At 50.1% G+C, this 140,291-nt stretch overlaps 4 protein-coding genes and 2 long non-coding RNA genes across 14 annotated transcripts in view; 1 reads left to right on the top strand and 5 right to left on the bottom strand.

Annotated features, from left to right (window-relative positions):
- LOC139076720 (uncharacterized) overlaps window positions 1-7,433 on the bottom strand; it is a 30,611-nt gene extending 23,178 nt beyond the window's left edge. For 2 of the 6 annotated variants that reach the window (XM_070580901.1, XM_070580902.1), the window contains exons 1-6: window positions 6,268-7,428; window positions 5,774-5,935; window positions 4,336-4,462; window positions 3,782-3,993; window positions 2,805-2,967; window positions 2,494-2,576 (exon numbers count right to left, since the gene is read on the bottom strand). In XM_070580901.1, coding sequence (XP_070437002.1) covers window positions 2,494-2,576; window positions 2,805-2,967; window positions 3,782-3,993; window positions 4,336-4,462; window positions 5,774-5,935; window positions 6,268-6,292 — 772 coding nt within the window. In that variant the 5' untranslated portion in view covers window positions 6,293-7,428. The other 4 variants (XM_070580903.1, XM_070580904.1, XM_070580899.1 and 1 more) reach the window with 3 other exon arrangements.
- Window positions 7,351-40,479, bottom strand: LOC139076719 (platelet endothelial aggregation receptor 1-like). The gene is made up of 14 exons (XM_070580897.1): window positions 40,317-40,479; window positions 39,468-39,632; window positions 38,871-39,022; window positions 38,385-38,553; window positions 36,578-36,686; window positions 34,898-35,034; window positions 34,345-34,467; window positions 34,064-34,234; window positions 33,729-33,953; window positions 33,396-33,522; window positions 32,354-32,553; window positions 31,522-31,734; window positions 11,087-11,232; window positions 7,351-7,486 (listed from the first exon to the last, which is right to left on the bottom strand). The coding sequence occupies exons 2-14, from the start codon at window positions 39,490-39,492 to the stop codon at window positions 7,445-7,447; spliced, it is 1,839 nt and encodes a 612-aa protein (XP_070436998.1). The 5' UTR covers window positions 39,493-39,632; window positions 40,317-40,479; the 3' UTR covers window positions 7,351-7,444.
- Window positions 40,480-42,638: 2,159 nt separating this feature from the next.
- Window positions 42,639-45,521, bottom strand: LOC139076721 (uncharacterized). The gene is made up of 3 exons (XR_011528611.1): window positions 44,658-45,521; window positions 43,947-44,050; window positions 42,639-42,844 (listed from the first exon to the last, which is right to left on the bottom strand). It is a non-coding gene; the product is annotated as an uncharacterized lncRNA (long non-coding RNA).
- A 5,124-nt stretch (window positions 45,522-50,645) lies between these two features.
- LOC103544614 (platelet endothelial aggregation receptor 1-like) lies at window positions 50,646-62,021 on the bottom strand. 2 transcript variants are annotated; one of them, XM_070580905.1, is made up of 13 exons: window positions 60,984-62,021; window positions 59,474-59,677; window positions 58,702-58,851; window positions 58,336-58,515; window positions 57,572-57,688; window positions 56,901-57,050; window positions 56,511-56,663; window positions 55,957-56,061; window positions 55,155-55,296; window positions 53,949-54,167; window positions 52,470-52,576; window positions 51,178-51,331; window positions 50,646-50,970 (listed from the first exon to the last, which is right to left on the bottom strand). In XM_070580905.1, the coding sequence occupies exons 1-10, from the start codon at window positions 61,120-61,122 to the stop codon at window positions 54,152-54,154; spliced, it is 1,356 nt and encodes a 451-aa protein (XP_070437006.1). In that variant the 5' UTR covers window positions 61,123-62,021; the 3' UTR covers window positions 50,646-50,970; window positions 51,178-51,331; window positions 52,470-52,576; window positions 53,949-54,151. The 2 variants fall into 2 exon arrangements, with proteins under 2 accessions (XP_070437006.1, XP_070437007.1); XM_070580906.1 differs by lacking the exons at window positions 55,957-56,061; window positions 56,511-56,663; window positions 56,901-57,050; ... (3 more) ...; window positions 59,474-59,677; window positions 60,984-62,021 and adding an exon at window positions 54,469-54,683 and having other exon boundaries at window positions 50,646-51,331; window positions 55,155-55,650.
- A 3,125-nt stretch (window positions 62,022-65,146) lies between these two features.
- On the bottom strand, window positions 65,147-84,795 carry LOC103541906 (prespore protein Dp87-like). The gene is made up of 9 exons (XM_070580908.1): window positions 84,723-84,795; window positions 79,061-79,178; window positions 78,081-78,171; window positions 77,176-77,284; window positions 70,032-70,224; window positions 69,488-69,624; window positions 68,421-68,562; window positions 67,151-67,274; window positions 65,147-66,794 (listed from the first exon to the last, which is right to left on the bottom strand). Exons 2-9 carry the CDS (start codon window positions 79,174-79,176, stop codon window positions 66,468-66,470), a joined length of 1,239 nt encoding a protein of 412 aa, XP_070437009.1. The 5' UTR covers window positions 79,177-79,178; window positions 84,723-84,795; the 3' UTR covers window positions 65,147-66,467.
- A 1,610-nt stretch (window positions 84,796-86,405) lies between these two features.
- On the top strand, window positions 86,406-116,690 carry LOC139076718 (uncharacterized). Of its 3 annotated transcripts, none has more exons than XR_011528609.1 (11): window positions 86,406-86,581; window positions 86,992-87,102; window positions 88,520-88,704; window positions 90,510-90,614; window positions 97,360-97,647; window positions 97,763-98,003; window positions 101,470-101,633; window positions 101,715-101,794; window positions 104,392-104,444; window positions 105,204-105,369; window positions 106,153-106,232. It is a non-coding gene; the product is annotated as an uncharacterized lncRNA (long non-coding RNA). The 3 variants fall into 3 exon arrangements; XR_011528608.1 differs by lacking the exon at window positions 106,153-106,232 and adding an exon at window positions 105,960-106,086 and having other exon boundaries at window positions 105,204-105,292; XR_011528610.1 differs by lacking the exons at window positions 90,510-90,614; window positions 101,715-101,794; window positions 105,204-105,369; window positions 106,153-106,232 and adding exons at window positions 112,875-112,992; window positions 113,961-116,690 and having other exon boundaries at window positions 101,470-101,511.
- Window positions 116,691-140,291: the final 23,601 nt, after the last annotated feature.

The following is a 140,291-nucleotide window of genomic DNA, read 5'->3' as shown; positions in this document are numbered from 1 at the left end:
GTCAGTTTTGACGGGAGCATGGGGAGGAGAGAGGACCTCAGGGGCAGCAGAGAGCCCCTTCTGTGGTGTGGGTGTGACTGACAAGGACCTGCAGCCTGTCTGTCTGGGCCTGGCGTCACCCCAGAGCTCTGCTGAGGGTGGATCTCCCTGTCCTGGACGACCTGCCAACCACCCGGGGAGCTGTTTGCTGGGTCCTCCAGGCTGTGTCTGACTGCGTGACCTCCACCCCTTCCGTCCACCTGAACTCATCTCACTGTCCCCACATTCCCACAACTGTCCTGTGCTCCCCTGTCTCGTCCCAGCTGGCCCCCTGCTCTGTGGACTCTTCTCCAGCCGGGCTGAAGAGCTTCTCCTCGGAGTCCCACAGTGCCCTGTGCACGCTCCGCAGACGGCAGATGCTCACCACGTGCTTCTCTGGCTAAGGGGCCTCCTCTGGCCTTCAGGCTGCGGCGTGTGACCCAGGCCACCTCCAGGAGAGCGAATCAGGGCCCCTCCATGGAGGCCGCTGCCTGCTCAAGTCTCTGGGCCCGAGTGGGCTTCTCTCTCATCCCCAGGAACGTCCCTCCGCGAAGAGCCTTAACTCTTTGACCTCCTTCTCCCTCAAACGCCCTCTGCTCTGCTACAAGGACATGTCTGGGGGACGGAGGCCCCTGTGCAGCTGCCTCTCCCCTGTGGAGTGTGGAGCTGGGTCTTGAAGGCAGAAGAAGAAACGTGGGGTGAGGCCCCATGCTGGCCTGGGGCTCGGCTGGGTGGCACCTGCAGGAACGTGGATGTGAAGCTGAGTGAGCGTCCGCTGCCAGTCCCTAGGCCGCCCTGTCCCAGGCCTGGGGGTGCATGTGGGGAGAAGGGGAAGTCCCATCCATGCCGGCGATGCGACGGGGCCGCTCTCACTCTGAGAGCAACACCCGCCCGGCCTGGATGGAGCCTGCTTTCCATCCTCCCTCTCTGTGGCCAGCTTAGGACCTGTCCCCTGAGCTACCAGCTGGTCAGGTGGGAAGAGGGTGGGAGTGCAGATCTTCAGAAGACAGGACTGGGTCCTCCCACTCCATCGAGATGCCCCTCTCCATCTGCCCTGTCATACGCCCCACAGCAAAGGGGCACTTCACCCTCCCCTCAGGGACCAGTCCTCCGACCAAAGGAACCCTGTCCTGGCACCCCAGGTCAGACCCGCTGGGCCCCCTCCTCCCATGGGAGCTCTCAGCAGTGAGCCGCGGCCCTGTGCTGGGCCTGAATAGAGGCTGCATTTAACGGTTACAGTGCCAGGGGCAGTCTCTGGCTCTAGCAGCCCTCACTATGTCCACACTGTCCACACTCAGCACAGCCCACCCTGTAGATCACCCACGAGGGCGCCATGGGGTGAGAGGGGCTGACTTGTCCTGGCTTGTTAGTTCTTGGTGTCGGCCCTGTCCAGAACAGTCGCCAGCAGAGGGATGACCAGCCTCTAAGCCCCATGCAAAGGCATAGTCAGGACAGCACAGAGCCAGCCCAGCCCTGGACAGTGTGTATGTGTTCTGGCACGATTGTGCATGCTTCTGTGCATGTGTATGATGTATGTGCACGTGTGGGCGTGTATATGCATGTGTGTGGCATGTGCATGTGTGTGCATGTGTGTGTGTAAGGGGGTGTGTGCTATGGGGAGGCCTGTGTTCAGGTTCACACAGCTAGCAAGACTCCAGTACTGGTCTGATCCCATGATCATGCTTGTAACCACTCATTTCTCTGCGCCCCCTCCCTGGCCCTTGCACGTTCAGCCCACTTCCTGTGGTCCCTGCAACTCTGCAGTTAAGAACCAGTGGAGTTGACCTTCAAGCTGTGTGAACCCAGGTCAGTGAGGACTTAGGGCCTCTGTCCTATCGTCTGATGCTGTCCCAAGCAGGTGAAGGGCCCACTTCCGTGGAGCCTCCCTCCATGCCCCTCTGCACGTACTCCCTGCTCACAGTCGGGGCTGGGGGCCGGGGCCACAGGGGGAGGGTTGGGTCCCCGAGGTCCTCCTGAGCACCAAGGCAACACCCAGTTCTCCAGGTGTGAAGAGGAACTGACAGGCATGGGTGAGTGATTGTGTAAAGGGAGCCTGGAGAACGGTCCTCGCTTCTGCCCCTGCGGTGAGCTAGGGCAAGGTAGCCACCAGCTGGAGAATTGCCCTGGGGCCCCAGGAACTCCTGACCAGCACAGGGAGGACCAGAGAGCTCTCGCCTCAAACCCAGTGGCACCCTCTCTCCAGCGCTTGCCACCTGGGGACCTTGGGCAAGTCACTCACGTCTCCCTGAGCCTCATTCTCTCTGTCTATAACATGGGGACAGGACAACACCTGAAAACACTCACTTCTAGGCTCTGTCGTGAGGATCAAAGGACAGCATGAAGTGTCCTGCAAACTGTCAGTGCTGCACAAACATGAGATGCTCCCCAGAGTGTGTGGCTGGGGTGCAGGGGGTGTGGAGGGCAGGCTGAGTGGGGACGGGGAGAGGGACGACTCACTGCACGCCGGCGTGGTACCTGTGTCCCGGGGAACGGCTCTCTGCCTGCAGCTGGCTCCTTCCCCAGAGCCCTGAGGACCGAGGTCTTCACGGACGGTAAGGCTGGAAGGAAGCCCCAGCCTCAGCGCACAGACACACACGGCTGGCGCAGGGCTCTCTTGGACCCGGGGAGCCGGTGACAAACGCCACAGGCCAGCTCAGGAGGGCATTCCTTCCTGAGTCCACAGGGCAGTGCTAGGCTCAGGCGTGTAGGCAGGGCCAGAGTGGGCAGTGGCCGTCCCTAGGCTGGGGCAGGGCTGGGAAATGTGTGAGGAGCAGAAAGGGACTCACCTGTCCCGGAGACGCACGCAGTCAGCAGGCACGTGAGGCTCCCTGAGGCCCCTCTCCCGGAGTCTCCAAGCTCTGACGGGGCAGGTCTGGGCCAGTGGGGGGCTCAGCACAAGGCCCAGGCCTGTCAGCAGCGCAGTTGCCAAGCCAACAGCCAGCAGCACCCCTGAAAGTTGCGGGGAGAGCGGAAGGGCCACATGATGACCACTCAGAACCTCCCCAGGCTGCTCGGGCCCGCCCCCCCCCCCCCCGCCCAGAGCAGCATTTCGCATTTGCCCCTTGGCCCTGGTCTCTCGGTCTTGCTGCCTTCAGGCTTTAACTCCTCATAGCTCCCTGTAGATCAACCTCATTCCTGCCTCTGGGGCTTTGTGATGTCAGGTGTCCTCCTGGGAATGCTCCTCTCCCCACACCCCACCATGTAAGACCCCTCCCAGGACATTGCTGCTGGCCTTCCTGGCACGTCCCAGCACTGCCCTGTGCTTCGTGTGGCTTGCTGGCTGCCCTGTGCCCAGGTGGCTTAGGACCTGGCCCCTGCAGGGCAGTGTTCTCTGTCCCACCTGGGTGGGGGCCATGAATGCCCCATGCTCTGGGCTCAGCTGGAGAGCTCAGTGCAGACTGCTGACTCATGAAGACAAGAAGGAAACAAGATGAGAAAACCCAGAGAGGAGGTTAGAGGAGGCACCCCTGCGATCCTGGTACTCTACGGTGCGACTCACTCACCGCTGTGGGGACTCACTCCCCAGGGAAGCTCCCAGGACTGAGGTGGAGGGGAAGGGAGGGTGAGAAAGGAGACCCTAGTGGAGGAAATTCAGTTTTCTTTGTCTGGCGAATGAAGCCCCAGTTCAAGGGCAAGCTTGTCCTTGTGCACACCTGAAGTCTTTGGGGCTGTACCCAGAGTCACAGATGGGGCTGGGGGTTCTGCTGTGCCACACTCCTGGCACCAACCCCAGGTCCTGGCTACTCTGGTCTGGGGTCAGTACCTGTGATCACTGCCCAGTCTGGGCCCAGAGTTGGCAGCCTGTGCCTGACGATGCCATGCCTGGAGAGCTGGTACGGGGAGCAGGGCTGCACAGAGGACAGGCCAGGGCCACAGGCTATCCCCTTCTCTTTCACCGACACCACCACAATGCTCTCGGGAAGTGCATTGTCTCGAAACACGTATGTGCCCGGATCTAAGAACTGGTGGACAAACCTGGGGGTGAAGGGCCAGAATACAGAGAGTCAGCCTCGGTGGGCTGCTCTCAGCAGGCTGAGTCTGGGTGACGTTGAGCCGTGGCAGGGCCTCCCCCACAACACACATGAATAATGTGGTCCAGGGAAGCTCCCTGTGACCCCGCCCCCCCCCCCCCCCCCCACCCCAACGTGTGCCCTCAGGAGGCCTCGCCTGCCTGTGGTCTCTTCTGGCCTCATCTCCCACATGGTCAGCAGCCTCCCCTCCTCTCCTGAGTCTTCCTATTGGCCATGGAGGAGGAGGCTGTGACCAAGTGCGTGGCCCCATGGCCCCTCGAGTCCCCCAGCAGCCCAGCTGCATTACCTGGAGAAGTTGACCTGAGTCTCTCGCACTAGGTGGCCGAGCCTCCTGAAGGCCCCGAAGTCCCAGTGGGGGTTGCTGTTGAACCGGTGCTGCTTCTGGTACACGCGGTAGTGACTGGCTGGGCGATCTGGGGAGCGAGCCGGGGCTGGGCTGGGTCCCAGAGGCCTCCCCAGCCCCAGCCTGGGGCAGCCCACATCCGGAGAGCTCAGCATCCTGTGCTCACAAGAGTGAGTGCTGAGACACAGTTCCCCTCTCATGTACGTAACGTGCCCTTAGTAATCATGCTGCCAGGCAACACTCTTCTTCCCTCTGCCCACAGAGAGGGCACACTCTGAGCAGGGGGCACCAGGCCTGACGCCCCTCTGTGGGTGAGGCCAGCCTGATGCCCTGGGACTCTCAGAGCAGGGACGTGTTCAACTGTGTACCCCTGGAAGGCAGCACAGTATGGGCATGCAGCAGGTACTCAATACATGCTATGGGATGGCTGAGAGAATGAGCAGCTAAGGAGGTGGATGGGGCTGCCATACAGGCAGGCGCCACCTGGTTGTTCCTGCTGCACAAGGAGGCCTTACCTGTGTGCAGGTGTCAGTTCTTCTTCCTGAGCCCCCCAGCCCCGCATGATGGGGCTCTGATCTTACCTCCCTCACAGGGGGGAGAAGGGGGAACGCAACTGTGTTCACTGGCAGAGGTAAATATCAAGGTGAAGAGAGGGTGGAGGTTGCCCCAGTTCCCAGCGGTTTGTGGAAGAGCTGGGCCTAGAAACCAGGGCACACATGTCCAGTGTGGAGCTCGCTTTCCAGGGTGTGTTCCCCTCTTTGATACTCATTGCCTTGGCACGCGTCTCGGGGAGGTACATCAGTGGTTACGTGACACGTGGAACGAAACACTTCATTGACTTCTACCTGGGCCAAGTGGCCATTCTGTGTAAATCTGAAAAGCACGGACTGTGCCACACACCCAGCGATCTGGCCAAAAGCAAGGATGCTGCCTACATTCCAAATGCCAGAGACTGAAGCCTCATCCTCCCCAAAGGGAGGACCTCGATCTGGAGCCTTCAGTGTGTTGTTCCGTACAGGGCATTCTCTGTACTAATCTGTCATGGTTATAAGACAGCCACACAGGTTACATTTATATTTATTTTCTATTCCATACCTCTCTGCCCCATGTTTTTTCTCCTCAAAATCCATTCCCCCCAAGGCACAGAAGTCTGACACCTCCACGGGCTGCAGGAGTCTCAGAATGCTGGAGCTGAAACATCTGCTCAAGATATGGAATGAAGGCCCCCAGGGAAGTGACCGAACAGGCTGAGAGCAGGGGACAGCACCGGCCTGTGCCCCGCTACTTTGAAGGCACGGTATGTACGTGATGTCACCGGGCAGACGGACAGGGAGGGATGAGGGAGCCAGAGCGGGAGGGCGGGGCCGAGGGGCAGACTCACTGTCAGGGTGAATCTGAAGCTGGAAAAGAATCACGTCCTCTTCTATCAAGCAGATCACTGGGTTTGGAATGTGGGGAGGGATGCTGGGGGCCTGGGGAACAGGGTATGCCGGGCCTGCAGTCCAGCGACGCCTTTGCAGCCGGGAGCTGGACACAGGTGGTCCTGGAAGAGTTTGCAGGGGGAAAGCTGAAGGACCTAGCCTGTCTGGGGAGGCACACACACCGCCTGTTGGTCCCACCCTGTCTCGATTCCCTTTTAAGAGCAGTTCCAGCCCTTCCGGGGCCCTTGCCTCCCCAAAGACTGTCTTCCTACCTGGCCTTCTGTGTCCCTGCCAGACCCTGGCCTCCTGAACCCTGGGACAGAGCTGAGAGATTTCTAGGGGCTGCAGTTGCGCCTCGCAGTGCGGCCGCCTTCCCCTTCCAGGAGGAAAGCAGCCACGCCCTCACTCCACCCACTTTCTCTGGGAGAGCCTGGGCTTGGTACCCCGTGCTTACCAAGGAGGGAGCCAGGCATGGCCATGCTGGAGATGACAAGGGCGAAGATGCCGTGGGGGCCACACTGGACCAGATGGACCCTGGCGCTCCCTTGGAAGGATGGGTCTGGGCCCAGAGCGCTGGCTACTTCCTGAGAACACGCATCACAGCATCATACGCCCGGGGAGAGGAGGAGGGGCAACGAGGCTCCCAGAGGTGGGGGCGCAGAGACCAGACTGAGCCTTTGGGCACAGCCCCTGGTGAGGGGGCTCAGCGATGTCCACTGTCAGCCTCCGTCCTCACTGAAACTTGCCCGGGTGGCCACCTGTGCCTGGGTCCCTCCCCATCTTCAGAAAACACCCCTGACTTAACTCAGTCCCTGTACTGAGCCACTGTTTGCCCCTTGTTTCTATCTGCCTGCAAATGTCCTACTTATGGAACAACTTAGAAACATGTCCCTATCACCCCAAATCTGCTGTCCATTCCCATGCCAGATGATCCTCCCTACCTTTCAGTGACAAGCAGACAGAGCCACCCAGAACCTTCTGGCAGACAAATATCCAGGGCTGGCCCTACTTGTGTCCAGGCTCTGGTCCTCTGCCCCTCCCACCTCGATGAAGCATCGGGGACCTGAAGACAGCCACGGCCAACAGTATGGTGGGCAAGAGACGGACCTGCCCTGTGGCCAGAGGTCCAGGCTGGGACCAGAGGCGCAGGCTTGGCTCTGGCAGGGTTTACACCAATTCTCTGACCATGGTGAGTGGTTTCACATCGCTGGGCCTCACTTCACACTTCTGTAAAGTGAAGCTGATGTTTTCTCAGATCCCTCTGGCATTCAGACTGAATGGTTGACATTGACCTAAGAAATATCTCCTTCTGCCCTTCCCTCCAGCTTGCAGAATGGAAATTCACGTGGATAGCAACAGATGAGGCAGGGAAGACTGGTTATCAGATGGACTTTCTCTTCCACCACCTGGTGTCTTTAGACTTGGTGCCTGGTTTTTCTGCAGTCACAGGTGCCCAGGTGGCTCTCTCTCTTGTCCCCATTGGGCAGAGGCTGCCCTTCTATCCCAGCCCTTCCCTAGCTGGGCTCACCCTCTGGATGCTGTCTCCGGCCTCGCCCTTCACACTCAGGATCAGCTCTCTGTTGGAGCCCCAGGCCAGGGAGAGCTGGGGGGCCCTGGCCAGACACCGGGCATCACAGAGCTCTTCTGCTGAGACGTACTGCCAACACCGGCAGCTGTGGAGAGGAGAGGGTGAGAGGCCTGCCCGGTGGGTGTGGAGCAGCTGTCTGCTCCCTGATGCCCCTCAGCCCTGCAGGCCCGTCCAGAAGGACACGAGCCGTCTATGCTTCCTAAGCAGTGACTGCACTTTTAATGGAGGTCCACGAAGGACTTGTGACACTGTGCTCTCGCCCTGCCTCTGCACGAGCTGGGCGTCTCCCAGAATGCGAGCAGTGCCTGGACAGAGGCACCGCTGAGGCAAGAGTGAGGCGAGAGAGCTCCTCAGCCTGGAGGACTCCTATTTATTCAGCAGACCTCCCGGCACAGTGCTCCCCTGCCCCGTGCCTCCCCTGCCTGGGGGCAACTCCGTCCAGTCCACAGGTCAGCTGGAGGACTAGAACTCAGGAGAAAACCAGGGTCCCCCTTGGCTTGACGTCTAGTCAGGGTCAGCTCCCGGCAGCTGGCTGAGGAGCCCGGGGTGCAGACCTCGCTCTTCCTTGCTGCCAGCACCTCTCCAGCCCTGTGCTGCTTGCCCCGGCTGGTGTTGCCTGGCCCCTCACCCCCCTGCCCCTGTCGGGGAGTGCTGACATGGGAGCTTCTGGAAGGAGCTTGCACTCAGCTCAATGTCCCATCAGGGCTGAGTCCTGCCAACACCCTTCTGGACTGGCCCTCTGGGGACGGTCAGGACCTGTCTGGAGGTGGTAGATTCATTCTGTTCTCTGTGGCTTTTTGTCACTCACATGCCCAGTTCATCGCTGAGCTCCCCACCCAAGGGGTGACAGGAGGAGGAGCAGTTGTGCTGCTGAGGGGACACACACTGGCGGGTGGCAGCCAGGCGAACGTCTCCAGGCGATCAGCGCTCTGCCACCTGTGGGAGGAGAGTCCCGGCTCTGGCACCCTGTAGGCCTGGGTGGGGGCGCCCTCCGCGTCAGAGACCATTCCAGAGACGGGAGCAGGGCTGTGAGGAACCAGGCTCCGCTGAGAGGTCATTAGTAAACACGCTAAGACTAGGGCTAGCTGGAGGGTAGAGGGGAACCACGAAGTGATAGAAGATAAGTTTGCTGCCTTGGGGGGATTCGGGAGGTCTGGCTGGGGAGGCTGGACAGCTAAGATTACATCCTAAGAAGTGAGGATCAGCAGTGACGGTGGTGGCTGGTCAGGGAAGGCTTCCTGGAAGAGGTGAGGGTGAGCCTAGGTCTGAAGCGGGATTGTTAGAGCAGGACACTACAGGGGGGGATGGCCAGAGTGTGTCAGGGAACAGGCCCGGTGACTGGCTGGGCTGGTACGGAGGGCCTGCCGGAGGAAGCAGCTTTGGGTGAGGCTGGAGAGGTGGCTGGGTGTTGGTTCCCATGTTACCCTGGGCCCACATTATCTGCCTGCCTCCTGAAAGTGTGGAACCGTGGGAGGAAGACAGGGCAGCCACAGCCCCTTCGCTGGGGGTCACGTCAGGAAAGACAGAGGCCCACCTGGACAACCCAATTATTTATGCCAGTGGTAGCTAGACTTTCAACCATGCCCCCAAGAATAAAAAATTATTGTAAAATATATTACTATAATATATACTGTACTGTATATAAAATATATATTAAAATACTTGTGAAAAACTGAAGAGAAGGAAGATCACTGTGAACAGTTTTGATGTCTCCTTCTTGAGCACACCCATTTTGGGATGGACTTGGTGAGGCCAGAGCCTTCCCTGTTCTCTGACCAGGTAGTAGGGGCGACAGGTGAGGGAGTTTGCCTGTTAAAATCAGAGATGAGTCCTGGATGATAGCCATGAAAGAAGCCATTCCTCTGGTTGAGGATCTGATCTATACGACCCAGGCCGCGTGTCAGAGTCGTACCCCACCTCTAACTGGCTGTGTTACGCCTCTCTGTGTTTCACCCTCTTCATGTGGAAAGGAGGCAGAGGTGGGCATTCAGGGGCCAGAGGTGGGCCAGGTAGTAGCCTCAGGCTCGATGCAGGCAAGGCCATTCCAAGGCTGTGGGCTAGGAGGCAGCTCTGAGCGGGGTGGAGCCAGTCAGTTGTCCCGGCTGCTCAGTCCTGAGGCAAGGGGTCCTGTGCCCGAGGGAAGGTAGAGAGATGCAGAGGGTGGGGAGGATTTGGCGTTCTTGTCTGCGAAGGAGGGAGGGAGGGAGCCCATCTCCTTTTGTTCTTGTAGGGGCCCTGGCCTTGCCCTGAGTAAGGATGCGGGGAGCCAGCACTAGCTGGTGATGTGAAGGACAGGTGCCCAGACTGCTCTAGGGAGCCAGCTCCTTGTCCAAGCTGAGTATCCTCGGCTGAGCTCAGACTTGAGCAAGGCTTGAGAGCCAGGTTGACTAGAGGTTTTCAAACTTTAGTGAACATCAGAATCATTTGGAGGGTTTGTGAAAATCCAGATTGCTGGGTCCCACCCCTAGAATTTCTGAATTCAGTGGGTGTGGGGTAGGGCTCGAGGATTTGTGTTTCTTAACAAATTTCCAGGTGATGCTGACATTGCTGGTGCAAAGACCACACTCTGAGAACCACTAGGCTAGAAGTAGGCAGGATGCAGAGCCATTTGTGCAACGGGAGAAGGGCATGCACAGGGAGGGAGTGCTGGAAAGGTAGGGCCAGATGACGGGAAGCCAGCAGCGCTGGGGCCACAGCCAGGGGCTGGTAACTATCTCTATCCGGTGGAGAGCAAGTGCGTGACTCAACCTGTTGACTGTTCTCCTGTCAAGGGGCAGGGTCTTCGAAGGGCAAGGCAGAGCTGCCTGACGAGGGATACAGATGGCAGAGGAGAAAGGTGGTGGGAGAGCACCTCGTTCCTCCTCAGGGTTTTGGAGGAGCTCCTACTGGCCCTGGGTGGCATAGGCCAGCCTTGGGGTCCTGACTGTCATCTTGTTCTCTGTGGCTCAAATGTGGGATTGGGAGTGACTGATAATGGGAGATCTGGATTCAAAGGGGAAATGCCTGAACGGGCCAGAGCTGTCTGAGATGGAGCCTGGGGGAGGGGCTGTGTGTCAGGGGGCAGCACAGGGGGCTCTCTGTGCCACAGGGCTGGTTGGGTGGAGAGCCCTCCCGAGATGCTGCTGACTTTTAAAAAGAAATCAGATCCAGAGCTTCCAGAGCTGGCCATGAAGGGAGGGCCTCCAAATCTTGCTGCCACCAAGGCTGCACGCCTGGTCAGGGGCCGCTGTGGTCGTCAGCTAGCCTGCCACCCATGCGGGGTGTGGCCCTTCCTGATGCCTGCAGTGCCTTGTTTCGCCGTGTTCCAGGGACGGACACGGGAATGCTCACACTGTGCAGGGGCGACTGTGCAGGGTGCTCACCCTACAACCCACAGAGCGGCCCTGTCAGCTCCCACAGAAGGCTCCTCAGTCCAGCATAGAGGGGGTGGAACGACTGAGTTACTCTCCTCAGACCCTTTATAATGCTGAGGTGCTGAGGCTCCATGATAAGCAGAAACACGGGTCTTATCATGACGTGAGCTCTCTGAGGTCTTCTCATTTGTGCAGGAGGCAATCCACCCGGACAAAGGACTGAACTCCAAGCAGACAGCCAGTGAAGGTGCCCGGCTTGCAGGGCAGCACCTGGACGCTCCCTCCTGTCACTCCCCTCAAGTCTTCCTCTCCTTGATGCTGCAGGGCATTACCTGGGGCTGGCAGTCCTCAGCACCATCACTCTCGTCGCTCTGCAGGCCCCTCTCGTCGGAGGACTCATGTCGTGCCTGGCAGATGCAGGAGCCGTCTGACTTCTGGAAGACCCTGTTCAGGCCCCGACATGTGCAGTGGGAGGCACCTGGGGACAGAGAAGCCCTGTCGTCTGTCACAGGCACCTGGCAGTGAGCCAGAACCTGAGTGAACCCTCCGTCCCTGTCCACAGGGCGCCTGTGGTCCAGGGGGCAAGCAGACACCCACTGTCCCCAAAGTTGGGGCTGAGACGGTCTTTGTGGGGACTGGGTGGGATCTTCTAAATCAGTCATTCTCAATCCTGACTTGCACTGCATTCATCTGAGAAGCTTTTAAAAAACATTGCTGTTCAGATGCCCTTCAGGCCAATTAAGCAAAGATCTCTGAGGTGAGGCCAGGGCATCTCCTTTCTGACAGTCCCTTGAGCACTGCAATGTGCGGCTGGGGCTGAGCACTGCTGACGCCGTGGAAAGCACTTGACGTCCTGTGGAAGGCGTTGTTCCTTCCACGATCACGCAAAGCCACGTGGGGTCGGTCCCGAAGGACTGGCACAGGCCTCTGTCTCTGGACAAGAGGAGAGATCCGCAGAGCCTGAAGGCCGCTCAAGAGGCCTGAAGGATGGATGGGATTAGAAGGGCAGAGCTGGGAGCACAGGAATTCTCAGCAGGGAAGGTGACAGGTGAGGAGGTTCGGGGTTTATTCAGGAGGCAAAAGCAGTCCAGGCGAATTTGTGATTCAGGAGGGGCAGTGGGAGGAAGGGTAGAGAGTAGGCCGTGTAGTGGCCTGGGGTTCCCTGTGATTCTGGGCCTCGCCAGGGCCAACCGGCCTGTGTGCCTCTGTGGAGACTGGCATCTGCTCAGGAATGAAAACACTCATTTCAGGTTCAGCCCTTGCCAGATTGCTGAGGATGACCACTCACACACAGGACACAGCAGCCCACAGACCCTCGGCAGAACTTGTTGAGTAAATGGATTGAAAGTTGACATTTTTTTGCTAACATGGTTGCATTCTTCCCCAGAAGAATTTAGGGACCGTTACCAAGAGAGAATTATTTCTACTGTAGAGAAGGAAGGGAGTTACTCAGTACTGAAGTGACACAGGGAGTATTCTCCCACCAGACAGGCTCTACACGGTTAAGCCCTCTCTACTGTCCTGAACTCTGGAATGTTCTTTGGCCCGTCTGGACCAGGTCCTTGCTGAGACTCTGTGCCCCCGGAGTCTTCCGCGTCTTCTCACGGTCCAGAGCGCTGGGCTTCAAACCTCGCTTCGTGCAGCCCGGTGCTTCAACAGAGGCGCCTGAGGGACCTTCTTAGGGGAGGAGTGACCTCACGGCAGCAGTTACGAGACCTCACCCTCAGTTCACTCGGAGCCACTCTACTCTGACATGTTTCATATTAATTCCCTAAATAAGAATTCTTTTGAAAGAGTGTTTTCTTGCTAAAGAATACTTTGAACAGAAGTCTGAACTCTTGGTCTGGCAATCATGACTACAGAACTGACCACAGATCTATATTAAAAGTACCATTTTTAAAATATCTTTTCCCCATTGTCTTAGCCCAACAAGATTTTACTTACCCTCAAGTTCCTGTTTAAATACAACCTTTTCCATAAAGTTTACCTGAGCCTGCCATGCAGAAGCAATTTCTTCCTATTTTGAACCGTCCGGACTTTTTTCACTTCTTTTCTTGTGGCATTTGACACGTCTGCCAATTTGTTATATATTTTTTTCTTTCCTCCTATCTTAGTATCTTCCACAGTGTTTTTGTGTCACTTACAACAATAATTTGAAGTTAGTGTTTGTGAGATAACCTTCAAGATAAATTAACTAGAAAAAACCTCTCCACCTATCACAAAAGGGAAAGAGGCAGTTTACAAAAGTGCATATGCTTACAGACTCGAGCAGCGGCAGAATAGCTCACAGTGGCCCCCCCTTATCCACAGTTTTGTTTTCTGTGGTTTCAGCTACCCGCGGTGAACCATGGTCCGGAAGCAGACGATCCTCCTCCTGACGTATTGTCAGAAGGCCAGTAGCAGCCTAACTACATCACAATGCCTGTGTCCTTCGCCTCTCTTCACCTCCTCACGCAGGCACTGGATCATCTCACATCATCGCAAGAGGAAGAAGGGTGAGCGTGCACAACAAGACATTTGGAAAGAGAGAGACCAGATTCACAGAACTTTTATTACACTTTATTGTTATAATTGTTCTTATTTTATTATTACTTATTGTTGTGAATCTCTTCCTATGCCTAATTTATAAATTAAACTTTATCATAGGTATGTATGTATAGGAAAAACATAATATATATAGGGTTTGGTACTATCCATGGTTTCAGGCATCCACTGGGGGTCTTGAAATGTGTCCCCCATGCATAAGGGAGGACCACTGTATTTCAGGCCAATATTCCTATGAGGCACAATTAGAAAAGCCAGAAAAAATATAGAAAATATCTGACTGAAGGAATGAAAAACTTAATTGAGGATTTAAGGAAAAAAAATTCTGGAGAGAAAGGAAATCTAGAGGGATTAGCCCCACATTTGGCCCCACATTTCCCCTAAAGGCATTTGCCACTTCAGTTGAGAGGCTGAGAAGATGAGCGCAGCCTCAGGATGTCTCATCAGGCTAAGGGGACAAAAGTTGGGCCCACCAAGAATGGCAGTCTCAAGTAAATGTCTCAGCTTTCAGTTGGGACCACTGAAGGGCTACACCCGAATAAGCATTGACTGCAAGAACACCAACTCTCTGGAACCTGGAGCCAAGCACTAACTTTCTAAATCCCTGATGAATTGAGGTGATCTGTTCCTACTGTAACTGCCTTCCAGAATGAAAGTAATCCCTCTCGGGGGAAAGATAATAGCATCCAGAATTTCAATTTTCATTGATAATGTTTATCATTCAATAAAAAATAACCAGGCATGCAAAATAACAAGAATTGTTAAGAAATTAAGAGAAAAACTCCCAGATGATAGATACAGGGTCTCAAAGATCCAATTATTGGAGTTATCAGATGTGACCTGTACTTTAAACTGTGATTAGTATGGTTGATAAATCAAATGACAAGACGGAGAATTTCAACAGAGAATAGCGAACTATAAAAGAATATGTAGAAATTCTAGAACTGAAAAGTTCAGTGGAAAAAAAATAAAATATCAAGAGATACATTTAATAGGAAATTATATGGAGCCATAGAGAAAATTAACAAAATGAAATATAGGTCTGAAAAACCTATCCAGATTGAATCTCAGAAAGAGAAAATAAAAGATAAAAAATGCAGAAAACAGTGCAAGAGACACGTGCATGTTAAAAAGAGATAACATACGTGTAGTAGGAGATCCAAAAGGAAAGAGAAAGAGAATAGGGCAGAATATTTTAAAATATAATGGCTGAGAATTTCACAAAATTTATGAAAGACATCAAACCACAGATTCAAGAAGTGCTAAAGAACCACAAATAGGATAAATACAAATAAAAAACTACAGGAAGAAAACCTTAGTGATATTACTAAAACCCAAAGACAAAGAGAAAAATGTTAAAAGCACCAGAGAAAAAGGACATTTACCTCCAAAAAGCAAATATAAGACTTTTATATATAAGACTTCTCAACAGAAATAATGGAAGGCAGAGGCAATGACAGCCTATCTTTGAAATGCTGAAAGAAAATAACTGTCAAGCTAGAATTCTCTACCTAGCTAAAATTATCTTCAAGAATAAAGCTGGAAAAAGACATTTTTAGACAAAACATTAGAAGATGAAATTTTAAAGACCTAATAGCATTGGCAATAACATCAAAATATATCGAATATCTAGTAATAAATCTAATGAGATATATGCAAGGGGTCTACTCAGGGAATAAAACAAAAATCATTATTTAGAAAAATTAAAGAGGACATAAATAAAAGGAAAGTTAAGCCACATTTACAGATTAGAAGACTCCATGCAATAAAGCTGATTAGGATGGGGCAATGCTTTTAGAAGGATAGGATGAAAGACAGTAGAACAGAATAGAGATCCCCAAACAGATCCACATGTAGATGGGATGTTTAATTAATGACAAACATGAGTGATCTTTCAACAAAGGTGCCATGCCAATTGGACATCTATTTGAGAAAAATGAATCTTGACCCTTATCTCATACCCCACACAATAAATCAACAAAAACTTTAGGCAATAAAAAGTGAGAATATATTAACCGGAGTGGGAATTTTTCTTGTAGATGGTAAGAAGCCTAATCAGAACACAAGCCTGAAGAGGATGTTGGCTTATTTCAGCATTCGACCCACAGGTGATCAAGGGGCTGAACTGTGTTATGGACTGAATTGTGTTACCCCCCAAAAGTTTGTGTTGAAGTCCTAACCCCCAGTATCTTAGAATGTGACTGTATTTGGAGATAGGTCCTTTAAAGAGGTGATTAACTTAAAATGAGGCCTTTAGGGTGGGCCCTAACTCAATCTGACTGGTGTACCTATAAGAAGAGAAAATTTGGACACACGAAGAGACCCCAGCGATGCTTGCACACAGTGGAAAGACCACGTAAGGACACAGCAAGAGGACAGCCATCTGTAAGCTAGGAGAGAGGTCTCAAAAGAAACCAAACCTGCTGACACCTTTATCTTGGACTTCTAGCCTCCAGAACTGTGAGAAAATAAATCTCTATTGGTTAAGGCACCTAGACTGTGGTATTCTGTTATGGCAGCCCAAGGGTTCTATGTCACAGAGAATGGCTGCAACAATTTTATCCTGAAAACATTAAGCTAGTTAAAAATATACTTCTCAACCACTAAAGCAATTGGCCGTACTAGGTTGTTATGTACAAGTCAGTGACATGTAATTTAGATGACACAACGATTGGGACCCACTTCACCCAGGCTCTGATCTCCAGGTAATGGGGGTCACAGGATTCAGGGGGTTGCTCACCTAAGAGATAGAATGCCTTATCCAGAAGACAAGAAAGGATGGCAGGATCTCTGACAACCTCCAATCACACCATTTGAAGGTGGTATGGCACGGTGATCAAGAGCAGGAATTTGGGAGTCAGCTAGACTGGCTTCAAATCCTGGTTTTGCCACTAAATGTTGGAATGTGGGCCAGTTATTGAAACTCTCTGTGGCTCAGTTTAGTATTTGTAAACCAGGAATGATAGTGATTGTGCCGTTTCATGGAATTAATACAAGAACGCCATGAGTTGATGCTTGGACAGCACTTAGAGCAGTGCCTGCCTGTGGTAAGTGCTCTTATTATAACCATGGGCCCTTGAGAACCAGTCCAACTGACCCCGTCTTATCAACAGAGTAATTAAGAGTTATCTTTCAGGAACTGAGACTCCTCGTCCAGTTCAGGCCAGTTGAGACCACCAATCCATCAACTGGACCTGCACAAATGCTTGATAAGTGACCTTTTTGACGTCAAGGAGCTAAAAACTCCACCCTCAGATCATGGTAATGCCGCCATTTTGTGAACATGTGTCCTGGGAAGAGCCATGAAGCTTGACTACACTTGTGCAGATCATCAATGACCTCACCTCCAATCATCAATCTCCACACTTCAGACCACCCTGCCCTTCATCCCATAAATTGTGCCCCAAGCCCTGGATCAGGGAGACAGATCTGAGAGCATGCCCCTGCCCCCTTGCAGATTGGTCTAGCAATAAAGTTGTTTTCTTTTCCCAAAAGCTGATGCTGTATTAATTGGCTTTTTAAATGTGCATTGGGTAACAGTTTTGGTGACCATGAAGAGACAAGGTCCTGTGAGTGCCTGCCTGAAGCTCTGGAACCCCAAGTGGGCTGCGGGGTCTTTTCATCGACCCTAAGTGGCTGCCTGGAAAATTGTGTCTAGTGGCTTGGGTGATCAGATTACCTTTTCCCACTGTGGCGCTCCAGGCCACAAGGCATTTTTTTTTTTTTTATTTTGGGAGAAGAAATAGCTTCTGGATCAAGATGTCTCTGGGCTCTGGGTGAGTAACTTTAAGAAAGTGATTGTCCTTTACCTGTCTCTCTGGTTTGAGTCCCTAATTCTGGGGAATCCTGGTGGGCTGAGTCCTGAACGCTGGGCCTAAACCACCCAAGGTAATTAGTGGCAGGATAAGAGGTTCAGCTATGAAGTTGCTTCTGGTTCTGAGTAGCTCCTGGAAATCCAGTTCTGAATAGCTCCTGGAAATCTGGTCCTGAGTAGCTCCTGGAAATCCGGTCCTGAGTAGCTCCCGGCAATCCGGTTCTGAGTGGCTCCTGGCAATTCGGTTCTGAGTGGCTCCTGGCAATCCGGTTCTGAGTAGCTCCTGGAAATCCGGTTTTGAGTAACTCCTGGAAATCCGGTTCTGAGTAGCTCCTGGCAAACTAGTATTCTGGTCTCTGTTATATGTAGAACTGTATTGTGTGTTAATGTTTGTCTAAATTGACTTGGCTGTTTTGGGGACTGAGTTTCTCAGTGGCTTTAACAAACTCTCTTTAGAAATTACCTTCTTGGTTGTGGCCACCTTGCAAAGAGCCCCCTAAAGTAGAAATAACTGTAAACAGCTGGTAAAATAATCTGGGATCATTTGAAATTTCAGTGGACACTTTGGGCTCCTTTTGAGCTTTCAAACCAAGAAATGAAGAAATCTTTAATCTTTAAAGAGTCCAGTGTTCCATCTTCTGGCATATTTGCTTAAAACCTAGAGGTTCCAGAAGCTGCAAATATTTACAAAAACTGCCAAATCTTACTAAGCTCGTTTAGTGTCTTGAGGGCTTGGCTTAATAATTGTCAGATTGGAGGTCCCCAAAATGTGATTGGACAAAAACGCAGTTTCACCCCATTTTGTGGTCAGAGATGGTTGGACACAAATGTGGGTTGCATTCCCTTCTGTAGCTGAGGGTCCTACCAAACTGCCACCAGCCTCAGGGGAACTCCATTGGCCAGTAGAAGGAACATTCCAACTAGATGAGGTCATTTAAAAGTGCACTTAAAAGCAAAGACTTCAAAATTCCAAAGTAACCTTATTGAAAGTTTTGTTCCAAAAAGGAAGAATAAGCTATATAACTTACCTAAAAGAAAAGCATATTAGGTCATGGCTTTACAGACACCATGTAACCAGAGTTAATGAGACTCTGAGAGATTTTCTGGGAATGTGCTGTTCAATACTTCCAAGTAATTACTCCTTGTCCAAGCTGAAATCTGACAAGATATTTGAAAGGATTTAGCAACTTACAACCAGAAATTCAGCCAAACTGGGAGGTGATATTCAGAGCCTGACAAGAATTTCTTTTTGGCCTTCTTCCCTAAGTTAAAATAAAACTAAGCACCCAGGGAGAAAGAAGCAAATTAGGGATGATGTACTAGTGTAGGTAGATCAACCTATAATTTTATTTCAGTTACAATCCAATTTCTGAGAAATTAAGAGCAACTTTCCTGGTCCAGTCTGGTGCTTCAGTAGTTAAGTTTGCACACTCTGCTTTGGTGGCCTGGAGTTTACAGTTTCAGATCCTGGGCACGAACCTACACTACTCATCAAGCCACGCTGTGGCGGCATCCAAAATCAAATATAAGAAGATTGGCAACAGATGTTAGCTGAGGGCCAATCTTCCTCACCAAAAAAAAAAAAAAAAAAATGAACTGTCCTTAAAAAAAAAATCCTTGCAAAACTTGAAATGCAGCTCTGGAGGCAGTTCAGCTTCCACCCATTTCCTTTATCTAAAAAGGCTTATAGCCTCTCTGGGAACTGTTATCTAGTCCATCATCAATTCATAAGACTGAAGAAAAAAAAAGAAAAAAGGAAAGAAGAACTACCTATAGAGCACCCTTGCTCAACATCTAGCATCTGGGGTGTCTTCTCTACAAATGTTAGTAGAAAAAGCTTAAAACAAAATTTGGATTCCATTATTCCTTCATAACTACATGATTCATGACAGTAATTAGGCTTATTTGCTATGTGCCTGATTTGTAGCAGTAATTTTAAAAACAATATCTATGGAGTCTCTGTGTATGTGCGTGTCTATATATCTCACATGTGTGTGATATCTTACATCTGGATGGTATAATTTCCAAAAAGCTCAATTCAGTTGGCTTAATGTAAGCGCTTCCATAAATTATTTCTATATGTAATAGAAACTAACTCAAATGTCTTTCAAGTTCACATGATATAAGTTAATCTTTGGTAAATGAAAGTGTATTTAAGTTTGCTGGTTTGATTGAAGTAAGCACGTCCTCAGAGTCATCAACATTGGACATGATATAGACATGCAACCTTCATTAGTTAAATAGGCTCAAGTCATCACTGACAAAATTTGTCATAAAAAAATAATAACTTAGAATGATAGCTGATTTCATTGAATGTCTCATGAAATTTTTGTAGGGAGTCTAAATAATTACTGGGAACAAGTAAACTAAACAGATATAAGCAAAAGTTTTTAGGTGAACTTTTTAACAATAATTATGTGTTATGGCATGTATTTAAAATAACTTCCAAAATCTCTTTAGGAACTTGAAACTTTGAAGTTTTGTTAGGTGAAATTAACTGATAAAAAATGCATTGAATATCTAGGTCATTTTCAAATAAGGTAAAATACTGAAACATTATTGCTAAATATATCTAGGTTTATCTACTTTTGGCTTCTTATTACAGAGAAACTAAAAGATGTTTGGACCTATTAGTAACCATGTCTTGTAATTTATTAAAAGATTGCCCTATGAAGTAGCATGTTTCTAGAAATTATAAAAAATATTTATAAATTTGCCAAGCCACAGAATGCACAGAATGTAAGAGACAGTTTATAATTGCTTACTTCTTAGCTTTCACTAAAAATTAAGGTACATAAGGATTAAGAATTTTAATTAATATATGTGATTAAAACTACTAAAAATTAATAAGGAAAATATCTTTGTATTCAAGGAAAGTAAGATGTATGTTTTTAGTAAAGAAGGTATAAAGAATGGAAATATATTTTATTTCTTATTTTAAGAAACATAAATTTGTCCTCAAGTACTAGGAGGGAAGAAAGGAGGAATGGGACAAATTCTGAATGTAAAAAGATAATTATAGAAAGTTTGTAGAAGAGGAACCCTGAGGAAAGAGTTTTGTACATGGTCAAATTGGCTAAGATTAAAGTGAATTAAATTAAGTAAATAAGTTTTAATATCACAAGTAAGCTGGTGCAAAATTAGAATTCAGTTTTCTCTCTCTTAAAAGCATAATTTTCTTGAACTTTTGGTCTGCTCTTTTTTTTTCCCTAAAGATTGGCACCTGAGCTAACAAGTGTTGCCAATCTTTTCTTTTCCTGCTTAATCTCCCCAAATCCCCCTGGTACACAGTTGTATATCTTAGTTGCATGTCCTTCTAGTTGTGTCATGTGGGATGCTGCCTCAATGTGCCACGTCTGCATGCCCAGGATCTGAACTGGCAAAATCCTGGGCCTCTGCAGTGGAATGTGTGGACTTAACTGCTCAGCCACAGGGTCGGCCCCTAGTCTGCTCTTGAAAAAGAGATTATAAAAGGTTTTTCTTTATTTCTGAGTAAATAGAAATTCTATGCTTTGTCAAAATAATTTCTTATGTTCCAAAAGGCTGAAATCTCTCTATTAAGACAACTTATAGTTTTTTTTTTTAAAAAAAAGCTAGTTAACTCTATGTTTGCCTTTAACATCTTCTGTGTCACTTTGGTTAAATGGATGGCTAAGCATTGTGTCACAGTGAGTGTTGTTGCCTATTTGACCAAGTATTTTAAAACCTTTTGATATTTTTGACTTCCCTCAAATTCAAATTTTGAGAATTTCCAGTGGGCCCCCAGGACTTCTCAAAGAATTCTTTTTCTCTTTATAGAGAGGGAGATATTAAACTAATTAAGCTTATTTGATATGTTAAATTACATGGGAAGCATTGTTAAATAAGTGATGATAAGCCTTCTTAGGTTATATTTTGTGGGTGAATGTTTTTAATATAAATGTTTTTTAAAAATTATACAACATTCCTAAAATTCTAATCTGTCCTGGTTGTCAGCCATAATTCTAGTTATTATCTTAAAGTGTCATATGTCACAGAAATAATCAAGTTTCTTTGTCAATTGCCCTTTTTGAGTCTTTCATCATTTGCAGACAGTTGTTTTATTCTGATATTTTTACAGATGTATTTCATATTCAGAGAGATTCATGGAAAGGACTCTGACATTTGCTCTAGAGTGCAGGTTTCTGATAAACTTTCAGATTATAAAACTGAGCTGGGTAAGAAACTACAGAACTATAATGAGGAAATTGATGGCCTCATAAAACTACTAACAGAAGATCAACATCAAGAATTGATTACATGCAGCTAAATGAACCAATAAGGAGGATTATAATTTTTATGACTTTTTGTTTGATATTGCTGATTTTTAATGTTTTGTTTTTCCATATTTAGGAAATCTTTTTCTTGTTTCTCTTAAGTCAGCTATGACTTATAGCAATGTGGTAAAATTACACCTTTGTAAGCAAAATTGAAACATCTACTTTTTCTCCCTGCCTAATCTCTCTAGAATTTGGAAACTCTTGATGAGTGAGTATTCTTATTTTCATGGCAATATAGTTATTTGCATAAATTCAATAAGAATCTGTTCTCCTTAAAGCAGGACACAATTGGAAACATTGGTTATAGTACTAAGGCTTTGACTGGGATGTCATATTTGAGAGAAACATTCATAGACTCAGATATGACCAGACAGCTTTGAGGAAGAAAGATTGACTTTATGGACTAAAGCTGCTTGGAAATGTTGACCTGGTACCTCGCTTATGGGACTCCCAGTCACCTTACCAGGTGAGTAAATATGGTCACTTTCCTGGCACGTGCAAGGAACTTCAGGATATTTTGGGGAACCTCAGGAGAAGAGAGGAATTCACCCACATCTAAAGGTATTGCAGGCGGAGTCTGAAGACAAGTCCTTGGGTAGGTTTTCCTGGCTTCAAGGACCTTTAAAGTTCAGTCTGAGATTCCTTATGAAAAGTTCCAGCAAAGCAGATTTAAAAGCTATAGTAACCAAAACAGCATGGTACTGGCAACAGACACACAGATCAATGGAGCAGAATCAAGAGCCCAGAAATAAACCCACACCTATATGGAGAGCTAATATTCAACAAGGGAGCCAAGAGCATATGATGGAGAAAGGAAAGTCTCTTCAACAAATGGTGTTGGGAAAACTGGACAGCCATATGCAAACGAATGAAAGTAGACTGTTATCTTACACCATACACAAAAATCATCTCAAAATGGATTAAAGACTTGAATGTAAGACCTGAAACTATTAAACTTCTAGAAGAAAACATAGGTAGTACACAATTTGACATCGGTCTTAGTAGCATATTTTCAAGTACCATGTCTGACCGGGCAAGGGAAACAATAGAAAAAACAAACTGGACTACATCAAACTAAAAAGCTTCTGCACAGCAAAGGAAACCATCAACAAAATGAAAAGACAACCTAACAATCAGGAGAAGATATTTGCAAGCCATATATCTTATAAGGGGTTAATATCCAGAATATACAAAGAACTCATACATCTCAACAACAAAAAAACCAGCAGCCCAATTTAAAAAACGGGCAAAAGATCTGAACAGACATTTCTCCAAAGAAGATATACAGATGGCCAACAGGCAGATGAAAATATGTTCAACATCATTAACTATCAGGGAAATGCAAATCAAAACTACAATGAGATATCACCTCACTCCCGTCAGAATGGCTATAATTAACAAGACAGGAAACAATCAGTGTTGGAGAGGATGTGGAGAGAAGGGAACCCTCGTGCACTGCTGATTGGAGTGCAAACTGGTGCAACTACTGTAGAAAACAGTATGGAGATTCCTCAAAAAATTAAGAATAGATCTACCATATGATCCAGCTACTCCACTGCTGGGTGTTTTTCCAAAGAACATGAAAACACAAAGATACACACACCCCTATGTTCATCGTAGCATTATTCACAACAGCCAAGACTTGGAAGCAACCTAGATGCCCATCAAGGTTCAAATGGATAAAGAAGATGTGGTATATATACACAATGGAATACTATTCAGCCATAAGAAATGATGAAATCCTGCCATTTCTGACAACATGGATGATCTTTGAGGGTATTATGTTAAGTGAAATAAGTCAGAGGGAAAAAAGTCAAATACTGTATGATCTCATTCATAAGTGGAAGATAAAAACAACAAGAAACAAACATGTAGAGATAGAGATTGGATTTTTGGTTACCAGAGGGGAAGGGGGGAGGGAGGAGGGTGAAAAGGGTGATTAGGTACATGGTCATGGTGATGGACGGCAATTAGTCTTTGGGTGGTGAACATGTTCTAATCTACACAGAAATTAAAACATATAATGATGTACATCTGACATTTATATAATGTTATAAACCAATGTTACCACAATAAAAATAAATACATAAAACAGTCCATATGATCAATTGCTATCTTGCTGTACTTATGTAAATAATTGGGCCAAGTTCATTGAAGCTAGCTTATTTTGCAAACCAATTAGTCTGAATTTGGCTATCTTTGGTAAACATGAGGATGGTTTTAGAGAGAAAAATTGTATTTCAATAGGAACTACAGTACATATTTGTGGATATTAGATTCTAGTTCTGTTAATTGTCTTTGAGGTGTTTTTTCTATACATTTGACTGGATCCTGAATTCGTCTAGACTGCTGAAATATCTGGCTACAAATCTCCAAACTAACGTTTTCAATTTTTTCTATCATTTTCAATTGGAATCACTGAAACTGAAACCATCTTTTTCCTGTAGCCCTGCAAACTGAAGCTGGACAACTTGATATAAACTTAAGAGGGGCAGAGTTGACGTTAGTATTGTGGTGGAGTGAGCTTTCCCAGTAATCTCACTCCTCCAACATACAATGAAAAAGACATTCATACTCCAACAGAGGACATCCAAACGCAACACAAAAAAATGTCTGAGAGACCCACACAGCCATACGATGGAGGGCGGAGAGACTGGAGCCCACTTCAGAGGAGGATGGAATGGGGTAGGAGAAAACTTCAGTCCCTCCCCTAAAGACTGCAATTTGGGACCATGGGAGGCCTCCGAGAGGGAAGGAATGGGGGAGGGGATGTAAGTTCATGGGAACATCAAAGATGTTCGAGGGCCCTCACAGCCTAAGGGAAAGCCCCTACCAAGGTGAAAGCAAATGCAGAGAGCGACCTCATCAAGCCAACACCCCAGGAGAGCAGAGAGTGAGGGCAGAGCAACAAACATAGAAAGCACGCAGGAGAAAGTGCCCCTCCTCCCACCCGACCAGAGCCAGCTCCAGTGCCTGGGATGTTGGTGGATTGTAGAGGGTTCAGAATACATGGCTCTTGCCCCCCACCAAGTGGTGATAGGTGGTAACTGCAACCAAATAATACCAGGATGCCAAAAAGTGGAGCCACCCCTCCTAACAATATCAAACACTATATTAGACCTCCAGACAAGGGAGAAAATGACAAGTACCAAGAAATCTGTCCTGAGGACGTAGAAATATGTAATCTAAACAACAAAGAATTCAAAATAGATATAATCAAAACACTCAATGAGTTAAAAGAGAATGTAGAGAAACAAGTCAACGAGTTCAGCAGCGACTTCACAAAAGAGATTGAAACTATAAAGAAGAATCAATCAGAAATATTAGGGATGAAAGACACAATAGAAGAAATAAAACAAAATATGGATTCCCTGAACACTCAAGCAGACACCATAGAGTAGTATATCAGCATAATCGAAGATAGACATGTTGAAATGCTCCAGATAGAGGAGGAGAGAGAAGTAAGCCTGAAAAGAAACGAAGAAAGTCTCCGAGAAATATCTGACTCAAGAAATGCAACATAAGAATTATAGGTATTCCAGAAGGAGAAGAGAAGGAGAATGGAACAGAAAGCTTGTTCAAAGAAATAATAGCAGAGAACTTCCCAAACCTAGGGAAAGAGACGTAAATTCATTTGGAAGAAGCTATCTGATATCCCAAATATGTCAACATCAAAAGACCTATGGCAAGGCATACAGTAGAGAAACTGGCAAAAGTGAATGACAAAGAAAGAATATTAAGGGCAGCAAGGCAGAAGAAAATAACTTACAAAGGAACCCCTATCAGGTTTTCAGCAGATTTCTCTGCAGAAATATTACAGGCTAGGAGAGATTGGAATGACATATTCAGATCTTTGAAGGACAAAAACTTTCAGCCAAGAATACTCTATCCAGCAAAAATATCCTTCAGATACGATGGAGAAATAAAAACTTTCCCAGACAAACATAAGCTAAGGGAGTTCATAGCCATAAGATCCCCCCTACAAGAAATCCTCAAGAAGACCCTCATACCTGAAAAAAGAAAGGGAGAAAGGGGTTAGAAATCATGGTGTAAGGAGATAAACAGATAGACAGAATCAGAAAAAGTTAGCAAATACTCCAGTATAGCATTAAAGACAAAGGGAAGGAAAACACAAGAAACAAAGATAATCTTGTTGTTTTAACCACAAAGTCATAACACAAGATGGAATAAGATGTGAGAAAAACAACTCAGGAGGGGAAGAGGAAAGAGATTGAATCGGTTTTGTTTAAGGAAATAAGAGGCCCTCAGAAAAGGGACTATCTTATCCATGAGATTTTGCATACAAACCTCATGGTAACCACTAAACAAAAAAGCAGAACAGACACACAAATAATAAATAAGGAGAAAACAAAGAGAAACAAATCATAAAAAAGTACATAATTCAACTGGTAGACCAAAATACACAGGATGAGAAACAAAGGAAATGCAGGAGAACCAGAAAACAAATGGTAACATGGCAGCATTAAGCCCTCATGTATCGATAGTCACCCTAAATGCAGAAGGATTGAATTCTCCAATAAAAAGACACAGAATGGTGAGATGGATTAAAGAACAAGACCCAACAATATGCTGCCTCCAAGAAACACATCTCAACTCTGATGACAAACACAGGCTCAGAGTGAAGGGATGGAATAGGATACTCCAAGCTAATGGCAAACAAAAGAAAGCAGGTGTTGCCATCCTTATATCAGAAAAAGTAGACCTCAAGATGAGACAGGTAAAGAGAGACAAAGAGGGGCAGTATATAATTATTGATGTGACACTCCATCAAGAAGAAATAACATGTAAATATCTATGTACCCAACACAGGCGCACCAAAATACACAAAGCAACTATTAACAGACCTAAAAGAAGATATTAATAACAACACAATACTAGTAGGGGACCTCAGCACTACACTGACATCAATGGATAGATCATCTAGATAGAAAATCAACAAGGAAACATTGGAATTAAATGAAAAGCTGGACCAGGTGGACTTAGACATATATAGAACATTCCACCCAAAAACAGCATAATACACATTCTTCTCAAGTGCACACAGAACATTCTCAAGGATAGACTATATGTTGGGAAACAAGGCAAGCCTCAGTAAATTTAAGAAGATTGAAATAATAACAAGCATCTTTTCTAATCACACTGCTATGAAGCTAGAAATGATTTACAAGAAAAAAGCTGAGAAAGGGACAAAGATGTGGAGACTAAACAACATGCTATTGAATAAGCAATGGACCATTGAAGAAACTAAAGGAGAAAACAAAAAATATCTGGAGACAAATGAAAATGAAATCCTACCATACCAACTCATATGAGATGCAGCAAAAGCCGTATTAAGAGGGAAATTGATAGCAATACAGGCTCACCTTAACAAACAAGAAAAATCCCAAATAAGCAACCTCAAATTACACCTAAGTGAATTAGAAAAAGAAAAATCAACAAAGTCCAAAGTCAGCAGAAGGAGAGAAATAACAAAAATCAGAGCAGAAATAAATGCTATTGAAACAAAAAAGAGCAGTAAAAAGGATCAGTGAAACAAAGAGCTGTTTCTTTGGGAAGATAAATAAAATTGACATACTCCTAGCCGGACTTACAAAGAAAAAAAGAGAGAAAGCTCAGATAAATAAAATTAGAAATGAAAAGGAGAAATAACAACAGATACCACAGAAATACAACAGATTATAAGAAAATACTATGAAAAACTATATGTGAACAAAATGGAGAATCTAGAGGAAATGGATAAATTTTTAGACTTGTACAACCTCACAAAGCTGAAACAAGAAGAAAAAGACAATCTGAATAGACCAACCAATCACAAGTAAAGAGATTGAGACAGTAATCAAAAGCATCCCAAAGAATTAAAGTCCATGACCAGATGGCTTCTCTGGGGAATTCTACCAAACTTTCAGAGAGGATTTAATACCTATCATTCTCAAGCTATTCCAAAAAATTAAGGAAGATGGAATGCTTCCTAACACATTCTACAAGACCAACATTACTCTGAAATCAAAGCCTGACAAGGACAAGAAAAAAGGAAAATTACAGGCCAATATCACTGATGAATGTAGATGCAAAAATCCTCAACAAAATATTGGCAACCAGAATACAGCAATACATCAAAAAGATCATACATCATGATCAAGTGGGAATTATTCCAGGGACACAAGGATGGTTCAACATCTGCAAATCGATCAATGTGATACACCACATTAACAAAATGATGATTAAAAACCACATGATCATCTCAATAAATGCAGAGAAAGCATTTGACAAGATCCAACAGCCATTTGTGATAAAAAAAAACTCTTAACAAAATGGGGATATAAGGAAATTACCTCAACATAATAAAGGCCATATAGGACAAACCCACAGCCAACATCATGCTCAATGGGGAAAAACTGAATGTCATCCCTCGAGAGCAGGAACGAGACAAGGATGCCCTCTATCACCACTCTTATTTAACATAGTTCTGGAGGTCCTGGCCAGAGCAATCAGGCAAGAAAAAGGAATAAAAGGAATCCAAACAGGGAGTGAAGAAATGAAATTCTCGCTGTTTGCAGATGACATGATCTTATATATAGAAAACCCTAAGGAATCCATCAGAAACTATTAGAAATAGTTAACAACTACAGTAAATTTGTCGGGGTACAAAATCAGCTTACAAAAATCAGTTGCATTTCTACTCTCTAATAACGAACTTACTGGAAAGAGAACTCAAGAATACAACTCCATTTACAATTGCAACAAAAAGAATAAAGTACCAGGAATAAATTTAACTAAAGAGGTGAAGGACTTATACAATGAAAGGTATAAGACATTATTGAAAGAAATAGATAATGACAAAGAGATGGAAAGAGATTCCATGCACATGGATTGGAAGAATAAACATAGTTAAAATGTCCATCCTACCCAAAGTAACCTACAGATTCAATGCAATCTCAGTCAGAATCCCAATGACATTCTCCACGGAAATAGAACAAAGAATCCTAAAATTCATATGGGGCAACCAAAGATCCCAAACTGCTAAGAGAAAAAAGAATGAAGTTGGAGGCATCACAATCCCTGACTTCAAAATGTACTACAAAGCCGTTGTAAACAAAACAGCATGGTACTGCTACAACAACAGGCACACAGATCAATGGAAGAGAATTGAAAGTGCAGAAATAAAACTGCACATTTGCAGACAGTTAATCTTTGACAAAGATGCCAAGAACATACAATGGAGAAAAGACAGTCTCTTCAATAAATGGTGTCGGGAAAACTGGAGAGCCACATGCAAAAGAATGAAAGTAGACCATTATCTCATGCAATACACAAAAACAAACTCAAAATGGATCAAAGAGTTGAAGATAAGTCCTGAAACTATAAAACTCCTGGAAGATAATATAGGTAGTACACTCTTTGACATCGAACTCAACAGCATCTTTTTGAATACCATGTGTTCTCAGACAAGGAAAACAAAAGAAAAAATAAACAAGTGAGAGTTCATCAGACTAAAGAGCTTCTGCAAGGCAAAAGAAACTAGGATCAAAACAAAGAGACAACCCACCAATTGGGAGAAAATATTTGGAAATCATGTATCTGATAAGAGGTTAATCTCCATAATATATAGGGAACTCACACAACTGAACAACAAAAAATGAAACAGTCCAATAAAAAAAAATGGGCAGAGGAGATGAATAGACATTTTTCCAAAGAAGATATGCAGATGGCCAATAAACACATGAAAAGATGTTCAACATCACTAATCATCAGGGAAATGCAAATCAAAACTACACTAAGACACCACCTTACACCTGTTAAAATGGCTATAATCACTAAGACTAAAAATAACCAATGTTGGAGAGGCTGTAGAGAGAAGGTAACCCTCATCCACTGCTGATGGGAATACAAACTGGTGCAGCCACCAGGGAAAACAGTATGGAGATTCCTCAAAAAACTAAAAATAGAAATACCATTCGACCCAGTTATCCCACAACTGGGTATCTACCCAAACAACTTAAAATCAATAATCCAAAGTAACATATGCACCCCTATGTTCATTGCAGCACTATTCACAAGAGCAGAGACATGGAAGCTATCCAAGTGCCCATTGACTGATGATTGGATACAGAAGATGTGGTATATATACACAATGGAATACTACTCAGCCATCAAAAGGACAAAATCATCCCATTTGCAACAACATGGATGGTCCTGGAGGGATTTATGCTAAGCGAAAGAAGCCAGTCAGAGAAAGACGAACACCAGATGATTTCACTCATATGTGGAATATAAACAAATACATCAACAAAGAAAAGAGTTCAGTGGTTACCAGGGGATAGGGGGTGGGGAGTGGGCACAGGGGGTGAAGGGGACCACTTATGTGGTGACAGACAAGAAATAATGTACAACTGAAATCTCACATTGATGTAAACTATTATGAATTCAATTAAAATAAAATAAAAATTAAAAAAAAAACTTAGGAGAGATTCATGTCTTGTGCTATGTAAGCCACTCAGAAAGACACCTGAACACATGATGGCATCATCAGAGGCATTTCAAGCTGCAAAAGATGCTTCAACTTTGACATCTAGAAATCTTTTTTACTGGTTTCCCCTGGGCTCAGACACTGTTTATAATTTGCTCCAACCATTAAGCTTATTTTTCTTTTTGTTTCTCTAGGAATGCTTCTTATTAAATACCTGGTTGTTTGCTTACACAATATAGGCCCAACCTTGGGATCCCATGTGCATCACCGCCTTACTAAGAGACTGGTTCAATGAGATGGAACAACCTATGCCCCTTATCAGCAGGAAGAAGCTAGAGCAGTTGTCACCCTATATCCCTCAAGATTGAGGAATGAACAACAAAAAGCTGGAGATTTATAACTACCGGCCCTTTAGGACCAGTTCAACCGACCTTGTCTTATCAGCAGAGTAATTAAGAGTTGTCTTTCAGGAACTGAGAGTCCTCCCTTGTCCAGTTCAGGCCAGTTGAGACCACCAATCCATCAACTGGGCCTGCATGAATGCTTGATAAGTGACCTTTTTGACGTCAAGGAGCTAAAAACTTTACCCTCAGATCATGGTAATGCTGCCATTTTCTGAACACGTGTCCTATGAAGAGCCAGATCATCAATTACCTCACTTCTCCTCACCTCCAATCATCTATTCCCACTTCAGATCACCCTGCTCTTCATCCCATAAATTGTGTCCCAAGCCCTAGATCGAAGAGACAGAGCTAGGGTATATGCCCCTGTCTCCTTGTAGATTGATCTAGCAATAAAACTGTTTTCTTTTCCCAAAAGCTGATGCTGTAATAATTGGGTTTTTAAAGTGCATCAACAAGAGAAACCCAGTTTTGTGTGGTAACATCATTACTGTTCCAGATAAAGTCTGCCAGCACCGTCTGTGGAGATCAGGGGTCAGCCCTCAGTAGGGGGCAGGATCGGAGGGAGTCCCCAGTGAGGTTAAATGTGATATGGTTGACTTTTAAATTTCCCACTGTGGGATTATCTGGTTACTTCTCCTGCTTGCACAGTGGACCATGTGCAAATGGTTCACACAGCAAAAACCATGTGAAGACCACTTGTTGAAATGAGAGGAGGGGAAGGGGATCAGCAAGAAGCCATTGGCCTAAGCTGAAAGCTGTGCTTACAGCTCCACACCTGATCCTGCCTTTCCAAGACAGACACGGGCTTGGGGAAACCGGGCCAGGCTGATGCTGCCATTAAGAGCCTTCAGCAGCCTCGGAACCATGCAGAGTCTCAGAACAGAGCCCCAGATCCCCGACTAGCCAGGTCATCTAGAGCAAGCTGCTCAACCTCTCTAAGCTGGTTTCCTCACACTCACTCACTTGCTTGTTGAAGTCATTGCACAGACATTTCATCCCCACACACAGCACACACTGGAGCCATGGAGTCACAGGATGTCCATTCTCTCACCTATTGCAGCTTTAGGAAAACAGCTATGCTCAAAGATAAGATGGCTTTCTGAAACCTGGCACTGTTGACCCTCAAAGCTGCAGTGATAGGAGAATTGGTGTGTTTAGAGCCAGTGTCTGCCGACAAGGGCAATTAGCCAGTGGGGTGGTGGGTGTCAGTGAGACTCACCGGGTGGGGAGAAAGCAGAGCTCCCGCAGGGGAGGCAGCCAGTCTGACCAGGCCTGGCGCTGAAGGTGCCTGCGGGGCATGGCAGGCACTCTCCCGCTGCCCCCTCCTGGCTGCTGTTTCTAAAGGTTCCTGATGGGCAGGGCCTGGGGTTGTGGGTCCCAGCAGGACAGTAGTGCCCCACGGGGCAGGGCTGGCTGTGGTAACTCTCTGTCCCTGGAGGGAAATGGAGGGGAAATTCTGCGTCATGAACTCTGGCTGAGGTGGGGGTGGATGAGAAACAGCAGAGTCCAGGGGAAGAACAAGTTGCTGGAGGGTGTGAGGGTTCGGGGAGACAGCAAAGCCAACACAGGGAGACTCTAGGATGGGGAGGATAGTGGAGGCTCTGTACCCTATGGTGTCCACCCCCCCAACAGTCCCCTTGGGCTCCCGGCTGCCTCGGAACATGTTTCTGTCTCTCTCGGCAGACGCGAGGGCATAGCGGGCAGTGCTGACACACTGGGCAGTGGGGTCCTATTTTGGGGAGCACCTGGGCTGCCGGCTCCACCATGCTAATCTGCACAGAGCTGTGCACCCTCTGTAATTCAGAGGCTGTTTAAACCGAACATCACACAGACCATGGCACCTGCTGCTCTGAATCCTCCTTCGCATGTGTTCTCCTCACTTCTTGGGTCTTTACCAGCTGAGAAACACTACAGGCCCCTTCCCCTGCACACTCCCAGGGCCCATGGGGTACCCCCTGTCTGCCACCTCCATCCTCCTCACTGGGGTATGCTCACTTCTGACTTGAGGCCTGGGCCCCCCTGTCTTGCTGTTACCCGGTTTCCGAACTCACCCTGGTGGCAGCTGAATCGGGCTGGGCAGGGCTGGCAGGGCAGGGCGTCCACGGCCCGGTTGCGGTAGGTGCCAGCTTCACAGAGGCGGCAGCAAGACTCCTTGGAGATCCTGAGACCGCTCCCATTCAGGGCCTCGGAGCCCCCAGGGCATGCAAGTGGATGGGTGCTGCCCGGTGGGCAGTAATAGGGAAACTCGCAACTGCACAGAGACATGGACCCCCAGACCTCAGCTTCATGCTGATGGGGTCTGTGTGTGCTATTGTTCTCATCTCACTAGCAGGGCCAACATTCTCCAATCTGGGTCTTAAGCTGGCAGGGGAAAGGGATACCCTGATATTAGCCCAGACAGGGGGCCCTGGGGTGGCCTTGCATCTGATGGAGCCTAAGCAGGTCAAGCTGCCTTCTCAGAGGAGGCTGAGCCACGCCCAGGCGGCCAGGCCATTGGGCAGTGTCCAGGCCTGTGCTCCCTGCCTACTTCACCCTGGAGAAATCCCTGTGTGTGTGGAAGGGACCTGACTGGCTTGGGATCACAGTCAGGAGTGCTGGGAGAGTCAGTCCTGGACAGAGGATTGGGGTTGCCAGACGACGTGTGTGATGCCCAGTCATATTTGAATTTCAGATCAACAATGAGTAATGAACAATGGGTAAACAATGAGCATAAATACATCCCAGATATTGCATAAGTCATACTCATACTGCACACTGATTTGTTGTTTACCTGAAATTTCAATGTAACTGGGTTTCCTGTGTTTCTATTTGCCAGATCTGGCCACCTCACACAGGACGGCCCTGGAAACTTATGAAGGGCATCTCAGCGCAATCCACTTCCTCACCCTCCCTTGCCCGGGGCAGAGGCAGGGGCTGCGGCATGGGAAAGTCCCACTGGGAAGCGCCTGCAAAGGGTTATCAGTACTTGTCTCTGGGCCCTGCTGTTTGGCCTGCGTCCTGTGGAGGCTGAGGGAGTTGACTGCTATCTGGAGAGCCCAGAGGCTGAGACATGGAGGGAGCCTCAGACTCACACAGACAGGGGAGGGTACTCACAGCTGCCCGGGGCCAGAGTAGGTGGAGGAGCCGGCAGGGCAGGCATAGCCCCCAGGGCAGAGAGGGGGGACTCCAGTCTGGGGCCCACAGTAGGAGCCAGCCCTGCATGAGACCTCAGCCACAGCACCTTAGGGAGACAGGAACAGACCAAGACACCCTGGTCTTGGGGAGATCTAGGTGGCACAGACCCAACCAAGCAAGCAGCAAGCAGAGACTTGCTAAGGCAAGCAGGTGATGTGCTCTGCTTGATAAGGGCCTCCTATGTGAGACCTGGCTTAAGCTTCAGGGGTGTGGGCGGGGGCTGGGAAGTGAGGGGAGGGCCAGCAGTCTTACCTGCAGGACATTCAGATCCAGCTCTGCAGGCGATTGGAAACACAGTTGCCTGGCCCCTCAGCTGAGCCTCGGGGCAGTAGTAGCCAGGGGGACAGAGCTCACAGTCTTCCCATAAGGATGCCCCTGGCTCTGTCCGAAAGGTTCCAGGTGGGCAGAGAAAGGCACCCTGATCACCTGGACACCAGTGGCCTGGAGGACAGGGATGGCCTTCGAAGGAAGAGAGACCTGGGGGCAAAAGCAGCAGGCAAAGAAGGGATGCCCCACAGCGCCTCCCAGTGACCTCCCATCTCTCCTTCCTAGAGGGCTCTGCATCTGGCCTGGAGAGAGCCTCTCACCTGGGGATGAGCAGTGGTACCCGGCAGGGCAGGGGAGGCATTCTGCCTGACTCTGGCCTCCTTCTGCTGCCAGGTATGTGTGCTCAGGGCAGGCCTGGGGGGTTCCTGGGTGGGTCTCACTCCCTCCAGGGCAGTAGTGGCCTGCAGGGCAGGGGTGGGTGGCCGGGTCCCCTGGAGAGCAAGGGCTGTGCTCACTTTCCATCCTCCCCTTCCTGCCCAAAGGGCCTCCCCGTGCCCTTGGCAGGACCAGCGCACTCCAGGCTGTGGCACAGGTGCCTCACCGGCTTTGCACCAGCGCCCCGGGGGGCAAGGCCTACAGTCCTCTTGCTGCTTGGCTCCGGGGGCAGCTGCCACGGTAAGTGGGCACAAGGTGGGTCCTCCACTGCCCTCTGGGCAGTAAAAACCTGAAGCACATGGGGTTGAGTTGGGTCCTGTGGAAAGCAGGGAGGCTGCTCCACCATGGCAGGTGGGGGACTGCACCAGGACTGTGGGGAGCACGTGTCCAGGGGTGGCCTGGGGGATTCTACGGGCCCAGGAGTTGAGAGGCCTGGAGGCCAGTCCTGACTCCACTTGCTGTTGCATTGGTCAAATCAGTAACCATCTGAACTGCATCAGGTGCATATTCATACTGCATTTTACATACATATGACGTATGTAATTACACACATGTGTGTACGCACATACATATTAGACGCACAATACTGAGGGTCAACTATTTTTAGAGTCTGCTTTTGACCAAAAAACTTCCTTTGCCAGGGTAGGTCCTGTGGTGACAGCTGGGCAGCCTTGGCCTCCGCCTCTTTTACACCCCAAGGATGAGGAACGGGCTGTTACCTGGTGGGCACTGCTGGGCACACAGCTGTCCCTGGAGACAAAGTGTCTGGGACTCCTTGGGACCTGGTGTCATCAGTTCAGAGGTCCCAGGTGGGCAGAAATAACCAGCAGGACATTTTCCCCACACCTGTCCACCTCTAGCAGCCAGAGAGAGGGGAGAAGAGTGAGAAGACCGGATGGACGGCTCCTCTGAGCCCAGGGCCCCAGCACCAGAGGGGCACCAGGCCCTGTGTTCAGAGTCTCCTTGTGACCCACAGTGTGACCTCTGCCCCGGGGGAGCACATAAATATATCCACGTACACGATCGAAGCAGGATGTTACACTTCACCCAGCAATAAAGCAGACGGGTGTGAGGCTCAGCCCCAGGGGTCCTGGGGCCAGTGCAGCGCCGAAGCCCCGGCCTGCATTCTCCAGGAAGAGCTGGGTTCCTGGGAGTCTTTCCTCCGCTGAGTTTGTGGAGCTCAGTGGATAAAGAGTAGGACTCAGGGCTGCCAACAGCAGGACAAGCCCCTCCTGGAGAAGGCGGGGGGGGGGGTGGTGCGGGGGGCCCAGGCCACCCTGCTGCTCTCACTGTGGGAATGGGGAAGGAGGGGCTGGCAGGTCTTCCACCAGCTTCCTGCACGGCCTCCAGTGGATGCCTGCGCTTGCTGGGCCTGCCAGGTCCCTGGGCCTGGGCTCCGACAGCCCAGTCTGATCTCCATCTCCGCAGCAGGAGGAAGTAGGCTAGACCTAAGGATGGACTTCCTGAGCACAGGGAGACCAACCTCCAGAGGGAGCATCTGAGGAACCTCTGCTGTCACTTTTCGGGTAGAAAAGGATCTGCTCTGAAGCAGTTTTACCTCTGTGTGAAATGCAGAGCGACCCTTCTTTGACCCCCATTCCCCGTCTCAGGAAATTGTAGCTGTGCACCTTCAGCAAATCCTGGGAGCTGTCCCTGGACCACAGACCGCAGCGTGCTTTCATTTGGTCTGGCTACTCTGGGGCAGTCGGGCCCAGGGCCTGCCCCTAAGTTCTCAGAGGAGGCTCTGAGTCTCTGAATCCCAAATACAACATTCTTCCGGTGACTTCTGTTGCTCCAGTGAGCATGTCCCAATAGCACAGAAGCGGAAGCGGGGCACAAAGCACGTGTCTCATACACCCGAGTGGAATCTGGGCGCTCCGAGACCTGTTCTCTGATCATTCTGTTTATAGGTACCATTTATTGTCTTTGCAGCCCAATCGTTTACCAAGGCTATTCATACTGTGGAAAGTTCAGGAAGACAGGGAGAAGGGAGGGTTGTCCATCTCCCCCAAGTGTGTATGGACCTTGGGGATTGCCCAGAGGCACAGAGGATCTTGCGTCTAAGGAACTTCCCTGCATTTTTAGGTGGGGACTGAGCAGAGTTTTTGTCACCTCAAACTGATGCTCTCTCTGTTTGAATGTATCTTGTTTATTTATTTTTAGATCTAAGTCTGTGCTGACTGTCCTGGCTCTCTTCACCTAATTGTCAGGCTTTTCCCTCCCTCTTCAGGCCTGTGCTGCTGGGTGGGGCTGTGGTCTGACAGGCGGCCCCTCACACCTTCGCTCCCCCAACATGGTGCGGGGCCTTGGGACAGGCCAGGGGGTCCGTGGGGCCTCATCACCCGCAGGGTGCACTTTGATGGCAGCGGCAGGAGGTGAATGACTGGGCTGTTACTAACCTGCAGTAGTGACCGGGGGGACAGACGGAGCAGTCACCCTCTTCCTGGAGGCCTGATGCATCCTGGGGAGTGAAGGTTCCTGGGGGACACAGACGAGGGGACCACGTTCCTGGAGGATGGGAGCAGTTAGTGAAGATGAGTGACTGACCAGTGCCTGTGGACCCGCCTCCGCTATACCTGGACTGATGCAGAACGGGTTTCTGTGCTGGGCTCCCCACCCATCAGCATCCTGCTACCCCCGAAGGTGCAGAGTTTTGTGATGCTTTCTCAGAGCCGAAGTAGTGATGAAATGGTAGTGGCTTCAGTCTCTCTCCCTAGGATTACTGTCCCTTTACAGCAGAGTAGCTCCCTCCTGGAGGATTTCCAGATAGCAGGGAAGCTACATGGGGCAAAGGCCATTCATCTGGCCAGTGAGGTGCCTATTGGGTGCCAGACACTGTGGGCTCTCTGGCACTAAGTTGGAACCATGTTGATCCACACCAAGCACGTCTCACGTGGGAGCCCCCTGGCCCCCTGCGCTGGCTGCCCTGCCTGGGTGTGCCTGTGTGGTCCCGTTGTCCTCCACCCAACCCCATCCTCTGGCTTTGGGGACCTCAGCACTTCCTTGAGCTCATGGGCTGTGCTGCTAGGTGCCAGGGGCACACAGTGCACACACCTTGAATGGGAAATAGGAGAAGAAATCCTCCAACAGGGGAAAAGGTTTAAAGGGAGCAGCTGGATCTACTGAAAAAAAATTCTGACCAGGAATGGGAGTAGGAAGCTGAAAGATGGGAGTTTAGTCAGAGGAGGCAGAGAGTAAGAGAGTCAGCCCCTCAGCAAGGGTGGGCTGAGGGTCTGGGCGGTGGGCTGGGAGTGCAGGAGCACGGCGCTTCCCCGCAGAGGTGCCGTCCTCCTGTGTGTGTGCGACTAGTACAAGACGTAACCATGGGGACAACAGGCCAGGCTCTTTGCACTTGGAATGTTGTAAATGTTCTGGGTAAGAGGTCACTCATTTAAGGGGCACATAAACCTTTCACACCATAGTCACGGTAAAGACAAATGTATGGTCACATGTGGATCAAACACTTGCAAAGCTAATGTACTCAGAACTCCTGAAATTGACCAGATTTCCCCTAAGATTTACCTAAGATGTGACAAAGATCATGAACTTCTGTGGACACCTATTTGTTTGCTGGGCTACCTGGGGACAGCATATGTGTGTGTGCATGTGAGTCTGTGCGTGCGCTGAGGGAGTGTGCCTGTGTGTATGTATCTGCATATGCCCATGTGGGTTTGTGTGTGTGTGAGTGTGGGCTCATGCACAGTGTGTTCAGGGGGTCTGGACTCAGCTCGAGGCCGAGACGTGCGGTGGCTGCGGCACCACTGTTGGCCTGCGGGGCTCCGTTTCCGCAGCACCAGCCTCAAGACATAGCCTTCTCCCTGCTGTGCTCAGGAGGCACTCCCCGATCATGACCCAAACTGTTGGCACAGGCGATGACTCCTGTTTGCTGTCCTCTCTGGTCCAGGTACTCGCCCTGGGCCCCCAGGTGGAGTGGAGGGGAGAGGCAGGGCATGGAGCACGGGCCAGTCAACAGACAAAGAGAAGAGAAGCAGCAGGGGTCGGGGTGGTAGAGGCGAGTGGAGGATGAAGGCTGTGAGTGTGCTCTTCGCCATTGGTGATCCTCATGCCAGCATAGCGCCCGGCACACAGTAGGCACTCCGTGGATTTTGAATGAAGGAATGAAGGAATGAATGAGAGGGAGATGGGGGTGTTGGGGAGAAAGCAGAGGGCCCGGGAGGCATGGGGGATTGAGGATCCTGGGCATACCGGCTGGGCAGTAGGCATGTGCTGGGCAAAGCCTGGGCACTCCGGTGCCGGCGTGCGGGCAGTAAAAACCAGGTGGACACAGGAGGCAGGTGTCTGAGCCCAGGGAGGGCTGGTACTCCCCTCGGTGGCATGGGGCAGGCCGAGCAGCCCCTGGTTGGCAAAAGTGACCCTGGGCATTGGACACAAAGTGACATCTCTGAGAACCAGGCTGGGTGTGATTGGGGAGCTCAGGGCTTAGGATGGTCCGTGTGTGGTCCTGCCTTCTGGCTTGTTCAGGCCGTGGTGACTGGAGTGCAGGAGGCCAGGAGGCTGGGTGGGGCAGCTGGGGAAAGAAGGAGCCTGGGAGATGGGAGTATTGAGGGCCCTCCTGTGAGGCACTGAGAGCTGGCCTGAGGCCCACAGTTGGAGGGCTCCAGACTGAGCTCTGGGCGGGGGTCCCTGGCTTCTTGGGGACTGAGGTCCCTCCCACAGCTCCCAGGGACGTACCTGAGGACAAGGGAGAGCTGTGGGGCTGGAGGCCCTGGGGTCTGAGGGGCATTTGGAGAGGGTCACACAGGAACCGGTAAGAGAGCTGAGACCCAGGCTGGGGCAGAAGAAGCCAGCTGGGCAGGGCCTGCAGCTCCCCTCAGAGATGCCACCTGGATAGGGGGGATCAAAGTGCATGGGCTCTGTGTCCCCATATTGGAATATCAACCTCTGAGGACAGGGGCCTTTCACTGCTTGTCTCGCTGCTGTACCTCGGTGCTAGTGTGCAGCCCGGCAGAATGTGTGTTGAATGAAGCAGCCGCTGGCCACGGCCTCCTGCAGGGCCCGTCTGCCATGCGTTGGCCAAGGGCACAGCCTGTGTTTTGCGGGCAGAGCCCAGCCTATGGGGTGGAGGAGTGGGCCCTGTTCTGCGTGTGGGAAGCCCTCACATCCACACCATGGCACAAGCCTATCGCCCGGCTTCCTGTCCACCCCAGTGGGAGCACCAGAGACCCTGACCACCCCTGCTCCTATTGTGCTGTTTGTATCCACTCCACAGGGGAAGGAGGAGGGGCCCACAGCCGTGAGGGGCGGGGGAGACACAGGGCAGGTGCTCACCTGGGGTGCTCCTCGTTGTCCCCATGGGGCAGGGCACGGGGTGGAGAGTCCCCTGTGGGCAGTAGTGGCTGTGGGGGCAGGGTCCGTTGAGGGGGAAGGCAGAGTCTCTCCAGGGAGTGGGGCTGGCCGCGCCCCCCTCACAGTAGTAACCAGCCGAGCAGGGGCCTTGGATACAGGAAGACACGGCCCTTTAGGCAGCAACAGAAATGCGCCAGCTCGTGCTCAAACCCTGCGTGCACTAGAGTAGGCCCAGACTGTGCCCTCCCCGGGGCCCTGCTTGCCATCCCTAACCTGGGGGAATCATGGAAATTCAAGTAGGATGAAGGAAAAAGTCAGGGAAACAAGGAATTACTGAGCAGCCGTGGGGTCCTTGCCTTGAGCTGGGGCTTCCACATAGAATCTAGGGTGAGGGTGACAACAGGAGGTCACAGCTGTGGGCACTTACTGTGCACCAGGTGCTGTTCTGAACTCCTGATCTGTAAGGACTGCACTCCCCAGAGCAGCTGTGGGGGTGTGTGTATGTGTCGGGGGGTACTGTTATAGTTCCCATTGTACAGGGGAGGAGACTGAGGCCAGAGAGGTTAAGTGACTTGTCCAGGGTCATACCTGCATCAAGTGCAGAGTGGGGATGAGAATCCCGGTGGTGGCGACTGAGGCTGCTGTTGGCCCGAGCCTGGGGCCTCTTAGTGGAGGGAGGGAGGGAGGAGCAGGGCTCAAGGGAGGAGGTGGCAGGAGGCCACACTGAGGCGGGCAGCCAGACCCAGACCTATGCTGTGGCCCTGTGGAGGAGAGCCCTAGGGGAGCCGTGCAGGGGGCCAGGACCCAGCTGTGCTGGGTGCTCGTACCTACCCTCAGGCTTCCCGTTGCCCTCCCCAGGGCAATACCTCCCTGCAAGGCAGGGCTGGCAGGCCCTGGGGGAGACAGCGCCTTCTCGCGGGTTCAGGGTTCCCTCTGGGCAGGGAAGAGCGGAGGGCGTCCCCGCCGGGCAGTAGTAACCTGTGGGGAAGGCCCGAGTGAGTGAGCACTGAGTGTCCGGGCCCCACAGCTGTTCCCTATGCCCCACAACCTCCCATCATTTATGGCAGAGAAGTGAGGGCAGCCCCAAGGGGTGCAGAGAGCATACCAGGGGGCGTGGGAGGGGACGCTGGGCCAGGTGTTGGGAAGAGGGTGTAGAATTCAGGCCAGTGGGGTGGGGGCTCTGATGGAGGTCTGTCCGTGCAGCTAAGGTGTGCCTGTGTGTGCACATGTGCGAGTGTGTGTGCATGGATGTGTGTGTACCTGTGCGCGCATGCACCAGGGACCTCAGCACTGAGGTCTCCGGGGTCGTTATTCAGGGATCGGTAAGTGAGAGGTGTGTGTGGCTCTGTAGTGCTGAGGGAAAGGGCATTGCTTGTCCTGGAGACAGTGAGGTCACGTGCTCCCCTGTAACCTCCAGGGTTTCTTCTGGAGAAGTGGCCACCCCAGGAGCACCTGACAGGCAGCCTGGCCACCAGGTGCTGACAGTCTCATACCAGACACGCTGCAGTGTCTGGGGTGTTTCCTGAGAGGGAGTCAGCCCCCGGGGGGTTCTCGCAGGCCCTCTGTCCTCGCTGTGTAGACAGGTGGTGGCTGCCCAAGGGCAGCAGCATCTTAGGATCAGGGCAGGACTGACCAAAGGTCCTGCCTCCCGGGCCTGTGCTCTTCCCTCCACAATTCGTGTCTGCTCACCTCCTGGGCACCCACCGCGAACCTGCGGTGAGCAGGAAGGTGTGGACGTGCAAGGCTGCTCAGCCATCATCTGGCATCCCCTTCCTTCACCCACTGGACAGCCGCAGGCTGAGGACCAGCCAGGTGCTGCCCAGTCACAGGCCGTGTGAAGGAGAGTGCTGGCAGGTGCTGGCACCTGGGGAGTGTGGGTCCCTGACAACCTTCACCTCGTGTCCTCCCCATGCAGCATGATCAGCCCCCTTTATAGGCAGCTGCTGGCTGCCAGAGAGGGCCAAGATCTCACCATCAAGCATGGAGTTCTGAGACAGAGCCAAGGAGCTGGGAGTGGTCCCATTTACATTGACCCCTGAGTTGCACTGTCCACTGTGGTCATGCCCAATGTCTCTCTGCCCCAGAGAGCCAGGGCAGAAGCCAGTCTGAGGGCATTCATTACCTTTGGGGCAGGTGGTGGGTTCTACGGTGGCAGCCTTTTGGCAGTAGGTGCCCCCTGGGCAGGGCAGGCAGGTGTCAGCCCCAGGCAAGGGGCTGAAGGTGCCAGGCTCACAGGGCAGCTCGCTGTGGGCCCCTGGGGGACAGCGGAAGCCAGGGGGACATCTGTATCCATGGGTTCCATCGGAGGGTGAGGGGACAGCACTGCCTGTCAGGCAGATGTACCTGAGGAAATGGAGAACTGTGGCTGAACCTCCTCTAGCACGACCATGGGGTCCTGGCCAGGGAGAAGAAGGCAAGAGAAAGGGTAGCCTTTGGGACCGTGGTCGTCAGAGTTGTGCTGAGGGTAAGGCCAGTGTGGCCACAGCCACGGACGATCCCTGGGGGAAAAGTAGTCCTCTGGTCCTCCGGGCTAACACATGCTCTGTCCCCTTGATAGGAAACTAAGTAGTAGGGGCTCAGGGAATCAGTTGTGGGAAGGGCCTGACATTTCCCAGAACAGGAACGGGCCCCTCTCCAAACTTTCTCTGTCTTCAGGGCCCCTGAGCGCATGGGGCAAGTCTTCCTTCGCACAGGACCTGGCCAAACTTCCTGGTGGCCATGGCCAGTCGTCCCTAGTCCTTTTGACCATGAGAGGAAAATGCACCTGTCAGGAATCTCAGACACCTGTTGGCAGAGGATATTGGCCAATGGGATAAAGGCCAAGGCCTGGTCGGGGCCACAGAGGGTGTGGAGGCTGCCCAGGGGCCAAGTGGGACACCCAGAGCTCCTTGGACCTCAGAAGGCCAGTGCTGAGAGGGCTCGGGAGGATGTGTTTGGTTAGGCTCTGCATCTAAGGGATGGCTCATCGGAGGCCCACCTGCCTGGGGGAGAGAGTCACCCTGGGCTGGGCTCCTCGGAGGGGCTAGGGAGAGCCTATGGGGATTTAGGATTAGTTTGCTACTTGTGGGGCCTGGCAGGCCTGAGCTAGGGACCGTCCTCCCTTCTCAGGCCACTGCTCCCCAGGAGTGCCGGGCCAGGGCCCCTCACCCTGCATGGCAGGGCTGTGCCTCCAGGAAGTGGGACGGCCCAGGACGGCTGCAGTAGTGCCCCCGGGGGCACGGCTGGCACTGGTCCTCGCTGGCCAGGCCAGGGGCAGAGGAGTAAAACCCAGGCAGGCATGGCATTGGGGAGCCTGTTCCCCTGGGGCAGAAGAAGCCAGGGGGACAGATGTCATTTCCAGAAAGTCCTGGGACCTCCACCTGTGTAGCCAGAAAGAAGGAAAAAAGGACTTCAAATCAGAGCTGTGGTCCCAGGCTACCAACGCCGCTGCTGGGGAGAAGCTAGGGACCAGGACTGTCCTGAATGAGGCTGCACTGCACACAAGGACGTCCCATGCAGAACCACCCCATTCACATGTGCTTTTAGCTGTGCCAGCTGAGACCTGAGGAGGATGAGCTAGGAGAAGGCTTGGCAGGGGTTCCTACTTTCTAAATCAGAGCGCTGACTCATGGCCTCCCGCCCCTCCCTTCCTCGTCTCCAGGCCTAGTCTCTTCTCTGTGGCATTGATGTAGAACCGGTGACTTCCAGAAGAAGGGGCAGTGTCTGTTCTAAAAGGGAAGCCAGGGCCCAGAGCGGGCAAGGGGCATGTATGTTCAAGTTCGCACGGCAACTCAGTAACAATGAGAATCAGAGCCAGTCAATTAACACACCAGTGCCCATCTGTCGATCTGTCTGTCCAGCACTGGTCCGTGTGTCTATCCACCCAGCCGACTCTCCCTTGCACTGCTCTAGGGTATAATCACCCAATGTGCTGACAGGTCGCTTTCTCGCTGTGTGGCCTTGAGAAAGTCCGTCACCACACGTGCTCCTCAGTTTCTTCACGTCTAAAACGGGGTGGCACCGGGGCCTCCCACAGGGCTGTGTGGGGACTGCTGAATCAATGTGTATGCAGCACAGAATGCTGCCCAGCAGTAGTCAAGGCTCTGTATGTGTTTTCTGCTATTATTGCCACATGCATGTCATCTAAGCCAAGATGTCATCTGCTGGAAGCTGAATGATTTAAAAGAAAAAAATCACTGCCATTGATTGCCAGATGCCATGGATTATAAGATGCTGCTGACTTTAGTGATGTTAAATGTGAAAAAGATGCACATCTCAGAATCATTGAAATAAGATATCACCAGGCCCTGTGCCAGGCCTTGGGAACACGAAGGTGAGGAGACCCCTGCCCTCAGGGAGCTTCACCCCCAGCGGGAGCACAGCAGGAACCCCTGGGCAGCTTTGTCCTGAGCCAGTACACACATGGGTGCTGCAGGGCAGACTCAGACGCCTGTCTAGGGTGCCCGGCCCAGTGATCTGTACCTTGTGTTTGATGGGGGTGGGAGACACTGCTCCCCCTGTGCAGTAGTGGGCAGAGTGGCAGAGCCCTGATGGCTGGGACAGCCCTTCTGATGAGCAGAACATCCCTAGAAGAAGCAGACCCAAGTGTCAGCAGAGCCACCCCTCCCACTTCCCTCCTGCTCTGGCACCAGCCCTGCCTCTCTTGGGCTACGCCCCACCTTCACCTCCCTCCCTGCCCTCCCCCACTTCTCCTCCCTTCCCTCCCTCCCCGGGCTCTCAGACTAGCACAACGTGCTGGTGTGACAGCCAGATGCCTGGGGGAATGAGGGGAGGAATGGGCTAGAGAGACATAGAGCTGCCTTGACCAGGCCAGTCCTTTCTCTCCAGCAACACCTGGTCTCTGAGGACAGTGTGAGATGGTCTTGTCCTGAGCCCTAGAGGTGCATGGGGGGTGAGCTGAGCAACAGGGCATGAGGAGGCCCTAAAATCCAGACAGTAGGGGCTATGGGCCTGCTAGGAGGTTGATGGGACCCTGGTCCATGTCTGGACCTGACTTTGCTTTCCTTGTCCCATTTGCTGGACATGAGGTGCTGCCCTGACAATGTGGGTCCAGGGCCCAGGGCACATGCTCCCTCATGACTTGTTTCCTTGCCCTCCTTCTGCTTTTCCTCGTTCTCTCCCCAGCCTTTCAGCCTAGGCTCCCTGAGGGCCCAGGGTCCAGAGTCCACAAACCTGCTGGGCACAGCTCACAGTCCCTCTCTGCAGTGGCCCCTTGCCTGGGCCCGAATGTCCCCCAAGGGCATGGGTGGGCAGTGGCTGAGTGGGAGCCGGGGGGACAGAAGTAGCCCCGGAGGCACAGGCTCGGGTCCTAGGGGGCAATGGCAGGGTCAGCTCTAGCTTGTGGTGGGAGCCCCACTGTCGGAGACTCAGGACACCCCGGGCTCTGAACCTGCCCTAGCCCAACCCCACAGTCAAGGTGCGTTATTCTTCCCTCAAAGGCTGACGATCTGCCATTGCCTCGGAAGGTGCATTGCCCAGGAGACCTCTGTGGGCCCCCGAGACCTCCAGCCTCAGGGCCCGGCTGCTGAGCATAAGCCTCCCTCCCTGCAGGATACTTCGCTCGCCCACACTGGTCACATGGGGGCCACACCCCTCAGTCCGCTTAGGGGCCTGCAGACCCCACTGCCAAGCCAGCAGCCACTGTGTTTAGAGATGGCCAAGGCTATCTGCAAGCTTACGTGTGCAGCGTGTACCTTGGGGAAACTGAGTCAGGCCACAGCCAACTAGATTCTAGGGTCCTAGATCTCAGACTGTCCTGTCCTGCACCTTGTGCCTACTGTGCCCAGAACCAGGCTGGACACAGGGCGTCCTGATGGGTCATCATGCAATGCCCTGTCCTGGTTTAAGTCCCTGACATGCCCTTCCCTCAAACCTGGCCTATTTCAGGGCCCACCTCCCTCTGCTCTGCTGTTAGTCACAAGGGCTACCTGTGGTTCATAGCGCTGACCTGTTTGACTATGACAACCAAGCTTCTGGCAGAAGAATTCCGGAGATACATTCTAAAGCCAAAACTAAAGGGAAGGACCCCAGGGGTCTCGTGTGGCCCTGAGCTGACGCACTGTGCCACCTCAGGTTTGTCCCTCCCTCTCTCTAACAAGGCAGGGGACCTCCCGGTCGGCGAGGAGGCGTCACTTCTGCAGGGGCTCATGGAGAGCTAGTGCTCCCACTTCTGGCACCTTGCCAGGCACCCAGCACCCTGTGGGGGCCTTCAGTTCAGCCCCAGTGAGCCCACCTTTGCCAGAGGCGTCACAGTAGAATCCTGCGGGGCAGGGCTCACAGGAGCCCTTTGCTTCCTGGGGCTGAAATGTTCCGTTCTCACAGGCCCTTGGCTGGGGAGATCCCTCGGAACAGTAGAAGCCACGGGGGCACCGGAAAGATATAGGGGTGGCTGAGGTCTGGCCAGGGGTGACAGTAATAACCTGCTGAGCATGGCCCGTCCGGGAAGCGTTTCCCAGCCCCTGTGGAGATGGGATGGAGACAGGCTTAGTTCACCACAGCGGGCCTGGTTTCAGATTAGAAGGAAAAGGAGAAAAGGGACCTGGAAGAGTGTCTTGAGCTGCTCCTGAGCTTGGATCTGCAGTGTGCCAAGGAGCTCAAGTCTTTGGAGCCAAATTGTGTGTCCTCTCCTGGCTCTGCTGCTCACTACCTATGCAGCTGTGCAGAGGACCTCTCTGAACTCAGGCTTTTCATCTGTAAAATAGTAGCCTGGTTGCGAGGATAAATGAGTTAAAAGGCTTGTTTGGTCACATCCAATGGGGTCAAGCAGAGCCAGGGTGCAAGAGTGCTGACTTAGGATCCTAGAAATACAGGCCCAGCTGTGGTACTGAGGGTGTGCAGGGCTCTGCCGCCCTGGCTGCAGGTGATGGGCCGACGCCTCACATCCCCAGCCTTACTCTGGGGAGACACACTTGGGACCCCTGGGGGCCTGAGGACCATGTGAGGGAGCTCACATCTCCCTTCCTCTGCTTCCCAGCATCTGGCAGTGGTCTGCTTACTGCCCAGCTGTGTCTTGTTCTAGGTGACTTACGTATAAATGGAGTAGACAACTAAAATGGACAAATGCACACCACACTCTCACCACTGCGGTTACTGCTACGTCCACTCACTCAGCCTTGGGCTCAGTCATGGTGGGATCTCCCTGAGGTCCTGCCCCAGCTGCTCTGGGCGGAGGCCTGCTTCCTGAACAAGGCTGCACCCGCCTGCTCTCAGCCCACTGCCAAAGTCCAGCATCACCTTCAAAGCCTGGTGCTGTGTTCCACACACCCTCTGCCCGGGGGTCAACATGCCCTCCCCAGGACACCCAGAGCACCTGTCTGAGGAGACCAGTGTGTGCCTGGGTGGGGGCATTCATGCTCTCATCTGTCCCTATCCTTCCCTTCCCCACTGTGACCTCTCGGGGATCAGAGCAGGTCACCTTTGCCTCCTCCTCCCATCCCCAGGCCCAGGCTCAAGTAGTGCTCCCTATGTGGGGCTGTAGGTCTTACGGGATGCAAGGGAACCCAGGGTGTCCACCTGCAGGCAGGCTAAGTATCTCTGGGACAAGGGGTTCAATCAGGGACCCTGCAAAGTCCCAGAGAGATGGCTCTTGTCACCTGAATCTGAGCAGAATTGCCCTGCGGGACAGGGCCTACAATCCTTGGTGCTGCGTGCCCCGGGCCTCTCTCGGAAGGTGCCCCTGGGGCACGGGTGCTGGGTGGGTGTCTGGGTACCCAGAGGACAGTAGTAGCCAGCAGGACAGTCCACTGGCCAAACAGTCCTGGCTCCTGGTCCCTGGATCCCGAAGGGACAGAACCTGTGGACACAACCAGTCGGTGGTCAGGAGTGAAGGAGTCGACGCCTCCCATATCCTCAGACTTTCTAAGAAGTGAGGCTTCTCCAGAGGAAGGAAGCTCTGGGGACCTGGAGGATTTGGGCAGAAGCAAAACCCCACAGGGCCATCTGAGGTCAGAGGAAGTGAACGTTAAGGTGGACAATGGCCTCCTGTCTCATTGACACTTTTGCACAAAGGCTACAGCCCCCTAAGGCCCCTGTATGGACAGTGGGGTGCTTATTACAAGGGGCTCTCTCGGGTGACGGGGCCGTGGTCGCTGGTCCCTGCAGCATATCTGAGCCCCGGCTGCAGGGAGAGCAGGAAAGGCCAGTGTCACGCCGAGAGAAGAGGAGGCCCCGGCCAGCGACAGGTCCTCACTTTCCAGCGGGGCACGTCTTGCAGACACTCTGTCCAGGTTCATCCTGATACTGCCCTGGGGGGCAGAGCTGGGGCTCCGGGCTGCCTGGGGGACAGGAGTGCCCAACAGGGCAGAGCGTGCCTAGAAAAGCCGAGGGAGACAGGTATTTCCTCTTGGAAGATTCCCCATGTCCTTCCAGCCAGAGCCCAGAACAACCACTTCTTACTCCCTCCACGTAGGCACTGAGCGGGTGGGTGTGTGATTTGTGGTGCCCATGACGCATGACACTCCCAGGCCTGGTTCCTGACACCTTGGTCCTGCGGGCACCGGGAGGGGAGACAGCTCCAGCTGACAACCGGCCCTGTGTAGGAGGGTGGCATGGGAACCTCACGGCCTGGATGGGAAGGGGCCAGGTCCGTAGTGACTGGGCCGAGCGGGTGTTGGGGCGGTGTGCTCCACAGGCTGGGGTCGGAGCTGGGAGCCTCACCGCGTACACGAGGCAGCCCTGGGCTTCCAGGCCAGAACATCTGTCACCAAAGGTGTTCCCAGGGGTCCTCATCCTACGAGATGTTCCTCAAACCACAGCTTCTTTGGGCAGGTAAGTTTGGGAAATGCTGTGTGCGCTAGCCCGGGGGCCCCCTGTGCTCTTCATCACATGGAGCACTGGACTGGCCAGCGGGAGGGAGCCTGTCTCGGCTCACGGACCCGGCTTCCCAGGGCCGGCGGCTGACGAAGCCACAAGAAGCTGGGTGGCAGTGGAGCGTATTTAGGAGGTGGACCCTGGGAAGGGACGGGGCAGCGTCAGAAACCTGTACTTTGTGTCCATATTCTGGGGAATGGAACAGTTTCTACGCTTTTATATACCAACTTTATTTCCTGAAATACTTCTAATGAATTTTTTTGGAGTTGCTGTCCTAGATCAACTGTGTTCTAAGGTTGGGGCTGTTCCACGCTGAGACCAGAGCTTCCAGGCAGGGAGGTAGGGGGACCCTCTCGAGAGCCTCAGTATCAGAGGGAGAGTCCCCTCAGGGCAGCCTTTCCCCAGTGCCCAGTGGTCCCTGACACTTTATTATAATTACTTATAGAATCTCAAAACTGATTACAACCAACCTGTTGAGGACTGAGGCCACAGAAGATGGAATTGTGCCGGCTCTGCTAGGACCTTGTCCTTGGGTCTGACCTCTCACTTTTCTGCCAGGCCCAGGGTCTCGCATGAGGGGTGAAGACCCTTCCTGCTCCTTCACAAGAGGGTCCTGGCCCTTGGGAACCTGTATTCCTTCCCCCAGAGCACAGGATTCACCATCTTTGATGATTGCTTTTGTTTCAATGCTTCTCGTTTCTTCCCTTCCTCTCATCCTGAGCCTCTCTCCTCTCCCTGTCTGAGCTTTGGGTGCACGGGGAGCCTTGCTAACGCACAGGCTTGCGGCCCCTCCTCAGCAGGCCCCAGGTCACGAGGCTCGTCTCACTGCTGTTAGGCACGGGAGCCTGAGGGCAGAGGGAGAGCCCACGGCCTGGGTTTCCCTTCCAGGCTGGTCCCCTGCAGGTCCCACAGCACCCACCCCTCCCACAAGGTGAGGAGGGTCTGCCCTCACCTGGACCGTGCCTGGAGACAGAAGCCCTGGGGCAGAACCAGCCTTCTTCACACGGGGCCTCCGGGGAGCTCAGGCCAGCCTGGGAGCAGAACCAGCCAGCCGGGCATGGCTGGCCGTCCTCCAGCGATGTGGCCCCGGGGACGGGCAGGAGAGACCCTGTATGTCCACACATTGTGGCCACCGCCAGGAGGCCTCCCAGCTGAAGCCCCGCAGTGGCCCGTCTCAGAGGGCAGAGCCATGATCCTGCTCTGCCTGCTCAGGCTCAGGGCCCAGCGACTGCAAGGCCCCCTGTCTCCCGAGCCCACCTTCTACCTGGGGAGCCAGAGCCGGGCTCAGCTGACACAGGTGAGGGGCATCCCATGCCCCATTTCCACTGCCAGGCATCACTCCCTTCCCACTGTGCCTCTTCCCTCCACCCCTCCCTGGTCAAGCTTCCCCCGGGGGCCTGGTCATAGCTCTAAACGCCCTCAGCCCTCCACCCACGCCCCTTGCTGCATCGGGGCAGGACGGATGTCACTCTCTAAGTCCACTGCAGGGGTTTCCTCTGGGTCCTTCTCCAGGCTGGACCTCCACTCCTTTTCCTCCTCAAGGGTGCAGAGCAGACCCCTGCATTGCTGGGGCTCACGAATCGGTGACTCACCTGGGGGGCAGGGAGTGGGCCTGGGGCTACCCTGGGGACAGAAGTGGCCCAGAGGACAGAGGTCTCCTGTGATCCCGTCAGTGGGATTTGGGACAGATGCTCCCTGAGTGCAGTGGAACCCGGCATGGCAGGGCCCAGACACGGCCACCAGCCCAGGCAAGAGACAGTGGGAGCCTGTATGGGGGAGGGGAAGACAGGATCCCTGGGGCTGGGGGCAGAGGGATTGAGGCTCACCCCTCCCTCTGGCCTGGCACCCCAGCCAGTAAACGCGGGCTGATCTAATGTGCGCTGTGGGCTGAGGAAAAGTGTTCCCCTCTGAGCCAGGCCTGAGTCTTGCCCTCGCTGGCCAGGGAGGATGTGGCCTAATGTGTCTGGGGTGGGGGTGTCCCTGCCCCCTTACCTGGCTCGCAGACGATGCAGTCTGACTGCTGGACACCGCCTCCCTGTGGCTTGTAGGTGCCCCTGGGGCACGGGAACTGAGAAGCAGAGGAGGTGGAGGCAGGGCAGTAATGGCCGGCTGGACACTCGTTCCCCACCACAGAGGAGGTATTTGCCGGGCAGAAGAAACTACAGACAGGACGAGGAGGGGGGAGCTCAGAGGGCTGTGTGACCCAATGGCCTGGGGTGTGTGGAGATGGCTTCCTGGGCTGGCCTCCCCACAGACCGCAGGAACAATCGCTTGGCTGGGCACAGCTCTGCTCCAGCTCAAGGCATTCAAGGGGAGGCTGACTGGCTTAAACTGAAGCAAAAGAGACCCAGGTCTGAAATTAGGAATGACTCAGTGATGCACAACGAAGAGATCAAGAGACGTAAAGCAAACTAGCTAGAAGAAGTCATGGAAGTTCTTCTGTGTCTTCTTGAAGTCACAGAATACTCAGGCAGAAAGGAATCTTAGCGAGATCTGCTCCAGCCACCTCCTGTGCAGGAATGCAAACCGTGTGCCCAGCTGGACACGTGGGGCCGTGGAAGGGCTCTCTGCACTCACCCCTCTGGACAAGGCTCACAGTGGCCTCGGGCAGCTAGGCCATTGTGGGTGCCTGCCGGGCAGGGCCTGGGGACAGCAGTGCCTGGGGGGCAGAAGTGTCCTGAAAGGAAAGCAGGGCCACAGGTCAGGGCCACAAGAAGTCCTACTCTTTGGTGCTCAGAGCGGCCCCATCCTAAACTCAGTTCCTGGAGGGCCCAGGGGACTGCTGGCAGCCTCCTGATGGCCCTCGGCCCCTGTCTGGGTGGCAGCCTTGGAGTCTGCTCGTTCCCCACCTCCCCAGCTCCTCGCAGGCCAGCCACCAGGGTACCTGTGGGGCAGGGGCCACCGGCCTGGTCTCCCAGGGAGCCGTTGGGGACGAGCGCCCCACTGAGGCAGAAGAAACCTGTGCTGCAGAGTCCAGAAGGGCTGGCAAGGCCAGCAGAGCTGCAGTAGTGGCCCGGCGGGCATGGGGAGCAGGAATCCTGTGGGACAGGGAAGGTGGGGCCACACCAGGAGGACTGAAAGGGGCCTCAGATCAGAGCTTCTTGTCCTAGCCCACCTCCCTCCACCTACAAGGCCCCTGACAGGCATCCAGCTGCTCTGCTGGCGTTCTCCAGCCGGCGTGCCCTCCAGGATCTGTCCCTCCAGACTGCTCCAGCAGCGTGTCATTCTGCTGGCTTTGTCTTCTGCTTGTTACTTCCATGCTCTTTTGTGGTTTGACTAGTAACACCAGGGGAATCTCTTCTCCTGCTTCACTTCCAGGGAAACACTTTCTGCCGATTCGGGCAAGGAGGACTGCATGCTCCAGAGAACTGGGATTCCTGGGGCCTTTGACAAGCCAGGAGTTCCGGGGAACATCCTTCTAACAGCAGGAGGCCCTCTGATAAGGGTAGTACAAACCATAATTTGGAGGAGTTCATGAATTGAACTAGACATTAAATTTGTTTTTGGAACCTGGCAATTTAAACAGAATTTTGTGCATCCTATAGCGGCTGTTTATAAATTATTTATTAACGTATATTGAAAGTAATGTCCCATGTCATTCCTCAGCTCAAACCATCCTTTGGCTTCCATCTCACTCAGGCAGCAGCTCATGCCTCATGGTGGGCACAGGTGCTGCAGAGCTGGCCCTCTGCTCCCTCCCAGCCTCCTCTGGCCCACCCTCACCCAGCTCCCTCGCTGCACTCCCTGCAGTCCCCACGGGGGGCTTGCTGTTCCCTCCGAGTTTCCAAAATTAGCTTGTCCTAGTTATGCTTGCATCCAGCAGACACGTGCTAGGAGGCTGCCACGTGCCAGGCAGGACTCTGACTGCAGAGCAGTGAGCCTGCAGATAGCTCCCCAGCTTTGAGGGCCTCTGTTTCCGTGGAGAATACAGAAAATCAGTAAGGGCAGCAAGTAAACGGGATACAAGACTGTGATACGTGCTAAGGAGGGCCAGGGAAAGCCCTCCTTGGAAAGTGACTTTTGAGTAAGCACCTGGAGGAAGGGAGGCAGCTGGCCAGGTGGCCGTGTTCTCCAATCTCCATGACAACCTTTGACCTCAGGGGCAGTGCTGTTTGGCTAGATTCAAACATGGCCCTCCCCACACCCAGCCTCCTCCCCATGCTGGGGTCCCCTTACCTCTGAACTGAGCTTGGCGCATGAGCCGAAGGTGCCAGGTGGGCAAGGCTGGGGCACAGCTGAGCCCCTGGGGCAGTAGTGTCCTTGAGGACATGGGCCAGCCCCCTCTGGAACAGAGAGACAAGTCAGCCTGGCCCGCGGGAAGTGCAGGGTGAGCAGTGGATGCCTGGACAGCTCCCCCTGCATTGCTGGCACAGGCTGTGGGCCCTGGAATAATGGGGCTGCTGATTCTCAAGGCCCACCTGGGAGGGGTCCCTCCTGTAGGCCACACCCTCTGCACCTGCCCTCCCCCACAGCCCATGTGGCTGTTACCATTGGCAAGAGGTCAGGCGACGCTCTTCTTGACATAGGGCAGTGGGGTCGGGAAGGGACGCCTGAGGGAGGCAGGGCCTTCTTAGAAGGCTCAAGCCCTGGGGTCTAGGGATGGACAGTGTCTGAGACCGAGTCAGGGGCTCGGCTGGACGACTATCCGTTTTGGCTCCTGCTGCAGAGGGCTTTGCAGACCTGCCTGCTCTGGCTTGTGTTTTCACATTGTTCTGGTTTCTGGAGCCACCCAGCTGTGTCTTCGTTCCTTCTCTCCCTCACGCTGCATGGGCCCTGCTCCAAGAGGCCTGCCACCAGGGCCGCTTGGTGACCGAGCATGGGAATCAGGGGTTCTGGGCTGTGGCTGAGCAGACCAGGCCATTGGTGGGTCAGAAGCTAGGGGATGAGCTGTACATCGGTGTCCTCACCAGTGCTCAGGCCTCCCTGAGGCTGGTGGCACCCTTAGGGCCCAAGGGCAGCTGCAGAGTGGCAGGAAGCTGGACCAGGGTCAGTGGGCTGGGCGTCCAACTTGGCTACTGACTGTGTGCCCTTAGGTAAAGCAGACCCTCTTACTGAGCCTCAGTTTTCCCTTCTGCCAAAGACAGGGGTTGGACTGGACCATGGAATTTCGTCCTTCAGTCTCCGGATTTCAAAGGGGACTTGACCCCAGAAGATTAAAACCACCAGAATGATCCCTCAACTACACATGCACTTGGGAAAATTAGCAAATTGACCGTATCTTGCTGGTCCCCACGCCACATACTCTGATTTGATGGCCTATCCCTCGCCTCACCCCAGAATGAGTATGTACTAGGCCCCTGATCACTTCACCACGACCCCTAAGGCGAGCTTCCTCAGGCTGCCTGGTGTTGCCCTCAGCCTGGCCCACGTGGGATATAGGGATCCTTTGGGTGTCCCGCCCGGGGGTGGACAGTGGGTGGAGGAGACAAATGCCAGAGCACTGTCACTTGCTGGGCCACGGTGTTCTGCCCACCATGAAGGAACATGGGTGGCCCAGGAGAGTTACTCCAGGCTTCTCAGAGAGAACAGACTCATTAGTCTCTGTGGGTTGACCAGTGAGTGGGTGGAGAGCCCCTGAATCTGGCCTCTGCTTCCCAGTTTGGGGGCTCAGGAAATGGGGTAGGGGCTCAGGGTTCAGTGGGGAGGGTCCAGTACCTTCAGTGCCAGCCTCCGGGTTGGGCCGGGTGGACCCTCTGGAGCAGAAGAAGCCCTCCCAGCACTGTCCGCCCGCCTCCGTGGCACTGGCCCTGGGGCAGAACCTGCCTCCGTCACAGACTCGACATCCCGGCAGGCTGCCCAGTCCGGGCACTGGGCTGTAGGTGCCCGGGGGGCAGGGCTGCCAGTTGAGCCCTGTCCCTTCAGGGCAGTAGAAACCTGTGAAGGGAGCAAGGCTGAGACTAGGGCCTGAGGAGGAAGCTGGAAGGAGGCTGGAGAAGGGAAGACTCTGAGCTCTGGGGGCCCGGCATGGAGGCCTGGCTTCTGCGCAGTGAGGGCTTCTGCCCAGGAAAGGTAAAGCTCCTTAAATGGAGGGGTTGCCACCTTGTTATCAAAATATACAGCCAGGGCCTTTAAGGGAAGCGGGGGAGATAACTGCTTTGCAGGTGACTGCCCCCACTTCCCCCTTTTTGCTTTGGCTCCTTTGCTCAGTGAGCCAGGCTGCTGGCAGGACACTAACCTCTTGGACACAGCTGTGGCCTCAGCCCTGGAACACAGTAGCGGCTACTGGGACAGATGTGACATTTCGTTGTGCGGGTACTGGAGGTGTAGGAGCCAGGAGGACATGGAGTGGGCTCAGCCATGCCCAGAGGGCTGAAGGGCCCTGGGGGGCAGGATCTCCCAGAGACCCCTTCCATGGTGGTGGCAGAGACAGTTCCCTCAGTGCAGGAAATGCTGGAAAAATGTGGGCCAAGCAAAAGGGCCTCAGCTGAGGAGAGTCACTGAGGAACACGCAGCCAAGTGCAGTGGACGGGCTTCAAGCATGGGCCTGAGACCCTTCCTAGCCTGCTCACTCCTGACTCCTCCCGCTTCGTGGCCTCCCACCCTCCAAGCTGGACCCCAGGATCGTCAGCTTGGCCCTGCTCAGGGTGGGATGGGAGGTGGCAGAGATGAGAAGTACTGCCACAAGTCTGGACACTGATGTCCTTCCAGACCTTATCTGCAAAGCAGCCAGGTTCCAGCATGCTGCACCCAGTGTGGCCTGACTTTGCATGTCTGCAAGTGGCCTATAGGCCTTGCAGGCCAATAGGAATGGCTCCTCCTTCCCTGTGCTCTCTGCCCAGGTCCAGACCCTGGGGTAGAGCCAACTCCTTACTCTGTGGACACTGTTCCCTGTCTCTTAGAGGAGACAAACTGTTTGCTCACCCTGGGTGGCCGGGTGCTGGCCAGATTGATGGGTGGCTGCCAGAGCAGAGTCGTCCTCCATAGCAATCTTGACATCCTTCTGGGGTTTGGTTCCCTTCCTCAGACCAGGTACCAGGTGGGCATCGGGCTGGGACTGAAGCTCCTGCAGAAGTCAGAGGAATGGAGGGAAAGAGGCCAGGCAGTCTTGTTGGCTCCCAGTGGTCCGGGGGAGACCCTGCACTGTGCTGGGCTCCCATCCCCTGGATCTCTCCCTCCCAGCAGACCAGGGTGGAAATGCTTTCCCCTCTTGGCTTCCAGAGGGCAGGGAGCGGGTCAGCTTTGGAGTCCTTGGGTCAACTTCACCGAATCAATGAAAGACGCTTGCAATCCTGCAAGGGAGGCCCAAGGTGGGGGAGGAGTGAGCAGGCCTGAAAAGCATCCTTAGTGTGGAGGGACCAAGGCCTGAGGGGCAAGGGAGGAAGGCCAGTTGCTCAGGTGAGGTCCCCGAAGTCCAGGCTGGGGGAGGGAAGGGTGAGGACTGCTGAGCAGTGCGGGGAGGGCGTCCCAGGAGGAGGGGGTGCTGGGGGAGGGAAGGGTGAGGCCTGCTGAGCAGTGCGGGGAGGGCGTCCCAGGAGGAGGGGTGCTGGGGGAAGGAAGGGTCCTGCAGGGCTCAGCACTGCCTGTCACTTTGGGCCACTGTGGTCTGTGCTGGGAGAAAGGCTCAAAGCCCTGGAGACCTGTCTTCAACCAGCAGAGGGCTGGAAGGAAGTCGACCCTATTCTACCCTGCCATGACTGGAGGGGCCCCAGAGGTGATGAGGTACCCTCGAGGCAGTAGTGCCCAGCAGGGCAGAGGAGGCCTCGTGCCCCATCAGCGGGGTCCTTGCTGGTGGCTCCTCCCTTGCACCAGTGCCCTGCAGCACAGTCTCCTAGGAGAGAGGACATCTTGTCAGCCACCCCGCCGTGTCCCTCACCGGAGAGTACAGCACGAGGCACCAGGTGCTCACGCTTCCCTGCACCCCTGTCCCTCACGACAGACTGCACGGGTCCTGGCCCGAAGCCAGCTCGAGCAGCCCCGGGCCATGGGATGCCCTCCTCCAGGTTCAGTCAGTACCAAGCTCCAGGGTCAGAGCGGGTGTGGGGTCTGGGCCAGTTTGGGGTTTGTCCTCCTCTAAGACTGTCAACTGCCAAGCCTGGATTTTCCTTACAGATCAAACCATTTCCAGCCATTTCATACCAGAGCCGCCCAAACACCCCAAGAAAGTAACATCCTCCTTCTTTCCCCCACCCAAACCAGTTAATGGGGGTGCAGAGACGCTAAAGACCCTCCAGAGGAGCCCCCACCCACCGCCTAAGGCCTTTTCTGCCCCAGACACACCTGTGGGCGCTGCGAGCCCTGCCAGCGCACAGAACTTCCCAGCGGGGCACAGCAGGCACTCAGTGATGCTCCTCAGCCCCTTCCGAGGGCCGTAAGTGCCCACTGGGCAGCTGTGGTGTGTGGCCACGGCTGTGCCCAGGGGGCAGTAATAGCCTTGAGGACAAGGGTACAGGCTGAAGTCCTGGACGGGCCCAGCACTGGAGTCGCAGTAATAACCTGGCCAGAAGTGAGGCACGCTCAGGGGGGTGCTCGCCTCCCCAAGACGGTTAGTCCTGCTGGGGCCTCTGCCATGAGGGCCTTCTGAGGCCATGCTATAGAGCCCAGGACCTCCAGCACTGCCCCTGGCCTTGTCCCGTTTGTCCGCACCCCCAGGTCTTTGCTGCCTCTCACCTGCTGGGCACTGCCCACAGGGGGCCTGGAGACCAGGCTCCTTGCAGTAGAAGCCGCGCGGGCAGGCCTGGCACGCAGAGGGCACTGTCTGCTCTGGGAGGCTGGAGAAGCTACCAGCAGGACACTGCACAGGCCTGGGTGATGCTGCAGCTGCAGGCACAGGGAGGCAGCGTGGCCTGGCTGAGAGGAGGCCTCAGGGATGGGGAGTGGCTCCTCGCAGCAGCAGGCGGGGACTCAGTCTCAGAGAGGGGGCGGGCCCAGTGTGGCGTCACCTGTAAGACCCACCTCTGCCCGGCCTCTCTGAGGCCTGGCTCTCTGGTCCCTCTGCAACATATGGAGAGACCCCAGACCCTCCACCTGTAGCTGGAGGAGCATCATTAGGGTTCAGACCACTGGGAGCTAAGGAGGCTCCCCATATGACAAGGCCACTGCCATTGGCTCTCAGCTGTCCACACCATACAACCCAAACCACAGGAAGCATCCTGAGTGTGTTTTAACCGCGCCTCTGCCACCCTTCTCAGCCTCTGGCTGGACCACCTCGGGCAACTCTTTTCTCTCTGGCTTCCTTCCAACAGCCCCAGGGTCCAGACACACACTGAGGAAAAGGGTGTCAGCAGCCCCAGGACGGGACAGTGAGTGGGGCTGAGAGTGGGGCCCAAGGAGACACTCACGACAGAAGGTTCCTGGGGGGCAGGGGGCCCCTGTCAGCCCGTCCCGTGGAGCTGGGGACACTGCTCCTTCTGCACAGAAGTAGCCAGCCTGGCAGGGCCCACTGGGTGTGGAGAGGCCTAAGGGTGAGAGGGGAGCCAGGCTGGGGGTGAGTGGACTCATTATGAGAAGAGGGTGGTCCTGGTGGGCAGGCTGGTCCTTGCACTGCGTCAGGCACCGTGGTCTCCTCCACCCAGCCGTGGGATGTCGGCACTGCTGTCATCTCACGGAGGGCCTGAGGGCTTCGTCAGAGTGGCAGAGCTCAGCTCAGAGCACGGTCAGCTGGCTTGGGCTGGGGTCTCGACCTTACTGCGTGCCACAGTCAGAAGGAGCCTAAGCATCTCAGGGGCGGGGAGAGCCTGGGTCATGTCTGGGTACCTGGTGACCACCAGCGTCTGTCCACGATAGGTGCTTGGGAAGGGTGGTCACTTAGACGTGGGAGTGGTGAGAGGGGATGGGTAAGAGGCTGCTGAGCGCCCCCCAGAGAGACCTGCTGTTCTGTGGTGACCCACCTGTGCTTACTCCACCGCGATGGCCACAGGGCCTATTTGCATAGCACAGCCCGGCCAGGGAGCATGCTGACGCCAGTCCTCATGGTACAGGGAACACGGGGGTCGCACGCCCACAGCCATGCAGCAGGTGAGAGCGGGTCAGGGTTCACCCGGCTCTCACCACTGCTGGGCCTGGGTCTCAGCGTCACGGCCAGAGAGGGCTCTCAAGTCCTTACCGGAGGTGGCGCAGAAAGAGCCCGGCAGGCAGGGTCTGGGCTCCGGGCTGCCCTCGGGGCAGAAGGAGCCTGCCGGGCACTTCCCCGCTGTGGCCGCGGCCGGGCACAGGCAATTGGTGCTGGTGTAGTTGTCCAGGTCGAAGGGACGAGCGGTCCATGCTGTTGACACGCAGAACCAGCCTGGGGTGGGAATGAGCAGGGCGGGGTAGGCGGTGGGGCAGGAGTGCTGGGAGTGATCCCGGGGGTTCAGAGGCTGGACTCACCCTGGCTGCTGGCCCACCCCTTCCGGTAGCTGCTCCAGGAGATAGTCTGCGTCACCCCAGGTCTGGGGATATAAGTGGGAAGCGCAAGAATAGGGACACGCACCTGCATCACAGGGCCCGGAGGCCTGGGTCAGGTTCTCCTGGCCGCAGTAGTGGCCTGGCGGGCAGGGCAGACAGCTGTCCAGGCTCTGCGTCAGTGGGTCTGGATTGTAGTAGCCCCGAGGGCAGGGGAACTGGGTGGCGTACTTGGTGCCTGAGAAGCAAAGTTCAGAGGAGGGAGCCCAGCCTGCTGGAGTCCAGCTGGGCCCGGAGTTGAGGCTGGAGGCCGTGCAGCTCGCTGCTCCCATACCCTCTTGCAGGACCTGTCCTGGCAAACTCCTGACCTCAGCCTCTGGAGTGACACCTCACCAATTGCTTTCACCGGATTTCCCGGCCTGTTTGGCTCTGGGCCTGGGTCCACAAAGCCACAGAATATGCAGGACTCATCTTCCTGGTGGTCAACTTTACCAAAAGTCATGGGCCCAAAATTTGTAATGTAGTGGTCAAGCAATTTTAACTCTTTAATTTTTAGCCAGCGTGGATGTGGTATGGAGTAGAAAGTAAAACTCTCAGGAATTTTAAAGATAAAAGCCAAGGACTTGGATGAACTTCACTGCTCAAAGCCAGCTGCTTTGGGCTCTGCCCCTGTGAGGGCTGGTCCTCCCCTGGGCCTGTGGGACGGGGCTGGGAAAGCCTCGGCAGCAGAGGATGTACGTGTGCTCCTCGGTTGGCACAGTTGGCAGAGTGGCGAGTACATAGCCCCCGGCCGAGCCTAGGGCACCTGTATCAGCCCCACTGTCCAGCCTGGCCCCTGGGAGCTGAATGCAGGCACTCACCTCTGGGGCAAAAGAAGCCGGCAGGGCAGGGGTGCTCGTGGTAGGTGCTGACACTCTCAGGGCAGTAGTAGCCGGCGGGGCAGGGGAAGCAGGAGGCTTGGCCAGTCAGGTTGCTGTAGGAGCCAGCAGGGCAAGGCTGGGAGAGGCTGGTCCCCCTGGGGCAGAAGTGGCCTCGGGGACAGGGGCCCCCCTTCTCTGAGTGGCCTGAGGAGAGGAAGGAAGCTGAGTGAGGGGTTCAGGCCCCATCACAGGGGAGTGTGAGCAGCCTGGGCCGACTGGTGTGGCACTACTGGGACCAAATGCGGGCTTGGGTCTGGGTCAGAGGTTCAAGTGTTTTAGAAAGAATTCTGGTAACTAATGGTTGTATAGCACCTTCCAGATCAAAACCACGTTGTATTGTCTGAGCCTCCCAGAAGCCCTCTTTGGCAGCTGGGCAGGAATAAGCACCCACATTTACTTTACTGGGGTGACGTTATGCCCAGTGACTCTCTGTGCCCAGACTCAGCTGGTGTCTGACAGTCCCCTGGCGCTCTCTCAAGGGCACGCTCTGTGATCATTTATTTTTTTAATAAAACATGTTCAGAGAGCGCTGCTTTCACATGTGGTTGTAGTAAGCCAGGATAGTCGGTTCTGTTTTTGGTGGATGGCCCTGGCTGAGCAGCCCCCTCTGCCCCCTGCATACACCCAGTCCCTCGCTGGGGACGTGACTCCTGCTCCCTTGCTTCCCTCCTGACTCCCCAGAACTTAACCTGCAGTGCTGGAGCTAGACTTTTGCCTGATGTTTGCTGGACAAATGAAAGTGCTCAAGAAGAGGGATTTTAAGGGCCCTGGCCCAGGTTCAACGCCCTCACCAGAGCTCAGCACTGTGTGCCCCTCATCAGATGTTCCCCAGGAAATGCGAGCACCCTCTGGGGAAAGGTCAGCAGCCACTAGAGGGAGCCAGACATCCTGGACGGCCCTCTCGCCCCACCTGTGCCTTGCTGGGCGCACAGAGGCTCTGCCCTGTGAGCCTCTTCTTGCACCCCGCCTCCCCACAAGCTGTTGTCCCTGCCCCCAAGGGAGACGAGGTTCACACTCAGCTCACTTCTGGCCGGCCCACTGGGCACCATTCTGGTACCTGCTGACTGGTCTCTGGAAGACCCCCGGGCCTCCCTGCCCACCTCCCTGGCAGTCTGTGATGTCCCATCTTGAAGCCAGTGCAGCTCTGATTCAGGATGGACGGGGTGGGAGCTGCTGGTGTGACAAGAGCCCGATAACTGCAGGGCAGGAGGGCAGGGGGTCACGCTGTGAGCAGCCATGTGGAGGCCCGAGGATGGGGGCCAATGGGTCCAGGAATAGCGGTCAGACCACTAAACACTCTGGCTAAGGGTCACCTCTAGGCCCCCTTGCCCACGTGCTTCCCCTCTGTCCTGAGACCACCCCATACTCAGTCACTTCCCATCATCCAAGTGCCCGTCTACCTCCGGCCTCTGGCCAATGCAGGGCCCACTCCTGTCCTGAGAGGCCTTACCTGTTGGGGTTGGGGAAGAGACTGCCACCAGACAGAAGTAGCCAGGGGAGCAGGGTGCAGAGGGGGCAGCAAGGCCAGACACACCACAGAAATGGCCAGAGGGGCAGGGCAGGCACTCTGAGGCCGTGGAGAGAAGCATCCTGGGACACAGAGAGCGAGTGCGGGTCAGTGGGAAAGGAGGCCCTTAGGGTAGAGAGGCTATGTCCCCGTGAGAGACCCGCCCTTCTGGGGCTGCCTTCTCATTTCTCCTCGTTGAGGCTCCCTGGGCTTCCTCCCGCTCCCATGCGAGGTCCAAGGTGGCGTCTGGGTGTGCTGGGTCTCTCTCTCCTAAGATAGGCTCCTGGTTAGTTTCCTTGTCATCTTAATCCCCAGTTCAGAGTCAGGCTGTCCAGGCCCGCAGACCCCTGGTCTGGCAGCTGCAGTCAGAATGTCCAGCAGCCTTTCAGCCACGGGTTCCTCAGCTGCCTCATTCTGCGGTGCCCTTGCTTGGGGGTTGGACAGTTCCTAAAGGTGGGAGATGGGGCTCTACTCTCAAATGAGGTGCAGGCAGACACACAGGATTCTTCCTGGTTTGCTCCTCAGGCCTGACACGTTCTCAAGCGACCAGCAGCCAGCACTGTCTGCCCTGATTCTGACCATCGTGCTCCCCTCTCCCTCCGCTGCTGCTCAGGGGGTTCCTGCCCTTGGAGGCCAGGCAGAAGTCCTGCTCTCTGAGGTCCATGTTCCTCCATGGCGGAGGGACATCATTGGTGAGACAGATAGATGGTCACTGTGGGAAGGAAGACCAGGAAGACTGCCCCTTGGGCCTGGGGCAGTGGCACTCACCGATCTGAGAAGGTGCCCACAGGGCAGGGCAGGGGCACCCCTGTGCCCTCTGGACAGAAGTGGCCTGGAGGGCAGGGCCCCCCTGCTGTGCCACAAAAGGCTCCATGGGAGTGGGTGACATCAGCTCCTGCCCAAAGTCAGGAGGGGGTGAGGTCACAGAGCAACTCCTCCTCAGCCCAAAGCCCCCACCTCGACCCGCCTCAACCACAGGACGTTTCCTGGAGATTGAAAACTGGAGTGACAGCACCCTCCACTGCCAGGGTGGCGCTCAAGTCCAGGGTGCCACCCAATCCTCACCTCCAAGGGACTTTGGGTGGGGCTCCAGGTGCAGGGTGGACCCTGAGATGGGTCCCCGTCTGAATTAATTAGAGGTTATCTGAGTGGGCCTGCTTAGGACCCCAAAGGTGGGGAGAAAGTACAGGGGTGCCAGCATTTGGCCTATCTGGGTGCAGGGCAGAACAGGAGAGTCTGGGGGTCAAATGCAGGCCCCCACAATGTTTGTTTTGGAAACCTGTTCCTATTTTGGCCAAGTCTGTCATTTTTATTTCTGCTGTCAGGTCCCCTTACAGTTTGCTGAAACCCTTTTGGGATGAGATGGGGCACATAATGATACTGATAATAAGCTCTAAGGACAAGTGCTTGTGTCTGGGAAGAGAAAAGAGAGAGGAGTGTGTGATCCCATTTTTGTGACTGCCCCCAAACGGGCTGACTCGTCTGTGGAAGCACGTGCGCACACACGTACGCAGGTGCGAGCCTAGGACATGTGTGGTGCCCCGCGCAAATGCATGTTGCCCCTCCAAAGCAGACTACGGAGACGGGAAGACGAGGGCAGAGAGACGCATCTTTAAACGTCTGTGATCTTGCAGTTTGCGTGAAAGTCATCTCCACAGCCCTAAGGACACTGATGTGACAAGGGAGGGGTGAGAGTTCACCTCACTTTACGGGCCCTCTTGGGACATGGGAGGGCTGGGAGGGGGCCAGGCCCAACAACCTCATCCCTGGTGTGTCCTGAACCTGTCAGAGGAGCAGATGTGCCGCCCGGCAGCGGCTTTGGGCTGGCGTTCGCCCCACGGGGCAGTCCCGGAGCTCCGCACGTGAGCTGCGTCCCCGCCCCAGCCACAGAGACCCTGCACGGAGTGGCCCTGAGGTCACACACGCAGGGCCTCAGGAGACATGGGACCTCGGCAGGCCTGGGTGGGGTAGCTCCACCAGCCATGCCCAGTCTGATCATTGGAAGAAGGACATGGTGGGAAGTCCTGTTCCCTGAGGCTCCTCCAGCCCGGAAGTTCTGTGACGCCTGCTCACAGGAGCCCCCTTGTTCAGCTGCGCACCGCACAGCTCACCCCCAGAAGGTCTGCTCCTGCCGACCAGGGGAGACAGCGTGGCTGCGGAGGCCCACGGTGCCCCGACTCTCCGAGGACGGATGGGGACAGGGCTGCTGAGGGACCCCTGCTCAGCCCTCCCTGCAGGAGGCCGGTCCCACCCTCCCGCTTCTGGGCCAGCGGCGCTGAGCCCCTTGTCTCCTGGCGGAACCTGCTGTGCCGTGTTAGGGCCCCTCCCAGCCCCCGTCAGGGCGGTGTTTATCCCCTGGCCTTTCCCTCAGCACCATGCGTTCCTGGACTCTTAGTATTCCTGTCAGGCACAGGGGAATCTGAGTTGGCAATTCCACCCGGGAAGGAGTGGTGCCCCTGGGCTTCTGCCCAGTCCAAAAGCCCTGTCCTTAGCCACCATCCACAGGGCCTCCCAGGCGCTGGGCCGGCAGGCGGAGGAGGTCACTAGGGCAGCTGTTGCCCCTCAGGCCCCAAGACATGGCCTTGACCTGTCTCCCCAGGAGAGCCACCATGTGCCCGCTGTCTCCTCACCTGCAGGAGATAGAGGCTTGGCCCGGAAAGCACAGTGGCTTTCTGGGGGTGGCCCTGCTCACCCCATCTGTAGATGGTTTCCACAGCAACTCTGCTCTGCTCTTGGAGCCAGCCCAAGTACCTGAGCCATTGCCGTGCTGCCCGGCCGGTCGCGGCACAGCCACCAGTGAACCTTGAGTGCAGGCATGGCCCTCAGGGCCAAGGTCTCCCCAGGGCCCACTGACGGGTCTTGGGGTCCGGGCTCCTCCTGGGCAATAGAATCCTGGAAGCAGAGAAAGACTCAGACTGGTCTGCTTTTTGGGGCTGGAGCCCAGCTGCTTGCCTCCCTTGTCCCTGAGGGTCCTGCCACACCAATAACAGCTTTGATGGAACAGACTCTGTGGGCGTCCCCAATGAGCTGATAATTTAGGCCCCTTTAAGGCCACGTCTTCAAACATGTGTGTGCCACCAGCATCCTGGAGGCCCTTGGGTGTGGTCACAGTATTGTCCCAGTCACCTTTGAAGCAGTGCTCTCTCTTGAGGAGAAGGGCCCCTCTCTTCAGGGGCTGGGATAATCCAAATGGCTTGTGCACCCCCCCATTTAGGAGCCTGAGCCAGGAGCCTCCGGCCTGCCTCCCTCCTATCCAGCCCAGACTAGCCTCACAGCCCTGGCACAATTCCCCTGGGCTCTCTGACTCAGGGGCTGATGCTCAGGGGCTGAGGGTCCCGGGCCCATGCCGGCGTGGCAGGCCTGGCTGTGCTGTGCTTGGTGGTCTCCTGTCAGGCCATCGCGGGAGCCACAGGTGCCCTTACCTGGTGCACATGGGCCCCCAGGGGCAGCCTGGCCCACTGCAGCACAGAAGAGCCCAGGTGGGCAGGGCAGGCACCAGCTCACGTCTGGTGCCCCTCTCTCTACGTTCCACGTGCCAACAGGGCAGGGCCACTGCCTGGGGTCCTGGGTGCCAGCGGGGCAAAAATGACCGAGAGGGCAGAGGTCACCAAAGGGGAGTCCCTCCTGGAGGAAGAGGGGCCTGTTGACGCTTAAATGTCAAGAGCGAGGGAGTTCTCTTGACCGGGTTCCTCCCCGAAGCCCCTGTGCGGAGGCCGCCTGGCTCAGCCCGGCCTCTCCTGTTCGCTTACATGCACTGATCTGCACTGACACCTCCCTCTGGGGACCACTCTGGGAGTTTAACGTTTCAGAAAAATGAAACAAATTTTAATGTTAAATACCCTAAACAGTCCCGACTCTCTGCCTATCTGCTAACAGCTCTGGTACGCAGCTTCAGCTGCGGCGAAGTCCATCTGTCTATCATCCACCCAGCCATCTACCTACCTACCCATCCAGCTTCTCTTTCTCACTACTGGCCACCCCTTCAGTCCTCTGTGTCAGGACAGTAGACCCACTTACGATAATAGATACCTGGTGTCCCACTGGGTTGATATGCCATATCTCTGCCTAGATATTTTCCTATTACGGGGCCTCTGTGGTGTTTGGTGTTTTTGTTTTGTTTTTGTGTTAAAAATCTGTGGTGTTTTGAACATCTTTACGTAAATGACTTTCTTTCCCCCCTCAGGTTCTCTCCAGGAATCATTGGATCACAGGGTGGGAACTGCCTGGCAGCTCCTGCTGCATCTGCCGACTGAGTCCAGCAGCCCTGGGCAGGGTAGTGGGGGAGAGGCCCTGTCCACGGCGGTGCCTTGCCAGGGCTTCCGCAGTTGCGTTTACTTTCAGTAATGAGTAGGTGCACGTCACACAAAAGTGGCTTCGCTTCACATGTCCTTCCTTGCCAGCCCGGCTGTGCCTTTTCCTAGTGATAGCAGATTTGTGTTTGGTCCTTTTTCAGGTGGGAGCCGGAAGCTGACATTAGAACTTTGGCGCTTTCCTTACTGTCTCGTGTTTTCATGGCCCTGTTTGATGGCTGAGGTTCCTCCAGCTCTGCCCCTGCAGTAGTGTCATCCTATCTTCAGTGGGAGCTCCCTGTCACCCTTGGGCAGTGAGCCCCAGAGGGCAGGAGCTGGGCCTTCACCTTCTGGTATGTTCCCCTGACCCCAGCCCAGGCCTCTGTGCCGAGGCCAGCCTTGCCTCTAGGAGGCCCAGTGGGGCCTGAACTCCCCGGGGTGGAGGTGTTAGAACCAGGCCCACAGTGATGGCCAGGAAGGCACAGCCCCTGGGGCTTGGCCAGGCCGGCTCTGCCACAGAAAGCCCCAGGGTGGCACGGCTGGCAGTCTTCCACGCGGGCGGCCCCAGGGGCCTCTCTGAAAGTGCCCTGGGCAGAGAAAAGGACACCGCCAAGGTCAGGGTCCTGGAGGCCAGAATGAGGGCTCCGGGCCTGGACAGACAGGCTGCTCTGCCAGGAAAGGAGCAGGCAGGCCCTCCTGCTGTGCCCCGGACAGACAGGGCTGCAGGGAGGGGACAGCCTGCGCAAGGACTGAGCCCCCACGACACTTGCAAGAATGGCGGTGTTTACTTTTCGAGAGACCAAAAGTGTTTGGCAGCAAAACACCCACCCAGAAGGGAATGTTGTAACCAGAACTCACAGCAGATTTTGATAGCAGGCCGGAAGAGAGAGTAGAGGACACCAGGTCATCTGAAGAGGGGTGTGTATCTCTGGGAGAGGAGGCCCTCCCTGGCTTGTGGGGGAGTGGAGAGAGAGGGGCTCCTGGAGGCTGCAGATCCAAGGCTGCTGCGCCCCTGCTGGGAGCCCCTCCTGAGCCTCCTCTCCAGCTCCCCAGCCCCTCCCTCCTCCTCCTGGCTTCCCTCCCACCTCTACACCCCGGGTCACTTTGCACCTTGTGGCATTCTGCTCTAGCACCACTCTCAGAAAGCAGCTGCGGGAAAGTGAGTGGTTGGGCCGTCCTCTGAATGGGGACCAGAGGCAGAGGGCTGGCATGTAGTCATGTCACAGTGAAGAGATGTCACCCATCCCAACCACCAGTACAGGGCTGGTGGCTCCAGAGCCTTCCCATGCAGAAGTGAACAGATGCCAGAAGGCTGAGGGGAGCGTCTCACCACCGGGCAGGGGATGGACAGCAGGCCCCGGGCTGGGCAGTAGTGCCCGGGTGGACACGCCGTGGGGCCAGCCAGCTTCGTCTGGTTGCAAAGTGTTCCTCCTGGGCACTGCTGGCACCAGAGATGGCCTGGGCCCTGGAGAGGAGGGTTGGCCATAAGGTTGGTTTCCTTCCACACCTCTAACATTTGGTTTGGGCCTGGGCATAGCAGACACTCAGGAACTGTGTTGAATGAAAGTGGGAATGCTGCTGCCCGGGCCCCAGGCTCTGTGTGTGCACCTCCCTTTCCGAGGAGCGCGGCTCGGAGCAGGGCAGATGCTAGGAGAACTGAGGTGCTCTCTGAGCATCTGGCGTGGTCCACAGATGGTCAGTGCTGGGAGGAGGGGACCCAGGACGGAGGCTTCGCTAAGCCTCCTCACCTCCCTTTAGGAATTTAGGATCCTCCTACTTCCGGGCCCTCTGAGGGATGGCGTCTGTCCTGGGAACCCTTACTGAGAAGCTGCCAGCGCTGCATGGCCATGGAGTGGTGGTGCCGGGCTCAGGGCAGTGGTGGCCAGCGGGGCACAGCACACAGGCCACAGCCAGCCTCGTATCTGGACTCTGGCGGGCGGTTCCCCTAGAGGAGGAGCAGAGAGCTGGAGGTGTGGCAGCCGTCCTGGGGGAGAGGCTGTGACGTCCACATGGGGTCACCATTGCCAGAGGCGGGGAGCCCTCCACTGCCCCCAGCCTCACCCACAGGGTCGAGGGCTGAGTCCCAGCCTGGCAGCAGGCCCCAGAGTCAGGCTGTGGATGAGGCTGCTGTGGCTCCAGGCGTGGCCTAGTGCATTGAGAGAGGTTTTAAAACCAGGCTAATGGGCTCAGAGTGCTGCTTTTAAAAGCTGTCTCTTGCCCCACTTTGCCATTTTCTCTGTTGGTGCGGTCTCTCTCTCCCTGTCTCAGTCTTGACTGCTTTGTAAGATGCTCTGTACAATAAGGTGGTAAGAAGACAGATGCTTTTCCTGTCAAAAGTCTCTCCCTGCTTTGCTGTTTGCCTGTTAACTTGGTTTATGGCACCTTTGAAGGACAGACGCTTGAGGCCCTGCATGCAGACGCCATGTTCTTTTCCTCGGTTACTTCTGCCTTTCATGTCATGCTCAGATTTTCCACATTCTCTTAGATCTCATAAAGATGCTATATTTTGTTTTTTACATTGAAATCTGTATTTGATTTGAAATTTTTTTTGGTTACTGCTGTTTTCACTTTTTGCATGAAGAACATGTATTGCATTTTTTAATGTGGAAAACTCTAAGTTGTGTTTTTTGACTGGAGGAATAAAAGGCACATCTTCATAAAACAGTAAAATCACCAGAGAACCCCAGAGCTTAGGCCAAATGACCTCTATTGAGACCTCGGCTGGAATTAGCTTCCAGAGTGCTTGGGTTTTGGGGTGGGCTGTTCTGAAGCAGCTTCTCTGTGGAGGGGTGGGTGCACTCCCCAGGCGACTCCAGCCCAGAGTGAGTTCTCTCTCTTTCAACACTGGGGCCCGTGGGGCTGAGGTGCAGCGCCCAGGCCAGCCCGTCCCCCTGCAGCCCTGAGCCGGGCCCACATCTCCTGTTCCTCTGTGTCTTGTCTGAACAAGCTGCCAGGTGCCAAGGGCAGGCTGGGTGGTTGTCTCTCTTTACACATCCCTCGGTGCCCAGAACAGTGCTGGGCTCTGGCATGTACTCGATAAACAGGTGGTAACTTAACTTCATGAACAGCTACACCCCTCAGCCTCTCTTACCGTGGGCAGAGCACAGGCTTGGGGGCCCCCCTGGGGCAGAAGGCCCCTGGGGGACAGGGCAGACAGTCTTCCACCTGGCCGTTGCCTGCCTGAGAGCTGTAGGTGCCCGCTGGGCAGGGGAACTGGGTACCCCACTTTGTACCTGTTTCAGAGAGAAGGGGAAGGGTCTGAGGAGGGAAGAGGGGTGCCAGAACTGCATCATCCAAGCACAGAGCTCCCCATTTTACTCCCTGGGGACAATTCCTCAAGGGAGGCCACTGGAGAAGCAGCAGGGGACAGGGGTGCCACTTACCTGGGACCCAACCTTTGTCTACGTGGAAACGCCCCGTGAACCCCCAGTTAGGATGCTCAGTGGCTGACCAGTCCGAGTCTGTCTCTCAGGAAGGCCTTCCTGAGATCTAACCTTAATCTGGGGAGGTGTGCAGGCTGGCCCATGGCATTCCCTTCTTGCACTCACCTGTGACCTTGCCAGGGCAGACCCTGGCCCCACTCACCTTGTGGGCAGTAATGCCCAGCTTTGCATGTCCCTGAGGGCACCTGGGCTCCGCTGATGCAGAACCAGCCCCTGGGGCAGGGTGCACACGCCCTGCTGGTGGTCAGTCCAGGCTGGTTACTCCAGGTGCCCAGGGTCACACTGGAACTGGGTTGGCTGTTTGGTGCCCCGAGGGCAATAACAGCCAGCTGGGCAGGAGATGGGGGGCCAGTTTGGACCCCCGGCTCCTGCACACACAGTCCTGAACTGGGCCCAGAGTAGCAGCAGCCCCTCTAGCCGTATCCCGCTGGCAAGTGGCAGGGACACGGGCTGGGGCTGGCATTGGGGAAGGGGCATCTGGGTTGGCAGTGGCCCAGAGGCTGCCCCATCTGGACAGCGGGGTGGGGACTCAGTGCTCTACATGCTCCCTTCCTTGGGCATCCTAAGGTGAGGTGTACCGTGCTCTTTGTGGGGAACAAAGGGGCTGCAGGCCAAGGTCTGTTTTTTGGCCTCCCTGCCTTGGAGTGGAGCTGGGCTTTGACCCAAAGGTAGGGTCCAGCAGGCAGTAAGCTTGCCTTTCTGCCTTCTCACTCACCCCTAGGACAGGCCAGTCTGGTGGGGCAAATCTCACAGTGCGACAGGTTGGAGAGGTTGGTGTGGTTGCTGAAGGTCCCAGGTGGGCAGGCGTGGCGGGGAGCGTGCAGACAGGAGGAGCCCACAAGGCACACATACCTATGACACCCATGGAGTTGGAGCCAGGTATGTACCCACTGGATGGAGGCTAACATCTTGGAGAGTCACAGTCAAATCCCATTGTGTCCACCAGCCTGCTGTGTGGCTTTGGCACAGTAACTTGGCCTCTCTGAACTCCCTTTTCCCCACAGAAAAACCAGGATTTCCCTAGCTGCCTCCTGAGCATGCTCAGGCCCTAGTGCTCCTGTGGGAGGTTCTGGAGTGCCCTGGGCTGACGTGACACTGAGCCCTGATCTGGAGCCAGGGGCCCTCCCAGGACATCGAGGGGGATGGATGCTTGGAAAAGCCTTGGCTGACCCTGAGAGTCTGACCCTCTGACAGCGGTAGAGGAAGGACTCTGAGCCCCCAGCCAGTCACCCCATTGTTGAGAAATCAAACCCCCTTACCCCGGTGCACACTCCGCGTCTGGCTGAGGCAGCCCCGCCTGGGTGCAGGCCCTGCCTGCTGGGCAGGGAGCACAGTCTGCGGCTTCATCCTGGCCTGGGTGGGGACTGAATGTGCCTGGCTGGCACGGGATGAGGTGGGTGGCCCTGTTGGGGCAGAAGTGTCCTGCTGGGCACTGCAGACATTGGCCAAGAACTGGGGAGAAAAGAACCCACATCACTGTAGTTCTCTCTGAAGGGCGTGGGCTGCTGGCTAGGCGCCAGTGCTGTCGGGCCCCTCTGCTCTCTACCCAGGGCTGGGGCCCGGGGGAGCTCCCGCTGCCTCAGTGGCACAGCCCATGGACTGCCGTGATGGGGAGTCTTCCAGCTTCTCAGGCCCCCATTTTCCTTTCTATAAAATGGAGATCATAACATGTCTTCCCAGGCTTGCTGTGAGGACTAGATATGACACTGATCCATGTGACAGAGCGCTGCCCAGTGCCGGGCACATGGCAAGCCTTAGCGAGTGCTAGTTACACCAACACAGCTGCCATGCCCCTGGGGGAAGGTGACACTTTCAGGCTGCCCTGGCTCATGCTAGCCCCACGTTCACTGTCCTTGGAGGCTCCATGACTTCTCAGTTCCTACTTCGCCTGTTTCTCTGGCCCTGAGAACTGCTGCCCTCACTCTGCCCTCAAGAGAGAACTGGGCTCTTGGTGAGGGAGTTACTGTCTGACGGCAGGTGGTGCTGCTTGACCGCCCCTCACTCTCCAACTCCTGGGACCAAGGAGGAAATGGCTGCTGCCTGCCCAGCTTGGCCCTCTCCTTCAGGGGCTGGCCCTGGGTGCGGGTTGGCCTTGGCCCTGGCCTCAAAGGAGATGCCAGCATTGGGTGAGGAGCATGCTCCTGCATGGCTCCGAGGAATGGCCCAGAGGGTTGGTGGCTTCAGAACTTCATGGAAAAGTAGGCAGAGACCTCATCACAGGAATCTATTTCTTTGAGCCATTTACTCAGGACTAGGCCCTGTCCTTGGGGAACAGCCTGAGAACTGGGTGAAATAGAGGCTCTGAGGAGTTTGTCCCTGGGATCTCTTTCTCATCCTGTCAAAGCCTGGCCAATATCCACCCTTTTCCGGGGTGGGGGACTTCCAGGCATTTTGGAGCGGTGCGGGGAAATGGGACAGATGTGAGTCTGCACTGTGACCTCACACTGTGCAACCCAAGCCACTCAGTTGACCTCTGAAGTCCAGAGAGGATTATGAGCTCCAGCCCCTGGGCTCGTAGATGGCACTACAGGAGCGAATACATGTGGTAACACTTGGTGCAGAGCCTGACATCCAGTAGATGCTCCAGCCCCATCCTACCAGCGCCTGGAACCCTGCCCCGTGCTTGGGGCCCTTCCTCACTGCCAGGTCAGACATGTACTGTGTCACACAGGGTCACAGACTCAGAATGTCAGAGCTGGGTGGGGCCTCAAAGGCCATGGATGCTTTGACTAAACGAATGTACCTTCTTTTTCCCCAGACCCATTCTTCCAAGGTGGGAGGAGACATTGTTGATGGTGGTGATTGTGAAGACAACAGGAGCTCTTTGCTGAACACTCACTAGGTGCCAAGCTCAGTGCAAGGCCCTTTCCATAGGCTGTCTCGCCTGATGTTCACAACAGCCTTATGAGGCAAATATTACTGCCTTTCTTTTAAAGATGAGGCTCAGAGAGGTGAAGGAACTTGCTGATATTACACAGTCAGTAAATAGCAGATCTGGGACATCCCTTCCCTGCTCCCCACATGGTGGTTCTCTAAGCCCCTGCTCCAGACCACTCCCGCCAAAGGCCTCCCTTGTTCCTGTGAGCACTCTCGTTCCTCACTTTAAAACTGTTCATTTCTTTTTCTACATGTCCTTAGTGTTGGTGGTGCCCAGCCACATCACCCCTCTGTCTTTATGCTCTATGTTGTGTGCAAATGAATGAAAGAAACCTTAACTAAATTGGACTTGGGAAGGCCTGTAAGGGGTGCTCTCAGCTCATCACCCATCCTCAATTACACCAAACAGGAAGTACAACTACTTTACTATGAAGGAAGATTTTCCTCCACACCTGGCAACAGCTCAGCCAATGAGAAATGCTGCAGCCCAGCCAATCAGAAACGCCACAGCTCAGCCAATGAGAAATGCCACAGCTCAGCCAATCAGAAACGCTACAGCCCAGCCAATGAGAAATGCTGGAGCCCAGCCAATGAGAAACACCACAGCTCAGCCAATAAGAAGCCATTTCCGCCCTGAAGTGTTACTTCCCCCAATGGACTTTCCTTTAGAACAGCTGCTACCTACTCCCCTTTTCTCTATAAAAGCAGCTCCCCTCCTTTGTTTTCTGGATTTACCTATGGTTTCCCATAGCATGCACATCCCCAATTGTAATTCTTTCTGCTATTCCTGAATAAACTCATTTTGACATAAAGTAATAGGCAAATTTGCCTTTCAAGTTGACAGTTGAATAATTTGGGCTGCCTTTGAACTTGCTGAACAGGTCCTGATCTTCCCAGCTGAGCACAGAGAACTCTCAGAGCTGGGGGCCTGATGGGTCTGCTGGACCCAGGCTGTGGCTCTCCTGGTGTTTGGCCCTCACCAGTGCCCGGACACGCTGCTGGGCATAGTCAGCATTGTCAGTTCAGCTTCCGTTAGCCTTTGAATAAGCACCTAATTAGTAAAGTTAGAAGAAAGCCACTCTTCCCATTCCTCGCATTGTGCAAACAGCAGGCAGAATTCAGAACTGACCTGCTGAGCAGAAGCTGGCGTTGGAGTGCAGAGTCTCTCTCTTGTCCTTGAAGCTCCTGGCTGGGCACAGTGCAGCAACAGCACTGTCTGGGCAGATGTGTTCTGTGAGGGGAAGCCTCATGGGTGGGTCCCACCAGGGTGCAGGGCTGCATCTTAGGAGGAGCTCAAAGGCTGAGGGAGGGTGGGCTGGGAGTCCTGGACCAGGGCTGACCTCTGATGGGGTCTGCACTACCCAGGACGTGCCTGGGCCCCACCTGGGGCCCTGGGGTGGCATTACTGCCAGGTAGAAGGTCAGGGCAGCAAAGTCTTTGCTCTCTGCCTCTCTAAAAAGCTGCTGCTTCTGCTCGGAGGGCTCTCCCTGCCCTCCCTGACTGACTGAATCCTGACACCTTCCGGGCCTGGCTCCAATGTCCACTCCTCCAAGAACCCTCCCTTACCAAGCAGACTCTCTCTGTCTGAGCTTCAGTGGCTCTGTCCCTACCTTGATTCAACCCTCTCCACAGTGCAGTGTAGGGACGGTTCAGGTGTCTGTCATTCCCCTGACGGGGAGCTCCTAGGGCCTGGGTACTGGCCCTGTGCCTGGCATGTGCAGGTGCTCAAGGAGAGTGTGCGAGGCAAAGCATGGGAGGATGGGGGACCAGTGGAGCCCCGGGTTGGCTGTGCTCCTCTTTCCACTGCCACCCCTCCAGCCCTCCTGCCACTGCAGTGTAACCTTTGGTCCCCCTCTGAGGCAGCCCAATGCTTAGCCGAGGACCTTGCCTGACTCTGGTCCTGCCATGTACTTCCCCAGGGTGCTTCTCACTGAGGGGCCCTCTTTGTCCCACAGGAAGTGGCTATTTAGCTTAAGTCTCCTCTCTCTCTGCTGACAACCATTTACACAGTGAGCTTTCCCCCCAGCCCTGGGACCTGGCCTGCCCCACAGCACACACCAAAAGAGCAGGTGGGCACAGGAGAGGCTGGGTAACATTGAGGTGGGGGCAGTATCCCCCACAGAAGGAGAGGGAAGAGATTAGAAGCCACGACTGCTCACACAGGTGTCAGCACCTGCCATGTCAGCCTTGCTTCTCTCCCTGCCCACGGATGCAGGTGCTCCCTCTCCATACCCCTCCCTCTACTGCCCTTTGGTCACTGCACTGGAGTGCAGCCACATTTCGTTTTCAACCTGAACAAAATTAACAGGGTAAATCTTTTGCTGCTGAAAGAAAAACTTACACAGTCCCAAAGTTAACAATAGTAAAAATAATGAATGCCTTGAGATGTCCTCTTTCTGGTCTTCAGAGCCCAAGTGTGTCATGGGCCTGTGAGTGCTGCTGATGGCCAGAGAGGCACCTTGAAGCCCAGTTCCTGGTTTCCTCTCCTCTGGCCACCCCACTCTGAGGTCTGGGGTGCCCTGGTTGTTAGGGGCTTGGTACTCTCTGGTGTCCCCTCTTTTCTCCATATGGATTCTCCTCCCTCTGGCCCTCAGTGTCCTTCATGATCTTTGTCACTCCGACCCTATCCTTGCATGGCAATGGCATCATCTGTGCACCCTTGAGTGGGACAGGGGTTCCACAAGCATCTTCTCTTGAGAGGGAAGACAAAAGGATTGTAGGAGTCAGAGCAGTGGGGAGGGAAGGTAACTGGGTGAGAGGACCTCTTTATCCCTTTCCCCCTGACATTTCTGGGTTATGGGATGAAGGACAGTCCTACCCAGGCCTCTCCCCAGCCCACTCCCGTCTGTCTATCCTGCTCCTGCTTCTAAGAACATGGGCAATAATGGGCTTCTTGAACACTCAGAAGCAGAATAGAGGAACAGGGGAATAGAGAACAGAGGAAGGATAGGGGGACTGTATGTGTTGGAGGCTGCATGGCTTGCAGAGAAGGCTCCATACCAATGGGAAGCAGAGCCTCCTGGGAAGTGACAAAGCTCTTGTCCCTGAGAAGAGGCATCTAATTGCCTGTTAGTCATCTTTAGCCACAGAGTTCTCAGCTGGATGTGAGGAGCCTGGTTATGACCACAGGAGCTACCAGTTACTGAGTATCTACTTTGAGCTTTTGACATATGACTTTTTATGACTATTAAAGGCATATTTACGGGCCAGCCCTGTGGCCGAGTAGTTAAATTTGTGCGCTCTGCTTCGGTGGCCCAGGGTTTTGCAGGTTTGAATCCTGGGTGCAGACGTGGCACCGCTCATCAGGCCACGCTGAGGCGGTGTCCCACATAGCACAAGCAGAGGCACTCACAACTGGAATCTACAACTCTGTACTGGGGGCTTTGGGGAGAAGAACAAAAAAAAAAAAAAAAGAAGACTGACAACAGTTGTTAGCTCAGGTGCCAATTTTTAAAAGAAAAAAAGGCATATTTAGTCACTATTATTATCAACTCCACTTTAGAGATAAGGAAAGAGAGGCTGAGGAAAATTTAAATAGCCTTCCCAAATACACAGATGACCATAAGAAAAGCCTCAATAGATTTCAAAAGATTGAAATATCACAGAGTATGTTTTCTGACCACAGTGGAGTGGTCAGAAATGGTTAAAATGGAAATCAGTAAGATATATAGAAAAGCTCCAAATATTTGGGAATTAAACAACACACTTCAAAACAACCCATTGGTCAAAAAATGTCACAAAGAAAATAGAAAACCTTTTAACTTGAATGATAATGAAAACCCTACATCATAAAGTTTGTGAGATGTAGCTAAAGAAGTGCATAGATTCAAATTTATAGGCTTAAATGCCTGTAAATATTAAATGTCTATAAGTTAAATGCCTAGATTAAAAAGAAGAAAAGTATAAAATCAATGATCTGTTTTCACCTTAAGAAACTAGAAAAAGAGGATCAAATTAAAACCAAGGCAAGTATAAGGAAAGGTATAATAACAGCAGGAATCAATGAAATAGAAAAATTTCAAGTAAGGAAAAATCAACAAAACTAAAAGCTAGTTCTTTGAAAAGACAAATAAAACTGATAAAGCTCTAACCAGACTGATCAAAAAAAGAAAAGAAAGAACACAAAGTGACAAAATCAGGAATGAAAAAGAGTTGGAGTTGTTTATACTATCCCCTTACAATCCTTTTAGTGTGTCATCTGCAGTAATGTCTCCTTTCATTCCTGATATTGTCACAAACTAGAAATAGAAGAGAACTTCCTCAAGCCGATTAAAGACATCCATAAAAAACTAGAGCTAACATCATACATAATAGTAAAAGACTGAATGCTTTCCCCCAAGATTTAGAACAAAGCAAGGACGTTCAATTCTATTCAAAATAGCATTAGAGTTCATAGGCAATGTAATAAGGCAAGAAAATAATAAAATGAAAAGTTTTCATTCACAGGTAACACGGTTGTGTGAAGAGAAAATCCTGAGAAATCTACACACACACACAAGAGCCATGATAACAAATAAATGAAGCAGTAAGATTGAAGGATACAAGGTCAATATAAAAAAGTCAATACTAGCCAGGTTCTCAAAGAAGTATTTGTACACCCATGTTCATAGCAGCATTATTCACAACAGCTAAAACGTAGAAGCAAGCCAAGTGTCCATCAACAGATAAATGGATAATCAAAATGTGGTATATATGTAGAATGGAATATTACTCAGCCTTAAAAAATAAGGAAATTGACATATGCTACATCATGGATGAATTTTGAGGATATAATGCTAAGTGAAATAAGCCAGTCACAAAAAGACAACTGTATGATTCCACTGATATGAGTTACCTGGAGTGGTCAAATTCATAGAGACAGAAAGGAGAATGGCGGCTGCCAGGGGCTGGGGGAGCAGGGAGTGGACAGTTATTCTTTAGTGGATACAGAGCTGCAGTTTTACCAGATGAAAAGAGTTATGGAGATTGATGGTGGGATGATTGGACATTAGGAATGTATTCAGTACCACTGAACTGCACATTGAAAAATGGGTAAGATGCTAAGTTTTATATGTATTTTACCACAATAAAAAAAATGGAAAAAATCAATATTAGCTACAAACAATTGGAAATTGAAATAAAAAATACAACTCCACTTACAATAACATCTCGAACCATGAAATGCTTGGAGATAAATTTAACAAAATATACGTAGCAGGCCCTGCCCACAATAAACTGTACAACGCTGTCAAGATCACACGTCCAGTTAAAGAGCAGAGCCAGCTCTTGGACCATCTTCTGATGCTCACGCCCTTCACCCCTCTGCATGCTTCCATCCCTCTGAGTTGTCTCATTTCATTCTCCCCACAGCCCTTTGGGTGTGTGTTTGGGGCTCGGGGATAGCTGAACTCCGCCCCTCAGAAACCACCTGGACTCCCCGGGGCACACAGGCCAATCCGAGCACTATGGACCCCCAGCACTCTCCTGGGCCAACCTGTGCCAGTTCTTCCCAAACGTCATTCAGGTCCCCAGCCCGCTCTCACCTACCTGTGGGGAAGGGCTGGCAGCTGGGGCCTCTGTCTGTGAAGAAGTATCCCAGGGGGCAGAAGACGTAGCCAGCATTCTGCGAGCTTGGCTTCTGTCTAGTCAGGCACCACTGAGCGACATTAAGGAAAAAAAGATGAAAGGGTAGGTTGAGACTAACACTTGTGCCTCGATGCTGCTGACAGTTGGGATTTCAGGTCAGGTGCCTACTTTGCCAAGTATCTCTGTAGCTCACTTAACCTTTCTGTCCTTCTAATTTCCTTGGTAAAAGAAACTCACCACCAGCACTGCCTCCCTGTGTCGTGGTGATGTGGCCCACGGAGCTCCATGGCTAAGGGTGGTCCTCACCTTCTCATGGAACACTTTTTGCAGCTCCAGTACTTACCGCCTTGAGCTGTAGCCGCTGCTGGGGCACAGCTCTAAAGGGTGGCAAGCTCCCAGGGCACAGAGGCCTGCCTGACCCTTGTCCTCTGTACCCAGTGTGGCACACAGCAGGTGCCTGGTGCCACGTGGTGAGTGACTGAGTCATGAGGTGGCTGCTGTGGCTGTTTGCTTCACAGCCCCATAGTGTCTATCTTAACTGCATGTCACGTGGGAATGCTGGCTCTGAACCTTCCAACACTCCACATGCAGCTTCTCATTTGATCCCCACAGCAGTCTGAGAGGTGGGCCATGCTTGCTTCCAGGTTAAGCTGGCTTAGCCAGGCCCAGGTGCTGCGTTGGAAGTGGCTGGGGGTGTCAGCCGTCTCTCCAGGGACAGCATCGCCACCTGGCCTTTACCCTGTCAGGGAGGATGAGGATTGTTCCTGATCCCAAGAGATTTAGCCTCTGCTGGGGACTTCGTGATAACCTCCACGCCCCCCATCCAGGAATGGTTGAGACAGGAGCCGCCCTCCCCTGAGAGTCACCTGGCACTCCTTGCTGTCTATGAGTCCTGGGAGCTCAGCGCAGGTTCGGCAGGTGGGGCATGGCTGCAGAGTTGTCCTGCCACCCAAACACCTGCAAGAGCCAAAGGAAGCTGTGCGACTGGGGAGAGGCCCCTGCATGCCCAGGAGGCCACCCAGCCAGGGGACAGTGGGGCCTTGATGGCATCAGAGGTGGCACTGAGGCCCTTCACGCCTGGCCTGGGTACATTCTAGCTGCCACCAGCCTGGGTAGACCATTGCCTGGCTGACCATCTGGGCCGCTTTCTGCCTGCCCCAACTGCGACTGGCTGCACAGAGAGGGGAGACTGTCCCTGAGTGGATGACTCAGAGCTGATGCCCAATGCCAAGGGGCCTGGGGACAGGGTCAGCCCCACATCGGCCCCTGGGAGGCCTTGCCTCAGGCTGTCTGTGCAGGGTCCCCAGACCAGTCTGACCACTTAGGGCTTGCCCTGGGGGCTGAAAGAGAAGGGGTTGGAGCTGTGGAGTCATGGGCTGAGGCATGATCTTCATCTGGTGCGAGGAGGGACCACCAGCAGCAGGAGCCACTAACAGTGAGCCTGGAGAGAGCAGACGGCCTGACAGCCGGCCCACTTCCCAGGTGAGGACTCACCAGGTCACAGGACAGGTGAAAGCAGAGCCTGACCGGAGCCCATGTCTCCTGCATCCACCATCCACCTTGGATGTGACTGAGATCAGGAGATGTAGGCACTGGGTCCCAGGCAAGCTCTGGGGACCAAGTGGTCAGGATCACTGGACCCTGCCTCAGACAGGGCTCCTCCCTCTGGGAGCTCATCACACTTGGGGCCATCATAGAAGGGATCTGTACAGGCTGCCCTCCACGAGACCCCTTTCCTCCAGGCAGAGGGCAGCCCCCAGCCTCCCCCTACCCCTCGCCCTGCAGCATTGCCCTTCCTGCCTTTTCCCTCCTCTCTGTCTGGGGTAGGAGGGTGTCTGCTCCTTACCAAAAGCCAAAGGGGCACGGCACGCAGCTTCTCTCCACGGAGTGCTGGCCTGGCGAGCGGGTGATGAGGCACAGGAGGGTGCAGTGGGCCCCACTGCAGGGAGAGAAGGTGACCATCCCTGTGAAGAGCAGAGGGGAGGGGCAAGGTTGTGGTGAAAGCGCTGCTCCCCATTCTGAGCCGGGCCTTCTCCCATGATGATGTTACTTCAGCAAAAGCCTGCAGCTACCGCAGACTGTCATAACAAGTGGGCCTTCACTGAGAACGTGGCGGGGTGGCTGGCGCTGCGGATGATGGCTCTTCTGGACACAGCCAGCATGAGACACAGGAAGAGAAAAGCACGAAGATCGTGTGACAGGGGCCACGGGTTGGCTGAGAGGCCCCCTGATCCCCAGAGGTCTGGCGCTGAGGCCCTCATGGTTTTGCTGTCACCTTCACCTCCTAGAATTTCCAGGCTCTCAGACCATCCTGCAGTGGGCAGCACAGAATCGCAGAGCTGATATTTCATCTGGGCAGCCCTCTCACTTTACATGGGAAGAAGCTGGGACTCAAAGAGGTTGCATGACTGGCCAGAGCCACCCTGAGGCCCTGGTGGAAGGGCCAGAGTGGAGGTGGGGGGGGGGGTGGGGCGGCGGGCGTGCACAGGGCTCCTGCCAGTGTCCACCTTGCTGTTCAGGGGCCCCCTCCCTTGTGCTCCTGTCACCACACTGCCCTCTAAGAAAACTCTGTTGGCCTGAAGACCCCAGGAAGGGCTTTCCCTCAAAACTGCTCAGCAAATCCTTATGGGGGAGCCCAAGGGGATCCAGGTGCTGGTGGGGAAGCCACAGGCTTTGGGGATGGACAGATCTGGTTTAGGTCCCAGCTCCTCCACCTACTACCAGTTAGCAACTTCTCTCCACCTCAGTCCTGTTGTTTCTTATTGGGACACAATACCCACCTCCGAGAATTGTGGACCGTACGTGAACAGGGTTTCATATGTTCATGATTTATACATTAGATAAATAAATACATAAAAATTTATATCTTTATATATGTGATACATAAAATATAAAGTTATATACAAGATTTATATTTTAAATAAATATATAAAAGATATAAGATTATATACATACATATACATATATATATAGAAAACTTTCATTTGATAACATGTACTACAAGTAGTAGTTTCACATGAGGCCCAAAAGGGCAGACAATTCTCAGAGAAAAGCCAACACCCGTTAGGGCACAGGAGCCACTCAGGGCTGCATGAGATTCAGGCCCTGAGAGAAGGTGCAGGGTGGAAGGACGAGGGGACCAGAGAAGGGGTGACTCTGAGGACTCGGGAAAGGAGGGAGTCTGTGCGCAGGAGGCAGCCTCACCCGGGTCAGGGAGAGAGTGGAGGCCTGCCGACGAGAGGAACACGAGTGCAGGTTAGGGAACCCAGAAAAGGGAGGCCAGTGGTGGGCGCCCCCCACCCCCCTCCACCCCCGGCCCTTCCCTTAGGGCACCAACCCAGCCAAGATGAAGGCTGCAGGCTGAGTTCACACCTGGACCTGGCACTTATTGATGGCATGTGCTAGGCCAAGCGATTAGCTCTCTCTGAGCCCCCAGTGTCCTCATCTGGAAAGAGAATGTTGGTCATATGTATGCACAGAGCTGACAAGAGGTCTCACAAAGAATGCAGGTAGAGGCCAGAGGCCCCAGCACACAGCACGCACCCAGAAGTCACGGCCATTATTTCACTGATCTTGTTGCTGACTCACCTGCATCGAGGGCGGCTAGCAGAGGAGCCAGGGCCATCCAGAGCACAGGCTGCGGCATGCTGCAGCAGTGATGGGGAAAGGCTGGACAGAGAATGTGCCAGATCCTTGGCCTGTCCAGGCTGGAGCATGTGACCCATCTGCTGTAACCTGACCTTCTGCAGCTGTCTTGGACCAGACCCAGTACACCTCCCACTAAGGTCCCCTGGGACCTGCAGCCTCCCTGAGAGCATCAGAGGAAGCGGGTGGGACGTGCTCTTTGCCAGAGCTCCCACCCCTCCTTCCAGGTGGCAAGCTGAGCAGAGCCAGACACCAGACTCGAGGGCCTTGCGAGACTTAGTGGCTGTGGGATCGGGGAAATAGCTTAGTCTTTTTCTGTCTCAATTTCCTCGGCTATAAAACTGAGATGATGAGAGTACCTAGCTCCTAGGACTGTGGGAGGGCTGCAGGAGTCCTGAGGTGTCCTCGGAGCAGCGCACACACACACTAGCTCAGCATCACTGCTAACTCACGTTTTTACTCGCTGAGTGTTTCCAGAGCTCCGACCGCTTGTCCAGCAGCATGCACGGGGCAGAGAAGTGGGAGTGCTGGCTCATGTCTCTAAGCTTAACTTAAAGATTACGAGACTATTAAAACCTAGTCGTCATAAACCAGTTAGCATTATGTGGCCCTCCTGTGGGCCGATTTCATTTCCTTTTCTCAGAGCCCTGCTGGGAGGTGTAATCTCTGCGGATGCAGTGGGAACAGTGACTTGCTTGAGGTGGCCGGCGAGGGTGAGTGAGCGGCAGAAGCTGGCCTGTGTGGGCCGAAGCCTGTGCCGACTCAGCACACCTCCTGTGGTGAAGTCTGTGGCTCTGGTGACCCCGGGGGACAGCTCAGACATGGGTGTAGATCCTCCATTATTTACGGAGAGCTGGCCCCTCTGAGGGAAGGGACCCTCACGGCTGGGTGGTGGGGGCTGGGGCTTTGCGGTTTTGGTTTGACTCGTGGGGCACGCTCCTCAGGTCTGGAGTACTGCGAGGTTGGGATGAAGACGTACCCCTACAGCCATCTCGGTGAGTATGGTGTTGGCTGTGACTGCTGATTTATGGTGGGGAGGGCCTCAGAGGACCTCAGAGCCCTCCAGGACGGGACCTGCCCACCCCTCCTGCCTCCGGCACATGACTCTCCCTCACCCCTGTGCCCAGCCAGAACACCACCTTTATGTTCCTCATGCACTTAAGGACCATTTTGGATTTGTGCTTAAAGATCACCTCTTCCCTGTCTATCTGTTAACTTTTCCCACACCGCCCTGTTTGAATTCTCTGACTTGCGCTTGGTACCACTGGTATTTATCTTATTTGTTTCTTCACAGATTGTCGATCTCTCCCCGCTGGACTCTCACCCCACGAGAACAGGGGCCCTGTCGGTCTGTCCTCTGTGGCCCCGATGCCCAGTGCAGGGCCTGGCTAGTGGCGGGTGCCTGGTGAGTCCTTGGGGCAGGGGTGAAGGCAGGACAGGTGCCCCGTCCCATGTCTCTGTCAGCTGCAGAGGGTTATCTTGCAGTCTTATGCAGACAGCCAGCAAACAAAGCAGATCAGAGTGGAGCAGCTATGGTGGGCTTGAAGGGAAGTGGGGGGCCCAGGGGCCCCTTCTCTCCCCCGTTTGCCCTACAGGAAGCTCCTGAGGCTCCGTGTACAACCCCCATTGCTCAGTTTAAGAACTACTGATCTGGTCCAGCTTCCTCATTTTCTGAAGGATAAACAAAGGCACGGAGAGGTGAGCTGGTGTGCCCAAGTTCACAGAGTGAGAGGCAGGCCTGGAGGAAAGCTGGGTCCCCTGACCTTGGCCTCAGGCTCTTTCTACTGCTCTCCATCACAAACCCAGATGGATGCTGCCCACATTGGTCTTCTCCCAGCTGTCTGGTCTGGGGCCACCTTTGGGTCAGCTGTACCCACACCTGCCTGGTCTCCTGTTCTCAGACAGAAGCCCAAGGTAAGCCCCAGCCCCAGCCTTCTCCCTGGAATTTGCTCCAAATGGCATCTGACACATGCCAGAGGGAAGGCAGGGCTCAGGTGCACTCACTGTCCTGGGGCCGCATGGGAGCACTGGGCCCTCAACAGGAGACCTGGCCGCTCCTGCTGTGGACATCTGCCCATGTTAGGAGGCCTGTGCACCTGTGCCCGCTGGAGCCCGCCGGCTCCATCCAGTGTGATGGAGCCTGACAACACGTCCTGCTGTGCATGTGCTTATGAAGTTCCGCATGCAACCCCTCTTTGTACAATTGGAAACTGAGACCCAGAAAGAGGCAGGGACTGGCTGAGGGCATAGTATGTGGGCAGAGTCAAGAAGAAAAGTGAGAATGCTAGTAGCCTCCTAGGCCAGGGCCCAACCCCTGCAATCATGTTTACTTTGGAAATGAGAGCCCTTAAGATCCTGGCGAACCCTCCCTACACCCTTCCAATCTGGGCCATTTTCCTTCCTACATCCCCACGAGCACATAGGAATGCACAAACAGGGCCAACTTCACAGTTGGGGATCACAGGAGGGTGGTTAAGGAGAGCAGATGCCCTGTAAGTGACAAGAGAAAGAGGAGAAAGGGGCTGGAGACAGCTCTGCAATGCAGTAGGGGCATCCATTCTCCTGGAAGATGTCCAGAGGTCCATAACATGAGGTCGACCCTCAATTTCCCAGTCTTGCTAGGGCAGGGCCATCTCCATAGTAGCCTCCAGAGGACAGGGCCTGGGGGCCTGCAGTCCACCCACTGGGCTCCTGGAACTGGGCTAAGCACACCCCATCCCCCAGTACAGAAGTACAGGAAAGAAGGCCTCAGTTTCCTTCTCCACAAATTGGACGCTTGCAGTGGCTGACCCCAAGGGCTCTGCATGCTTGGAAAGTCTGTAGACCTTGGCTCTCTACCAATGACCCACTGTGCTCCAAGGACATGTGAAGATGCTTTCCACTCCATGAAGGTCCTTGAGGGCAGAGAGGAGCTTGGGGAATGAGGCCTTGGGGTGGGGCAGAAGGAGGCAGAGCCAGGGGCTGAGAGTTGGGGGTCCAGGAACAAGGCCACTCACAGTTGGCTCCTCGGGGTCCTCATCTGGAAGTAGGGGGAGTCATTGCCCCAGCTGAGGTTGAAACTGAGGATGAAGGGGTTAAAATGTCCCTGGACTAGGGTGAAACCATGCCTGTACCCACAAAGTTAACGTAAGAAACAAAATTACCAGGGTTTCTGAACTTGCCTTCGGAACAGCAGGAGGACCACTTAGAAGAGAGGAACTTGCTGACAGCCCCCGCCTGATCAAGCATCTCACAGGAGCATGGGGAAGCCACAATGAAGCTTTAGCCACATGCCCCGCCTCCCCCAGCTAAAACTCCAAGTAAAAAGCCTTGCTTGTAGCTTTTTGAGGAGTTTGGGATTACAGCGTTAGCTGCCCATTCTCCTTGCTCAGCATTTCGCAAGTAATTCCTACTTTCTTCTACTACACCCAGTGTCAGAGATTGACTTGCTTTGCGACAGGTGAGTGAACCCACTTCAGGATGGCTTTTGAGCAAACTAGACACCCCAGAGGCAAAGGTGGGGGCAAGAGTATCTTCTGAGGTCTCTTCCAGGGCCCTGAAACCCTGCAGGTTCTGCTCTTTTACCCCTGGGGCTCTGGAGACCTTCTGCCTTGAGGACAAGGTTCCTGCCTGGGACTGCAGTGCTGGTGCTGACCACCAGGGGGCAGGCAGCGTCCTGGTTCAGTGGTGCCCACTGAGCTTTGTTGGAGCAACTGGAGCAGGAAGTCATGCAGAGGTCATTGTGGCCATGCCCCTGCCTCAGAAACAACGTGCACCTCCTATGGTTAGTGATCACCTCTACAGAATGAGCTGGTCAGAGGCAGGAAGAAGAGTGCCAGGATCTCCCCATTTATTTATTCAGAGATTGTGCTCTGAGAGCTCACCCTGTGCCAGGTGCCTCGGAGGGTCCAAGTCCAGAGCTGAAAATGGCCAAGTGGTCTCTGTCTTCCAGGAGCTTTCAGTCTGGAGGAGTGAAGGACAAAAGCACAGAAGGAAGACATGTGGAAGAAAGAGTAAGTGCTAACCCCAAATAAAGCAGGGCATTGTGAGGGAGGACCTGGCAGTCACTGGGTGGGAGGGTCTGAAAGGCCTCACTGGGTGACATCTGCTGGGACCGGGATGACAAGATGGAGTCAGCCCTGCATGAGTCTGAGAGCTGTGTGTCAGGGAGGAGGGACCATGGGTGCAGAGACTCACAGGCAGAAGTGAGTTTGACCAAAGGAGGTTAGAAAGGTAGCTAGAGGGAGCCTGGGAGGAGAGAGGAGCAGAGGGAGGAGGGCAGGGCCAGATCTTGGGACCTGGTAGATTGTTAGTTACCCCTTTTTCTCTGAAAACATTGCCCCAATATCTTGTATCTTAAAATTACAAATATTTAATGTAAATTTTGTGGTGAGGAATCCAGGCATGGATTAGCTTGGTTCTTCTGCTCAAGATGTCTCAAGGCTGAGGCTGCGGCCTCAACTGAGGCTTGACTGGTAGATTTGCTCCCAAGTTCACTCACTGGATTCAGGATGCTGACTTGGCTCAGACCGCGAGTTCCTTTCCATCTGTTGGCCTGGCCACTGCCTAGGTTCTCTCCTGTGTGGGCCCCTATGTAGGGCCGCACAAAACGTCTGTGCTTGGTTCCTCAGCTCAGGGACACTACAGTGAGAGACAGAGACAGAGAGACACACAGGGGGAGAGAGAGAGGTGGAACACAAGAGAGGGAGTAAGAAGGAAGTGAGAGACTGTGTTTAAAACTTAGACCTGGCATCCCATCCCATTGGCTGTATTCTACTGGTCAGAAGCCAGTCACTAACCACTCAGTGGTTGCACAGGAATGTGGAAGGGAAGTGTATACCATAGGTGGGGTCACTGGGTATCACTGTGGAGGCTGCCCACCTCATAGGCTGAGGTGAGGCACTTGGGTCTCACTCTAAATAAAACAGGAAACAATTGAAAGGTTTTAATCCAGAGGATGACAGTGTCTGAATTTTGTTCATTAACCCCCTCATGGTTCTGACACTCAAATGAGGCCAAGTTAGAAGTGGCTGTTCCAATATCACATTGCTGGAGCCCAGGCCTGTTTTGAGTGGTGTTCCACGCTACATCCTATCTCCTCTTGTAATTCTCCCATCTCTAAGTTTGTGCCTTAGATACACATGACGGCAGCCCACAGGTGTTATAGATATTATCTCCCATACACCTGGTGACTAGGAAGTAGATTCCAGTCTGATCTCCATTGTGCAGGTTGGGAGACTGGGGAGGCCCTGAGAGGCACAATGAGTTTTCCAGGACAGAGAACTGGTAAGGAGGTGTGAACTCGGCTCTGTCTCCTCGAAGCTAGGACCCTAGTTCCATTTCCAGGGAGCTGTGGCTAGGGCTGTGCTGGCTCATTGTGTAGTTAGGAAGAGGACATGGGGAGAAGGGTGAGCAGTAACAGCTTGTGGTGGGGAGGAGGTGGCTTTGGGTAAGTATGTTTGAAGGAAGGGGACCAGGTAACAGAATCTTGAAAAATTGACGTCACTTCCTGGTGATAGGCCCCAACAGAACTTAGAACTCTGGTCACCAGGTACCCAGAGCCCCCTATCCAACTCATTTGACCAGAGACATTCCAGAGAACAAGGTATTCTGCTGTTGTGTCCAGACTTTCAGAGGCTCTGGGCTGAAGAAAGCCCAGAGTGAGAGGTTTTTCTATTGCTGTAGATGTGGGCTCAGCCCTCATCCCTGATGCCACTGGCCATTTGGCAGGAGGCACCCAAAGGTAACACAGGGCAGCCTGGGGCAGCCCAGGGCAGGGTGGGCCACAGCTGTGACCCTACCTGAGCAGCCCACACCCCATTCCCTTCGTGTTTATGTGTGTGTGTTGGGGGAGAAGGCAGGGGATGAGGGGCATGCTCTTCTTGGGCAGGTTGTTAGGTGTCAGAAGCCTGGTGGGCCCGTCATGTTCATACCCCAGGTCACGGCTGGCAGCATGAGAAGGTGAGCTCCTCTGCTCACGTTGCCTGAGTCCTAGAGGTTTCATCTCCTTCCCTCCCTGACTAGAGTTCTTTGCAGATGCCCCTCTGTGCCTGAATTGAGGAACAGAATTTCTCATGGGAGTGTCCCACAGTGACAATATCCAGGCAGGCCCCTGATGCCTCCTGGCCTGGCTCCTGGGCTCTGTCTTTGCAGAACTCCACTCAGGAGATCATTGAGAAGCTGGCCAATGGGTTCAATTACTCCAACTCCCTGGACAAGTGGCAGGTGCCCCAGGCCACCAACCTCATCCAGTGATTGTCTGAGGTGAGAACAGGTGCAGAGTGGTCTCCACACCCAAGAACCTGAGATGATGATGTTGGGCCCAGAACTCAGAGTCAAATCTAGGGGCTCCCCTGGGGCCCTCCCAGGCTTTTCCACATGAGTGTCCCACAGGCATGCTCCCAAAGGAATCTGGACCTCCACATGTAACCCAACCACTATGTGGCAGGGTAGAAATACACTCTTCACATATTTGTTGGAATAATAGAGAAAATATTCAACGTTGTTTTCCCTTTTCAGGAGGCCATGAGTACGTTAGCCTTTGGCTACTGTTTTGACTGTTCTGATGACCCGCCCCAGGTATCCTGTGGAGCAGTCATCTCCACTCTCTTTGAAGAGCTTCTCCAAGGCTTACTAACCATTGAACTTGATAGGGTGGTTTATGCACAGAGTGGGGGCGGGATTGATTCTATACAGTTCTCTGCAACTTGTCATCTTACAGGACACATCAAATCTTTGCAGGCCTGTCATGTCAGGAGCTGTGGCCTCATGTGACTTCATAATATCCCATAAAGGAAGTCAATTGCCACCACCATTCAGCCTTTCAATTGTTGTTAGACCTTGGCATGATTCAATTCTGTTGCCATTTCAGCAATGCTACAGGGAATATCTTAAGCGTGTCCTAATAGATTGTATTAGTTTGCCAGGTCTGCCATAGCATAGGGCCACTTCCACTGTGGAAGGCTCCTGATGCCTTCTGGCTCAGTGACAAGCCCTGTCTTTATAGAGCTCCACCCAGGATGTCCTGGAGGAGCTGGTCGATGGGCTCAACTATTCCATCTCCCCGGACAAGGGGCAGGTGCATCAGGTGACCAAAAACAGGCAACACTGGTCTGGGGTAAGTGTGGGCACATAGGGGTCTCCACATTCAGGACCCCAAGATGACTGGGGTGGACCCAGAACCCAGACTGGAATCTGGTGACTCCCCTGGGGTCCTCCCAGGAATATGGTTTTCCCAGAGCCTTCCCCTTCGTGTCAGGAGCAGGCCAAGGTAATTGAGAGGGAATGTCATGAAGCCAATGCTACGTGCTATTCTCAGTTCTGACCTGTGTGATCTTTAGCAGCCACTTGAAATCCTTAACCATCTGTTTCCCAATATCTACAGTGGGGAAGTTTGTTGATGACTCATTGGGATAATGCTCTTAACACAGGCTGTTAATACAGGGAGGTGCCATTGTTTCTCAGCTGACAAAATGCCTTGAAGTTATATCATTCACTCCAAAATCAAATGATACCTTTAAAGCCTAGAATCTATATCTGTGTGGGCATTCATATCCCTCCTCTTGCCCAAGTTCCTGGGGTGGTGGGAGTTTCCAGTCTGAGCTCCAGACACTAATCCTCCTCATGGCTCATGGTGATGCCACTGACTCCATATCCCACCTTCCCCCCTTGATGTGAAAAGGAGTCGGTCATGTCCCACGGTGAGGCGTGCATGATGCTGACCCCCAAGGCAGGCACAATGGAGAAGGTGGCAGAGTCTCTGGTACCAGCCTTCCTGGATAGAAACATCTCCTACATCACCACCTTCCCATGTGTGTATCTGGCCTTCACCACCACCCAACAGGTCCTGGACAAGCTGTTCCATAGGTGAGTGATGCCCCCTCCACAGTGCAGTGGTGAGCCTCCAACTACTAGCTGTGTGTCTGGGGAGTGTCAATGTACCTCTCTCAGCTTCACTTTGCTCTTCTGAAAAGTAGGGTGGTAAGAAGATGAACCCATAATGTTATGGTAGGGAATCATAGGATCAGCCATGGCAGGCGCTTACCTGGTGTCTGGCTCTGCAGAAAGGGCTGTGGGATGTGCTGTGGTTGTTCATGGTACTTCCTCATAAAAAGTAGCCTGCCTCACCCATTACTGGGATGTGGCCTTTCTGAGTTTGGAAAAGCACCTGGAGAGCACCCTGTCAAACAGTTTGAGATGCCATCCAGCTGGTCCTGGTCCTTGTCCTTGGTGTAGCCAATTAGGGATCTCTGGGGCAGCAGAGGGGCCCCAGAGCCACTCAGATATCTAGGATGGTTCTGATTGGGGTTCGTTCATTCGAACATGTATATTAAGCACCTGCAACATACAGGACTTCTGGAGTCACTTAGCATAACTCAGTGAATGAAGCAGACAGCATCCCTGAGTCTCAACTCTGGTCTGAGAGTCAGACAGTCACACTCGACGTCATCCACAGGTCCTATCCACCATACATCCCATGCGATGTCCTCATAGCCTCTTTGACATCTGCAGGCATCTTCCTATATTCTGAGCAGGATGACAGACCACAGGACCACCTAAAAAAGTGGGTGATGTTTGGGTCCTGAAGGAGGTCTTCCTGTCTCTACAGAACAGGGTGAAGGGAGAGTATGGGGGCTGTGATTGTGGCGGGCCTGGCAGAACACTGCTTCTCACTCATCTTTTGATTCCCATGGGAGGGAAGAGGTCTGGTGGCTTCCACTCCAAGAGTACAGGAGCCAGAGTGAGCTGTGGATGGGTCCCAGGCCCCCTGGGAACCAGAAGGGAGGCTGGGCTGAATTATCCCCTAGGGACGTTAGTATCGCAAAGATAACAAGGGTTAATGCAGAGATACTGTTTTGGAGAAATGATAGATTATATTATTTGTTCACATTTACTTGGTCACTATGTGCTTTTATAATTTCTTCCTATAAGTAAAATATATACTTCCCCATTGCCTTGACTCTGGGCTTGGTGATAAGCCTGCTTTGGTCCATGAAACATGAGCAGATGTGACTTTTGCTACATTTCAGTAGAAGCTTTAAATGCACTTGTGTACAGTTAGATTTTGTCCAGCCACCCCATACACTGTCCTCAGGCTACTGTCTCTTCCCTGAGATCAGCATGCCGCAGACAGCAGCTGTTCCTTCTTCCTTGAAATTAAAGTAAAAGAATATGAAGCCCATGCCCAGCTGTACCACAACAAGCCAAGCTAGGCCCAGAAAGTTCAGCAGACCCCCGTGGAGCTGCAGGCATCCCTGAGAACCCACGGGGTGTAAGCAAGAATGAATGTTTGCTGCTGAAAATCACTGAGATTTGTAAGGCTGTGTGTGGTTACACCGAACCTGAATAATACAGGTTGGAATATTGTAATAACTCAGCCCAAAGATGATGGTGGCTTGGGCCAGGATGGTAGCAGTGAAGATTTTAGATGTATTTTGAAGGTGGAGACAACAGGATATGGGGGATATTTTTTGAGAAAGAGATGAATCAAAGATTATTACAAGTGTTTGGACTTCTTGCTGGACTATGAATTTATGATTGCAAAAATATTCAAATATATTTCAATTTACAAAAATTATTCAATATTAATAAAAGAATTTCAGGCAAAAAATGTATATTTAATTAGGTTATAATTTTGTGGGTGACATATTTGGAAATATCTCTACTTTCAGAATATAGCCTGTTCATGATTGAAGACAATGGGCATCAAATCTTCGCGGTATTCAGATCCTAATGAGCACTTTTGAAAGAATGATGTGGCAGTTACATGTTATAAGGTGTGTGTTTATAATATGCTTAAAATTACCTCCTTCGCAGTTAAATTTTCCAACATTTTGCATGCATAAGCAATAAAAGCAATTGGAAGCTTAGACTATGTTTTATAAAAGCTTTACAAGATCCCCTTCTGTTAAGCATCTATGTCTAGAAATGAAGACAATTTTGGTTACTTTCTATAACTCCAAGACAATATTTCCATGCCACAAACACTTGATATTTCATCGGAGTAAATGAGAAAGTTGTGCTGTTGTCTTTCTTTTACTTTTGTACTCTGAAATAGTTTATAAGTAATATCTAAGTAAATGGGGCTTCTTGGGAATATTGCCATATGTTTAATAAGAAATATAAAAATGAATTAAGAATCTGTCCTTGTCTCTGTGTTCTCATTCTATGACAAAACTCACTCGGAGACATCATTACTAACAGACCGATCGTTTTACTGAAGCATGGAATAGAAAACATTCATTAACGTTTAACTACATGTATACCCTGAAAATATACATTCACAAAATTAATGTGGCCTTCACTAGTCATATTTCTGAAGGAAAGATCGCTAAAGTTATATTCCTAAAAGAAGATCTCCCATGTTTCCCCCAAAGTAGGACCTCTGACATAGCACCATTGTGAATTTAATAATGCTTTTCATTTTCATATTCTATACAGGTCTCTTTACTTAGGGCAAAGAAAAGCGGCTGAAAATGTACTCTTATCTTTAGATTCAGTAAATTCAGTGAATTATTCTTCTAGAAGCATCTGACATAGAGTGAGCCAAGTTCTTATTAAACAATCTCACTTTGTTTTCATTTGAATTAAATGGTTCAATTTGTCAGGTTTTTAGAGAGTGCTTGCCTCCTGGTCACAGTGATCTATGTTAGTGGTTTTCTAGGCTGAACTTCATCTTTTTCCTTGACTTGTCGGTAGTGTGATTGCAATGGTAGCAGAACGTTTCCAGACCGTGACTAAGGGGCTGTGAGAAAACATGCCTCTTTTTTTCTGCCCATAATGTCCACATTACTAACCACTTCCAACACTGCTTCAATATGTTAATATGTGTATGTATGTGTGTGTGCGCGTTGTGTGTGTGTGTGTGTGTGTATGTGCACGCATTTGGTTAACTTTCTGTGGAATATCTTCAAAATAATTGTGGATATAGACTAGTTGGTTTATGAAGTTCAGATAGCAAACGATTTCCTCAAAACAAGAGATATCATGCTAACAATGATTTTAAAAGGGAAGAGAATGGAAACATTTTTTTAAACCACTTCCTAAGTCTCAGTTCCACTGTATGTGCTGTACATACACTCACATGGATAGGGGAGTAACATGTGATAGCTGTCACGAGCTTGATTTTTCAAACAAGGCAGGCACCTGCATTTTAGAGACATTTATTAGTTCTCAGAACTGCACAGCTTGTAAGTGGTAGTCCTCAGGTGTGAACAAGCCCTGACTGGAACTTCTGCTCTTTTCAATGAGCTGCAGTCTAAAGAGATAGCAGTGCAACACACATTTCCAAATTCCACAGAAATCAGAGCCACCCAATTGGCTGTTACATCTTTTGCGGGTGAAAAATCTATATGGCAAGCAAAACGTCTTCCCTGGGGACGGTTTGTAGTCTATAGCTCGTGTGTACTTTCTAAGGGTCTAAACATGAGAGGACATTTTATTTGTTTTAAGTGGTTTAGTTTTGGAGACATGGATAATGAGCACGGGCGAGACTAGGAAAAGGCTGTCATTGGTGATTTTTCAGAAGGAGCACTGACAGTGCCTTGCCAGCAGTCGGCCCATAGCTCGCAGCAGAAGGCCGACAGAGTCTCTCATAGGTCCACTCCCAGAAGCAATGTGAAAGCCTAGGTGGGAGAATCTGACGGCCAAGGCTGGAGCACCCCCTTTTTGCATTCTGTATGCTATTTTGTGATGCATTTATTTCCCAACTTGGCTCCATTACACAGCATCCTCACAAATAAAATTCTTTTTTGCATTTTGCTTTTTTGAATTAATAAGACCAATTAAAATATCATGACGCAGTCCTCCGACTCCTTCCCAGTGAAGTGGGAACTTCAGTGGAATTGCTCTGTAACTGTTGGCCATACCAATATATTCCTCCTTTGTCCTTTTTCTTTTCTATTTAATATATTAAATTCAATCCACTGCTATTTTCAAGGACATTTAATTTTCCCCAAATATCATGAGGTGATTATCACTCTTATTCTATTCAAAAGTAAGATTACTTTTACTCCTTGTGTGTTGACCATTCCAACTTAACAACTTAGAATCAAGATAAAACTTTGAATGAAAAAGAAGATCCTTTGCTCCACTAATGATTTTAAAGGTAAAGGATTACAAGCAGTATTTCAAATCGCTTTATCCGTTTTTCTGTAACTGTGGACTAGCTGTGAGGTTTTGCAGTTTTTGATTTTTAGTTTCATAATTTTTTTGCATGGTTGGCTTGCTGGCATTTTCCATTGTTAAAAAAGTGTGGATATGAGAATGAAATGATATTCAGGATCATATTTTTAATTATGCTATCTCTATAACTCAAATGAAATAAAATATTTATTATCTGGTCCCTGATTTCCCCAATGGTTTAATGGTTTCTATGGAATACTTGTCCTCTGGATGAGTTAAAATATAGCAGATATCCCGAAGGTTAATGCTTGTAAAAGTGGTAAATTAAGTTAAATGAACTTCTTTACTGAGCAATTATCAGAAGTCTTTAATGTGCTGTGAATTTCTTCTAGATCACCTCTCACTATGATCGAGCCCACAATTTGAGAAACACTTTTATTTTCAGATCGATCTATATCAGGCAATTCAGATAATACATCTTATAAAAAGAATTAGTTGGCTTTAATATTTGACTGTGAAATTGAAATAAATCTTTTTAACTTAAATTTCATTTATTAATTTACTATCCATTCATTCTGTGTACTTTGAGGACCTACACATAATCTGCACGTATAGATACTGAGACATATAAAGGTGAATTAGACTGAGTCCCTGCCAAAAGGCACACATGACCATGATGAAACATTGTGCAGGTGCCAAAGAACATGTAAGGAGGAAATATCTCATACCAAAGACTGCATCTAAGTTGTCTTTTAATAAATTAATAGTAGTTTGTTAGGTTTAGAACATGTTGAGGAAAAATATCTAGGAATAGAAAACACTATGAGGAAAGAGAGAGAGGGAAATGTCCATAATCATCATCTATTTCAGAGAATTTATGGAAGAATGGCTGGCTTTTTCTTGGATGTTTTGACATCTTAAGATGGCTTATAGTAGAGGGTTAAAGGCTGTAAGATATCTATGTTGTCTTCTAAATCATCTGGAAAATAGTTGAAGGTTTGTTTAAAAATCATTTTTCTTGGATGCAGCAAGGAATGCTTAGGAGTGAAGCATCCTGCTTGTTCCTTTCCTGAGAATCAGCAAGTGCAAGATATTTGAGCCTTGTGTTTGTGGATTTTTTCCCCTCCCGTATTGCATTGCCAAGAAGCTATTCCTCTCTTCCAGTATAATGAAGTTCCATAAGCGGAAACCTTCCATCTTTTTTATAAGCGGGTAGAAAGAGAAAGTCTGGAAATGAAAACAAGGGGGGAGATCGTAATGCTTCGTTAGCAGTTTGCTGTGGCAAGGAAGTGTATAGATACTAGCGGGGAACACAAAGGGAAGCATGAGAGACATTATAGAAGTTTTCTTGATAATTTTCTGATTGTCCATTTACGTCTTTAAGACTTTAGAGACCCTCTACTGAGAAAAAAAGCACATTCAGCACAGGTAAAATGCACTCACTTTCAGAGTGCTCCTGGGTCTCCTGAAGGCCTTTCAAACTTAGGGGTTCCTTGGATCTCAGGTTAAAAACCCCTGATGTAGAAGAAGAGGAAAAAAAAAGAAAAGTATATAAGATGTTATAAGGGGGGAAAAAGCAGTAAAAACATTCTGGGTAAGTGCAAAGAGAAGGAAACTTCTACTTGAAAGTTGCTCTGCTTCTGTGAATTTTTGAGTCCCCGATGCACTGTTTAGACAGCGTTCAGATATTGCTGCTCCAAAGGCTGTCATGGGGTTGGTGATCATAAATGACCGAAGAAAGTTAATGTCAGTATCCAGAAGCAGAGATTCCTTTGAGGATGGGAGGAGGTTTAGGAAATGCCTGGTGAGCACAGTCTCTCTAGTTTTGGATAAAATCACAAGAATTGGAGATGAGCTCCTGCATCCTCATTCTGGGCCCTTGTCTTGAGACACCAAGCTTAAAGTGGACACGGCATGTGTCAGGGCTTATGTTGGTGGTCTATTTTCTTCAGGGCGCATGGTTCCTCTTCTGTTTGGGGAATGAGTCTATCACCTGATCGCCAGCGTGGGGTTGCTGTGAAGGTGGCTATGCCCTGGCTGCAGATTCTCCATGAGGGGAATCTCCGTGGGGCCTTAGCTCTCACCAGCATGTGGGCTGGGTTCCCCGAGCGAGCTTCCTGAGAGTGGCTTACCCTCAGAAGTCCCATAACATCATTTCCACTCTATTCTATTGATTGAAACAGACACACGCCTGCCTGGATTCAAGAGGAAGGAACTTAAACCTCACATCTTTACGGGCTGTGTCCAAAAATTTGTGGCCAGTTTTTAAAACCACCATGAATTAGATACCAGAATTGATTTATCCTGTCTATTGTAGATGGATATTTGAGTAGTTTCTACTTTGGAGGAATGATGGAGAATAGTGCTGTAATCATTCTTGCTCCTTTCTCTAGGTTCAGGTATGTTTGCATCTGAGTTGAGTGTATATCTAAGAGCGGAATTGCTAGTCACCTTGTATGTGTATCTCCAGCTCTAATAGATAGATCCCGCCAAGAGTTTTCCAAAGTGGTTGTATGAATTCATACTCCTACCAGCAATGTATAAGCCTTCCAGTTGCTCTGCAGCCTCCCTCCACTTGCTGCCGTCAGCTCAGCATTTAAAAACTGTTTTTAACCGTTGCTGGTTGTGTAGAAGATCTCAGTGTGGTTGAATTGTCATTTCCCTGATAAGCTGTGCTTTGAGCACCTTTGCCTTAGCCATTGGGACACTCTGTGTTGTGAAGTGCCTGTTCAAGTCTTTTGCCTATTTTGAACCAGTTGGGCTGTCTGTCTTTTTTCTTATTGTAATACTGAACCTTTCATATATCCTGAATATGAAGCCTTCATTGAATATTGGAATTGGAACAATCTCTTCCTATCCTGTGGCTTGTCATTTCCCTTGTAATGTGTTTTTTGACAAACTGAAATTTTAAGTTTTAATGAATTCCAGTTTACCATTCTTTTCTGTTTGGGAGAGTGTTTTTGTGTGTATGTGTGTCTTCTTTAAGAAGTTTTTGCTGCCCTGTGGTCATGAAGATGTTTTCTTATGTTATCTTCTGGAAGCTTTATTATTCTACCTGTCACATTTTGGTCTAAGTGTCCAGGAATTGATTTTGATGTGTTGTGCGGTAGGGGTCAAGGTTTCCTTTTTCACCCATATGCTTATCTCTACGGGTAATAACAGGTAGCACTGGGTCAGGTGGACGCAAGCCTGGGAGTTAGGGGTCCTCAGGCTTAACCTACCTTTAAAGCACCCTCTGAACTTGGGCATGTTATCTTCCCAGTTATCCCTCCTCTCAGACTCCTTCCTTCCTTCCTACTTTTCTTCTTTCCTTCCTTCCATCTATCCATCCAACCATCTGTCCAAATGTTGATCTGTCCAGCCATCCTGCATGTTCACTTGATGGTCCTACTGTCCTTCCATCCTCTTTCCTCCCATCTCTCCAACTTCTCCTCCCTGTCTTTATTCTTCTTGCTTTCCCTTTGACCCACCATTTGCCCATTCTTCCTCTGTCTATCCAGGTATCCTCTCTGTCTGTCCATCCATCTACCTGTCCTCTTTGTTCAGTCTCTCTCTTGTTCACCACACTGCTTCTTTTGGGTTCATCTCATTCACAGGCTTGCCCATCCCCCTACTCGCACAATCACTCCTTCCTTCACTCTCATTTATAGTTCACCTGTGAAATTAACAGACTATTATAACACAAGGTGGGATGTTCTGAGGTGAGGCATCTGGCATAATTTGGAGGGGAAGGGCTTTCTGGAGAAAGCTTACCCAATTAGGCTCTTTAAGAATGAGTGGGAGCTATTTAGGAAAATAGGGTATGGAGTGTGTTCCTGGCAGAGGGAATTCCATGAGCAAAGGCCAGTAGACACAAACACCATAGTGTGTGGGGAGAATTGATAGGAATTTGGTTTGCCTGAAGCACAAAGCCTAACTCAGAGTGAATGGATCAATGATGCTGAAGAGTCAGCAGGAGCCAGATTTGGAAGAGCCTTGAGTGCCAGGTCAAGAAGCTTGAACTTAACACTGAAGGCATTAGGGAGCCATGGGTGGTACTAGAGCAGGAGTGCTCCTAATGAGATTTTCATTTCAGAAAAATTTTTCTAATGTTCAGTGCAGAGAACACCCTTTAGACAGGGCATTCAGTAAGCATGTTAGGGTGTTGGTTCAGGTGAGAAAAGATAAGACCTGAGCTGGGACATGGATGGAGAGAAGGACCATTCTGCAAGTGGAATTGGTGTTACTGGGAGGTGAGAGAGGAGGAGCAGAGCAGATATGCTGTTTTCAACTTGGATGAGCACATTAGTAGGTGGTGGTGCCACTGGGAGAGAAGTCATCACATAATGAATGCAGGACTCTGACCTGGTCGCCGACCAGCTCTCGGTGATGGCCATCTCTCCTCCTCTCTTCTTGCAGCCGTGGGGCACAACCTGAAGACCTTCACACTCAACTTCGCCATTTCCAATCTCCAGTATTCAACAGACATGAGCAAGGTCTCAGTCGCATTCAACTCCAGCGAGAATGTCCAGTAGCACCTGAAGAGACTGGTCCCAACAGCTCCTGGTGGAATGAGTCCCAGCCAGCTGCTCCCCACCCCCTGTTCCTCCTGCTTGTCCTCCTTCTCCTTCTTCCCCAGCTTGGATCCTTGTTCAAGAAGAGCAGCCTGGGCCCCTTCTGCTTGGGTTGCAGACTGATCTCCCTCAGGTAAGACCCTTTTCTGAGCATTTGCCAGTCATGACTACTATCGGTGACTGCCCCATTTTCAGTCTTCCCACTGACTGCCAATTTATTCCTCCCTCCTCCTGGCCCCCATTATCAGAGGATTCAGGACGTCTCTCTAGAGTTACACATCCATCTCTCCCTGGGCCTGAGAAAGATGGGGCAGCCACCAGTGTGGATGCTGTCTGTACCTACCACCCTGACCCTGTGGCTCATGGCAGAGAGTGTGACAGAGATCCCATGTGACAGAGAGCAGCAATACTGGGACCTGAACCAGCTGATGCACCGTGTCACCCAGAGGGGCCTCTACTCCCTGGTCAGGGACAGCCTCTTTGTCAGTGGTGAGTGTTTATGCTGAGTTTGGATTGACAGTGATCATTACTTATACCTGTTCTATTTTATTTCCTCTCTAACAAGTCAGCCCAGGTTCTGGTTGAGGGACACCCTCCTCAAATCTCCACAGGGAGGGTTTCTCCTGTTATTTCAGATATGATTCACATACTGCGTGTTTGCTTTTCTTTCTTAGGGTTTTCTATATGCAATATCAAGTCATCTGCAAAAGGAAATAGTTTTACATCTTCCTTTCCACCTGGATGCCTTTTATTTCTTTTTCTTGCCTAAGTACCCTCATGAGAACCTCTAGTTCAATGTGATAAATATATGCGATGAGGGCAGACATCCTTGTCTTGTCCCTGGTCTTTGGGGAAAATTTTCAGACTTTCACCATCGAGTGTGATGTTAGCTGTGAGTTTTCCAAGGATGCTATTTATTAGATTGATAAAGTTCCCTTCTGTTCCTAATGTGTTGGGTGATTTTTTTTAATCATAAAGGATGTTGTATTTTGTGAAATTCTCTTTTGTATATGTGTATCAAGATCAGGTGGTATTTTTCCTTTATTCTATTAGTATGGTGAATTACATTAATCCGTTTTTCAGATATGAAACCAAGCTTTCAGCTAGAGGTGAGAGGCTGACCCTTCTCCAGTCTTTCCTGGGCATGCACACTACCCTGCGCACTTGTGGCCTCCTAGATCCTCACAAATACATTGGAGCTTTTCAAAACCCTCAAAGACATCTCATTCTCCAAATTTTTATTTTATTTTCAGTTTTTGACTCACCTCTCAACTGCCTCAACTGGTATGGCTCACCCAGGCAGCTGCAATGTAAAACAATTACTGTTGATTGTTCTGGCAAGTACCCTAGGGAAAGACTTTCCTCACTGAGTAAGCTCTGAGTTAAATCAAGACAAGCCCTGACAAATGGGACATTTTCAATAAGCTACCAGGAAGGTCAGATGGTGACAATTCAGTGGAGATGGGTCTTTTGGGAACTCCAAAGCCATTATGGCTGCTAGGCTGCTGGTTTTCACAGATGCCATGGTTCTGAGACTGGTGGTTTTCAAAGTTGCTGAGGGTATTGTGAGAGCAGGATGGGACTCCTGAAAAAATTTATTTTGACTGTTTTTACCAGTGTTCTCATTGTTTGTATGGATTTTCAGAAGTCCTTACTCCAGCATTTCAGAAATGTTCTCCCTGTGGCTATTATGTATAAATTAATTATGTTAAATTAAATGACATGAGAAATTTAGCTCCTCATTCACACACATTAGCCACATTTTTTTTTTTCTAAAGATTGGCACCTGGACTAACAACTGTTGCCAATCTTTTTTTTTTTTTCTGCTTTATCTCCCCAAACCACCCCCTGTACACAGTTGTATGTCTTAGTTTCAGGTCCTTCTAGTTGTGGGATGTGGGATGCCGCCTCAACGTGGCCTAACAAGCGGTGCCATGTCCGCGCCCAGGATCTGAACCCTGGGCCGCTGCGGTGGAGCGCCCGAACTTAACCACTCGGCCACGGAGCCAGCCCCTTTTAGCCACATTTTAAGTGCTCAAAAACCACATTGGGCTAATAATGACTTTATTGGATAGTGCAGAAACAAATGTTTACATTCTTGCAGAAAGTTCTCTTGAACAGGCTCCAGAAGTAGGGCATCTAGAACCAGGGTAGACTTCCAGACACCCTTGTTCATCCCTTGTGCCCTTCCAGGTCTGTCCCCTGCAATAACCACACTAGGGTGGCCTCCCCGTGTAATTTCTCACCATCGGCACAGAGGCTACATAGAGTTGCCATCTGTGAGGAATTCCTGCAGCTGACCCAGAATGGTACCCAGCATAGCTTTGCCCTGGACAAGAACAGTGTCCCTGTGGATGGTAAAGCTCCCTGGTCAATGGGGTGGAGTGGGGTTTCCAATTTCCACATCTGGGGTCTTTCCTGGGAATCTGGAGGCCTGGGGATGGGACAGAATTCAACTTTCTCAGGCTGGCAGGAGGTGGCATAGTCCCCCAGGCTTTGCCCATCATTGAGGGAGAGAAAAGGACTCCCAGTGGGATATAGCAGGCACTTGCCTTCTCCCAGAGAGCTCTGTGATCTCAGGCCAGTCGCCTCCCCTCTCTGGACACCTGCTTCATTATCTCTGCATTGAAAGCGCTTGGCCAGATGGTCAGTGAGGACCTCCAGCTGTGTGTGAACCCACGTTGGCAGGTGTGGTGGGATGGGCCTGTTTTCTGATCCACAGGCTGTATAAAAATAGGAATGGGTCTGACTTGACCCACAGGCTGTAGTTTGCCAAGTCATGCTCTAGATCAGCACGATGCACTAGAACTTCCTGTAATGATGGAAATGTTCTATATCTGAGCTATCCAGTGCATACACACATGTGGCTATAGAATACTTGAAGGATGGAATTGTGACTGGTTTTTATGGTTACTGATTTTTAATGTTACTGAGGTACCAGATCTTTAATATTATTTCATTAAAATTAATTTTAATTTAAAAAGGCACTCGCTGTTCCATATTGGACAACACATCTCTATGCAGTTGCCTGGAGAGAGGTTGCACAAGTAGGGGGACCTACAACCCTCCCTTGGTACACAGTGAGTGCTCTGTGTCCCTACCCCTTGGAGTTGATGGTGTAGTTGGCAGTAACAAGAACAGGCAATTAAAAATTATAAATTATTTGATGCAAACCAGTCCATACTTGGGAGTGTTAATCAGAAAAGGCTTCCTGAAGGAAATTCCATTGTAGGTGAATCCTGTAATATGAATATAAAACAACTTGGTAAAGGAGAGGGGGATAAGTGTGTCTCCAGGCTGAGAAGAAATTGTTTGGGAATTTACAAATTTAGAGAGATCGCATCGGCTTGCCAACTGGTGACCCATGCTCCCCCCACCATCATAAGATGGTCCGGCCCAATTTCAGTCCTCTGTGCCCAGAGGTATAAATTTGATTTAATTTGTTACACTATTGTAGTGTGATAGTGGCCTTGGATTACGTAGCAAAGCGTCCTAATTATTCAGAGATGCAAACTGAAATGAGGTAAAACATCAGAATGTCTACTCAACTTTAATATTTCAGTGAGGGGCCATCCCCATGGCCAAGTGGTTAAGTTTGTGCATAGCAGCCCAGGGTTCACTGGTTCAGATCCTGGGCACAGACCTACACACCACTCATCAAGCCATGCTGTGGCAGCCTCCCCCCTAGAAGAGCTAGAATGACCTACAACTAAGATAAACAAGTATGTACTAGGGCTTTGGGGAGAAAAAAATATTTCAGTGAAAATATGGGAGAAAGCAGGGATGGCAAGTGTGAGTAATTTACACATTGGATTAAACATTGTTTTAACTGAAGTTTACATTGTTAAATCTAGGGGATGGATGTTTCCAATATTGTTCTACTTTTCTGTGTGTTTGAAAAGCTTTATTTAAAAAAGTAAAACATATGTGTATTTTCCACTTTATTCACTTCCAGGGTACTCTCCCAACAGAAATGGTGCCTTGACTGAGAATTCTGGTAAGCCTCAAGGAAGCCCCAGCCTGCACTCGGGAGGGAATATCTCGATGCTCTGCCCCATCAAAGATAACCACGCACACAGGGTCTTAGGTGATGATGAAAACTGGCCAACCCATGTCAAGGTGTGTTGAGCACAGTGGGGGGACAGCAGGAACCCTGGGGGAATGACAGGAGGTGGCTCAGCCCAGCACTTGTCTCCCCAGACCTCCCCTTCTGGGCGATCATCCTCATCTGCTTGGTGGGGCTCATGGTGCCCATCACATGCCTGATCTGCTGTCTCCTGGTAAGCAAGGAAGTGCCACTTGTTTTCTTTCTATTGGGTTGTAAGAGCTCTTTAGATATTATAAATATGTGTGCTTTGCTAGGGATATGTTTTGCAAAAATTGTCTCCTATTGGCCACTTGGTGTTCATTTAGAGCTTTAGAGCTTGAATCAGTAGTGACATTATCATCTGCCCAACTCTGAGTGACTCACTCCCCTGTCCCAGACATTTCCATCAACCCAAAGGATCGTGTTCAAAAATAAATAATTCAGAAACATATTAACCCACCACAAATTCTTGATGACCAATTTTTACTCAAACACTCGTACAATAGATACCGGTTCCTCAAGATCAGAAGTGATGCCACATCACCATGTCCTCAGCTTAATTTCTCTTCTCTTATTCCCATCGTTCCTGGATTTCTTAGCCTATGATCTCAGTAATTCCCTTCGGAATCATTCAAAATTTCTTACCACTCATCATATCTGCCTTGTAAAACTTAAACCCCAGAAGATCATGATCATCTGCCATGACTTAGCTGCTGCTGGTCTTAGGATTTTATGACGCAACATGCTATTTTGTTACCATTGTAGATCCAAAATCAGCTGAATCAACTGAGAAGCATCCCTAATGCCTGGAAATTCTACTTTCTTTTCATGTGTTGGCATATTTACTTCTTGATTTTCCACAAAGCTTGTTTTAAATACTCCCCACATTTCTTTTTCCTTCATACATATTCAAGGTCCCTTAACTTGCCTGATATTTCATAGAGAAGTCACTGTCTCTACTCCTTCCCCTTAGCCATGAGCCATTGAGAAAAGGTCATCTACGTTATGTGTCTGTGACCTCACCTCCAACTACCTCCTCAGAAAACCTCACGCTCCATCTGCCCTCACCATTCTATGTGTGCTTCCCTTGTGAGGCCACAGTGATTCCTTTCTTACTAGACCCACTAGGGACTTTTCATCATTCATCTGACATGACTATTCAATGGAAAACTTTTATATGTTGGGAGCTCCTTAGATATGCGAATCTCATGTTACAACAGTGACCACTATAGTATCTCAATGTAGAAGCTGCATATGTGAAAAAATTCAATGTACAAATGGAGACTGTGCTATAAATGAATTTGTAGATCCCAGTAAAAGAAAAAAAGAACATAAACTATTTCATTATTAATTTTTATATCGATTGCATGCACTAATGATAGTATCTTGGTTATAATGTGTTAAAATATACTATTAAAATTAGTTTCACCTGTTTATTTTTACTTTTTTTAAATGTGGCTACTAAGAAAATTTTAAATTCCATAAGATAGAGTGCTAAATTCTACTGTTGGACAGTACTGGTCAAGCCATGAAAATAAAGCCCAGAGAAAGTGGTGAGGGACAATTTTTCCCACGGAAAGGAGTCTGTCTACCCACATGGCAAGATGCAGAAAACACTGTCATGCACACACACAGACACACACACATATACTTACAAAACAAAACAAACATCGTCCTAGAGTTCCATCACTACTTCTCAAGTGGCAAGAGGATTGCACTCCTACATAGTCTTAAGTGGACTAACCTCAGGAAAGAAGTCAGAAGTCAAGATAATTTACCAATCAGGAAGATCTAAAACTGGAGACTCAAGGTCAAGATATTTTGTGAGTTTCCCATTGACGCATTCTGTTAGTAATTCAACACATTAGGAAGACTTTTCCAAGGAGGGTTGTTTTAAAACTCACCTTTCCTTTAGTTTGTAAAAATATACAAGATATGTAAAGAATAATTACTCTAGCCCATCAATGAAAAGGAGATGATAGAACATGAATATCACTGTCATGAATCACTCTTGGATTAGTGAGCCAGTCGGGGAATAGATGACATTGGATTAATTTGGACCTCATTAGGCCTATTCTGACTTCATGACCATCATATTGATTGTCTCATGCTAGGACCTATGAAACTTGCTGGCCCCACCACTATTTAACCACCAAGCTCCACCAAGCAGGCCAGTCCTTTCCGACAAATCCTCGGAGTCCACCCCTCTGCCAACACCTGGAGCATTTCCCCCAAATCCCACTCCTTCACAGCGCTCTTCCACCTGCCACCGGCCAGGGAACATTTCCTCCAAGGCTCACACAGTGTGGGCCCAGTCCTGGGGAAGACACTTCTCCCTAAGTGAAGAAAAGGATCAGAGTGCAGCCCCTGTGGGCTGCAGCTGTTAGGACAAGGACTGGCATTTGTGACAGAGAGAAGAGAACCTTTAGTGGGTGTGGGTACCAGTGTTCCAGAAGCCCCAGTGATTCCTGGATAGAACCAAAGAAGACAACGCAGGACAGAGCAGGTATTGTTGGGTGTGATTCTGCTTGGGAATGCCCATAGGAAGACATATGTGACATTGATAATGCACTCAACAGTGCTGTCCATTCATCGATTCATCTTATCTCATGGAGTGCTTTCTATATCCATTCCGGCACTAGCCTCACCCTCTGGAGCTTACAGACAATGTCAGAAGAATTTTTAAATTTTATTTACAATATATAGTTACAGTGCTTGTGATGTGCGAGGTGTTCCAAGCATTTTCCAAACATTAACTCCTTTAATACTCTCCGTGTTCTTACAAATTAGGTACATTTGTCATTCTTGCCAACAACAGATGAAGAAACTGAGGCACCGATGAGGTAAGTACTTGCCCTCTACCAATAAATATCTAGGAAGTGACTGAGCTGGAATTTGAACATAAGATGTTGGCTCCATATTCTCTGCTCTTAACCATGATGTTTACCCTCTAAGACTTCACACCACGAAGACACTGGACCAGCTTATCCATTTTCTTGTTACATCAAGTAGCCCCATTCTTGGATCTGTGTCTGAGAAAGATACTATTTGCATCGAAACTGTTGCACATACACACCCAAGTGACTTCTAGCAGTATCCTCTGTCCTCGAAAATTCATAGAGAACATTTCAAAACCTTTCTTGCCCAGGCTGGGAGGCCTTCTAGGGAATCCCACTGTTCCTCTAAGAAGCCAAGGGCAGGCTGGGAGTTGGGTCTCAGGGGAAAGGTGAGCCTCAGGAGTTACCATGGAATTACAAAATTGATGGGATGGTCTCAGCAGTAACTGAATTCAGGATCTGGTAGTGTTTCAGGCTGGGTGGCAATTTTCTGGCTGTGGGTATAGGGGCTGGTGCTGCATTACAAGGAGAGGGGATGGATCACTGTGTTCTTGGGGAAACCAGGACCCATGAAAGAGCGAGAATGAGAGTTTCTTTTCACAATGGACTTGTGATGGCAAAGATTCAGCCCAGAAGAGACAGTCATGTGCCTGGGGTAGCCAAAAGAAGCTGCATTTGCTTCCACCAAAGCAGAAAGCCCTTCTTCACGGACTCACTTTATCCAAATGAGACCAAGAAGGAGGAAATAATGTGATGCTCTTGCAGGTGTGAGATCCATGACAGTGGAGACTGTGCCTGGGAAGTTTCTGAAAGGCCTCACAGAGATGCCATTTGCTGCAAGCAGAATGATAAGTGTAAGCCATGCCTGCCTATGTCTGGGAAGAGTTAGTGTGTCAGGGAGAAGGCACCACTGGTGCAGACTCAGGAAGAAGTAAGTTTGACTAGAGAAGGTCAGAAGGTGGCAGTGTGGCTGGAAGGAGCCTGAGAAGAGAGAGGAGGGGAGATGGGGACAGGCAGGGCTGGATCATGGGACTCGGTAGACTGATAGTTTCTGTTCCTCTCTGATGACATTGCTCCAAGACCTTGCACCTAGAGAGTAAAAATACTTAACATCTCACAAATTCCGTGGGCCAGGAATGAGGCACGGCTTAGCTGGGTGCCTCTGCCTCAAGGTCTCTCTGAAGCAGGGCCTGCATTTCTATTGAGGCTTGACTCGGGGAGGATTTGCTCCCAAGTTCACTCACACACATGTCGTCAGGATTCATTTGGACTGAAAGTCTGAGTTCCTATCTGTTTGTTGGCTGGGCATGGCCTCCGTTCTCTCCTATGGAGCCTCTACATAGGGCAACTGAAACATGGGCACTTGCTCCCCCAGTTGCAGAGATAGGAGAGAGAGATGGAAACAGGAGGAGGGAGAGAGGGAGGGAACTCAAGAAAATGAATAAGAGGGAAGGCATGGGCTTTTTTTTATTGAGCCTTGGATGTGACATCCCTTTCCCTTGGCTGTATTCTGTTTTTCAGAAGCCAGTTACTAACCACTTAGAGGTTGCACAAGGATGTGCACTAGAAGACAGCAAGCCCGTTGTGGAGGCTGCCCGCCACATAGGCCAACATGAGGCACTTTGGTCTGATTCTAAGTCAAAAGGAGACCATGGAAGTTTTAATGCCAGTGAATGACAATATCTGACTTTCCTCTAATTTCGGCCCTTTAAAGGTACAGACCTAAAAACAAGGCCAAGAGGGGCAGTGACTTTCCCAAGATCACAGAGCTGGAACCCAGGCCTGCTTTGAGAGGTATTCCACGCTACATCCCACCCCTTCTTGTCATTCTTTCATCTCTAAGTTTGTGCATCAGACCCATGTGACACCAGCCTGCAGGTGTTGTCGGTATTATCTCTTAGACACCTGACAGTGTCCCTGGGAAGCTATTTCTAACATCGTCCCCATTGTGCAGGTTGAGAGATTGAGGAGGCCCTGAGAGGCACAATGATGTTTTCAGGACACAGACTTGGTTGGAAAAAAGAGATCTGGACTCAGCTGTGTGTCCTCCAGCTGGAATCCTGGTTCCATTCTCAAGGTCCTGTGTGGGGCGCTGTGCTGGATATTTGCCTACTGCTATGGAGATGACATGGGCAAGGAGGGTGAGAGTCAAGAGCCGAGAGGGGGTTTTGGGTGGGTGTGATTGATGAAAGGGGACCAGGTAATGGAGCCTTGGAGAAGTGTTCACCTCCTTGGTGACAGGCCCCAACAGAACTTAGCACTCTGGACTCCAGGCACCCACATTAGACATAGCTTCCTATTGAGCTCACTTGAGTGGAGACACTCAACACAACAGGATGTTCTTGTCTTGTATCCCAACTCGTGGAGGCTCTGGCTTCTGGAAAGCCGAGAATTAATGAGAGTCTTTTCAGTCACTGTAGACATTGGCTCAGCCCTCACCTGCAACACCTCTGGTTGTTTGGCAGGAGGAGCCCTCAGGTAACACAGGACAGGCCACTCCAGGTCAGGCCACAGCTGGATCCCACCTGGAGACCCCCACAAACCTTGACCCTCATTTTGTGTCAGGGGAGTAGAGTGAGGGACGGTGGGGCTGAGCAGGGACCCACCCTGGGCAGGAGCAGGTTGCTGGGCGTTGGAAGCCTGGCAGTGTCATGTTCCTAGCCCAGGTTGTGGCTGCCAGGATGGGAAGGTGAGTGCTGGGGACCAAGCTCCTCTACCCGTATGTTAATCCTGAGCTCTCTGGGTGTCATCTCATTCCCTCTCTGGCTGGAGGTCTACGTAGATGCCCCTCTGTACCTGATCTGTTGTGGGAGTTTCCCCCTGTGGCCAAGTCGAGGCAGGCCCCTGAGACCTCCTGGCCCGGCTCTTGGGCACTGTCTTTGCAAAGCTGCACATGGGAGATGGTCAAGGACCTGGCAGATGACTTCGGCTACTTCCTCTCCCCGGAGAGGGGGCAGGTGCACCATGCCACCAAGAATGACCAGGGCTGGTCTGAGGTGAGAGTGGGCACAGATGGGTCTCCCTATCCAGGACCCTGAGATGACCAGGGCTGGCTCAGAATCCAGAGTCAAACTGAGATTTCCCCGGGTACCTAACAGGGCTGTCCCACCTGAGTGTCCCATGTTCCCATTCCCAAAGGAATCTGGACTTCCGCTCCTCCCCACCAGCTGCCTAGGAGGGTGGGAAGTCCCTCTTTGCACATTCCTAGGAAGATTAGCAGAAACATTAGCCTTGTTTTCACTTCCCACTAGGATGTGAGTATCTTTGAATTTTGCCTTTTTCTGAACCTGGGACCCCCATAATGAGGGTCTCAAAACTCCCTTTAATGTAAGAGAAAGAACCATCAGTGTCTTTTTGAAGTCAACAGGATTCTCACAGGGTATGTCTGCCCTCTACATTGTCTCCAAACTAGGGAGGGGTGGGCCTCCCACAGAACATTTCCCTCCAGGTCGAGGGCAAATGAAGCCTCGGGCAGTTTAGAGGGATGGTCTGTCAGCCTTCATTTGGGGCAGTTCTCAGTTCTGACCCACAGGACCTTGAGAAGCCCCTTGGCATGCCTAAGCCTCTGTTCTCATCTCTATAGAGGGGGTGTCTGTTGAGGATTCACTGGGCTGGTGATCATCATACAGGGAGGTCTGTTGTTCCTCAGTGAACAAATGGCCTTGAGGGAGCTCACTGGAGAATCCTTCCCCGCCAAACTCAGATTGTACTTTGAAAGCCCACAACCTTGTTCAGTGTGGGAGCTCCTGTCCCTCCTGTAGCACACGTCCCTGAGGGGCTGGGTGTTCCTGGGTGAGATGCAGACCTCCATCCTCCCGGTGGTTCATGGTGGTGCCACTGACTCTATGTCCCTCCTTGTCCCACACAATGTGAAGATGAGACCACTGTGTGTCTAAATGAGGCTCTGCAGAATGGGCACCCTCCAGGCAGGTGTGATGGAGAAGCTGACAGAGTCCATGGTCCCAGCCTTCCCAGGTAGACTCATCTGCAATGTCACCACCTTTGTGTGCAACTACTCAGCCTTCAACACTTCCCACCAGGTCCTGGACCAACTGTTTACCAGGTGACTGCCCGCCTCCTCCTCAGCACAGTGGTGACTCTGCCCATTGCCAGCTGTGTGTCTCGGGAACGTCACCACATCTCTCTGAGCCTCAGTTTGCTCCTCTGAAAAGTGGAGTTGGGGAGGATGAACTTCCTAGGGTTCTCCCAGGGATGAATGGGCTCAGCCATCCAGGTGCTTCCCTGGTGGCTGGCTCTGCAGAGAGGGCCATGGGCCATGCTATGGCTGTTCTTGGTGAGCATTTCTCTGTCCTCCATGAAAAGTAGTCTTCCTCTCCCTTCACTGGCTTGTGGCTTTTTGAGTTTGGAAAACTACCTATAGAGCACCCTGTCAAGGAGTTTGAGATTCCATCCAGCTGGTCTTAGTGCTTGTCCTTGGTATAGCCAATTAGGTATCTCTGGGGCCACAGAGGGGCCCCAGACCCACTCAGATACCTGGGGTGGTTCTGGTTGGAGTTCATTCAGCAATTAAGTGCCTACTCCACTCAGGACTTTTGAAGACACTTAGCATAACTCAATGAATGAAGCAGACACCATCCCTGGTCCTCAATTCTACTCTGAGAGTCAGGCAGTCACACTCGAAATCATTCACAGGTACTGTCCATTATACAAACCGTGTGATGCCCTTGTATCTTCTTAGACATATGGAGGCATCTTCCCACATTGTGAGTGGGATGATGGACCACAAGACCACCTGAAAAAGTGAGTGGTCTTTGGGTGAAGAAGGAGGGCCTCCTGTCTCTAGAGAACATGTTTGAGGGAGAGTATGGGGCTGTGGCTTTGGCAGGCCTAGCAGAACCCTGCATCTCACTCATCTTTTGATTCTTATGGGAGGGCTGAGTTCTGGTGGCTTCCACTCCAGGAGGACAGGAGTCAAAGAGAGCTGTGGATGGGTCTCAGGCCCCCTGGGAACCAGAAGGGAAGCTGGGCTTAGTTGTTCCCTAGAGACCCATCCCCACCAGAGTCTCATCTCACTCTGCCTCCCTTTCTCCACATCCACCCCTTTTGGCCACCACCACCAGGTCCAGAGCAGAAGGTGCATGATAAAGTTGCTCACAAATCTGCCTGAGTCTTCAGTCTAGTGGCCCTCGTGCATGGAGGGCTGGGGTGGGCTGTATCCAGGCCCTTTGGGAGAAGAGTGTCAGTGGGAACAAGAGACTCCCACAGACTCTGTGTTCAACCTGGTGGATGAGCAGGCCTGCCACTGCCAGGACAGCCACACAGGGTTCAGGGCTGGGATGGGGCCCTCCTCTGGAGGAGAAGGGGCAGGCACAGGGGTCCAGATCCAAACAAGGGTGCTTCAGGAGGGCAGTGTGGAAAGAAAGGCCAGGTCTCTGACTCTGCGGCCCATCTGCTGCCCCTCAGTGCTATCTCTTTTATGGTGGGAAGCTGGCTGGACCAAGGGCAGGATTTCTGGGAGTGCCTGCACTTTCCCTGTTTGACAGTGAAGCTGGCCATTGTTCATGTCAGCTTTGGTGGCTGAAGGGAAATGGAGGTACTGTGGACAATCAGACTGGAGCAGCTTCGGTGCAGATGTGACTCAGCATGTCCCCTGCAGGCAGTGCACGCGCCAACCATGTATGTAAACACCTTACGTAACCTGCATAATGTAAACATTGTATGTCATCTGCTGGCTGTATGCCACTTTTGTCTAGTAGTCATTTAAAAGTGGCCACAAGGGGAGCTGCTGTGCTCCCACCGTCTGTGGGCCAGAGTAAATAAAGAGTATGTCTCCCTTGCCGTTGGCTGCTCGCAGCTTTTTTCTTTTCTGTTTTTTTTTTTTTTAGTTTTGAGGAAGATTAACCCTGAGCTAACATCTGCTGCCAATCCTCCTCTTTCTGCTGAGGAAGACTGGCCCTGAGCTAACTTCTGTGCCCGTCTTCCTCTACTTTATATGTGGGACACCTACCACAGCATGGCTTGCCAAGAGGTACCATGGCTGCACCCAGGATCTGAACTGGTGAACCCTGGGCCGTGGAAGCATAACGTGAACACTGAACCACTGTGCCACTGTGCCAGCACCTTGCACCTTTTTCAATTCCCCAAGCCCCATAGTCCAGTCCTTGGCTGTTTTTCTCCTGCTTACAATTGACCTAGTCAGACAGATTCTGGGGTGAGTGGACCTATGGCTCCTGAGGCTGACGGGACGGACATGTGGCCACCCACTAGTATGTGGTTCCTGGTGGTGGAGGTCCTGTTGAATTGGGCTCCTGCAGAAGGATGGGAGTCTGTGGATGGTACCCCAGTCAGCACTGAGACGGCTCTGCGTAGCCTAGGGGAGCAGGTGCCGGAGAAGGCCCAGCCTGCCATGGGGCCGGCTGGCTGTTTTTGACAGCGTTATGCTGCAACATGGATTCTGCCCTGCAGTATGCAACCTGCATACAGGAACTCCAAGCCAAGGAGCATGCCTTGGAGGTGCGGGTGTGGCAGTCGGAACTGGAGCTGGAAATGGTGCCTCGCAGTGAGACAGCAGAGGACACTGAGGTTGGGGACTGCTGAGGATGGGGACGTGGAGGAAACGTGCCCTCTCCATGCTTGGCCAGTAATCCAGCAAAAGGTAAAGCATGAGCAACCCTTGGGTCTAGGAGGTGTCGCCCAAGGAGCCTCGATCGTGACAGAGTTCATGGCATAGTCCCCTTATACGCCAATGCAACTGTGGGACCTGTGTAAGCAGTGCAGGCAACAGCCGGGTGAGCCCATACTGGCCTGGCTCCTGTGGCTATGGGATGAGGGGGCGGATAGTATAATCTGTACTTCTGACGAGATGGAGAAGCTGGCCTCCATCATGTTGCCCCCCTCCCTTTGGCAGTGGTTCCAGAATAGCTGCCAGCTAGGCCAAGGGCAGGGAAATCACTCCATGATGGAGTGGGTGACAGCTGCCGCCCGGACTGTGTGGGATAACGCCGGGGAGCTCCTGGAGACAGTGAGCCAATGGCAGACCTATGCGGAACTGGTGCAAGTCATCCATGAGTTGGAAATGTGGCAAGCCATTTTTAACCTTCATACCCGGGGGCCCAATGATGAGTGCTTTACGTCCAGGATGAAGGACTTGGTCCTTAACTCAGCCCCGTCTAATGCTTTTGGGTCCTTGGTGGCCATGAGGTAACCACTGCAATGGCCACTTTGGGGGATGTAGCAGGCTGACAGAAGGAGAAAACCAAGCGTGTCGCACGGTGAGTGGTGCCAAAGCTGAGAGCAGGCTTGGCAGAGAAAGGGCCTAAACAAGTTACCTGCATGTAAAAGTGGGTAGACCTGCTAGCCTCAGGCATTGATCAGATGAAAATAACTGGCAGCCGAATGCTGTCTTGGTGGTGCTGTGGCACCAGTTGAAGCCTGAGCAACAGTTCTAAAAGACTGTGGAAAGGCGAAAGAATCCCAGCAAGAACAGGCAAGTAAGCCTCCAGGACTTTACGCAGCCCTGAGGTGAGGAGCCCATGTACCTCTTTGACTAGGGGAAAGGCCAGAGTGCCTGGATTGGGGGATCCCCGGAGGACTGGAGGCCACGTGTGGAACTTGCGATTTACCGGTCCCCCACCAATGTGCAGCGTGCACTGGTATTGGTAGATACTGGAGCCGAGTGTAGTCTGATTTATGGCAACCCGGATAAATTTCCAGGGAAGCCGGCATATGTTGATGGCTTGGAGGCCATACTGTGAAATTGAAGCCAGTGTCTCTGTCCCTTGGCATTGGCTGTTTGCTGCCCCGAGTGTACACAGTGTATGTGTCTCCTATCCCTGAGTATGTTCTGGGGGTAGACGTCTTGCCAGGACTGCGCCTGCAGATGACCATGGGCGAGTTCTGCCTACGGGTGCATGTGGTTAAAGTCCGTCATCCAGGGGCATACACACCACCCGCTGCAAGTGTTGCCGGTGCCACGACATGTAGTGACCACCCGACAGTATTGCCTCACAGGTGGACATGAGGAGATCGCACAGACCATTGTAAAAGTAGAAGAGGCTAGCGATCGTGCAATCCACCCAAAGCCCTTATAATTCCCTGGTTTGGCAAGTGAGGAAGGCTGACAGCACATGGCGTATGACTGTGGATTACTGGGAATTAAATACAGCGACTCCTCCATTGCATGCTGCTGAGCCCTCAGTGCATGACATAATGGATAGACTGACAGTCCACTTGGGACAGTACCACTATGCTGTGGACCCTGCTTTTCCAACGATATTCCCGCTGAGAGTCAAGATGAGCTTGCCTTCACCTGGGATGGCAGACAGTGGACATTTTGTGTGTGGCCACAAGGGTACCTGCCTAGCCCCACTATTTGTCATGGCTCATGGCTCAGGATTTAGCTGCTTGGACTCACAGTGATACAGTGCTTGTATTTCACTATATTGATGATGTTATGTTAACCTCCGACTCTTGCAGATCTACAGCAGGCTCCTGATTCCCTGTGGAAGCATCTGGCAACGTGGCTGGGCAGCCAATGATGCCAAAGTCCGGGGACCTGGCTTATCTGTCAAATTCTTGGGGGCTGTCTGGTCAGGTAAGACTAGGGTGATACCTGAAGCAGTCATTGACAAAATACAGGCGTACCCCCTGCCAACAACTGTAGCTCAATTGCAAACATTTCTGGGTCTGTTGGGGCACTGGCAAGTGTTTATCCTTCATTTAGCCCAGGTGGTGAGGCCCCTATATGCTGTGGTAAAGAAGGGAGCCCTGTGGGACTGGACAGATGCTGCAGACCAAGCGTTTAAGGCTGCCAAGAGTGCTGTGCAGCAGGCACAAGCTTTACAGGTGGCTGACCCAGGACAGCCATATGAATTGGATGTCCATGTTACCAGGAGGTTTTGGCTGGGGCCTGTGGCAGTGGCACCACTGGGTACGAGCCCCTGTCGGGTTCTTGTTCCAACTACGGGAAGGAGCGGAAATACAATGTTCTCTAGTGGGGAAACAGTTGGCAGCCGCCTATGCCACCCTGATAGTGTGTGAGGCTATCACACGAATGGCCCCTGTTCAGCTTAGAACCATGTCCCCTATTCCAGGATGGCTCTGGTCATGGGCTACCCGTCCACAGTCTGGCATGGCCCAGACCCCTACCTTGTCACAGTGGGGGGCTTATCTAGAACAAAGGAGCTCGGTGAGCTCCAGCCCCCTGAGTATGGAGCTACAGCGGGTGTTAGGGTCGATTGAGTTCCTTGCTGTGGGGGAACAGACTCCTATGGCTCCTGTAGGCATAGAGCCCATGCCCTGTGCTGAGGGGAAGCTCCCGTCCTGGAGGATGCTTGGTACACTGACGGTTCTAGTAGAGGACCGGCTGCTATGTGGACAGCCATAGCTATGCAGCCAAGCACTGATACCATTTGGTTTGATACTGGCACCGGCCAAAGCAGCCAGTGGGCAGAATTATGGGCTGTCTGGATGGCTGTCACCCATGAACCAGGGCCCTTAGCTGTTTGTACAGAGAGCTGGGCAGTGTACCGAGGATTGACTCTGTGGTTATCTGTGTGGCAGGCTCAGCAATGGTTGTCCAGAAACCGCCCCATGTGTGGGCAGGCCATGTGGCAGGAACTGTGGGCCTTGGGCCATGGAAAAGAGGTGACAGTGTATCATGTTCCTGGCCATATGCCTCTGACTGCTCCTGGGAATGATGAGGCTGATGATCTGGCCCGTGTGAGGTGGCTGGAAAGGGCCCCATCTGCAGATGTGGCACACTGGCTACATTGACGCCTAAATCATGCAGGGAGCAAGACCGTGGGAACAGTGAGTAAGCACTGGGGGGTACCCCTCACGTGGCAACAAATAATGACAACATGTAAAGAATGTGCTGTATGTGCCCAGGCCTTTCCTAATAGAAGGAAACCAGTGTCCACACAGCAGCAAGTAGCTGGAGGGCGTGTGCCCTTGGTCTGATGGCAGGTGGACTACATCGGACCATTACCAAAGACCAAAGGCGCTGTGTACGCCTCTACGGCTGTCGATAAGGCCACCGGTTCCCTCTTTGCATGGCTCTGTGCAGCCACAGATCAGAGGCAGACACTTCAGGCCCTGCAGGTACTCTGTGCCTTTTATGGTCGACCCTTGGTCGAGGAGAGAGACAAGGGGACACATTTTACAGGACAAGAAGTCCAACGGTGGGCCAGCACCATGGATGTTCAATGGCTTTTCCATTCTCCTTGTAACCCGGCTGCTGCCGGGAGGATGGGAAGGTACAAGGGGCTTTTAAAGCAGGGCTCACACACAGCCACGCAGCCTTCCTCCCTGGGAGGCTGGGCAACTCGGTTGCGGCAGGTGCTGATGGTGTTCAATGAACAGCCTCAAAAGGGAGGGCCAACTCCCATAGAGGCATTGCTGTGTCACAGCCCCCACACAGCTGCAAGCAGTGACCAGGGATGAGTTACCAAAGCCTGGCTACGGCCGAAATGGAAACATTCTTTTGCCGGTCCCAACATGTCTCAACATGGGGGAAGAACGAGAATGGGAATGGCCTTGAAGATAAAAGCCCCTCACGGCAAGCAGCTGGCGCCTTGAGCACCCTGGGGACTTGGGGAACAACAAGACATGTCACCTTGTGGGTGACTAGGACTTGGACCCCTCAGGTAACTGTCAGGCTGCCACAGACCGATGCCGGTTCTGTCCTGAAGGGAACATATGTGATTTCCATGTGGCCAATAATGAGTTCCCCTGTCCTGCTGCATGTGGAGCCAGCTCTTGCAGTGCCTCTGCAGGCAGAAAAGGTGGGGTATCAACGGCTGGGACAGCCCCTGTTGGCAGCCACCCTGTTGTCTCAGGATAAGTGGCTAGCCTGTGTTCTGACCGAAGGACGTGATTGGCTTCTCCTAGTTCCTATCACTGCTTTGTCCTTTTGTCCATAGACGGAGAGTGGTGAACAGTGTTGTGGAATGGGCACACACCTAGCTGAGGTGACCAACATATCTATCTGCTGGGTGTGCACAGAACTGCCCACCAGCACTGGCAGAAGGCTCGCTGTGACACATCCACCCTGCTTCAGAAGGGAACCGGACCTGGCTGTGTTCCTGAGGACTTGCTGATGCTCAGTGGGACCAAAGAAGGCACCAGGTGGACCAGTAGCTGTGCTGACAACATGGAGGAAAATGGCCCTGGGTGACCCCGAGCCTCTGGGATGACTATGGGTGGTTATGCGGGGAGGCTGTTGTGCTCTGCGTGTCTGTGCCCCCGTGCATAGAGCAACAGAAGGGGGATGTGATAGCGGGATAGGTACCCAAGGAGCTGTGTCAGAAGATCCAGGGAGTGACCCAGCCCAAGTATTGGTGGAATGCCCATCCCTATGTAGGGACAGTCCCCATGGACAGAGTGCCCACGGGCAGTCTCTGGGTCTGTGGTAGTTATGAATGGCCTTATCTCCTGGCCAACTGGACAGGGTGATGCCCTTGGGGGTGGCCCTACCTTGCAGCTGCTGTTCGGAGAACTTTGGATGTGCGACCCAGCAATTGGAAGAGGGTAAAAGGGCACTGTCACTGGGAGAAATGAATGCCCTGGTGGATTTACCTCCTGGCTGTTCTTAGTCTGTCCGCGGGGGCTATTGCTATGGAGTGGCAGGTTACTGCCTTGACAGAGCATAACGCCCGAGCCCTCAGTCATACAGCCTGGGCCCTGTCTCTCTTAACTGATGGAGTAGACCAGACCCGGAAGGTCGTGCTGCAGAACCGCATGGCTCTAGACATCCTTACTGCAGCACAAAGGGGGACCTGTGCAGTTACTGAGGTGCAATGTTGCACGTTTATACAAGATAGTGCAAGGAACATATCGCAAGCCTTGCGACAGGCTAGGCACAAGATCTCGTGGATCCAGACGTTGACAGGAGACCCCCTGCAGGAACAGTGATCTAAGTTGTCCTCCTCGTGGCGGTGGGCTCTGACCACATTAGGAGGTATATCCTGTCTCCTGATGGTCATTTGCTGTTCTCTGTATTGCTGTTGTGGAATGTAGGTCCAAGGCATTGGGCTGTGTGCCCGTGCCTCCTGCAAACTCCCCCCACTGCTGAGGTCTGATGGGGGTGGAGGGAAGGGAAATGGAGATAGTGTGGACAATCAGACCGGAGCAGCTTCCGGGCATCTGTGACTCAGCATGTCCCCTGCAGGCAGTGCATGTGCCAACCATGTATGCAGACACCTTATGTAACCTGCATAATGTAAACATTGTCTGCTGGCTGTATGCCACTTTTGTCTAGTAGTCATTTAAAAGTGGCCACAAGGGGGGCTGGCCCCGTGGCCGAGTGGTTAAGTTCGCGCTCCGTGCAGGCGGCCCAGTGTTTCGTTAGTGGCGTGGACATGGCACTACTCATCAGACCACGCTGAGGCAGCGTCCCACATGCCACAACTAGAAGAACCCACAAAGAAACACAATTATGTACCGGGGGGCTTGGGGAGAAAAAGGAAAAAATAAAATCTTAAAAAAAAAAAAAAGTGGCCACAAGGGGAGCTGCGCTCTCTCCATCTGTCTGCCAGAGCACATAAAGAGTGTGTCTGCCTTGCCACAGACAGCTTGCACTTTTTTTCAATTCCCCAAGCCCCGTGGTCCAGTCCTCAGCTGTTTCTCTTCTGCATACAGTGGCTCAGACCTGGAGGGCCATGCCTATCTTTTCCCAGTTGAGCTGGAGCATCTCGAGTCCATTGAGGCAGAGTGGGTATGTGAGGGGACTACAGACTGGGAAGACAGTCTGTGCAGGGGTTCATGGGCTGGAGTTCTCTTAAAGGCAGTGGAGTCTTTCCTGTCTTTGGAAAGGCACAGGAAATGTCAGGTATGTGGGTGAAACTTTCTCTTTATCCTGCTCCAGAGCCAGATCCAGAGCTCCTGCCACTTCCAGAGCCAGAGCAAGGGCCAGCTCCTGGGCTAGAGACAGGTCCAGCTCAAGTCCCACCACCTGTGGGAGAGCTGGAGCCAGCATCACCTGCGTCGGCCCTTCCAGGACTGGAGTTAGGTCCACCATTAACTTCAGCCCCAGAGCCAGCTCCTTTGCTGGAGCCAACTGGACTCTGGGCTCTAGTGACATTTCCAGTTCCATCTGCACAAATAACGATCATGCTGGATCCAGCCCCAGAACCCGCCTGGCCCTGGGCTGTGACCACCAAGAACCAGCTGAGGGAGGAGATGCCAAACCTCTTGGACTTCCCTCCCCAGCTGGTGGCAGAGCAGCTGACGAGGATGGCTGTGGTGAGCAGCGGGGCTGGCAGTGGGGGTGGGCCCTGCTGCCATGTGCCTGAGCTGCCCCACACCTGCCATTCCCTGATCTGGAATCCGATGATCTGGGTTCAAATCCATGCTCCCTCCCTCACCAACACTGTGACCTGGGCAGCTTTCTTTACCCCCAAGCACTTGCTGTCCCCGCGGGGACAGTAGAGATGGACACTAAGAGCACCTGCTGCACAGGGTGGAGGCGGAACAGAAGAAGCTGGGCAGAGTCTGGCCCTTTGGTGGGGGAGGGGAGCTCACTGAAGTGCTGCCAGGTCCTTGGGTAGATCCCCCATCTGCCCAGGTGGCCTCAACAGTCTTAGCACTCATTAGGCACGTGATGCGAATTGACTCCAGGGGAGACAAAAAGCCAAAGCTGGTGGCTGTCCCTGCCTGACTTAGCACTCAGCACAGGGCTGGAGCACAGAGTGCAGTGGGGGCGGGGAGGGGAGGGCGGGCTGTGATTCTGGGGCAGGCCGCCAGGTAATGCTTCTCTTTATCCAGACATCAGGCCCCCAACAAAGAGCCCAGTGGCAGTGGCAGATGACCCTCCTGAGACCAGCTGAACTACAGCCTTTTCCTCAGCAGGGAACACAGCTGGGACACTCAGGGTGCAGAGGGCCACCTCCTTCCATTCTGATGGGGAGAACTTTGTGAACCTTTTCCCAGGGGTCCCCTGAAGGCGACAAGGGAGGCCATGACCCCCCTATCTCCCTCACACCTTTTCCCTAGTGCCTATTTACCTCTTTGGAGGGGCCATATTTCTGTCGTCAGTTGTAAATGCTGCGTTTGAATGTTATATTAAATGCCTGTTTCCTTCTCAGCCTGGGAGTGCTGGTGTGGTTCTTTGACTCTCTGCGCTCCTGGAAACGAGATCCAGAATCTCATATTCCTCATTGATTTAGGAACCTCGCAGAGTCATCAGCTCAGTGTATGTGGAGAAGGGAGAAGGGCCAGTTTCCTCCCTGCCTACTGAAGGACACCCCCAGGCCCTCTTCCTCAGAGGACAGTTTCATTGCAGTGAGGTGCCCCTGGTCCAGGAGCAGAGACGGCCCCGCAGATCTCCGGGGACTGAGAGGTTGGAAGGACTTTCTCAGGCAAAGCAGCAAACACTGAGATGGAGGCATCTTTAAAACTAGCACCTGCCTGGCCCTGGCACATGTCCTGCCCAGGACGGTGACGGCCTTTCTGCACTTGGAGGAGGAGGGAACATTGTCCCGGTTTCTCTTTTGCAAAGATTAGGAACTTGCTGTTTTCTGATTTGGTCTCTGAATTTGCATCAGCTTTAAATGGGGAAAATAATGTAAAAAGCTCAAAATGTGCACGTGGAGAGGACGAGGCCAGAGGAAGGTCCTGCGCAGATGGACGAAGGGTGGGCGGGACTCTGCCTCCTCCAGCCCCTCTAGGGGCTCCCTGTTCACCCTTGACCTCGACTTAATCCTGCTGGGATTCTGGTCTGTGACAGATTTGTGATGCAGCTTTTAAGGCCACAGCCGGGTCTCCCTCCATAACCCTGGTGCTCCCTGTGAGCTAGGATCACTGTACTTCTTCATACAATTCTTTCTCAGGGCAGACATTCTCTAGACGCCCCTAGCCTTTTTGTCAGGTCCCTCATGGCCACTCCTCCCTGGCTGGGCCTGATGGATCCCAGGTGAGCTCTGGTTTGCCAGCTTAACAGACCATAGGCTGACCAGTGTATGACCCCACAGTCTCCCTTGCTGCCCAGGGTGACATCTGGGTCTGGGTGGTTCTGAGATTCATAGTCTCAGACAGTCACCAGTTTACACACTCTGGTGTATTTTTACTGACGTTTCCTAAAGTGGTAGCTGGTAGCCCCTTGGCTGGCTGTGTTCTTTTCCACAGTCTTGTGCTGTGGTTCTGTCATGGGAGTGTGCGACTTTCCTGTTGGGAGCTGTGAAAGAGGAGGCCTAAGAAGGGTGTGAGCTGGAGGTCCTGCAGGGAATGCCGCCAAACTGATGATCCATGGACGTGCGTGGACACAGCTTTACCAAGTGAAATGCTAAAACATTTCCCATCTGGGTGGCACACAGACACGCTCTGAGCTCAACCTGAGAACCGCTCCAGAACCAGGAGCTAAAGGGTTACCACCCAGCCATTTGAACCTCATCCCCTGGAAACACCCTGAAAGACAAGGGCCAGATGAATCGCTTGACACTTCTGAGTTATCCCCTTCTTCCTGACGGCTGCAAGTGTCACCTGGACACACAGCCAGCTGGACTCTGCCAGGGAGGGCTTGTGAGGACAGCCAGAAGCTGAGGATCAATCCTGGTTCCCGACGGTCCAGGGCCTTCCTGATGCGACACAGCCAGCCAGGAAAGAGACTTGCTAGAGGAAGGTGGGGAAGGCTGTGCTGTCCCTCCAGGGAGAAAGAGTCGTGGCAGGTCTCAGGGCTAGTCCAGGGCCGGGATGAAGGCACGGGTGTCCCAAGAGTGTCTCCTCCAGCACTGGGATGCTCCTGAGAGCCGACCCGGCAGGTAGCAACAGTTAGTAAGTCTTGTGGATACAGCTGTGGCAGAGGAGGGACAATTTAGTGCATCTTTGAGCTTCCACTGGCCAAAAGTGCAGATAGTCACCCAGAAGAGACCCATATTTGCAGTGAGGGTCACATTTCAATCTTCTGTTTTTTACACTTTCATCTCCAAAATTTGGGGGTTTTTTAAATGTTTTTATGTTTCCTGTCTTTGAACTTTTTGTTTTGTTCTTGTCTTTTTCCCCTCATTTCATTGAGTTGTTCAGCTTTCTGAGCTGCTTTTGAATGATTATTTTGATCCTTTTTTCTTCAGCACACCAAGGACGTTCCATGTTATCTTGTGTTCTCCACATTTTGGTCCACGTTAGAGCCAGTCAACTCATCAGACTGTTGGAACTCCTTGTACCCCCTCAAGACACAACATTGAATAGAGAACCTCTGCTGAGTGGGGCCAAATCAATTCATTCCACCGAATCAACTGTGTGACGTTTCCACCATATCCCAACCCTCTAATAGCCCACTTCTTCACGGTTGTCCCAGGTTTCTGTCTGTGTGTACTAGGAAAAGGATGTGGTAATTTTGGAGTGTAGCACAATTCCTCATGGGTCCCCTTTTGTAGCTCATGCTTTGGGACCTGCCAGGAGTCAAGTTCACCTCGACTGAGTCTTACTCTAGAAGCACCAAGGCTGGTGGGTGTAGGTCCTGAGGAGGCTCAGCAGTGTCTTGCCAGGCAATGACCTCAGGGGACATGATGACAGGATCCTCAGGAAAAGCAGAGTTCACGTCCTCAGACAGGAGGAGGAGGGCTGCTTCCACTGACAAGGCCAACTCTGTGCCATGTGGGAGTGAGTTAAATGTTCCAGGTGAATCGGGAGCTGACTTATGTTCCCTTTCCAGTTTTCAGGACCCAATTACTACTAAATCAATGCCATCACTTTCACCACTGTGCAGATGGGGATTCAGCCTGTGTTGTAATTCAGCCGCTTGCAGGAAGAGACTCCGGGTTAGGTTTTCAGAAATCTCAGCTCTGAAGCTACAAGAAACAAGGGTTTGTTTCAGGGAAGGTACAGACACTTCAGGTCAGTTATGGTGGTTGAGCTGACCTGGGAATTTGACACCCTGTGCTCATCGTTTTCTTTTCTCATTTAATCAAGTGCAATTAGGAACAGCTAGCTGATTTCATTACAGTTGTTAATTTGTCAAGAATGATTAACGTATCAAATACATGATCACTGAGAACTTTCCCTTTTATAAACATTTGGTTAGGAATCTCTGGTGCTGGTATTTTGTGTATCTCTGTTGCCACAGCCTGCCATCAATTGTCAGCATCCTCTTTAACACTGGAAATAGGGTCTCTGGTGCCTTTCAATATAATCAGATTAGAGGACCAATTCCAGAAACCCGAGAACCATTTCAGAAAACACATCTTTAAGATTCTATTCCTCTAGAACCTTCCTTGGAACCAAAATCTGTATTAGAGTCCTCCAGGGAAAAGAGACATATTTATTTATAACGTGAACATACACATTTGTGTAAACATACATACAGTCGTGTCTCACCTAATGATGGGGACATGTTCTGGGAAATGCCTCATTAGGCAATTTTGATGTTGTGTGAACATCATAGTCTGTGCTCACACAAACATAGATGGCATAGCCTACTATACACCTGGGCTGCAAGGTACTAATCTTATGGGATCATCATTGTGTAAGCAGACCATAATTGATGGAAACATCATTATGCAGTGCATGACTATATGTATGTGTATATACACACACAGAGAGACACATATACACACATTTCTTTCTAGAGATTTATTCATGGAATTATTCTTGATTATGGAGGCTGGCAAGTTTGAATTATAGGGAAGGCAAGCAGACCAGGATGTCTAAGGCAGGATTTTTTCTTGAGGAAGATTAGCTGTGGGCTAACTACTGCCAATTCTCCTCTTTTATATGAGGAAGACTGGCCCTAGGCTAACATCCGTGCCCATCTTCCTCTACTTTATATGTGGGACTCCTACCACAGCATGGCATGCCAAGCAGTGCCATGTCCACGCCCGGGATCGGAACAGGCAAACGCCAGGCCACCGAGAAGCAGATTGTGCACACTTAACTACTGCACCACCGAGCCAACCCCTAATGCAGGATTTTAAACTGCAATCTGAGGCATAATTTCTTCTTCACCAGGAAATCTCAATTTTTCCTCTTATGGGTTTCAACTGAGTATCTGAGACCCACTCACATTTTCAAAGCTAACATTTTCCAAAGTCAGCTGATTTTAGATGTGCTTGATTAAATAACTGGGTACTGTAACCTAGCCAAATTGACATGGAAGACTACCCATCACAAGCGGTAAGAGTTCTTTCTATATTCTGAATATTCCATCCCTAGCAGATATGTGATTTGAAAACACTGTCTCCCTTTCCATGGTGTAGTGGGCTTCCTAACATTTCTTTCTTTCTTTCTTTCTTTCTTTGTAATGCAAGTGCCTGGCTTAAGCTTTGATTGTGGAGGCATCCATTTCAAAGAGGTGTCCACCTCACAGATGGCCATCCCCAGTAAACACAGTGTCAGCCCCAGGGCCAGGTAAAGAGCCAGGCCCCCTCTGCTTCACTGAGGCTTTTTTGTTTCAGAGAAGCTGGTTGATTTAGATAACTGGCCATTTGGACCACTTGGTTCTTTCTTTCTTTTTCTCTCATCTCACACTTTGTATTCCCACTCTTATATTTTAAATTTGCCAATAAAGAGTGAGCCCTTGAAGCCCTAGGCTTCCACTCTCTGCCCCAGTAAAAGCAGAACCCCAGGCCTGTGCCCTCTTTTTCTCTCTGTCTGCAACCTTGCTGTGTGGCCTAAGGCCTGTGAGTAAAAAGCCTTTATTTTTTCAAGGTTTCCTGAGAGTTATTGCTGAAGGGCATCTTGCAAATAAGAACCCCAAGGGCTAGTCCACCCACAACACTGGTTATTGATGGTCTGAGACTGGCACAGAAGAGCTCGTTGTTAAGTTTTAGGAGTTCTGTACATAGTCTAAGTACAAGGTCTTTATCAGAGAGAGGATTTGCAAATCTTTTTCCCAGGTTTTGACTTGTGTTTTCATTCTCTATATAGTATCTTTCAAAGAGCAGAAGTTTTTAATATTGATAAATTCTAATTTATTAATTCCTTCTTTTTTGGATTGTGCTTCCGGTGTCATATCTAGGACCTAATCCAAAATCATAAGGAATTTCTCCTTCGTCTTCTTGTAGAAGTTTTAGAGTTTGCATCTAGACCTATGGTCCATTTTGAGTTCACTTTTTTATATAGTTCAAGGCATGGATTGAAGTCCATGTTTTTGCACATGGATGTCTAATGGTTCCAGCACCATTTGGTCAAATAATTATCTTTTCTCCATTGAATTGCCTTTGCAACGTTTTTGAAAACCAACGTTCGGTATATGTCTGGCCTATTTCTCTCCATACGTGATGTAAATATCGCACTGTCCTGAAAATTGTCTTCATAATAATTTCAAATCCAGCGCAGTTAGTCCTCCAACTTTGCTCTTCTTCAAAGTTGTGATGGCTGTTTTAGATGCTTTGAATTTTAATATAAATTATGAACAAGCTTTTCAATTTCTACCGGAAAAAGCCTGCCAGGATTTTGATTGAGGTTTCCTGGAATCTGTAGCTCAATTTGTGAAGAAACGACATATTAAAAATATTCAGCCTTCCAACCCATGAGCAAGAATATATATATGTATTTATTTATTTAAATTTTGGGGGCAATGTTTTGCATTTTTCCATATACAAGTTTTTCTTAGAGTCATCCTTAAGCATTTCATACTTTTAGATACATTGTAAAGGATATTTTTATTTCATTTTTTGATTGCTCATTGCTAGTATATAGAAATAGGACATGTTTAGAACCTTCAGATTAAAGGAAAGTCAATTTGGGAGAGAGTATAAAGCATGAATTTGGTGACAGCTTTCATAAAAATCTATTTTTAGAGTTGCATGGAGCTAACAGAGAACAAGTCTGTGTTTGACCCATAAACTGCATTAACAACATTAAAAATCCATGGTTCCATCTTCAAAGCATCAATGAAAATATTCCATGACCAATCTATTAGTGAAAATTAGAGTGAGTTTATTATCAGCTAGATCTGAGGACTAGTTTAGCCCAGGGTCTCCTTTCCCCAAAGAAGGAAGGGAAGCAAAGAAGTGGGGTGTACAGAGTGGTTATATACTGTCAAAGAGCATGGATCACATTTGACTGAAATGTCTCTTTTACAATAGTCACGAGATTGCTCTGCCAGCACAGTGATTAATAATGGACACAGCAGCTAGCAGGTCTGCTGTCTCAGTGGACACAGCAGGTAGTCCAACTGCTGTCTTGAGCTGGGTGGTCACAGGTGGGCACAGCAATCACTTCCTAGCCTAGAGAGAGGTGCTAATCCTTAAGGAAATGCCAATGTGGGGGAAGTTGCATCTTTATCTTAAGACCATTTGTTCTTGTCTTTGGGGCATAGCAAATGCTTAAAGCAGATATACAATGCAAGCCACATCAGGCCCTTCTGGAAAACAAAGTCAGGCTGAATTAGGGGTACACCAAAGGGCTTCCTCACGTGCTCCCATATATCCTACTGTCTGCCATTTGTTTATCAGAAGGATTTTTCTAGAGCAAGAAGATTGTGTAAGCAAAAATGGGCAATTTTTCAAAGTGGAGGAAGAGTTCTAGACACAAAATAGGAAAACGAAGCATGTACTTGAAGCCACCTTGCTGCACTCTGCCCAAGCCCAGAAACCAGCCCTGCCTGGTGGGTTTGTGCCCCTCCCAATGCATCTTCAGGTCTTGCTGTGCAGTTTTCTTAGTTAAGCACACACACATACACCTACACACATGCATACACAAGTGCAAACACACACAGGGAAAATAATGTTCATAGAGCCGTGCCTGCAGAACTTCCCCAGAGGAGCAAGATCAATGTTTCTTTCCTTTAGTTCTTACTTTTGAGAAGTCCAGACTCCTCTCTTCCAGCAAAAAGATACCATGACGCCAAGTACCTGCCAGCCTCTACTTTCTGTCCTGTTTCTTAGAAAAATGACCAAATTAAATGAGGAAATTTGGAAATCACTTTTGCAAATGTATAAGGCACTTTGTCTAGAGTCTGATTTTCTATTAAACTCTCCCCACTTCTGTAGGTGATGTGGCGGTGTAACCAGACATCCACTCGCTCCACCGACAGACCTCAGTTGGTGGAGGGTGTTGAAGCTGGGAGAGACCTAGATAGTCATCTACTCTGGAAGTCAAAAGCCAAATTTGGCTTCAGAGACTTTTTTTTTTTAATTCTGGTCATAATAGTTTATAACATTGTGAAATTTCAGTTGTACATTACTATTTGTCAGACACCATATAAATGTTCCCCTTCACCCCTTGTGCCCACCCTCCAAACCCCTTCCCCCTGGTAACCACTGGACTGTTCTCTTTGTCTGTGTGTTTGTTCATCTTCCACATATGAGTGAAATCATGCAGTGTTTGTCTTTCTCTGCCCGGCTTATTTCACTTAACCTAATACCCTCAAGGTCCATCCATGTGGTTACGAATGGGACAATTTTGGTTTTTTTTAATGGCTGAGTAGTATTCCATTGTATCTATATGCCACATCTTCTTTATCTAATCATCAGTCGATGGGCACTTGGGTTGCTTGCACGTCATGGATATTGTGAATAATGCTGCAGTGAACAGAGGGGTGCATAAATCTCTTTGAATGATTGATCTCAAGTTCTTTGGTTAAATACCCAGTAGTGGGATAGCTGCGTTATATGGTATTTCTATTTTTAATGTTTTGAGAAACCTACATACTGTTTTCCATAGTGGCTGCACCAGTTTGTATTCCCACCAGGAGTGTATGAGGGTTCCTTTTTCTCCACATCCTCTCCAACATTTCCTGTTTTTTTGTCTTGGTGATTATAGCCATTCTAATGAGTGTAAGATGATATCTAAGTGTAGTTTTCATTTGCATTCTCTGAAGATTAGTGATGTTAAACATCTTTTCATGCGCATATTGGCAATCTGTATGTCTTCAGTGGAAAAATATCTGTTCATATCTTCTGTCATTTTTTGATTGGGTTTTTTTTTTTCTCGTAGTTTGGTTGTGTGAGTTCTTCATATATTATGGAGATTAACCTCTTGTCAGATACATGGTTTGCAAATATTTTCTCCCAGTTGGTGGGTTGTTTTTGCATTTTGATCCTGGTTTCCTTTGCCTTCCAGAAGCTCTTTAGTCTGCTGAAGGCCCACTTGTTTTTTTTTCTTTTTTCCCTTGTCTTAGTAGACATGGTATTCAAAAAGATCCTTTTAAGGCTGACATCAAAGAGTGTACTGCCTGTATTTTCTTCCAGAAGTTTTATGGTTTCAGGTCTTACCTTCAAGTCTTTGATCCATTTTGAGTCTCTTTTTGTGCATGGGGAAAGATAATGGTCTACTTTCATTCTTTTGCATGTGGCTGTCTAGTTTTCCCAGCACCATTTATTGAAGAGGCTTTCCTCTCTCCATTGGATGTCCTTACCTCCTTTGTTGAAGATTAGCTGTCCGCAGGTGCGTGGTTTTATTTCTGGGCTTTCAATTCTATTCTATTGATCTGCGTGTCTGTTTTTGTACAAGTACCATGCAGTTTTGATTACCGTAGCTTTGTAATATATTTTTAAGTCAGGGATTGCGATGCTACCAGCTTTGTTCTCGTTTCTCAGTATTTCTTTGGCTATTTGGGGTCTTTTGTTGCTCCATATGAATTTGAAGATTCTTTGTCCCATTTCTATGAAGAATGTCATTGGGATTTTGATTGAGATTGCACTGAATCTGTAGTTAGCTTTAGGTAGTATGGACATTGTAACTATATTTCTTTTTCCAATCCATGCGCATGGAATATCTTTCCATTTCTGCATGTCATTATAGATTATATAATTTATTACTGAAATCATTACTGATTTATTTCAGTAATGTTTTCTAGTTTTCTTTGTATAGGTCTTTCACCTCCTTGCTTAACTTTATTCCTAGATATTTTATTTTTTTTTTGTTGCGATTGTAAATGCGATTGCATTCTTGGGTTCTTGTTCTGTTCATTATTGGAGTTTAGAAATGCCGCTGATTTTTGTACGGTGGCGTTGTACCCTGCAACTTTGCTGTAGTTGTTGATTATTTCTAACAGTTTTCTGGTGGATTCTTTAGGATTTTCTATACATAAAATCATGTCATCTGCAAACAGCAAGAGTTTCACTTCTTCATTACCTGCTTCGATTCCTTTGATTTCTTTTTCTTGTCTAATTGCTCTGGCAAAAACCTCCAGTACTATGTTGAATAAGAGTGGTGAGAGTGGGCACCCTTGTCTTTTCCTGTTCTCAGAGGGACGGCTTTCACCTTTTCTCCATTGAGTATGATGTTGGCTGGGTTTGTCATATATGGCCTTTATCATGTTGACGTGACATATCTATATCCATTTTATTGAAAGTTTTTATCATGAATAGACATTGGATCTTGTCAAATGCTTTCTCTTTGTCTATTGAAATTATCATGTGGTTTTTTTCCCCTCATTTTGTTAATGTGGTACACATTATTGATCAATAATGTTGATTGATTTGTGGATGTTGAGCCATCCCTCTGTCCCTGGTATGCATCCCACTTGATCATGGTGTATGATCTTTTTAAGGTACTGCCATATTTGGTTTGCCAATATTTTGTTGAAAATTTTTGTATCTATGTTCCTCAGCAATATTGGCCTGTAATTTTCCTTCTTTGTGTTGTCCTTGTCTGACTTCGGTATCAGAGCGATGCTGGCCTTGTAGAATGTGGTAGGAAGTGTTCTGTCTTCTTCAATTTTTTGGAATAGATTGAAGATAGATAATAAATTTTCTTTGAATGTTTGGTAGAATTCTCCAGAGGAGCCATCTGGTCCTGGACTTTTATTTTTGGGAGGTTTTTTATTACTTTTTCAATCTCTTTATTTGTGATTGGGCTATTCAGATTCTCTCTTTCTTCTTGATTGAGTTTTGGGGGTGGTAAGAATCTAAGAATTTATCCGTTTCTTCTAGATTGTCCAGTTTGCTTGCATGGATGTAGAGCACACAAAAAAATTAGCGTGGTAATAAAACATGTGATTTAAAATTTTGCTTCCTCATTTTAAAGGTCGTTTCTGATACTAAGACCATATTACGTCAATCTGTGTATGCAAATTTGTCTTTCCATGTAGACTCCACTGGAAGACATATACTGGATAGTCAGTTTTTGCCAGGGACCATCATGGGCATTGTGGACACTGAGCTGAATAAGACAAAAACCAGGAGGCCAGTTATAAGACTGTAGCATGTTAAAGTCTATGTCACGAGTAAGAGGTAAGAAGGGAGTGAAATTCGAAAAAAAGGTGGACCCAAAGTGAAAACTGCAGTTTCATATTTTGCTGAAATGAATTGTATAAATGCCCTTAGCTGTCATGTGTAGGGTTTTTTCGTATGATTAATACAACTAATGACTATCCGTTCAGGAAAACTAAAGAAAAGTTACTTGAGATGATAGGTGACTTGAGAAGAAATTATTATTAAGCAACCCACATTGTCCCAAGAGATAAATGAGAATTTCCAAATATGACTGACCTAAGGTAGGATAGTTTGTGAAAGTAAGAAAATGGTCAAGGGGGAGAACTGCCTATACATCAGAGAGAGCAGAAAGCTTCCAAAAGTGAGTTATGCAAATTCTATAAATGGCGGAAATCAAAGAAATGGAAATTCCAGGAAATAATTAGAATCTGATCAAAGAATAGTAATTTCTGGTTCTGAGGCTTCGAGGTCTGCAATCATGGACAATTCTTCATCCCCTAAACAATTTGCTTTTCTATACCTACCATTCAATTGACTCTTTCCAGAGCCCCCATGTGTTTTTGTTCCTCAGAATGTAGATGAAGGGGTTCAGCATGGGTGTGTCCATCGTGTACATCACCGAGGCTGTTGCACTTGAGTGTGACCTGTGAGCAGAAGCAGAGATAATGTACACTCCTAGTCTTGAACAATAATATAAGGAGAGGATTGAGAGGGGGCAGACAGGTGGAAAGTGCTTTATCCTTCCCCTGAGCTGATGAGATTCCACATATGGAAGAAACTATCAGAGTATCATTAATGGATACCAGTGAAGGGACCACCATCCAGCAGCACTGCTGTAAAATAGAAAATAAAAATGTTTAATTAAGAAAAGTGTCAGACCAGGCAAGTCGGACCACCTGTTTGATTTCCCAAAGATATGGAGGATTTCCACATTGGTGCAGAAAGACAGCCACAATGCCATTAAGCTTTCTAACAACGAATGCAGGGAACTTATGAACCAGGACACCAGAACCAGCAGCTGAAAGAGCTGGGGGCTCATGATGACCATGAAGTGCAGGTGGTGGCAGATGGGCAAGAAGTGATCACAGGCCATCACCGTCAGATGAAAATTCTCCAACACTGCAAACAGAATGTAAATATACATCTGGTCGATGCAGCCTTTATGAGTTAGAACTTTTCTCTGTGTCTACATATTCACTAGCCTCTTTGGCATGGGGACGGAGGTGAAACAGACGTCTACAAAGGGCACTTTGGAGCAGAAGAAGTACGTGTGTGTGGAGGTGGGAGTCTGAGATGGTGGCCAGGATGATGAGCAGGTTTCCAAACACGGTGATCCAGTATGGAGAGGAAAAGTGAAAATATGAGTGGTACCATTTCTGGTTCTTTTCATACTTCTGAAAGAACACATTTTGAATTTTGAGTATCATTGCCTGGGACTATGTAATAAAGGTTATGACTAGGAATGAAAAAGTAGCATGATTAATTTTCACACAAATGGGTATCAGTAATAGTGAAAAATGCTACAGTTATATATTACAGTCAAGAAATCAATACATATTCTTTGTGTGGACCTCATACCATTTAAGGGATCTCCTCTGACATGTCTGACTATAAATTCCTGTCCCACTCAAATTTTTCCCCAAGAGGTCAAGTATTATACAATTTTCAGTACATGTTATTTCATGCCTTGAGGAATACTTGTTGAGTACTGACTGTCTTCTAGGCAAAAAGTATAGGATGCTGAGAAACAAAAACCCAAAAACATGATGGTTGTGACAGAATATAAGCAAATAAACATCTTATATCATGTCACATGGTTACAGATGCTATGAAGAAAAAAAGTAGGTATTAAAAAGAGTCAATTGAGGTGTTACTTTTTACTGGGAATTCAGGAAAATCTGCATAAGAGGAAGACAAATGGGAGAAGGTTGTCTGGGGAAGTGTGTACCCTGCAGCGGATAGAGCCAGAGGAGAGACCCTAAGGAAGATGCTTCTCTCAGATCTTCAAGACTCAGATGAAGCCAGAATGGTGAGGGGAAGGAACAGGAGGGAGGGCGATGGGAGGTGGTGTCAGAGGATGCTGGGAAATGAGGTGGTCCCCCAGCACAGCTGGAACTGAAAGACGCAAGGAGTCACTTATTCACATTGTTCCCTGTACTTCTTAATTTTGTTCCGGAGGAATTCTCTGAGTGGAAATTATCCCCTCATTTTTCTCTGTTGGCTGACATTCTTGCGTCTGTATTTTCAGGGTCACACTTTGGAATACATGGGCTAGGTGCCACTCCACTGAGAACTGCTCACGCCTCGCAAAATACACAGGCATACACACAACAAAAACACACGCAGTGCACTATGACCTCCAGGGAACATGTTACTACAAGGCTCTTCTCTCTCCAGCCACAATAGGTAGGAAATAAATGAAGCAAGGAAGCTGTCAACAGTAGATTATCTTCACCTTAGAGAATTAAAAATAGTACCCAAATTCCAGTTATAAATCCTCCCATGAACATGTAAGCATGAGGCTCCATAATCATATGACCATTTTGTTTTCTGTATCTAAGAAAGGATGAAAAGCACTTCACAACCATAGAGAGGAAAGAAATAGACACGATTGGAAAAAGAAGATCTAAAATGCCCAGGTGACTCTGAGAGACTGTGATGTGGAGAAAGCTTCCGTGGTTCGGGCAGCATTCCAGCACTCTTATATCCCTTTGACGGCCAGAACAAACAATACAGCAGAAAAATCAAATAATTCTCAGAAGAAAGGAATGGTATCTTACAATGTTAAGACACTTACTGATTGAACATCCCACTCGAAAAAATAGGAAAGGGAATGAACCCTCCTTTTATAACAAAAAAATACAACATTAAATAGTAGGGGATTTTTTTTTCCGCAAGGATAGATTCATATCTGTTGCCAATCTTCCTCATTTATTCTCCACCTCAAAGCCCCAGTGCGTGGTTGTATATCCTATTAGTAAGTCATTCTTGGTCTTCTATGTGGGCCACCACCACAGCATGGCACCCGACAGACGGGTGGTTCTGCAACCAGGAAGCAAACCCGGGCCGTGGCAGCAGTGAACGCCAAACTTTAACCACTAGGGCATCAGGGCTGGTTCAATAGTGGGGGATTTTAAAAGATGAAATGGTAAATGACTTTCTAAATAATATTAAATGCAAAACATTGGAAATGGAAAATGGAGGTTTGAACTTGGATCTACCACATACTAGCTGTTTGTCAAGGAGACCAATCAGACCATTCTGAGTGTTAATGTTCTCACTCCGCTAGTGGGGATGGCAGTGTCCTTTGCCTGGAGATGGTCAGCAAATTTAGTCAATACATATAACATGCTTGGCATAGTTAACAAATGTTGGTTAGTGAATGATTATCACTGGTGATGAGCTGAAGCCAAATTTTTCCTTTTACCTCTCAGATGTTTCCATTGCTCCTCCAGGTCTAGGTAATGAAATACTTTTAAAGTAAAGCTCATTAGCATAATTCTTTTTGCATACTAAATATAATTTTTTATGTGAATACCCAACATGCCAGACAATACTGTGAAATGCATGCCAAGACTGCTGTTGCAAAGTAACATCTACCTTCCCGATCTGGGATTCCTAGTAAATACAGAACATGCTCAAATGCATTCCGTCTTAAACATTTTTAAAAACTGCAGTCAGTTCACTGCACAGGCCTTAAAACCTAACACTCTATTTTACAGCTCCTCTTCTGTGCAAAGCTCCTCAGATAGGTTTTAATTTTACTGGAACCACTTTACACCTCCCATTCCTTTTTCGTTCTCATCCACCCAGATGTCCTTTCCCATCACTTAATTACAACAATAATCTTTATACTTCTGAGTCCAAAAGACACTTCTCTTTTTATTATACTAAATAAATTAATTGTAAATTAGTCAGTCTACCTAGCAAACAAACATGGCAATCTCTCAGTTCTGGGCAAGGCTGCTTTGGCTCTCAGGTGACCTGAGATAAAAGCTCTCCTCCCCCACTGTCTCTGAACCTTTCATGAGGTACCTGCTGAGCTCTCAGACTCACCTGGATGGAGTCTCGGAGAGGAAGGGGTCCATGTGGAAGTCTGAATTCCTTCCTGGATGGTTGACGATGGAGACTGAAGCTCTGTTCCAAGAGAGGACAGCAGAAAGGAGTGAAACATCAGTTCCCCTGCAAGACTTAGGCCCCCAAAAGCAGCAACCATGTTGATTCAGCTCAGCGTTGCACACGTTCACGGCCTGCAGCAGAGGAGATGTTTACAGCTCTCTCCATCTGCTCACTAGGCACTGTTTCCAATGTTACTCCCATCTCCGAGCACATCATTTTCTGTGGGACACTGATATGGACACAAAGAAAATTATTCCTGCTGACTCTCTGTGCTCAAGAGACCAGATTAAAAGTCAAGGTAAATCTAGTTTTTATTACAACTTCTCCAAGAATTTCCCTGTCTTCTGGAGGTCTAAACCTCCTTGCATCTTATCCCAATCTTGAGTTAATGTTTCTTCCAAATCTGAGACTGATGAATCTGTTTAGACTAGATCCCTTGGGTCTCCAAAGTATTGACTTGTGGCAGGGAACAATTCCTGATTATCTCCTGAAAATTTCTCTTCCCCTCTTCAAAAAGGGAGGGAGGTGTGTTTCTTTGATATGAAACCATGGGTACTATAACCTTTGGCTTCATGATACTTTTGACAAATCAATTATGAGTTTCATGCTCTTAACACAAATTAAAGCTGTCTTTTAATCCTTTATTTACAAATATCTATTAGTTATAAGATATGTTTAGATCTTTTTATGCACCATGGACAGAGCTTACATTCTGGTGTGTTTGCTCATTTAAGTTTTACTAATGTCCATTCTCTGCGGTCAGTACTATCATAAACTTGTCTACTTTTGCAGAAACAGAGCTCAGAAGGTTAAAATGATTTTCCCCAAGTTATGACTGAGTAAGGGGTGAGATTTCTTGGAATTCCAAGTTATTTCCGTTCTCATGCTCTAGGTCGGTGGTTCTCTACCAGGGGTGATCTTCCCAGCAAGGACACTTGTCATTGTCTGGAGACATTATTGCTTGCTATAACTGGGGAAGTACTACTGCCACCTAAAGGGTTGAGGCCAGGAATGCTGTTCAACATTCTATAACACACAGGACATCCCCACCACAAAGAAATTCTCAAGCATAAATGTCAACAGTGAGAAGATTGTGAATACTATTGTAGACAAGAATTTCTCCAACATTAATGGGTATGTGAATCACTTGGGATCTTGTTCAGATGCAAATTTGGATTCAGCACATCTAACGTGAGGCCAGACTTTTTACATTTGTAACTAGTTTCCCATTGATCCTAATGCTACACGTTTTGGTCTGTGGTTGACTCTAAGTATCAATGTTTGGTCCAGTACAGGGTCAGATGTAGATATTTTGAGGGCTTCTCCACCAAGAAGCCTCCCACACACCTCAGGTCTGACATTGTCATCAAATGGACTCAATAGTTCAGCTTCTGTATGCACACATTTACACATGCCTCTTGATTATTTCCCTCATGGCAGGAAATAAAATTTTAGGCCTCTTTTTTTTGTCTATAGACTCAGGAAATTCCATCTACATTATGGAGTGGATATGAGAAGTAAGTAATGTTTTAGATCTCAGCTAGAAAGATTAAAAATGCAGATATTCTTTAGCTGAGAATTTCTTAGTCTCAGTATGATTTGCATCCTGGGACAGATCATCCTCTGTCGTGGGGTCTGTCCTGTGTGTTGTAGGGTGTCTAGAACGTCCCTGGCCTCCACCTACACCTCTCCAGTGTCACAGCCTAAAATGTCTCTGGACACTGGTCAATGTCCCCTGGGGGACAAAATTGCTCCTGGTTAGAACCACAGTTTAAATTTAACCACTTCAAAATATTTTTGTTGATTGGTATAGTATCAAATGTGATAAACAATATGAAAGACCATCAAAAGTGCAAACAGCACAGCAACACCATGAAATATTATGAGCCCATCAAAGTAATGAATCATTGTTACAGCTGTTGGTTAGAGGGATGTCCGTAAGGTAACACTGGGTAAGAAGGAAGGGGAGAGACAAGCTGGAATAAACGATTGTCCTAAAATGTTAAGAGTACTTATCTTCTGCACAGGATCCTATTTATGTATTTAAATTAAAAGTATGTAAATATGTATGGATGTATATACAGAAAGAAAAGTTCTAAAAGAAAGTAGGAACTTAAGGAAGGAAGAATGACAGTAAGAGTGAAATTAGGTTAAGTTTAGTGCTTTTAAAACAACTGTAGAAAACAAAATAGGTTAATAATTTCAAACTAATTTCATTTACATATAAACTATTAATACTCCAATGGTATCAACCTGGGTCACTAATTCATGATTAAATTGCCAAAGACTTGGAAATAAAAGAATATAATAGAAAGCCTTTTAAAAATGCAGAGAGGAAGCAGTGTCTAAAGTTATAATTTCTTCTTATATAAAGATTCAAATATGCTCATGGAAAATACAGATAATGATCAAATGGTGAAGAAGAATGCCTCCAGATGATGGCTAAAGAGCATGCAACTTTGAGAAATAAATCTAATCACAAAACACCAAAGTAAGAAATAAAGACTAACAGAGATGTGAAGCATGTTGCAAATATATATGAAGGGTGATTTATTAGCACAAAGTATGCAAAAGAAACTTCACTTTGGTTTTTGTTTAAAGCAAGGACTTGCATGCGAAGAATATTAAAGTGAAAGACAGGTCAATTCTTTCAGTAAAGACAGCAAAGGAGGAACACAATACGAGCAACTGATGCATTGGACCACAGACAATTTTGTTCTTTTTGATGAAATTGTAAATGGGGACTTTTTTTTAACAATTTCTCATTCTGAGAGTTTCTTGTTAGTGTGCAGAAACATGATAGATTTTTGTATATTTATTTTTTATCTTGCAACTTTATTGAATTTGTTTTATTATTTCTAATGGTGGTTTGGTGGAGTCTGTATGGTTTTCTATATATAAAATCATGCCATCTGCAAACATTAACAGTTTTACTTCTTTCTTTTCAATTTGGATACATTTTATTTCTTCCCCTTTTTTGCCTAATTGCTCTAGCTAGGAATTCCAATAGTTTGTTGAACAAAAGTGACAAGACTGAGCATCCTTGCCTTGTCCCTGATCTTAGCGGGAAGGCCTTAGGCTTTTCACCGTTGAGTAGGATGTTAGCTGCGGGCTTGTCATTTATAGCCTGTCTGTTGAGGTAAATTCCTCAATACACACCTTGTTGAGAGTTTTTATTATAAATGGAAGCTGCATTTTGTCAAGTGCTTTTGTTTGCATCTATTGGGATGATCATATGATTTTTCTCCTTCATTTAGTTAATCTGGTGCATCATGTTGATCGACTTACAAATGTTAAACCACACTTCCATCCTGGGAACAACTCCCACTTTGACCATAATACATGATCCCTTTAATGTATTGTTGAACTTGGTCTGCTAATAGTTTATTGAGGATTTTTGCATCTATGTTCATTATGGATATTGACCTGTAATTTTCTTTTTTTGTGGTATCCTTGCCTGGTTTTGGTATTGGGGTAATGTTGGAATTGTAAAATGACTTTGGAAGTATTCTCTCTTCTTCAGGTTTTTGGAAGAGTTTGAGAAGGATTGGTATAATTCTATGTTTAATATGTGGTCTTTAAATTTTTTGTTGGTTTTTGATTACCATATCAATCTTCTTACTAGTAATTGGTTTATTGATATTTTCTATTTCTTTATGCTGCAGTCTTGGAAGGCTGTATGTTTCTAGGAATTTAACCATTTCTTCTAGGTAGTCCAATTCATGGTGTATAATTGTTCATGTAGTGTCTCACAGCACTGCATTTCTGTGGTATCACTTGTGATGTCTCCTCTTTCATTTCAGACGTCATTCAGTCAAGTCCTGTCTTTGTTTGTTGCTGTGGAGCCTGGCTAAAGGTTTATAAACTGTGCTTGTCTTTTCAAAGACCCGGCTTTTAGTTATATTGATCTTTTTTGTCTCTATTTCATTTATTTCCCTCTCAGATCTTTATTTCCTTCCTTCTACTACCTTTGGGCTTCGTTTGTTCTTCTTTTTCCACTTCCTTGAAATGTCAAGTTAGATTGTTTATTTGAGATTTTTCTTCTGTCCCGAGGTATGTCTGTATCACTGTGAACTTCCCTTTTAGAAATGCTTTGCAGAATACCATAAATTTTGGTATGTGATATTTACATTTTAATTTGTCTCCAGGTATTTTTAAAGTTCTCCTTTGACTTATTTTTTGGCACGTTAGTTGTTCAGTAGAGTGGTGTTTTATTTCCACATATTTGTGATTTTTAGTTTTCTTCTTGTAATTGATTTCCAGTTTCTCACCACTGTGGTTGGCAAAGATGCTTGATGTGATTTCAACTTTCCTAAATTTATTGAGACTATATTTTTGGCCTATCATATGATCTATCCTGGAGAATGTTTCATGCGTACTTGAAAAGAATGTGTGCTCCATTGCTTTTGGGTGGAATGTTCTATATATATTGATTAAGTCCATCTGGCCTAGTGTGATATTTAAGGCTGAATTTTCCTTCTTGTCTTGATGATTTATCCATTAATGTAAGTGGGGTATTAAAGTCCTCTACAATTATTGTATTGCTGTCAATTTCCGCCTTTAATATTTGCTTTTTATATTTAGGTGCTTTTACGTTGGCTGCATAAGTATTTATAAATGGTAGACCTTGTTGTTGGATTGACCCCTTTATCATTATGTAACGCCCTCTTTGTATATTACTGCAGTCTTTGTATTAAAACATTTTCTATGAAATTAAGCATAGCTACCTCAGCTTTCTTTCGGCTGTAATTGGAATACAACATCTTTTTTCCATCTTTTAACTTTCAGTGTGTGTATATTCTTACATCTGAATTGAGTCTCTTGTGGGCATCATATAGATGGGTCTTATTTTTAGATCCATTCAGCCACTCTGTGTTTCTTAACTGGAGAATTTTGTACATCTGCATTCAAAGTAATTATTGACAAGTATGTGTTTATTGCTGTTTTTAAAATGATTTTCTGGCTGTTGCAGTAGCTACTCTCTGTTACTTCTCCTCTTGGTCTCTTCTTTTATCGTTTGATGACTTTCTTCACTGTTATGCTTAGATTCCTTTCCCATTATCTTTGTTTATCTACTATAGGTTTTTGCTTTGTGGTTACCATGAAGCTTACATAAAACAACCTATATTTATAACAGTCTACTTTATATTGATAATAACAAGTTTGAGCACATTATAAAACTGCATTTTTGCTCTCTCCTCGTGTTTCATGTTTTTGATGTCACATTTAACATCATTTTATTCCGTGTATCCCTTAACCTATTATTGTAGTTATAGTTATTTTTACTACTTTTGTCTTTATCTTCATACCAGCTTTATATGTGATTAATTCACTACCTTTGGTATATATTTACCTTAACAGTGAGATTTATAATTTCATATGTTTTGTTGTTGCTAATTAGTGCCTCTTTTCAGCTTAAAGGTGTCCCTTTAACATTCCTTGTAAGGCTGGTTTAGTGGTGATGAACACTTTTAGCTTTTGCTTGGCCTGAAAATTCTTTATTTCTTCCTCAATTCTAAATGAAAACTTTCCTAGATAAATTATTCTTGGTGGAAACCATTTTTTTATCAGCACTTTGAATAAATTGTGCCTCTCCTTTCTGGCTGCAAAGGTTTTGCTTAAAAATCTGCTGATAGTCATATGCTGGTTCCCTTGCATGTAACAAGTTGGTTTTGTCATGCTGCTTTTAAGATTTTCTCTTTATCTGTAATTTTTGACATTTTAATTATACTGCATCTGAGTGTGGATCTCTTTGGGTTCATCTTATTTGCAATTCTCAGGACTTCCTGGATCTGGATGTCTGTTTCCATCCCCATGTTAGGAAAGTTTTCAGTCATTGTTTCTTCAAATATAAATTTTTTGTCCCTTCCTCTCCCTCTTCTCCTTCTGGTACCCCTGTAATGTGGATGTTATTCTATTTGATGTTGTCTCAAGGTATGGCGACTTTTTGTAATTCTTTGTTCTTTTTGCTGCTCTGTTTGGCTATGTGCCACTGTCCTGTCCTTGAGATCACTGATCCTTTCTTCTGCTTCATCTACTCAGCTGTTGAACCCCTGGAGTGTATTTTTCAGTTCAGTTATTGTATTCTTCAGCTCTGTGTATTCTGTTTGGTACTTTCTTATATTTTATACCTCTTTGTTGAAATTCTCAGTGTGTTCATCTCTTCCTCCTGAGTTTGATGAGTATCTTTAGGACCATTATTTTGATATCTTTATCAGGTAAATTACTTATCTCTGTATTATCAAGTTTTTTTCTGAGGTTTTAACTTGTTTTTCTGTTCTTAACATATTCTTTTTTGTCCCCATTTTGCTTGATTATCTGTGTCTTTTCTATGCATTAGGTGAAACAGTTACTTTTCCCCATCTTGAAAGAGTGGCCTCATGTGGAAGATGAAACTTATTGTTCATCCTTGCCCTAATTCTTGGTTTTCTCTCAAATCTTTATGATGTCCAATCATCCTGCTTTATTTTTCATAGCTTCCAGTTGTTGTGGGTGTGCCAAGACCTGTCAGTGTTCCAAATGGCAGAATCTCAGTCAGCATCTAATTTCAGGCCAATTGAAATAGGACCTCAGAGAGCAGGTTTTAAAATATGCACGTGTATAGAGTCCTGTGGGACCACCATCATAAACCTTGCCAGCCTCCAGGCTAGGTGATCTGGAAGTGTCTTTTGTGCAACAGTTGGGAAAACCAGGACTCCAGACGCCAAATGTATAAGCTCCTTTCTGGGAGGTACCAGTGAGCTGTGGTAAGACAGAGAGAGTGCAAAGAAGGCCCCACCAGTCGACACTGTCTGAGAGCCGGCCGACCAAGGAGAGTCCCTTGTTGAGCCGCAACAGAAGCTGAGGTACTAGATGTAAACCTGGGGCATCAGACACGAGGAAACCCCTCCCAGAGACACTGGAGGTCCAGATGCAGTAGAGAGAGTGTTAGATAGGGCCCATCTTCTGAGACCTCTGGGTAGGTTTTGGCGAGCCCTTAGATGTGTGTTAGAGTAGAAGCCTGCCCCTCAGGCAGCAGCTGCAGTGATAAGCTGTAAGCCTCTTTCACAGAGAGACTGAGCTCCTGGGCCTCTTGCTCCTTGCTGCGCCCTGAGGGCAGTTGCTGTTTAATGACACATTTTCTGTTCTTTATATTCTTGAGGGGCCAGTGCACATAAGATCTGCTGGGCTACAGAGCCAGGTGATATAGAGATGTCCCTGGCAGCAGCAGCAAAAAATAGGGCACCAGACAAGGGTATAAACTCCTTTCTGGGAGATACCAGAAGGCTGGAGCAGGGCAGAGGGAGAGCCCAAAGACTGCATCCATGGCCTCTGTTCCCTAGGAACGCCTCCCCTGGCCTTTATGAATATGGCAGACCAGAATTTGTCAGACTAAAGCTCCTGGACAAGTAAATAGGGCTCTTTTCCGGAAAAAATAAGTGCTATGTTTCAGTCTGCCATCAGTGAAGTGTCCTGGGGTGGCTGCCAGCCAAGAACTGTCTCTCTGATGGTTATAGTCCATCGGACCCAAGAGCGCAAGCCCTCCTGGCCTTGTCAGCCAGCTTTCCAAGTGGTGCCCCCTAGGCTGCTATCATAAAAACTGGGGCTCTGTATGTAAGATAAAAAGCATGGGTACCAGGCATATGTACAATCTCCCCTCCATGAGACACTGGCACTGTGGAGTGTGGCAGAAGGAGAG

This window comes from Equus przewalskii, chromosome 17 (assembly GCF_037783145.1).
Source record: "Equus przewalskii isolate Varuska chromosome 17, EquPr2, whole genome shotgun sequence".
NCBI classification, from domain to species: domain Eukaryota; kingdom Metazoa; phylum Chordata; class Mammalia; order Perissodactyla; family Equidae; genus Equus; species Equus przewalskii.
This window is presented reverse-complemented; position numbering and strand designations above follow the sequence as displayed.

Bases quoted from the DNA above. Each gene is read 5' to 3' on its own strand.
- LOC139076719 (XM_070580897.1), bottom strand. From the start codon at position 39,492: ATGGGGACAACGAGGAGCACCCCAG. The intron at 38,554-38,870 runs GTACGTCCCTGG...TCCAATGCCCAG, and splicing joins CAGCTCTCCCTTGTCCTCAG to GGTCACTTTTGCCAACCAGG. The intron at 36,687-38,384 runs GTATGCCCAGGA...CCCATCCTCCAG, and splicing joins ACATGCCTACTGCCCAGCCG to GAACGTGGTCCCCTCGTCTG.
- LOC103544614 (XM_070580905.1), bottom strand. From the start codon at position 61,122: ATGCTTCTCTCCACGGCCTCAGAGTGCCTGCCCTGCCCCTCTGGCCAT. The intron at 59,678-60,983 runs GTAAGGCCTCTC...TCCTCTCCTCAG, and splicing joins CTCTTCCCCAACCCCAACAG to GCCACTCAGAGAAGGGGGGC. The intron at 55,297-55,956 runs GTACCTCATCAC...TGACTTCTGCAG, and splicing joins TGGGCACTACTGCCTCGAGG to GAGCTTCAGTCCCAGCCCGA.
- LOC103541906 (XM_070580908.1), bottom strand. From the start codon at position 79,176: ATGGTCACCTTCTCTCCCTGCAGTGGGGCCCACTGCACCCTCCTGTGC. The intron at 70,225-77,175 runs GTAGGTGAGAGC...TTTTCTCCCCAG, and splicing joins CTGCCAGCCCTTCCCCACAG to TTCTTGGCCAATGTCTGCAG. The intron at 68,563-69,487 runs GTGAGTGAGAAG...TCTCTGAAACAG, and splicing joins CAGACTGGCCTGTCCTAGGG to GTACAAAGTGGGGTACCCAG.